Source organism: Ursus arctos, unplaced genomic scaffold (genome assembly GCF_023065955.2).
Source record: "Ursus arctos isolate Adak ecotype North America unplaced genomic scaffold, UrsArc2.0 scaffold_19, whole genome shotgun sequence".
NCBI lineage: Eukaryota > Metazoa > Chordata > Mammalia > Carnivora > Ursidae > Ursus > Ursus arctos.
The window spans coordinates 40,750,480-40,889,028 of record NW_026622863.1 but is presented as its reverse complement, the minus strand read 5'-3'; the positions used below and the strand labels follow the sequence as shown (position 1 = coordinate 40,889,028).

General features: G+C 50.1%; 10 protein-coding genes across 16 annotated transcripts in view; 2 read left to right on the top strand and 8 right to left on the bottom strand.

The window, feature by feature from the left end:
- Positions 1-6,734: 6,734 nt before the first annotated feature.
- On the bottom strand, positions 6,735-7,724 carry LOC113244816 (free fatty acid receptor 2-like). Its single transcript, XM_026484475.2, has one exon. It carries the CDS (start codon positions 7,722-7,724, stop codon positions 6,735-6,737), a length of 990 nt encoding a protein of 329 aa, XP_026340260.1.
- Positions 7,725-27,736: 20,012 nt separating this feature from the next.
- On the bottom strand, positions 27,737-28,711 carry FFAR3 (free fatty acid receptor 3). The gene has a single exon (XM_026484476.3). It carries the CDS (start codon positions 28,709-28,711, stop codon positions 27,737-27,739), a length of 975 nt encoding a protein of 324 aa, XP_026340261.2.
- Positions 28,712-32,218: 3,507 nt separating this feature from the next.
- Positions 32,219-33,271, bottom strand: FFAR1 (free fatty acid receptor 1). The gene has a single exon (XM_026484477.3). It carries the CDS (start codon positions 33,269-33,271, stop codon positions 32,372-32,374), a length of 900 nt encoding a protein of 299 aa, XP_026340262.1. The 3' UTR covers positions 32,219-32,371.
- A 3,771-nt stretch (positions 33,272-37,042) lies between these two features.
- Positions 37,043-48,316, bottom strand: CD22 (CD22 molecule). The gene is made up of 14 exons (XM_026484341.4): positions 48,279-48,316; positions 45,910-45,965; positions 45,295-45,672; positions 43,858-44,160; positions 42,485-42,751; positions 42,117-42,380; positions 41,122-41,379; positions 40,656-40,919; positions 40,315-40,578; positions 38,961-39,057; positions 38,741-38,816; positions 38,446-38,570; positions 38,156-38,240; positions 37,043-37,846 (listed from the first exon to the last, which is right to left on the bottom strand). The coding sequence occupies exons 2-14, from the start codon at positions 45,941-45,943 to the stop codon at positions 37,715-37,717; spliced, it is 2,547 nt and encodes an 848-aa protein (XP_026340126.1). The 5' UTR covers positions 45,944-45,965; positions 48,279-48,316; the 3' UTR covers positions 37,043-37,714.
- A 16,655-nt stretch (positions 48,317-64,971) lies between these two features.
- Positions 64,972-75,779, bottom strand: MAG (myelin associated glycoprotein). The gene is made up of 8 exons (XM_026484375.3): positions 75,434-75,779; positions 73,912-74,208; positions 73,545-73,802; positions 72,178-72,438; positions 67,827-68,114; positions 67,366-67,462; positions 66,479-66,578; positions 64,972-65,494 (listed from the first exon to the last, which is right to left on the bottom strand). The coding sequence occupies exons 1-8, from the start codon at positions 75,771-75,773 to the stop codon at positions 65,330-65,332; spliced, it is 1,806 nt and encodes a 601-aa protein (XP_026340160.3). The 5' UTR covers positions 75,774-75,779; the 3' UTR covers positions 64,972-65,329.
- A 6,235-nt stretch (positions 75,780-82,014) lies between these two features.
- Positions 82,015-83,529, bottom strand: HAMP (hepcidin antimicrobial peptide). Its single transcript, XM_026484532.3, has 3 exons — positions 83,246-83,529; positions 82,322-82,381; positions 82,015-82,238 (listed from the first exon to the last, which is right to left on the bottom strand). Exons 1-3 carry the CDS (start codon positions 83,330-83,332, stop codon positions 82,134-82,136), a joined length of 252 nt encoding a protein of 83 aa, XP_026340317.2. The 5' UTR covers positions 83,333-83,529; the 3' UTR covers positions 82,015-82,133.
- Positions 83,530-85,471: 1,942 nt separating this feature from the next.
- USF2 (upstream transcription factor 2, c-fos interacting) lies at positions 85,472-94,914 on the bottom strand. Of its 4 annotated transcripts, XM_057314344.1 has the most exons (11): positions 94,833-94,914; positions 94,512-94,558; positions 94,283-94,401; positions 93,947-94,147; positions 93,381-93,531; positions 93,162-93,249; positions 92,810-92,868; positions 88,323-88,423; positions 86,448-86,542; positions 86,207-86,335; positions 86,015-86,119 (listed from the first exon to the last, which is right to left on the bottom strand). In XM_057314344.1, exons 1-10 carry the CDS (start codon positions 94,892-94,894, stop codon positions 86,215-86,217), a joined length of 1,044 nt encoding a protein of 347 aa, XP_057170327.1. In that variant the 5' UTR covers positions 94,895-94,914; the 3' UTR covers positions 86,015-86,119; positions 86,207-86,214. The 4 variants fall into 4 exon arrangements, with proteins under 4 accessions (XP_057170326.1, XP_026340252.1, XP_057170325.1 ...); XM_057314343.1 differs by having other exon boundaries at positions 85,472-86,335; XM_026484467.3 differs by lacking the exon at positions 88,323-88,423 and having other exon boundaries at positions 85,472-86,119.
- A 1,154-nt stretch (positions 94,915-96,068) lies between these two features.
- LSR (lipolysis stimulated lipoprotein receptor) lies at positions 96,069-110,229 on the bottom strand. 4 transcript variants are annotated; one of them, XM_026484444.4, is made up of 10 exons: positions 109,818-110,228; positions 108,258-108,602; positions 102,762-102,881; positions 100,884-100,940; positions 100,220-100,366; positions 97,628-97,789; positions 97,416-97,475; positions 97,185-97,316; positions 96,299-96,927; positions 96,069-96,205 (listed from the first exon to the last, which is right to left on the bottom strand). In XM_026484444.4, the coding sequence occupies exons 1-10, from the start codon at positions 109,924-109,926 to the stop codon at positions 96,170-96,172; spliced, it is 1,797 nt and encodes a 598-aa protein (XP_026340229.2). In that variant the 5' UTR covers positions 109,927-110,228; the 3' UTR covers positions 96,069-96,169. The 4 variants fall into 4 exon arrangements, with proteins under 4 accessions (XP_026340229.2, XP_044234833.1, XP_044234836.1 ...); XM_044378898.3 differs by having other exon boundaries at positions 96,069-96,927; positions 109,818-110,229; XM_044378901.3 differs by lacking the exon at positions 100,884-100,940 and having other exon boundaries at positions 109,818-110,227.
- Positions 110,230-120,156: 9,927 nt separating this feature from the next.
- LOC113244826 (protein FAM187B-like) lies at positions 120,157-120,912 on the top strand. Its single transcript, XM_026484495.2, is given in 1 exon segment — positions 120,157-120,912. A coding segment is annotated over 1 exon segment (756 nt).
- Positions 120,913-135,371: 14,459 nt separating this feature from the next.
- LOC113244851 (protein FAM187B) overlaps positions 135,372-138,549 on the top strand; it is a 3,669-nt gene continuing 491 nt past the window's right edge. Inside the window, exon 1 of the mRNA XM_026484539.4 lies at positions 135,372-136,426. Coding sequence (XP_026340324.3) covers positions 135,582-136,426 — 845 coding nt within the window. The 5' untranslated portion in view covers positions 135,372-135,581. The remainder of the gene's footprint in view (positions 136,427-138,549) is intronic.

Genomic DNA, 138,549 nt, shown 5'->3' with positions numbered 1-138,549 from the left:
GGATTTGCCTGTGGCCAGTTTCGTCATGTACTCCCATCCTTGCCCCTGGCCACGCTCCCTGCCTCGTCAGTTTTCCAGAGTGAGGATCCAATTGAATGGGTTCTTCTTCAGCCCTGCCTCACAAGACCTCTCTAGAAACCCTGGACACATGAGGACCCAAGAAGAAAGTGGGGCCTCACACTGCCCATCACATCTGCAGGCAGCGCTTCTGATCCCATCTCTCTGCCTCTGCACCCCCTCTGCTTTCTTCTTACTTCTACTCTGCTTCAACCATGTAGATCCGAAGTGGCCCCAGTTGGCTCGGAAGCCGTTTGACACAGACACATGAACACATGGCAGATAATGCTTTGCCTCTCTGCAGGAACGGTGTCTGGTCTTGGCCCCTGTTACACGGCCCAGGGCCAACAGAGGTCACGTTCTCATCCTCAGGAACCCAGCATCTTATTCTCCTTTCTCTCCATTGTCAGTCTGCACTCTCCTCTGGGCCCAAGGTTTTCTAGCCTCCAGCCACCATTTCTCCTCGGCCCGCATGTACGTTCTGTATAAACTACACGGTGGGGCAGAAACCCTTCTTGGCTGCATTTCATTGTATCATTTTACCTTTATACTTTTGTTGGATGTTCATGACAATCTGGATTTGGTTAAGAAAGGTGAAGAATGGGGAGATGGGCCACTCCTGTACCCCTATAGTCCTGGAGAGGCTGTCTCCCTCACGGCACCCCAACATGGTCCATGCATATGTCCACCATGTTACTTTGCGGGTCTCCGGCCTCATTCGAACCCCTTTTCCTATTGGCAGGTAGTGTGTGCCTGGCCTGTTCCCTCCCATTTGTCACCTTGTGTCTGCTGCAGGGCTGGACTCAGGAGTCCTGTATTTTGAGCCATTTTTCAGGAAGAGCTGAATTTATGCTGTCACTTTTGGAGAGTAGCTTGGTGGCTTACGGAAAATGCACAATTCATGCCACCCAGTGGTTCTCTCCTTCGAGGAACCTGCCCACATTTGTGCAAAGAGACATGCGCAGGATGTCCAAAGCAGTGTTGTTAATGCCAGTGAAACATAAGAGATGATCTAAACGGTTATAACTAGTAGAATGGAAAGAATAAGACAGCTTTTAATGGGATGGCATATTGCTCAGCAGGCAAAAGAAATGAATGAGAGCTGTAAGCTTCAGCGATGAATGTCAAAAGCGTGGATATCAGAGACATGATTTGGATGGAAAACAGCGAGTTCCAGGATGACTGGTACGGTGTGATATTTATGGGTATTTAAAAAAAGCAAGAGAATACAAAACCGTGTTTGTGGTCTCAGGTACAAAGTACATTTCATGGACCAGAAAGATACACTTAAATTCCAAAATAATGCTGCTTCTGGCAAAGAAGAGAGGAAATTCAGTGAGGGAGAAACATAATGGGAACATCAACTTAAAAAATCTGAAGAAATATTGGGGCACGTGGCTGGCTCAGTCAGTGGAGCATGTGACTCTTCAGCTTGGGGTTGTGGGTTTGAGCCCCACATTGGGTATAGAGATCACTTAAAAATAAAATTTAAAAACATCTGAAGAAATATGACTGTTAACAAGCATTCCCTCTGCATGATGGGTATATGCCTATTTGTTAGGTTTTAATTCTCCATATGTAAACTTTTGACTCAGATTTTTAAAAATATTGGAGACAGACTGGCTGCCACTGTGAGCAGTTAAGAAATAATATATCTTGTGGTTGCAAGTGACTGAAAACCCAATTCCAACTGACTTAAGCTAAAGAGGGCGAATTTTCTGGCTCCAGGGTGTGTCAGCTTTGGGATTTCAGAGGCGTGGACTTGGTGTCCTGCTGTTCTGCCTGCCTTCAAGTTGACTTCAACATCTCTCCTCAAACTGGCCCCCCAAACTTTAAACTCCAGACTTTAGGAGCACCTGGGTGGCATAGCGGTTAAGCGTCTGCCTCCGGCTCAGGACGTGATCCCGGCGTTATGGGATTGAGCCCCACATCAGGCTCTTCTGCTATGAGCCTGCTTCTTCCTCTCCCACTCCCCCTACTTGTGTTCCCTCTCTCGCTGGCTGTCTCTATCTCTGTCGAATAAATAAATAAAATCTTTAAAAATAAATAAATAAATAAACTCCAGACTTTAAACTCACATCCAGAGTCAGTTCACCAGAAGAGGAGTTCTTTCTCCTAAATGGTTAAAAGAGAAGGACTGGGCTGGCTTTGCTTGGCCTAGGTTGAGTCACGTGCCCAGGTGTGAACCATCACTTCGGTCAGAGGGGAGCTGTGCTGATGGCTCTGGTCCTGGGTCACACCTCTGCCCCACGGCACGAAGGGAGGAGTGATGTCAGCTCCGCCAGACATTGCAGTTGAGGCGGCGGGGGTGGGGTGCTGTCATCAGTGAAGGGGGGCTGTCAAGAAGGCCAGACCAACAAATGCCCACCTCAGATCGCTGGGTCAGTTTCAAAAAGGCACTGCGGAGCACGTTGTGAGGAAACTGTGGTCTTTAAGTCCACTGAGCAGTTTGCTTTTCCCTCGCCGGCCTCTCACCACTCTGCACCCTGCCCTGGTAGTGGGGCTTCCTCATGGGAGTGATACTGTAAATGCCAGAGCGAGGCTCTCAGTAGACTTCCCGTAAGCCATCAGCTCCCCGCCCCCCAACTTGGGCTGGGGGCCTAGCTTCTGCCAAGTAAGCTGGTCGCATCTCAGGTAAGCAAGATGGAGTAGATGGATTGAAAGTGCATGTTTGATAGAATTTTCTCTCTGCCAAATAATACTTATCTAATGTAACATAAATACAGACAATAAGCAATTTATTGTTGTTATTGTCAAAAAGTCATGTCTTCAAGGATTTGTGAAGTGCTCACTGAGGTACGGTTTCTAGAGCCCAGCCTAAAGAGAATGCTCTCGCCTAAGTTTACATAAACCAGGGGACCTGACTTCATATCAGAGTCCCTTTCCAGTGGAATCTTGCCCTCACCACCATGAACTTGAAAACCAGAGAGGGCTGTCTCCTTAACACTGTGCTCCAGGAACCGTGTATTTCCTAGGAGGTCCAACAGGAGTTGTGTTGAACTAGAATATATGAACTAAATGAGATCGAGTACTCTAGTGGCAAAATTGGGGCTTTTACTGAGGCTTTGTGAAGCCCACCCACCTTCCAAAATAAAGCACACTAAGCATGCTCATAAATTTGTCCCAACTAGCTTTCTTTGCTCTTTGCGGATAAGAATCAAATGCACAGTTTTTTTTCAGGATGTCGTAGGGCAAATGTAAGTGGCATTGAGATTTCTGGTTCATACAACTTCCAAGATCCCAACTCCTACCTATATTTTGGGACATACAACATACCACCACGTAGATGTAGATGAAGGGATCCTCCTCCATGAAACCAGAAGAAAAGCTCCAGTTCAGAGAATCTTTGTAACAAGATTGTTGACTCGCATCAAGTGATGAACCCATGGTTCTATGCAGAGCAACTCTGATTTATCTATCGAGACTAGTTTGTTACTCTTTATCTTAAGACACGGTAGTTCTGGTTTTTACATCTCCCATTTCAAACATAAAAAAGCTTTGCATTTGACGAGGCAGACTTTAAACTCACATCTCTAAAAGTTTAAGTGGCATTAAACTTTATGAAATTTTGAGTCATTAAATGCCGATACACCAGGAAGCATAATATTTTAGGTACATGCAGTCCTGTTCATCTCGGGACCCCTTTATACTCTTAAAAATTACTGAGGACTCCAAAGAGCTTTTTAAATTTTATTGTCATAGCTATTGACACATACCATATTAGAAATTAAAAAGAAAAAAGTTAAGTATGTATTTATTTAAAAGTAATCAGAAAACCATTACATGTTGACATAAAGAACATATTTTCAGAAAATAACTATATTTTCAAAGTTCCTAGGGAGGGGGGCCTCTGGGTGGCTCAGTCAGTTAAGCCTCTGCCTTCAGCTCAGGTCATGATCCCGGGTCCTGGGATCAAGCCCCAGGTTGGGCTCCCTGCTCAGTGGGTTGTCTGTTTCTCCATCTCCCTCTGCCTCTCCCCCACTGCTTGTGCTCTCTCTTTCTCTCTCAAATAAATAAATAAAATCTTTTTAAAAAATCCTAGGAAGAAGAGTGGCATGGTTTTACATTTTTGCAGACCTTTTTAGGGCTCTATCTTAATAGGAGGCAACTATATTCTCATAGCTGCTTTGCGTTCAGTGTGTTGTAATATCCCATGTCAGGGCCTCTGCCTTCAGCTCAGGTCATGATCCCGGGTCCTGGGATCAAGCCCCAGGTTGGGCTCCCTGCTCAGTGGGTTGTCTGCTTCTCCATCTCCCTCTGCCTCTCCCCCACTGCTTGTGCTCTCTCTTTCTCTCTCAAATAAATAAATAAAATCTTTTTAAAAAATCCTAGGAAGAAGAGTGGCATGGTTTTACATTTTTGCAGACCTTTTTAGGGCTCTATCTTAATAGGAGGCAACTATATTCTCATAGCTGCTTTGCGTTCAGTGTGTTGTAATATCCCATGTCAGGGGATTTCTGAAAAACTCCACTGTGCATTCATTCATGGAAGAATGTGAGTGAAAAAAGCAATTAGCATCTTAATATCATTATGAAAATAGTCTTGACCCCTCAGATCCCAGAAAAGGTCTCTGGGTCCCCAGGGGTCTATGGACCACACTTTGAAAAGTGCTCTCTAGGGGTGCCTGGGTGGCTAGTTGGTAACTGTCTGACTCTTGATTTCGGCTCAGGTCATGATCTCAGGGTCCTGGGACTGAGCCCCACGACGGGCTCTGCGCTCAGCATGGAGTCTGCTTGGGATTCTCTCTCTTCCTCTGCCTCTCCCCTGCCCCCCACTTGAGCTCTCTATCTCTCTCTAAAATAAATAAATAAAATCTTAAAAAGAAAGAAAGAAAGAAAGAAAGAAAGAAAGAAAGAAAGAAAGAAAGAAAAAGAAAAGTGCTCTCTAGAACTCACATAGTTGAATGCCATCTGGAAGGCCAAGGGAAGAAGGAGGAAAGGGAGGGAGGAGCCAACTAAGGAACTCTTAACATATTAAAATGTCTAAAATAACCACTAAAATAGTAAAAACAGAGCCAATGATTTCCAATTCAGTAATATGAGAAATGAAAAGAAAAACAACTTAATCCCAGAGGAAAGCAAGAGGAGGGAAAAAGGAAATATTAGAAGGTGAGGAAAATAGCTCAAAATAAGATGGTAGGTGTTTCATTTTTTTTCTTAAATGTATGTGTTCGCTGTGATAATTCATGTGGCTGCTCATTATTAGGCCATTTGCGGTAGGCATGTAGATTTCAGTGTGTGGGTGTACTTCCTGGAAGTGTTTAAAAATAAGATGACAGAAATAAAACCAAGCATATTGGAAATTATTATTATATAAATATAAATGAGTAAAATGGTATATAGGTAGAAGACAAATACTGTTGAATTGTCAGACCAGATTATGAAACTCCAGCTGCTGTCTATCATTGCTTATTAAAGGTGCATCTGAAACCTAAGGATTTAGAAAGTTGGAAAGTAGAAAGAGGGCCTGAGATGCACTGGGCAAATACTAACCCCCAAAACAAGTTGGTGTGGCTATATTAATCTCAGATGAAATAAATTTTAAGGCAAAAGGAATGACAACCGTTTCATTTCTCCAGGAAGACAGAGCTTTGAGGAGATATAGACATGTTCACCATCACAGGAGGAGCATGTAACACACCTCTCCATGAAACGGAAAGATCAAACAGACAAAAAGGAAATAAAGGTTACAAGGATTTGAACATCACAGATTAACAAGTTTGATCTAAGGCGTTCAGAGACCACATGTACCTGACGGTTGCAGAATCTATGTTCTTTTCACACCTGGAACATTAGGGCGACTACATTCCAGGTCAAAAAGGAATTCTCAACAAATTTCAAAACACTGGAACCATTCACACCGTATTCTCTGGCTGCAGTGCCATTTAGTTAGAACAAGGTAACAAAAGGATCAAGAAAAAAATGTATGCTTGAAAGTAAAGAAAATTTCTAAACTTGAGTAAAAAAAAAAAAACCCCAATCATATGGAAATTAGAGCCTACTTAGAACTTAAAATAATTAAAAATTATGCAAATCCAAACTGGTAGCATCCCACTAAAGCTACCCTCTGAGGGAGATTTATATTTATAGCCTAACATGCTTATGGTAGCCAAGAACAAAGGCTAAAAATGGATAAACTATAACTTTAATTAATGTTGGGAGAGAATCCCAAGCAGGCTCCACACCCAGTGTGGAACCTGACACGGGGCTCAATCCTACGACCCTGAGATCATGACCTGAGCTGAAATCAAGAGTTGGACACTCAACTGACTGAGCCACCCAGGTGCCCTTTGCTCTCTAGACTCTTGCCTGTGCTGGATGTCCAGACCTAATGCATGGAGCACCCTCTCCCCCTGCCTCGGAATCAAGGACAGAGCAAAACAGCTCTGCAGTAGTTGAAGGAATGCTACCATCTTATAGATGCTGCATGGGGAAAGAATTTCAAGGATCAAAGGGCTGTGGCTTACCATGAAGCAGTGCCGACCACAAATAAGGAAATGTCATAACCCCCAGGAAACAACAAAAACACTCACCCAATGGATGAGTTGGACTTGAGATGTCCCCTGCTCTTCTTTGCCTTGTAAGCTAGGCACAGGAGAAGTCACCCCAGTTCTCTTTCATTGTTCCCCTTTTTGAGCCCTCCCTCCTCCCCCAAAATGTAACAGCAAGTTGACAAATTTAGTCTCCTATGAAGTTGATATTGGCCATACCTAAACTCCCCTCTTTTCCCTCTGCAGCCGGTTCTCCAGCTCTTTTCCTGCAGTACCCTGACAGTGAGGCACCCCAGCTCTGCAGACTGCGTAGCCTTTTATCAAAGGCTTTGCGCACAGCTGAGGAGGAGAAGTAGAAAATCAAGGGGTCGACACAAGCATTGAAAGCACTGAGCAGCACCGCGCATGCCCTCCAGAGTTCACTCTTTTTCTGGAAGAACCCCACCACATGAGACACATTATAAGGCCCAAAGCAGACCAGGAAGTTGAAGAGGGTCACAGCAGCCAGCCCCATGGCTCTCCAGCGCTTCTGCCTCCCCACTTGGGGTCTGGAGAGCATGATACGCACAAAGCGCCAGTAGCAGAAGATGGTGACCGCCATGGGGATGAAGAAGAGGACGAGACACAGCTCTAGCCGCACAGGAAGCAACACATCCAGTTGCTCTGGGGTGAAGTTCTCATAGCAGGCAGGGAGGCTTTCGTTATCGCCCCCCGTGTTGTTGGTTGGTAAGTAGTGGACGATGATCACAATGCTGCAGTGTCCGAAGGACAAGAGGAAGGAGACCAGAGAGGCGATCACTCCATACACGGGTCGACGGGACTGCTGGTACTGCACGGGGAAAGCCACACTGCGGTAGCGCTCGATGCCGATGCCCATCAAGAGCCACGTGCTGTAGTAGATGCTGCTGTAGAAGCCATAAGCAGTGAGGACACAGAGGGTGTCCCCCAAGGGCCAGCGGAAGTCGTACGCAGCCTCAATCATCTTGAAGGGCAGCAGCAACAGCAGCAGGAGGTCCGCCAGTGTCAGGCTGAGCAGGAGGATGTGGATGGGTGCAGGCTGGGGCTGGCGGACCCGTCCTATGAAGGCCCACAGGGCCACGAGGTTGGCAGGGAGACCAATGAGGAAATATATTATGTAGAAAGAGAGAAGACCTCTGCTTCGGGGCTCTAGGGCCATCCTTCCTGAAGAGACGAAAGATGAAGTCAGAACCCTCTCTGACCATGGGTTTCCCAGCCCCAAGCCAAGGTGAATCCATTCTCTGTTTCATTGCATCTCCCCTTCCTGCCTTCCTGAGTGGTTATGGCTAACCCCTCAAACTGAGTACTCTTCTGCTTCCTATGTGTCATGGAGAAAGAAGGCCTCCTTGCTTCCCAACCAAATTATTTCTGGAAGAAAAAGAAGGAAGGAAAGGGAAGGGAAGAGGAAGGGGAGGGAGGATGGGAGGGAGGAAGGAAAGGAAGGAGGGAGGGAGGGAGGAAGGGTTTCCTAAGTATTTTGATGTCTTAGACGCTCCCACAGGAAAAGTTTTGAAGTCTCTAAGTCCCCCCTAGAAACGGCACTTTGTGAGGGCAGTGGCATCCTCTGTCTTATTCCCAACTGTGTCCCTAGGACCTAGAACTGTGACTGATGCATAGTAGGTGCTCAACACTATCTGTTGATAAATGAATGGCTATATGAACAGAGGGGAAGGAACAGCTGCTTTATCACCAAGAGGGACTAAGCCTGATACTGTGTCTGAGTTTCTCCAAATTTTACTCAGCCTGCTTGTGGCTCCCTACTTCCTTCTTCCCTCCCTCCCTTCCTACCTCCCTTCTTTCCTGTTTGCCTCTTTTATCTTTCTTTTGTCCCTGCAACTCATTGGGTTTGAACACAAGACTCTCAACTTCACCCCTGAAAATGGGAATTTGGTTAGGCCTGAGGGATGGGCAGATTGAGCCCAAGGTGAGTCCCAGATGCCCAGCTTCTTGATTCCACACTGAGCCATTCCAAGAAAACTTGTAGGTTTGTGGGGGAGCAGGCTGGTAGTAAAGGAAGAAGCCTGAGCTGGGCCAGGTCACCAGGATCCCAGCCCCGGCCATGCCTCAGCTCAGTTGTGTGACTCTGGGAAGATGACTTAGGTCCTCCCAGCAGCAGCTTGTTTTCCTCCATACCACAGATAACCATAATTTCTCCCAAAGCACCACAATCCCCAGTCTGCTGCCCGCTAATGCTCCCTTTCTCGCTGCCTGAAGAACATGTATGTAAGATTTATGTTGATTGAGAGTAACTTTTAATCTCCTCTTATTTATCATTAAAATGTAGACATTTAAAATAAAACTTGCGTCCTCAATCTGTTACTGCTAGTGTATTACTGGTTGCCCACTTATAAATCTCATTACCAGATTGGAGGATCTCAGATAGAGGGCCGGGTGACCAGGGAGATTCCCATCTAAGTGGGGCTGAGCTCACCATTGTTTTCCTGCCCCTCTTGCCTACACCAGGCCCTCACCAGCATGAGCTCGCCCTTGGCTTGTCCTGGCCCCTTTCCTATCTCTGTGACTTCTTGCCTCATCTCCTTAGAGAGTAAAGTCCATACTCTGCCCCGCTTCATGAGTTTATCTATACTCACTCCTTCCCTAGGCTTGTAATCCCAATGGCTTCTTCCCTGAGCACAGCAAATTCGGGTGTCTTGCCTTTTCCAGTCAGATGGCTTTTCAAATTCGTTGGGTCTCAGGAGCAAGGGGAACCTTTTCTACCTGGACCACCTTTTTTCTCTTCCACAAACATGAGGCTTTTATGCCTGGAAGAGTCACGTGGTCAAAGAGAGGAAGGTCAATAGTTGAGCTTTTCCAAGGCAGGGTGACTGTCTGGATCCCCCACCAACTTCTGTCCCCACCAAACTGATTTCTCCCAGAATCCAGATCACAACTGGTCTTTTGGGCTTCCTCCTCCTTCTGCATTTCAAATAATCCATGCTGTTTTCTTTTCCATGGGCAATTATTCCAAACAATTTTGTACACGCATCTACTTCCTGCTCCCTCTGCTCTTTCTGCATCCGCTTCCCCATCTTTTCTCTCAAGGCCCCTGACCTAATCAGTTTCCTGTTCTCTTTCTAGGAGGCTCCTCTGAAACTCATTAGTGTCTAAAGCATTGCCTGACTTCCTCTAGCCCATCAGGTACCTTATAAATGCTTTTCCTTGGACTTGGACTATCCCAAGTCCATGTTGCTGCCAGGCAGGTCAAGTTCTGAGTCTTCCTCCCCTCTCAGTCCCTCTCCCGGTGGGCTGTGCCCTTCCTGGGCCAGCCTTTTTTTTTTTTTTTTTAAGATTTTATTTATTTATTTGACAGAGAGACAGCCAGTGAGAGAGGGAACACAAACAGGGGGAGTGAGAGAGGAAGAAGCAGGCTCCCAGCAGAGCAGGGAGCCTGATGCAGGGCTCGATCCCAGGACCCTGGGATCACACCCTGAGCCGAAGGCAGACGCTTAACAACTGAGCCACCCAGCTGCCCATGGGCCGGCCTTCTTCTCACTGTTCTCTCACCAACCTGTGTTGGTCCACGTTGCTCCCTGGGGGTGTCCTGAGGCAGACCCACGAAGGCTTGGATACTCACTGGGGATGTTTTTTCTCTCCTCAGGGGATGTGTGTATCTTGCCACTGGCCACCTATCCCTGCCAACAGAGACCCTCGTCCTTTCCCCTTTACCCCAGGAGAGAGACCCTCAGCCCAGTTTCTCCTCTAGAAGGGTCTCTTGGTACTCATTGCTCCCCACTTTGGTAGTCAGGTGATCTCTCTATATCCTTGTGGGCTGGCCTTCCCTAACCCACACTGTACCTGTCCTGTAAAGGTCACTCAGGAATTGGTTTTGATGCTTGATACACATGGGACAAAGACAACATAATTATCTTTTGTTCTCTACCAAGTTAATTTGTACCATCTTGCTGTCTGCGTTTCATTGAGCAACAGAAACTTATTGGAAAGGTAAAGATTGCCACATAAAGCTGCTCTCATCCTAAAATGCCAGGGGAGGGTCCTCTTTTCTCTATCCCCATCTGCAACCATGCAGAGCCCTTTCCCCAGTCAGGAACAGAGCTGCAGAATCTATTAGCAGGTGCGAGCACCGTGGGCACTGTCAAGACCTCAGTAGTCTCTCTATTAGCCCCCTTTCAGCTTGGTGAAGGGCAGTTCCTCCTAGGGTGACCCCACTCCTTCCCATGGGTGTTAAGGTTGAGTCTAGGTAATATTGGCCCTTCCACAAGTGATTGTTTTGAAATTTGTCCTTGGGAAAAAAACTAACACAGTCCCTTGCATGTCACGGACGACTGCGTACCTGTGGGGTACAGGAGTTGAGGGTGCCCATAAGAGCTTGCCAGCCACTGATACAAGCAAAGACGAGGTCCAAACCTGCACTTTTGAACTTCTCTTTTATCTCCATTCCGTCACCCAAGCCAGTAGTATCGGGCCATCCTTGGTGCTGAGGTCCTGGGGTCACCAAGGTAGAAAGGGGAGAGCTGACTAAGCTGTTTTACAGAACTAGCAGGCTTCATGGACCGCACACACGGCAGCAGCATGGGAGTGGGCGAGGCAACATCCCAGCTTCACCTCCACTTGGCAATGCCCGGCTGGTTCACACCGATGATGCACAGGGACTTCCCTCCACAATGACTCACCTCTCACCATCCCTGTGCTCCCCGCTCACCAGACACCCTCACCCTGCACCCACACTGCCCTAGGTGCTGGGGACATGAGTGAACGAGACAGCACACAAGGAAACCATCAAGGAATTTCAAGTGAAGGAAGGAAGCAAAAACGGAAATCCAGAGAGAGACAGGCTTGGGCTTTTTTGGGAGAAAGCCACCAGGAGAGGCCCGGGCTGAGCAGGGATGTTTGAACTGATGCAAAGCGTCAACCATGTGAAGAGTGTTGCAGGTCGAGGGGACAGCAAGCACCAGAGCCCTGCGGTAGGAACAGACTTGCTGTGTCAGAGGAACAGAAAGGAGGCCAGTGTGGCTGGGCATAGGAGACAGGCCAGGCCGCTCAGCCCGTGGGCCGTGGTGAGAGGACACGGGAATGAGTTCGAGTGCTGACTGTCATCTGGAGTCATTTGACCTCAGAGGACAGCTGTCTCATCCGTTGATCCTATCTCTCTCAGTCTCCTGCTCTTTGGTATGTCTCGATAAGCTGCTGTGCCAGGCAGAATCTGACAGCCCCCTTTTGGTTCAGAGCCCTCCTGCCATCCTGACAACACAGAACTGCTGTCCTCTTTGGCATCCAGCAATCACTGATTGGGGAAAGGCCAGATAGGGGGACACTAAGCATGGAGTCCCAGGGAAACACTGTAAGAGGTTAGGAAACAGAGGTGTCCAGCACACACACAGTGGCATGCACCACCAGAGGAAGTGAAGAGATGGAGCACAGGCCCAACCAGGGAGCAGGGCTCAAGGTAGTCATGCTCTATGTGCCCTGGAGCTAGACCGCTGTGCAGCTCAGCCCACCGCAGGCCAGCTGTCCCCCTGGAAACCACACAGCATTAAGACTGAGAAACCTCACCTGTTAGGAAACTAAGGTTTTCCAGCTGCCTCCCCTCCACCAGCTGCGGCCCTGGCTGGCTCCCCACATCTCAGGGGGTGGGACCCAGGTTACAGAGACTTTGCCACCGCATCCTTCCAGTTGCTGAAACCAAAACCCCAAGAGAGATCCTTCACTCTTCTCTTGCTCTGACATTTATTCCATCGCCAAATGTCTTCCGCTCTATTTTCAAAATATATCCCCGGCCACCACGTCTTACCACATCCACTGCTGCCACCTGGGTTCAATCCGTCATCCCCACCGCTCGCCTGTGTTCCTGAGCAATGTGCTGTCTGGTCCCCCTGCTTCTCCTGTTGCCCCCTTCAGTCTGTTCTCCACACAGCCGCCAGAGAGGTCCTTTTAAAAACTAAGGAGGTCACATCCTTCCTTGACGCAAAACCCCATGGTCTTCCCATCTCTTTTTGAGGCCACAGTCCTTACAGTGGCCTACAAGCTCTACTGTGTTGGCTTCCTATCCCTGTCACTCTCTGACCTCATCCCCTGCACCTCTCTCTCCCCTGTTAGTTGGGTCACTTCTCTGGGCGGTGCAATTTGACGATACTTTCCAACATTAAAAATCCCATACCGTCTGGTCCAACAAGCTGACATTTATGACTTTATTATATGAATATGCTTTCCCATGTGCATGAAGAAGTACATTCCTCACAGTGTTTTTTGTTTGTTTGTTCTGTGATAATAAAAGACTGGGAACAACCTATGTCCACCAGTAGGGATCTGGTTTAAAAAAAAAATCTATGGGGCATCCAGTTAGTAGAAATAATATGCATGTGTTATAAATAATGAGGCAGATCTGCATAGGGCAGTGTAGATCAGACTCTGAGGTGTATTGTCAAAAGAAAAAAGCATGTTATAAGAATTGCAAGTTGTACAAGAAAAGGGAACATACACCCACACATTCACTCAGTGAGGATTTCTCGAGCAGCCCCCACGGTCCAGCACTTGCAGGCGCTGGGGAAGAATCAGCAGCGGAAAGCCGTGCTTCATGGAGCTGACATTCTGCTGGGGTAAGACAGGCAGCAGATTGATCATAACATCATGCCAGGGGCTAGGCTGGGTTCAGAAGGAAGGGAGAGACTGGAAAAGCAGAGTAAGTAAGAGCAAGGGCAGTCTGCGAAGGCCTCTCCGAAGAGGTGATGCTTGAGCAAAGACGTGTCGGAACGAAGAGAATGAGGTTCGAGACTGTCATGGTGTTGCAGACACAGGGACAGCAAGCCCCGAGGTGAGCCAGTGTGTTGGAAGAGGTCAGGGAGGCCAGAGTGGCAGCAAGGGGACTGCGTGAGGGTGGAGTTGTGATAATGAGGTCAGGTGGTCAGCAGGCCCCCCCGGACCATGTGGGGCCTTGCGGCCGTGGTCAGGATGTGGAGTGATATCTGGAGTCTGATGGGCAAAGGCATAATGTAATCTGTTTCACATTTCTAAAGGGTCCCTCTGGATGCTGGGTAAGGAGTGGATTGGGGACAGGACACCCATAAGACTGGTAGCCGTGGTTTGTCTCCGGGAGGGAGAACTGGGTGTTCCGGTGGGAGGGAGACTTACTTTTCTCCATGTATCCTTTTGTGCTGTTAAAAAAATAAAACAAAACAACGTTTTTCTGAGTGTGTGGAAGTTTACTCAAAAAGTAATTTAAAAGCAAGAAAAAACATTCGCAGCCAACATTCATTGAGCATTCATCACGATCCGTGCTGTGTGTCCCCGTGAACACCCATGATTAAGCAAAGGTGGGTCCAGAGAGCAGCCCACCCCACCCCACCTGGCCCCAGCCTTCTCTTCTGTGGGACCGCCCTGGCTGGGAGAGTGGATAGGACCAAAGTAGACATAAAAAATAAAAAGGACAGAGCTACGGGTCTCAAGCCACGTCCCCACCCATGCTTGGCCATTATCCCACTTTTGGGTTTTTGACAGTTGAATGGATATCAAGCAGTGTCTCTTTGCTGTTTTAATGCAGCCGCATTTTATGGATTACTAATGGGTTTCACAGAAGGCAGGCTTTCTTAGCCCATAATCACGGTGCTGGACAGTGTCTCAGTGATGGCTCTTAATTGCAGCACCAGAGGCCAACTCTGCTAATTTATATGATAACATGTTGGGTAGCTCAGAGATCTCCCAGGAATGCTGGGGCACCAGGCTTGGAGGAGAAAGGGAGCTGTGCAACCAGGACCACATTAGAAGTCATGCCACTGACCCAGTCCAGTGAGGGGAGCCCCTCCCCGCAAACCCACACACACTCAACACCAGGCTCGAGAGCCATGTTCTGTTTGCTACAACTGCTGCCACCCCCAGAAGTAATTCCCTGCTGTCCTCCTTCTTTGTACCGCTTTGAAGCCTCTGATTCTGAATTTGGGCAGGCGAACCTGCTTAGCTCAACATAGGAGGGAGGCTCAGAAAACAAGGTCCAGCATTATCAGCTTCTCTGGTGGGAGCTGGTCTCCGGCTTGGCGCTTCCTGCCAAGATTAAAGATTCGTACGTGCACAGTTCCCTAAGCATGGGAAGGGGTTCAGATGCTAGGAAATGAAAGGACGTCCTGCATTCTTACCGCAGGACCCCTCAGCATCAGGACACCCAGAGCAACCACTTCCATTTTTTGAGGTTCCCAGTATGTGAAAAAAAAAAAAAAGGATGACATGCTCAAGTAGGATTGTAATGTCACAGCAGTATCTTAACATGAAATAAGATGTGTAATTGTACCATTCACAAAATAGTTTTAGGACGTTATTTGTTTGCTTTTTGGCAGAATTCACTAACGTGTAGAACCAGAAATGAGCCATAGCTTTGAAAGTTAGGTCCTGTCAAGATATCTGTGTGACTGTATGTTTAACCTCATCTGGGGATCTTGTCCTGAGAATGAGTGTGAGGCCTGGGCCAGATGCCCTGCAGGCAGGCACTGGGTTGAGCCTGGGGTGAGCAGATGGTCCAGGGCTGCTTTGCTCTGAGTCAGGATCTGCCCTGGGCAGCAGCCCCTCCCAGGTCATTTCTTGATGGCCTGTCCTGCTCACATCTCTGCAATTCCCAGGGACAACACACTCAGTTTTCTTAGAGAAAATCCTCCACCTATTTTTAATGCTTGAGATTTGAGAGAAATTTAGCCCCTCCCCAGCTCCTGGGGTGGGGACAGGGAGGCGGGACTGTGTGAAATGATTTATCCCTGATATCCCAGCTAGCCTCACAATGGCCGTGTGAGTTTTCAGGCAACTGGAATTTCTGTGCCCTATTCTCTCTTCTAGCTTGGTCACAATCGAGGTAGTGAATGTTCTTCTACTATTATTTTTTTAATCTAAAAAATGACATAACGACGTGAGAATATATCCATACGGCAAGAGAGTTCAACAATACGGAAGTGAAATGTGAAATGCTACCTCACTTCTCCCTGACACTTCTTCCTTTCCAGAGGCAATCTCTCATTGGTTTATATCCATATATGTACATATACAAGTATAGTTTAAAAAGTGCATAGATGGCGTAATACTCCATATTGCTCTGAAACTTCATTTTTCACTATTTAATATACTGGGTGACCTTCCATGTCATCATAGTTTCCAGTGCTTTTGTTATGACAAACAGTGCTTCAGTGAATATCTATCTATCTGTCTATGTAAATATGTGTGAATATTTGGGTCAGATGTATTTTTAGATATGTAATTGATATCATTACTGGGTCAAAGAGATGTTCTTTAAAACTTTTGATAGGTAGTTCTGTATTACCTTCCTGAAAATGTTCAGCAATTTACATTCCTCCCATCTGTGTATGAGAGTACCCATTTCTGTGTACCTTCTCTAACGATGGATATAGTGAATCTTTAATATTTTTTTGCTAATAAGATGGGTAAAAATGATGATATCTTACTATTTATAATGTATTGCAATTGATTACAACATAATGTATTCCATTGATTATATGTGGAGGATTCTTTCTAATTAAGTGATCGAAGCCCATTTCAAATCAGTGGGAAGGGAGAGCTATTCAGTAAATTGTGTGGGGATAGTTGGAAGAGTTTGGAAGAGTTGCAATTAGACAACAAAAGTAAAATCCAGGTGTATTAAAGATCAAATATGTCTTCAAAGACTATAGAAGTTGTATAGGTATTATATGAGATTGTGTTTAAGCCTTGTAAATGAGAAGGCTCTTTCCTAGCATGATATAAATGTAGAAGTCTTGGAGGGAATGATAAATTATGGCACATAAAAACATAAAGCTGTGGGGGCGCCTGTATGGCTCAGTTGGTTAAGTCACCAACTCCTGATTTCGGCTCAGGTCATGATCTCAGAGTCCTGGGATCGAGCCCCACGTTATCAGGCTCTGTGCTCAGAGGGCAGTCTGCTTCAGGATTCTCTCTCTCTGTGTCTGCCCCTCCCCCTTCACGCACACACATTCTGTCTCTCTCTAAAATAAATAAATAAATCTTAAAAAATATAAAATTATGGAAAAAGTTATTAACAAAATAAAAGACCCTCTTTCTATGTATTTAACTGATAAAGGGTTTGTATGCAGATATTCAAAGATATGCAAAGATCCTGCAAACTAAATATGAAAAGGGCAACCATAGGAAGAAACATAAACAACTGTATTCAACACGCAAATATTGGCTACCTCACTTTTTGTCAGATAAATTAAAGTTACAATAGTACCGAATGGATGTTTAAGTTTATGCATCAGCTTGGCTGGGCCACAGTGCCCATGTATTTGGTCAACTGTTATCCCAGATGTTTCTGTGAGGTTGTTTTTGGATGAGATTTGCATTTAAATCAGTAGAGTTTGAGTAAAGCAGATTTCTCTGGTACTGTGGGTGGGTCTCATCCAATCAATCAGTTGAAGACCCGAATAGAAAGCTGACCTTCCTTGAGCCAGAGGGAATTCTCCAGCAGACTTCCTTCAGATTTCAGTTACAGCATTGACTCACAATCTCCCAGCCAAGACTGCCTTTGGACTTGAACTGCAACCCTTTGGACCTGAGTCTCCAGCCTGCCAGCCTCCTCCATCAGATTTTAGGCTCACAAACCACCACAATCACATGAGCCAATTTCTGAAATAAATAGCTTTCTATGTATACACACATCCTATTAGTTCTTTCTCTGGAGCACCCTAATACACTGAGTTACTAAATTTTAAATGTCAACTTAAAAGGGATGCCTAGGTAGTTCAGTTGGTTAAGCGTCCGACTTTGGATCTCAGCTCCAGCCTTGATCTCAGAGTTGTGAATTTGAGCCCCTGCGTTGGGCTCCACCCTGGGTGTGGAGCCTACTTAAAAAAAAAATTAAATGTCAACTTAAAAAAATTAAAATATGATATTTCCCCTTGTTGGCAGAGTTATGAAGTCTCCTATAGACAGGGAACAGAGAGTTGATTCAGCTCGGGAAGGTAATTTGTCAATATTAATTTAAAAAAATCAAATATATATACCATGTAATATTGCAGTACCCCTTTTAGGAAATGTACAAATGCACTAGCATTTATGGAAAAGGATGTTCCTTGTAGCATTATTTATAATAGTGGAAAATCCTTTTTATTATTCATTCATTTATTTATCAAATATCAAATGCCTACTCTGTGCTAGGCACTGTTTTAGGCACCAGGGTATGCAGTAACGAGTAAAATAGACATGGTGACTTGCGGTCCAGGGCTTCCCAATCTATAGGGAGAAATCACATATTAAGCAAATGAACAGACAAATACATAAACCAGATTGTCATAGCACAGTGTGAGATAATGTCAAGGTGGGGGAGGGCTATTTGAGATTGGGTGCTCAGGGAAGACCTCTCTAAAGAGTGACATTGACGAGAAAACCTGAAAGAAGAGGTGAGTCAGCAAGGTCAAGCATGGAAGAGCCCGTGTGCGGAGATCGAGAGCTTGGCCTGCTTGAGGCCAGGCCAGCACAGTGATGTCAGTGAAGGTGGGATGGCCTCCCAGGAGTTTAGAAACTCTGAGAGGTGGGGCAGATGGCGCAGGGCCTGGGAGGCCAGGAAGAGGGGACAGGAATGGACAGTGGACAATGACCTGATCCAATAGTTGTTCTTCAACCGCCCCTCTGGCTGCGGTGTGGACTTAAGGGGTTAGGGACAAAAAGAAAAACCAGGTTAGAAGCTTCTGTAGTCCAGGTGACAGATAATGGTTGCTGTGCATCCTGCCAAGAAGCAGATTCATGCAAGATTTGGAGATAGAAGCAGTAGGACTTGATGATAAATGGCCTGTGCCAGTAAAGGAGCCGGCATCAAGAATGGCTGCCTGCCCACCGGACACCTGTCCGAATGGCCAAAATAGAAACAGCCCCCCCCAACCACGTGCTGCAAGGCTGTGGGAGCAACCGAATCTTTTGTATTGCTGGAAGGAATGCAGAACGGCTCATCCACCAACACACAGGCTGAAGGTCTCTTTAAAAGTTAAACATGCAATTACCGGATGACTCAGCCGTCCCTCTCCTGGATATCCGACCCAGAGAAATGAAAACTTGAGTTCACACAGACACCTGTACGTGAATGTTTGAGCAGCTGCATCCATAGGTGCCCTAAACGGAAAGCACACGGATGTCTGTCGGCGGGTGTGCGGATGGGCACGTTGCGGTAGAGCCAGATAAGGGAACACACCACGCAGCACCAAAAGGAAACAAACCGTGATGCTCGCAGCAACTGAGGTGAATTTCAAGGACATTGTGCCCAGGGAGAGAAGCCAGTGTCAAAAGGTTAGCGACTGTTTGATTCCATTTAGGTGGCATTTTTGAAAAGATAAAGCTACTATAGGTCCGTGGTTGTCAAGTGGTTAGGAGCCAAGGGAGGATGTGACTAGAACTGTTCTTTATCTTGATTGCGGTGATGGTTACCAGAAACCGTGAGTGTTAAAATTCACAGAACTGTACAGTCCTCCCTGAAAAAGTTCTTTTTATTGTATGGTCATTTTAAACATAAAAACAGAATTAAACCTTTAATTAAAAAAAAAAAAAAGAAACGATTCCTGGCTTTCTGGTATGGATGGATAGGTAGATGGTTACTGGTGTGGCCTAGGCTGGGACCAAGGGCAGCTCTGGGGGAGGGAATGAAGAGTTCGGCCGGGACATGTGAAGTTGAGATGTTCACAGTCGATAGACTTGAGTCTGGGACTGGAGATGGAAATCTGGGAGCCATCCACGATTAAAGCTGTGGTCATGGATGAGAACACCCGAGGAGAGAGCCTCCAAAGCCCTTGCGTGTTTCTCTTGTCCCAGAGCCTGGTCCGATGCCTCACCAGGCTGGCTGGAGTACCGTGGGTGGGTGTGCAACAGCAGGAGCGCTGCTGGCACACCAACCAGGGCCCAGCAAGAGCAAATGGAGACAGCCTTCCAGAACAATGGCTTCCAGAGCTTGGGGGCAGAAGGAAGAGCCAGGGTTGAGGTAGAGGGCCCGGGAGATTGTGGGAGCTCCTCTATGGGGCTCTTCTGCTCTGCTCTGCTCTGCTTGCATTATCCAGAGCCGTCCCTCAAGGGCGGGGGCACAGCTCTCAGAGCTGGGCTGCTGGGCTGCTGGGGCGGGCGATGACTTGGAAATGCTAAGAATGATTTTATAAAGTCAGCAGATCTCTGCAACTGTTTGCCAGCTGATCTGGGCAAAGTTATCTCCGAGCTGCACTTGTGGCAAAACGACACTTCCTCCCGCTCCTTTCCCCACCCATTCCCAGTAGCTGAACCGTGCTCTGCCTCCAGGGCTGCAAAGGCCACAGACTGGCTCCAAGCCTGGGCGCCAGACCACAACCCTCAGGCCTGTCTCATGTTCACCACACACAACACTAACGTTCACATTATATCAGCTTAAAGAAAGGTAAGATTTCAAAGCCAGCAGCAACAGCTGGGTTTTCAACTAGAAGAGTCGGAAGGTATGACAGCCCCAAACCCACAGCCGTTCTTGGTAACAAGACAGGAGTTGAGCTGTGATGAGTTGTGCATTCCCCCGTCGGCCTCGTCCCTGCCACTCCCCATGGGTCTCCAGCACCAAGATAAGAGCCGGTTGCCACTTTCCACCTGTTTATATGGTGGGTTAGGCCCTTTCCTGAAACCTGGGTCTCCCTGCAGCTGTCCTATCAGCAGAGTGGCACAGCGAAGCCAGAGACCTGCGTGGCTTGTCGAAACGGGGGAAGGTATATTGCCGACATTAGGTACACGCCTAATATAAGGTGACCCAGTGAGGCAGGGTGACTTTTTAAATCAACTGTTTTTTTCTAAATCTACACACAATGAAATGCATCCATTTTAAGCATATAGTTCGATAAGTTTTGACAAATGTAGAAATCTGGGTCACCCCCACCCTAGTCAAGTTATGGAATACTTCCATCCCCTGCAAGTATCCCTCTGGCATTTTCCCTGACAGTCCCCTCGCCTTCTCATCCCTGGCTCCTGGCCACTACTTATCTGTTTTCTGTCAGTGTTGGGTTTCTGGTACCAATTCTATCCAGGGGCAGGCTGGCTCCCCCCACACCACCAAGCAATCCTCTGGAGACTAGCTGGGTGTCTTGTGATTCAACTGAGTTCTGATGCTATCTCCCTAGAGGGACTGTCACGTTCTACAGGTTACAGGGCTCATTCCTACAAGACTACCCTCCCCCCACCCCTGTCTGCCCATCCCACCTCATGCCCCCACAACACTTGAGACACCAATTGCTGGTTCAGCTTGTCCACCTGTGCTTCTGACCCAAAGGCTCCAGACTGGAGGGTCCCATGACCCCCGTCTTGGGTTCGATTAATTTGCTAGAGTAGCTCATGGAACTCACAGAAACATTTTACCTGCTCGATAACTCATCTGTTGTAAAAGGCTATAACTTGGGAATAGCTAGATGGAAGAGACACGTAGGGCAACGTACGGGATGGGGAAGGGGTGCAGAGTTTCCATGCCCTCTCCTAGGGCACTGCTCTCCCTAAATCTCCAGCATTCTGCACCCCACCCTTTTGAGTTTATGTGGAGGCTTCATTACTAGGCAGGATTGATTAAATCACTGGCCATCGGGATTGATTAAGCCTCCATTCCCTGTTCCCTCTCCAACCCTCTGATCCCTCAGTTGGTTCCCCTGGCAACCAGCCCCCATCCTTAGGTGGGGGTCCAAGAGTCACCACGGCATAACAAAAGACACCTTTGTCGTCCTCATCACTTAGGAAATCCCAAGGGTTTTAGGAAGTCTATGGCAGGAATGGGTCACGGAGCAACTAAGACCCTTGGCTGAAGACCAAATATATTTGTTATTCTAAATCACGATATCAGTCAGAGGCTATACGGTTACCTAGGTCAGCAGTTCGTTACTTTTATTGCCTGGAGGTATTCCGTTGCATGGCTACATCACAGTTTTTCAATCCGTTCTCTCCTATTGGACACGTGCACCATTTTCCATTTGGGGCTATGGTGATTAAAGCCGCTGTGAATATTTGTGTACAGTCTCTGTGCACAGGGCTGCTCTTATCCTCCCGAGTAACACCTAGGAGGACATTGCTGGGTTGTGTGGTCAGAAGCGAAGCCTCCAAAGCCCTTGCATGTTTCTCTTGTCCCAGAGCCTGATCCAATGCCTCACCAGGCTGGCTGGGGTACCGTGGGTGGGTGTGCAACAGCAGGAGTGCTGCCAGCACCCCAACCAGGGCCCAAGCTTGCTGGCCTGTTTGTTCAGTCCACTCTGCAGCGATCTTTCCTGTTTATGTCTTTTCCAGCTGACCTTTTGATTCATGGCATATAATTTGATTGTTTTCCAAAGGATGAGCAAACAAGAAGTTATTCTGAAGGAGGTTTCTAGGGTGTCAGAAAGATGAGGGCTTGTGCTCTGAGTGCAGAGAACCACTAGGCAACCGTTATTAGAAGGGGGGGCAGGGATGAGCTACTAAGTGTGCACTCATTAAGTGGTGACTTAGGCATCCAGGGACACATCAACATCTTCATGTAGCCATTATGTTGTGATGGTGACTCCACAGGCAAGAAGACTGGGTAGCTGTCCTGTTTCTAAGAACACTGAGGACATCGTTCATGATCCCCACCCCACTCATTCAACCCTCTCTCGTTTCCATGGCAATATGTGTCCCATAATAAGCATGGGAATTTTTATCAATAAAAGGAGAGGTGCCTGCAGCCCAGACTGTCAGTCAGATGATAATTCAACCTCAAAAAGGATCCTGTGCAGTAGGTTTGTTTTTTTTGTCTTGTAATGCTGTGTCCACGCAGACCCAGCCAATCAGCTCTCAAAAGCCATCTAATGAGGGGAGTCCCGACATCTTGGTGCCAGAGTGACTTGACAGGACCCATAAGAAATCTCCCCTGAGTCCAGCTATGATAGGTAAGATAAACACGAGGATTTCATAGTTCCTCCAAAGCAAATAGTTAGAATTTAGAAATTCCAGGATCATAAAACAACAAGAAGAGAAGATATCACCAAGTGGATTCTAGTAGGATATAGGATGTTTAGGTAGAGGCTTCTCTGTTACAGTTAAGAAGCATCTGCTACAAGTCAGAGACTCTCTGGCTAATACTGAGTCATCCATAGGAGTGTTTATTGACAGGGAGTGTGGAGGGGGGGGGGGGTCCGAGCTCAGCAAGGCCTTTTTATCCCTCTCCTCTGCCACCCTTAGCCTGTTAGCTTCCTTCCTCAAGTTTGAAGCCTTATGGCCCCCAAGAGGCTGCTACAGCTCCAAGTATCACAACCTCATGTAAAAGTTTCCAAACCAGGAAGGGAGAGGGCAGCTCCTCACACATCTGTCTCTTTCAGTATGGAGAAAAATCTTTCCCAGACAGCCCCCCAGCAGACTTCTTACCTTTTGCGGGCTAGAATTGGGTCATTGTGTGTACATTCTGAGAGAAGCCACCAATAAAGGGGAACAAGATTGTCGTGGTTCGTGCCAATTACAATTTGACCCTGGGACTGGGTGTCTGCACCAGGGGATGATTACTTTGGTTGTCTAACTTCAGTGAAATGCGTCTAAATTTGGTAAAATCACCTTCCTTCCAAAAACACTTCTGGACTCCCATTTTCTCTTCTGCAACATTTTCTCTCCCCTCGCTCCACACTTCCATGGAGGGTAAGCTCCGGGCACCATCCCACTCCCACCAGGTTTCTCAGGCTTCATGTCTTCTCTCCCATTCTTTTCTGGAATGTGATCCCAGCATCCTTTGCCCAGATCGCGGGCCGCCATCTTGGTGCCTTGATCTCCCTCCATTCGGATGGTTTTTCAGAACTGGCCATAAAGGGAAGTCAACTGGCTTCTCACAGACTTTGCAGAGTTTTAGGGCCCACAACTACCTATATTGCCTTGGGTTCTTTTTTTTTTTTTTTTTAACTAGAGAGGTCATGTCAGAGAGAGGAAGGTAAAAAGTTGAGCGCTTTCTCACACTATTTCAATTTCTTTTTTTCCTCCACGGCAGACTCTGTCCCACTTACAATTCTCCTCTCCCAGAATCTATAGCCCAACATCTTCTACCTTTTTGTACCTTTATTGCTTCTCTGCTTCCTGCTTTGGGATGATTGTTGCAACTAATTTTGCAGAGTCCCAGGCTTCTTGCTCACCCCCATCTATTCTTCACCTCCCTTCCTGCTCCCCCAACCCTGACCTGGTCTAGTTTTTGCCTCCTCCCCAGCATCCAGTTGAAGCAGACTGACCTCTCCTGCTCTGCCTCACAGCTTCCTTTGCCCTGCCAGGCACATCCGCAGGCTGAGAAGCCACTTGCCAAAACAGCCAAAGGCTCTGGTCACAGGTGGTGTATTTAAATCGGGAAAAGGCAGTGAGTCAGCCTGCCTCACCATACCCAGTTTGCTCTCTGTTTTCCTGCCTGCCCCTCTGCCCTCCTCTGCTGGTCAGTGGTCTACAAATAGTTTGAACTTGTTGCTGCTCAAGCCTGCGACACTCACTGCCCTTGGCCAAGCTGTATCAAACTGTCTCTGCCAGTTTCTTTCTTTCTTTTTTTTTTTAGATTATTTATTTATTTATTTGACAGAGAGAGAGAGAGAGAGTACGAACACAAGCTGGGGGAGTGGCAGGCAGAAGGAGAGGGAGACGCAGGCTCCCCGCTGCCTGGAGAGCCCGACTCGGGGCTCAATCTTGGGACTCTGGGATCATGACCTGAGCCAAAGGCAGACGCTTAACTGACTTAGCCACCCCAGTGCCCCTCTCTGCTAGTTTCTTAATGACTTTGTGAGTAGCCTCCCTCGGTTTCTGGTCACAGTTGGAGATTGAAACTTCTGGCCTCCTCTCTGTTCCCTATACACTGAGACCTGACCTATGGCACAGGGAACCTGTGGCAGCAATGGGTCATGTCTGCGCTTCCTCCCATCCTTCCGGGTTGTGCTGCCTTCAGGCTTGCTGAAGGGGGGAGCCTTCCTTCTAGGAGGGAACATCTCCTCCTCTATCATGGCCATCGATGAGTTCCTTTTGTAAACCTTGAAAACCTTATTTTGTTAATTAACAAAATTCTATTGCTGAGAACCCTTGCTTTCTAAAATACCGCTGTCAGAAACTTGGCTGTTTGAAATCCGGTCAGTGAACAACGGAACATCTCACTGCTGCTCAGATGATCTGAGCCGGAACGTGTGACACCGAGAAGCCGTCTAGCTTTTCAACCCCCAGAGCTTCAGAACAAGAGTTTTCAGACACAGAATTCTGCTCTTTTCTTTTCTTCATATTTTCAAAAGGAACAAGACCCCGAGTCCACTTCTCAGCCCAGGCCTGACATTGACCTCTTTGCATAGGGTCTCTTCACTCTGAGCCTGTCAAGCGCTGCTTCACTGAAAGTTCACCCAAACATTCCCCTCACCCCAACTCCTAAAATAACCCTGTCTCTTCTCTCGTGAGACACCCACACTTCCTCTGGAATGTGGTCTCCTTTGCTCCAGCAGCCTCATAAACATCACTTAACTTTGTTGGGCTACAGTTGTGTGAGCCAGGCTTTATCATTCTGCGAGGTAAGACCGGTTCTATAGCTCACGTGTTCTCAGCAGGGCCAACATTGCCCCCCAAAGAGGGGAAAATGAGTTGCAGGTGGGAAGGTTTGTGGCCTTGTGGGCTATACCCATAAACGGGTATCTAGTGTGTCTGTTGTATTAAAATTTCACAGGCAGGGGAGAAGAAGGTGATGAATGGGAATAAATATCCAAAAAGGCTCCTTGAGAGGACAGAGATACAAAAAAGTTTGAAAAACAGTGCTTTAGCTAAATATCGAGTAGCTTTTGCTGTCCATCGTGTGTCAGATGTCCACTTATTGGCTCTCTGTTGCAGCTAGAATTGACCTTCTTCTGACCTCTGTCTTGGGAGAGTCAACCTGGTTTGAGCTCTTCCAGCATCTAGAATTTCCACCTCACCCATGGGGAGCTCCCACCTGCTTGCTCAGCCAACTGGTGAGAGAGCACGATGTTTGTCACACACACATACGTTCCCACACTACCTGTCTGCCGGTCTCATTTCTCTGCTTAGATGGTCCCAGAACACACCTGCCATTCCCTGAGCACCCCTTTCCCTTGGCTTCCACAAGATATGGAAAACGCCGCCACAGTCCCCTCACCACAGCCCAGACAATGGCCCAGCCTCTGATGACTTTTCACCCTCCCCACCCCTAGCCTTTTGCTTATACAGACCAGGGAGGGGGTAGTGCTGGCTGATAGCTGGAAACAACAAAGCCCTCTATGCCGCTTCTTCTTCCTCATGATAAACCCTGGGAGAGGAGTCGGGCTCCTGTTCTTCATGGCTCTCTCTAGAATGTGGGGTTTCCAACTCCTTTTTGTTCTGAGTTGGGTCCTTGTTACCAACTCTGGAGTCACAGGACTCCATGTCACCTTTGTTCCCTTTCTGAACCATGTAGACTCATGTTTATATTAACTTCTTAGCCATCACCAGGGCTGAGTGCCTTGGGACAGAAGATGAGTCACAGGTCAGAGAGACAGCTCATGCCTCCATCTCTGCACTGAGATGATGTCTCTCCCCTTCCCTCTGAAACCCAGTCCCCTACTCACAGCCAGCCCTGGTTCTCCAGTGACCTTCACCGCAGGAATGCTAAAGATGTTCGTATTAAAAGTCCCTGCAGTTCTCAGCCCAGCCACCTGCACACAGTAGGTGCATAGTAAATGTTTTTGGACACAAGCTGAGTGAGTACAGACAGGTGCCCGCGTTTCTGTGGTTGCCTTGCTGGGAGAGGAGGCTCTAACCCATGCTTTCTCAAGCACCACCCCTCAGTAGGAAAGGAAAGCTTACTAAATGGTCACATCTCGATAAAAATAGCTCTTAGGAACATACATCTGTCTTTGAAGTCAACTGTGCTGACTGATTATCTTTGTTTCTTCGAGTGGGTTTCTAATAATAAGGGAAGAGGACTTAGCAACACCGAGAGCCGAGCTGCTTTGCATGTCATTCCGGTTGTCCTCAGGGCCTCTTTACGTCTGTCCTGGCCAGACTGTCTCGCTGGCTCTGGAAGCCAGGCTCGGCCCCCTCTCTGCGGATGATACACAGCTGGAGGCAAAAGAGCAGGGTGGGTGAGGGGCGTGGGATTTGGAGTCGGCGAATTCTGGCCCCCAGTCCTGCTGCAATCACTTACTGACTAGAGGATCGCACGTAGGAGACTTCACCGGTCTGGGCCCATCCCCTCATCTGCAAAGTGTGAGTAATAAGTACCTGCCACACGGTTACTGAGAGGATCGAAGAAGAAGGTAGTGGGTGAGGCCAAGTCCTTCACATAGGTTAGCCGTTACTTTTATTCCTCCAACCCACACCCTCTCTTGACATCTAGGCATTTTAGCCCTTTCCTTTTGGAGTCTAGGTGTTTAATCCTTCCATCCACCAATCCCATTTGGCCCAGGTATGCCATAAGAAAAAGACAAGGGCACCTGGGTGGCTCAGTCAGATGAACATCCAACTCTTGATTTCTTGATTTCGGCTCAGGTTATGATCTCAGGGTCATAGGATTGAGCCCAGTGTCAGGCTATGTGCTGGGTATGGAGCCTGCTTGGGATTCTCTCCTTCCTCTCCCTCTGCATCCCCCCACCCTGCTGGCACGTGCGCGCGCTCTCTTTCTCTCTCTAAAAAAAAAAAAAGACAGAATAAGGAAAGACCATTCTCTCTTACTTGCTACCAGATTTATTTAAGTAATTTTTCTTCTGTCATTTTTCATAAATGTCCCTGAAAATCTGAATTTACTGAACAATGGAAACTTTCTGGAAAAGTCCACATGAAAGCAGGATGCTCCCTCAGGCCTGGGATTTTATTGTACCCACTCTTGACCTGCCAGGTAGGAGCAGCTCTGAAGGGTGGCTTCTTCCCCTTCCTGTCCCAAGCCACCAGGCAGCTCCCTCATTCCCTGGTCACTGCTCTCAACTCCTCCTTTACCCTCTGAAAAGCACACGAGCCGGCCTGCAGCCAAGGGGACTCTTTTTTCTCCAGTGCAGACTCTCATCCTGACTATCTCCCAGGGCTGAATCCACGGCCTCGGGTGGGGGGGAGGGGTGGCTGGAGAGGAGGATGGGAAAGGAGGGCAGTTGGGTAAGAATGAAAGCTGGGCTTGGGTGGGCACATTCTTGGGAAGACTGGGTGCCTCCTCTGCCCCGGCCGCATGAGCCCCCAGCCCCCCACTCCCCAGTCCTGCCTGACTCCAGCTAGGACCTGCCAGGCCACCCAGCCGCCTGCTCCACAGCCCTCCCGGAGTCCACTACCTGCTCGCTATGTTGGACAGCTCCCGCGGCTGCCCCCCTCCTCGTTCTTCTCCTTCAGCTTCACGCTGCCCTCCTGCCTCCAAGGGCCCCAGCCCCCCGTCAGCCTTCTCAGCAGCCCCTGAAAGTCAGCCTGGAATCCAGATGAGGAGAAGTAGTAGACAAGGGGGTCGACACAGGAATTCAGGGTGCTAAGAAGCAGCACATAACTTCTCCACGCTGGGCTTTCACCCCGGATGTAGCCCACGACATGAGACACGTTGTAGGGCCCAAAGCAGACGAGGAAGTTGAGCAGGGTGGCTGCCACAAGCCCAACCACCCTCCTCCACCGCCGGTGGCTGGCTCCCCTGCTGAGCACCCACACCAGGTGGCCATAGCAGTAGCTGGTGATGAGCAGGGGCACCCCAAAAAGGACCACAGCCATCTCCAGCCTGACGGGCAGGAGAATAGCCAGCTGGTTCTCCTGGAATTCCAAGTAGCAGGTGCCGTTGCTAGTCTGGCTGTAGGAGGAGTTCCCTGAGAATTCAATGACGTAGATCACGCTGCAGTGAGCGCCGGCCAGGAGCCAGCAGGCCCCGCTGACCAGGCCGGCCTGTCCAGGCCTCGGCCGGGCTTTGTACCATAGTGGGTAGGCCACGCTCAGGAAGCGCTCGATGCTCACAGCTGCCAGGAAGAGGGAGGTCAGATAGATGGTGGTGAAGAAGAGGAATCCGGAGAAGGGGCAGAAGATGAAGGGCAGGGGCCAGCGCATGCCACTGGCGGCCTCCACCATGCGGAATGGCAGGAAGAGCAGCAGAAGCAGGTCTGAGAGGGTCAGGTTGAGCAAGAGCACGTCCACGGCCACTGGGCGCCGCCGCAGCTTGCCCACGAAGATCACTAGGGCCACCACGTTGAGGGGGAGCCCCACGAGGAAGGTGAAGAGGTACACGGAGAAGTAGAGCCAGTGATCGCCGGGGAAGAAGGACCAGGCCGGGCTTGTGCCCATGGTGGTGGCCACTGGGGAAAGAGACAGCTAGATGGAAGAGGCAGTCTGGAGGGGGTCGTTCATGCCCCATGCCAGCAGCATCTCAACCATTGACAGGGAACACTGTCACCCCCCCCACCCCCTCATGCCCCCTGATGCTTTCTCCAGCAGGGTGAGCCTGCCTGTCTTCCTGGTCATGCCCTGTCCCCTGTCCCTTTCCACCAAGGGGCCCCCTCCCAAGCCCCTTATGGCCCCATGCTCACCTGCTTATTTGAGAACCCAACTGCTCTGCCCCCAGCACCTTGCCGGCTCCTGCAACACAGTATAAGTTAGCTATTTATCTGGCAGAACTGATAAAGACCCATGACATCATTCACCGTTGAGCAATCGCACAAAACATGCCTTCAGCTCCTTTACCAGCCCCGCGCCAGTATGCAAAATGAGGAGCAAATTCCACGGCTCTGTGCCTTGCTCTTGGGCTATCTCGGAGGGGATGCTCGAGCCAGCCCCGAGCCAGCTTCATCTTCTCCTCCCGGATCCTCCACTTGGTTTTTATCTGCTTCTCTGGAATGGCAGTCATCCAATTTGCCTTGTAAGGGCAGGAAGCATGAGGCAGTGATGGAGAGCTGGGATCTGGAACCAGCGGCTTGGGTGCACTGCCGCTCTGTCACTGACTCTGTGATTTGGGGCAAGAGGCCTAAACGCTCAATCTCCGCGTCCTCATCTGCAAAGCAGGGACCATCACAGTACCAATTTCATAGGGTTGTCGTTAGAGGAGCGCATTAATACCCGTCGAGGGCTGACAAGGGAACCTGGCGTGTTGTGGTGAGTATGTAACAGATGTTAGCTGCATCATCCCAGTCACTGGTGTGGGCTTGTCTCCGGGGTGATGGTGATAATGAGAAGACTAGTGATGATAATGATGATTTAGGGGGCACATAATCCGTCGCAGACACTCAGCCTCTGAGGGCATCACCATTCTGTCCCTGGGCTTCACGGTGGGAAAGTGACTCACGCCGGGCAGCGCAGCTCATTAACGTTCAAACCCAAGTTCTGTCCAACTTCAGAGATTATGGATTATTCATTCAAATATTTATGCAGCACAGTGAGATAACCATTTTATACCCACTGGGATGGCTATAGGCGAAAAATCAGACAATGCCAAATGGTCAGCGGGAGGTGGAGGAATGGGAATCCTCTCAAACGTTGCAGGTAATATAAAATGGTAGAGTGACTTTGGAAAGCAGTTTCTTAAAAGAGTTAATATCAATTTACCATGGGATCCAGCTCCACCGTATGTTATCTACTTCAGCAATGTTCGTAATAGCCAAAAAGTAGAAACACCCCCCGCCCCCCCACCCTGCGGTAGCCCATCAGCTCACCAGCTGGATAGATCTCGTAGCGTGTCCATAGGATGGAATACTATTTGCCAGTAAAACGGAGTGAAATACCTATGAGTGCTAGAACCTCAAAAACATGCCAAATGAAACAAGACAGACATAGAATGCCATACACTGTATGTTTCCATTTATATGAAATGTCCAGAATAGGCCAATTTGTACCTACAGAAGGTAGATTACTGGTTCCTTGGGGACTTGGGGGGGATTAACTGTAAATCAGCAGGAGGGGTCTTACTGAGCTGATGAAAATGTTCTAAACTGGATAATACAGTTGCACACCTTAGTAAATTTACTAAAAAACATTGACTGGAACACTTAAAATGGGTGAATTTTATGAGATATCAATTTTATCTCAAATAAGTTGTTAAAAACAGTTTTGCAGTCATGGGTTTGGTGGGAGTGAGGTCTCGGGTGATTGAGTGGTAGGAGGGTAATAAAGCCTCAGTAGCACGGAGGCCGAAAGCCACTGGGGAAGCACTTAGCAGGCAAGCAATGGCAGGTGCACAGGCTGACCTGTTGGGGGAACATGTAGAAGGCTTCGGGCTGAAGAGACAAGGGTCATGTGGGGCTTCAGGGGCCCTAGGGAGGAACTAAATTCCACCCCTAAATGGAGCAGGCACAATTCACCAGAAGAAGTGGTCCAGCGGCAGCAGGTGCTCCCGAGCAGTGGGAGAGAGAGCAGTCCCTGGCTTTCTGGGAGGGGCAGTGAGGCTGCATGGGCTGGAGTTCAGCTTACACTGAAATTCTCTGGTCTCACCACCGTGCAGGGAATAAACTTGTTTCTCGCTTCTGTGGAGCCTCAGGCAAGTTATGTAACTTCTCTGGTCTGTTTTCATTTAATTATAAAATGGGTAATAACATTTTCCTTGGAAGGCTATTGTGACCATTCATTCATGTAGCAACCGTTTACTGAGTGCCTACTATGCATGAAGCTCCCCTCTATTTGCTGGGAATAATCAGCAAATAATCAGCAAATAATCAGCAAATAAAATTCCTTGCCCTTGTAGACATTTATGCATAAAAAGAGGTAGCTTGTATAAACCGGTTCTTGCACACTAGGTATGCAGCTAGACTTTCTGTGTCTTATATGTCCGTGGATTTTTGTCTTTAGAGGAACAAGTTGCCTCATCAGAGCAGATGCTCAGATGTTTGTCTCCTCCATGGCCACTCTCCTCTACCTATTCTTTTGCAGGTTTGGGGTGCCACCATTCACCTTTGCAAAGTGGACCACAAAGACAGGCGTTAACCCTGATAGCCCAAGTTTTTCAAATGCCCCCTGCCCCTTGGGGGTCCTGCCTTGCAGAATCACATCCCATATCCACCCCTTCCTTGCTGTAGGGCCTCAGGAAAATTTCTTAACCTGCAAAATGAAGATGGTGATAATACCTGGTCCAGGACTGTAGCTAACTTATGCAGTGCCTCTGTACAAATTAGGAAAAGGAACCCCCCTCCAGGTGGTAGCACCCTCCACCAGGGTGCACTGCTTGAAGAGTGAGCCATATCTTTGTTCAAATTAGAATAACATGCTTCTTCCTCTGGTTAGAAGCAGTCCCATGCCAGGCACATGGCTTGACGAGGAAAGCACAGGTTAGAATTTAGTCAGTGTTTGCCCCTCAGCCTGGCATGCTTGTGCAGTGAACAATCTGCCCACCTGTACAGCAGCTGCATGGCCAAATCAAAGGATTGTGTGAAATGGGACAACACTTTTAAAGTGCTTGACGTGGTGACTGTCACATCTTAGAGACTGTATTTGTTAGTGACTATTTCTGGTGTTGCTAGTATTTTTAATCCCTGTGAAGCAGCTTTTCCTACCAACTTCCTGTTCGCAGTTCCAATGCTGCCCTCTTGTGAGTTCCAAATGGTATAACAGCGTCAACATCTTGCCTCCTGCCTCTTCTCTTATTCAGAAATTAAACTGTTCATTCCTAGAAAACCTTTTGGGAGTAGCATCTCCCAAAGTGTATCATCAGAGTGGCATCTCCTCTGGATTGGAAGAAAACCATAGCACTGGCAGGTGGGGCATGAGGAGAAGAGGGAGAGGCAGAAGTGGGGAGTCATGCTGATGTGTACAGAGGCAAGCTTACCTTCCTTCTGTGACCTAGCCCCTGGCCTCTGTTCTTCCCTCCAGCTGGGATGCAGTCTTCTGCCAGGCTCAGTTCTTTCAGGTGCAAGGTTGCTCTCAGGCCAGGCTGCCCTGCAGTTCCTTTGGCTCTGGGCTCCAGGGGCCCAGACAAGCAGCCAGGCTCTCCTGCTCCATGTCCCTTCTCCCCAGCAGTGGCTCCTACTTCTGTGATGTCCCTCCTTTCGTTCTTGCCACACTTGTCACCCGCCCAGTACCCCCTCCCAAGTAGCCAGTCACCAGCGGGTTGAGCACCACACTCCAAGCCCCTGTGATGAGTCCCAGTTTCCGCCAGCAGCCTCCCATGTCGGGGCGCAGGAAGCCAGCCACGTTGGAGGCATTGTAAGGTCCTAAGCAGAGCAGCAGTGTGAGCAGTGCCCCGCCGGCCACCCAGGCTGCCTTTAGCTTCCGTCTGTGGCTCAGGCCTGAGCGGACCAGTGCCCGGAGGCAGCCCACGTAGCAGAAGGCTGTAATGCTCAGGGGCAGGAAGAAGAGCAGCAGAGAGAGGCTGAGGCGAGCAGGGCCCGCTGAGGCTGGGTCCCAGGCCTCCAGGCAGACTGGAGAGCCATTGACTGGCGTGTTGATGCCCAGAGAGCTGGTGGTATTGTCCATCCAGGCTCCCGGAGCCTCCAACCCAAAGACCAGCCCCAGGTGACAGAGAACAAGGGCCCATATGGCCGCACACACCCCCCAGGAATAGCGTGGCCTCCGGGCCGCTTGGTAGCCCAAGGGGAAGGCAGCCCCTAGGTAGCGGCCTACGCTCAGGGCAGCCAGGAAGCCCCCGCTGGCATAGAGCGGAGCGAAGTGGGCCAGGGCAAAGGCAGGACAGAGTGGGGCCGGCAGAGGCCAGGCGCCCGAGGCCAGGGCCTCCACAGCCTTCAGGGGCAGAGAGGCTGCCAGCAGGAGGTCAGAGCAGCCCAGGTGGAGGGCATAAACAAGGCTGGGGGTGAGGCGGAGCCGGGCGTGGGACACGGCGCCCCCAATGGCCAGGGCATTGAGCGGGAAGCCCAGCGCAAAGGCGGCCGCGTAGAGGGCGAAGGAGAGCTGCGGGGGCAGGTCCATGGGGCCAGGGCTGGCCTCCACGCTCCTGAGCGCCACTTGCTCCCCACCCTTGGATCGGCTTGTGGTGGGGTGGGGGTGGGGGTCAGGGGCTCCTGGGATCACAGACTGCTCAGGGTATTTGAAGTCATCTAGTGAGATACCAACGATCTCAACCAGAAAGGCCCACGAGGGAGGTGGTGCCAGTGAGCCGGTGAGTCCGGGTTCAAAGTGAGGACCGATAGCCCTCAGTCCTCTGCTTTCTTTCCACCATAGCCTCTCTTAAAACACAACGGAAGTGTGCACATCCCGTCAGAGGAAAGGCCTCCTGATTTCTGAGACTGGGGAGAGAAAGGGTAGAAGATTAGCACAGAGTTGGGCCCCATGGTGTGTGTGTTTTTCCTAGGACTGGAAGTTAGAGTCCTGCGTCCACTCCCCTCCCCCAGTTCCCTGGGAAGGGAAGCAGCTGCCCCCTTCCCCCCAGCAGGGACAGCGGAGAGCCTGCATAGCAGCTGGGGGAGGGTTGGTGGCAACTCCTAGCTGGGGGGTTGGGGGAGATGTCAGGATTTGGGTAAGGTGGAGGCTGTGGCCAAGGGCAGGCGAAGGGGGGTGCCAGGGCAGAGCCCAAGGGTACGCCAGGTCCCATCAGTGCCATAGGGAATGACCTTAGCCAACTTCAGGGGGCACCCTAAGCAGGTGAATTAGGGAGTCTGGGGGAATAATCGCCATGGAGAGAGGAGCCACAGAAAGAGGGACTCACCTCTCGGAGCTGCCAGATGTCTCTGAGGAGCAGAAGTCCCCCTGGCTGGGCTGAGGGAGGGTGTCCAGGATGGGCAGTGAGCTGGAAGGGAGACGAGGGCGGGGTGACAGGGCCATTAGCCTGAGGCATGAGCAGCCTGGGTGAGCAGCTAATGGGGCATCTCGAGCAGGAGCTGAGGCCAGGAGGTGAGGGTCCAAACAGATGATGCAAACAGGAAGGGGACAGGGCAGCAATGAGGGCTTTTTCCTAGGCAACTTGAGGAGTGTGTAGTTAGTCCCTTAGAGGAGCAGGGTTGTTGGGGTACGACCAGAACACTGCTCAATCCCACCCCACCCCAGCCTCCTCAGACCTGCTCTGGACGCTGTCTTCTTTCCTCCTGGATGAGTCCATGGGCAGGCCCAGGCCTTACATGCTCCCTCATAGATAACAAACTTTGGTGGCCCACACCACGTCCATTTGATGACTGATATGATGGTGACACATCAGTTTGAGGTGTCGCCTCTGTGACAGGCTGTGGGCACGTTTTGCGAGGAGAAGGTTTTCCCTCTCCTCCCCCTCTGACTCAATGACAGTAGTTTCTGACCTTTCCTTCTGGTGCTGGCAGGAGTGGGGAGGAGGACAGACAAGGGACAGGTCCCGTTTGGTGGTGCTTTCTCTGGGGCACCTGGAGGGACACTGGGTGGCTCTCACTAAAGGCACAGATGGTGCGAGTCTCCAGCTGGCCACTTAGCTTTCTTCTCAGCCTCTGAGAATTTAGCTGTTTACTTCCCTGCCGGGGTCACCCTGCCCTTCTAGGAAGACCTTCTAAGGGAGATTTAAAATGGCCACAGGCTGTCTCTGTGATTCTATCTCTCTGTCTCTGACTATGCCTGTGTCTCTCTGTCTGCCTGTCTCTGCCTCAGACAACACAGCCTCTCTCTGGACTTCAGATCTCTCCATTTTTGGGTGTGTGTGTGTGTGTGTCGGTCATCAGGCCGCCACATCGTCCCAAATTCTAAGTCACCTAGAACAAGCTTCGCTAGTGGTTTCCTGGAAGTGCTTCCCACCAGGCTTCCGGTGAAGGCAGCGTGGGATTCTCAGCATATCAACCATTGCCTCCAAAGAAACGATCGGGTCCCCTTTTTCCACTTCAGCCGCTGAACTGATTCTTGGTTGCCTCCCTTCCCCGTCCTACATATGTCGTCCAGCACCTCCCTTGGGATGTGGAAGAACTTGCCATCTGTTGTTTAGTATTTTATCTTTGGGAAACTGGCAGAAATGAGGAAAAACCAAAAGGAGGGCCATTTCACCTCCCATAACAAGCGTTTGGAAGAGGAGGAAAGCAGGGCGTGAAGGGAAAGAGATGTTGGATCTTCAAGACCCCTGCTTGGCCCCACGCCTCTGGTGGTTTAGGTCTCTGCCCAGTGTCACCTTCGCCGAGGGCCTTCCTTGAACCCTCTCCAAACGGGCCCCTCCCCTGTTCCAGTCCATCTTCATCTTGCATTGTGTTTATTCCTAGTGCTCATGAACCTGTGATACCAGATTTGCTGGCCCCTCTGCTAGAATATTGGTCAGCGAGGCCCAAGATTTCTGCCTGCTTTGTCCACTGCTTGTTGCTTCCATAGTGGGGGCTCAGTAATTGAGTGGATGACTGACTGGTTGTCAGGGCCCTGAGAGGGCAGTGAGGTCCGGGGCTGCGTGGAGGGCTACCTGGATTCTGGAGGCCCTGGCTGCAGAGTTGTCTGAACTCCGTTGGCCTGTTGACAGCCACATCTCTCGGTCAATTGGTCACGAAGTAGGCTAATGTCAGCAGCTGGGCTCGGACAGGATGGCAGGGCTCCCGTTGGTTGCCAGGGAGCCCAGGCCAGGCCTCACCACGTTCAGGGCTGTCTTCAGCTCCTTTCAGGGGCCCCTGTCCTAAAACCTTTTGGGCACCCTAGACTAGAGATCCCCAAAATGAGGATGATGTCGTTTCTTTTTTGCATCCCAACAACTGCTCTATGCTGGATGCATTGACAGGTGCTTGGCAAATGTTTGCTGAATAAACAGTTGAATGGGTGAGCGATCCTGGACCTCATTCTTGAGACAGAAAGCCCAAACACTTACCCTTTCCCTGAGACAGTTCTTGCCGTCCCCCCTTCCTCCGGAAATGCTGGCTTCACATTGGGGACAAAGTGGATTGGTGGGGAAATGAGTGCCTCGCCCTGGCTTAATTCCAAGGGTGACCAGAACGTCGTCTTCTCAGAGAGCAGATTCCAGTATTGAGCAGATGGGAAGGGAGGGCAGGGAAGGAAGTGGAATTTGTGCAGCGCCCACCATGGGCCAGGAACTTGTATCCCCTTGCTGATGTATTAACCACGTGTTTCTGCTTCTAAGAATAGGTGGAGAAAGGTCAAACCTGAAACGTGGAGGGGAAGCTGGGAGGACCTAACTGGAAAGTCTGAATTAGCGAACATGGCAGGGAATGGGCGATGGTGACAGTCGGTGAGAGGAAAGCAGTGAGGTTTCTCAAGGCAGTCGGCTTTCGAGAAGTTCTTGGGCAACTGTGGGTTGTGACCGAACTTGGCAGCGGGACTTTTGAGAACAGCTGGGAGTGACGAATCAACTTCCGCTTCTTCCATTCTTCAAGAGAGGCCAACAAGGTGGCCATCTGGTTTTTAGGGATTTTTGGCTGTTGTGACAGGTTTCTGATAATGTGACTCCAGCATGTGTATGACTGTCCCCCATTTCTTATCTTGAGCCGCCTGCACCACAGGTGGTGGCACTCCCATTTAGCTGATGAAGAAACTAAGGCTCAGATGAGCCGGTGAGCTCGTTAGCAGATCACTGAGCTCGTTAGCAGAAGGGTCAGGACTCAGACTTCTGCTGGTCCGCCTGTAGGGCCAGTGCACCCTTTGCAACAAGACAACAGGCTCCCCAGTCCGTGGCTTTGATCTTGAGGTTGCCCCGAACCCTTTCCCTTCTCAAGCCCCACGGGGCCCTCCTAAATCCTCCTCCCCTGCCCCCCGTTCTCACTCTGACCCCAGGTTGGAAATCGTTCACGGGTTCTTTGAAATGGTATCTGAGCCATTTTTATTGTGCAGCTCTGTGTGTGTTATACGTCTGTCCACACCAGTGTGTCTCAGCCCACAAGACCCCCGAGGGGAGGGGCAGCAGCAACAATGGAATATTCCCCTCGCTGACGAGTGGAGGAGAACCCAGCGCAAGACAGCCCTTCTCTCCCTGCGCTTTGCTCCAGAGGCAGAAATTAGGCACAAGACGAGTGCGTGGGGCTTTCAGAGCAGGGGTGAGGGAGCCAAAGGGATGGAGAGGGAAAGAAAAAAAAATACAGTAACAAGCTGGGGTGCTGGCCTGCTGGGAACAGGGTTTGAGAGCTGGTGAGCGGTGGCAGGTGCCGGGGAGGGGCAGGGGGATGTGTGATTTGCTGGGTTGGTGTTTAGACGCCTTTCCCAGTGAGAAGGAGAGCGGACGGGGAGCATGCCTTTGGGAAGGTCAGGCTTACCAGTGCTGAGAAGGAAGGCTGTCTCTGGGCCACATTCGAGGTTCTGTGCCCTGACTGGGGCTTCAGGGATGGTGTGCATGTGTGTGCTTGTGTGCGTGTGTGTGCATGGATATGGAGGGGAGGCTGTGTGGCTTTGCAGCTGAGCAGCAGGGGCTGGGCAAGCTCCACAACCCGCCGGCCCCTGCAGTCCCTCACTCAGTGCCTCTGCTCCAGTGGGTTAGGCCGGTCAGTGCTTGAGGGTCACGTATTCCACCGCATCCTGGGCTAGAGGCCGCTCCCCCACCCCAAGATGAACCAGCTCCGAGTAATGTATCCCCTCATCTTCTGGACTGTCCGGAAGCACGTTCTCATAGTCGCCCTGAGAAAGCCACGTTGTGTGAAGTGGGCCTCATGGCCCCTGGCCTTCCAGTCTGCGTTCCCTGCCTGTTCCCTCCCTGGCTCCTCCCGGGGGTCCAAGAGCCCGAGCAGGAGTCCTCTTGTCCCCGCACTGGCTGCAGTCAGCATCTCGGACTAGGAGTGCTGCCCTGGCTCCGATCGCACCTGTGTCTGGGCAAACCCCACCCCACCAGCCCTTGCCACCAAGGAAGCCACCAAGTCCTTCCCCTCTGGGACTCACAGCTAAAGCCAGGTCCCCACACCCCTACCTTCCATGGCCCTGCCCCCTTACCACTCGACGCTTCTGCAAGACAGAGTAAGTGACCGTGTCGTCCCTGTTTGGAGAAGGTCCCTCTGTCTCCAGGGTCCCTGCATCTCTGAGGAAGGGTAGATGAATGGTCGCAGATGAAGCCTTTTGTGTGAACTCTCTTCCTATTTCCTACTCCCCTAGACCCCAAGAGCACCCCAGAGCAGAGCCTGGCTCACGGGCCTGCCACAAAGAGAGCAGGTGGGACACGAGCCATTCCTCCCACAGCCCTCCCCTGGTGCACATGTCACCCTCCCGGGACCCTCACTCAGTACCCAGGTCTTGGTGTATCAGTCTCGCCAACAGGAAAGCGCAAAGTGGCGTAACTGATGGCATCTTCCATCACCGGATTGTAGCACCCCAGGGAGTGGGGGTCTTCGGAGAGTGGGGCCCTTCTAACCTGGGAGAGAGACAAGGCCTCAGTTCTTGCCACTCCTTTCTCCACCTGAGTCCCCCGCCCCTGGCCTCTGACCCGCAGACCTCCCCACAGTGCTCTTTGCAGCCCCCCTGCCCTTTGTCTCCCCTTGACTTCCGGGTCTGCCCCCCAGGTCATCTTTCTCCATATCTTACCTTTTGCTTCCTCACAAAGAAGCTCTGCCCACTGGAACTTTCCTGGAGCCCCTGCTGGCTTCGTATCCTCTTCCAGCTAGGAAATAAAGCCCCGCTCCCGTGGGGATCAGGGAAGTGGGAACAGGACCCTGAACAGTGGTGGCTCCAGGATGGCCAACCAGAGTCACTCTGGGGAAGGAATCAGGGAGAGCCCGGGATGTGGGCCTTGGGGGGAGCTCACCTTCGCTGAAGCTTGACTCCCCAGAACGCCAGGAGGAGGGTGGCCAGGCAGAACCCCACTCCCACGGCCACTCGCCTGCCGATGGTCTCCGGGCTGTCTGGTGGGGGAAGGAGTGACCATGAGTTGGGGATACTGCCTCTTTCGGGTCACGGCCAGCTCTGCCTTGCAGCATTTGCCCAGGAAGCATCCTCAACTTCTCTATGTGGCCGCTGTCCTTGCCTGGGCAACTTCTCCTCCACACGTAGGGGCCGTGATGCAGAGAAGGGGAGAGGCCGGCCCCTGCCTGCGGGCCCTCCATTGGGAGGAAAGGGCTAACTCTGAGGGAAGTGACAGACACAGGCACACACAGGACCTGCAGTAAAAGCTATGACTTCTTTAGCGGCCGCTTGGCCATACTTATCAGAACTTAAAATCACTTGTCCTTCGAAGCAGCAATTCCCTGTAGGAATTTATCCTGCAGCTGTCCTTCAGGGGGGCCAGAGCCGGAGACAGCGCAGGGCTGTGTGGAAGGCACGGGGTAGATAGGGTTTGCCACTTCTGTGCACGGGGAGACAACGACAATGCTGCCCTGAGGGAAAGAGACAGGTCTCCAGGGTGTCTGCAAAGTGGAGACCCGAGGCACAGGTTTTTATACAATATGTTGCATTTCCAAATAACACGTTCAGGCATCCAGCTTTGCTGGCCATGATCTCCTAAATCTAAAGCCAAGGCTCCAAGTTTAATCGAAAAAGTATAATAAATCAATTAGATAACCTCCCTATTGTTTCCAGACTCTTCAGAGACCCTGTGCGTGCACGGACATAGAACACTCTCCACATGGTATTGTTACGTGGGGAAAAAAGAATGTCCAGGACAACGTGTGAGCTCTCCCACGATTTGCATGACGAACGGTGTGTAGACATAGACCTACTTATCATATTGTGCGCGGGCAGAATAGCTCTGTAATTAGATGCAGCCAGCTGCCAGTAGTGAAGGCCTTCAGGGAGGGGTAGAATCCTCAGGAAGAAAGAAAGGAGAGGTGTCTTTCTACTATTTACCCTTTTGTGCTATTGGATTTTACCTTGTCTTAAAAAAAAATACTGTAATCTCAAAACAGAAAGATAAGCGGCCTGTCAAGGGTGAGACAGAGAGAGACAGAGAGGGACCCAGAAAGAGCTCAGGCTGTCTGGCAGACGGGGGCAGCCTGAGACGGAACCTTCCTAGAGAGTCAGGAGAGACTGCGAGAAGGAGGAAGACAGGTGAACCTGTGTGGAGCAGGCACTGTGGCTGGGAGTGACCGGCTGGGCTGCCCCACAGGACAGGGGAGGGAGGGAAGGAGAAGGGGGTTCAGAAAAGAAGAGGGGAGGGGCCTTACAGTAGACGGTGAGGGTGCTGGGTGGCGACTGGGCCCTGCCCAGCTGGTTGGCCGCCTCGCACCAATAGGCGCCTGAGTGCTGGATCTTCACGGGATCCAGTCGCAGCATCTGATCATAATGGTGGAGGTTTTGGTTATTCCAGTCAAACCAGGTGTACTGGAAGATGGGAGGGTTGGCATCGCTCTCACATGTCAGGACTGCCTTCTTCCCCTCCATCACTTGATCCTTTGGGCTGATGGCCACACGCAGCTTCCTGGGTGCATCTATAAGGAGAAGCAAAATCAGGATCCAGGCAGCTGGTCACGGGCTCTTCTGTCTGTCTCCAGCTCCAGCCACTCACACAGCACTCGGAGCATCCTGGCCTCAGACATGGTCTGTCCTATGGAGTTGTTGACGAAGCAGTTGTAACTGCCGGCATCTTCTGGAGAGATGGAGTCAAAGCCCAGTTCTTTTCCTTCCTTCAGAAAGATTCCATTTTTCTTCCAGAAGAAGTGGACGTCTCTGGGTCGGCTACTTGAGAAGTTACATCCAAGGAGGACTCGGTACCCGGAGTGAATCTCAGAAGAGGGGCTGATCTGCAGGATCCTGACATCCTTGGGGGCATCTGGAGAGCAAGGGCCTCAGGCTGACCTCTTGGGTCCCTTTCCCCCTTTCTGTCCCCATGACTTTCTCTCCCCTTGGCCCCAAGACCAGACTCTCAGCCTTCAATTCTTTGTGAAGGGTCCAGCCCAGGCCCCAGGCCCCTCGCCCTGAGAGCCCATATCCCAGCTGGGCTACCTCTTGGATCCCTTTGCCCGGCCACTCACGCTGGACATCCAGGTTGACAGAGGGAGCCCACGAACACCACTGGTTACAGGCTGCACAGGTGATCGGCATGGTGTCCCAGGCAACTTTTTGAATTATCAGCATCCCGGGTGAATTTTCCCTCCGGAAGCCTTGGAAGTCCCACTCATATCGGGTAACTCTGGGATTACTGGAACTGTAGTTACAGGACAGGGTCACAGTGTCTCCTTCTCGAATTCGCGTGGGGTTTTGAATCACCGTGGTGACCTCCTTGGGGGCATCTGGGAGGAAACCAGGCAGATGGGCGAGGGAAAGGCAGCTGTCCAGACTACCTTTCCCAGTGCCTCCTCCTCCACCCCCCTCCCCCTGCCCCAGCCTATCCCCTGCGTTCACACAATTCCTAAATTAACCAAAGGAAGGCTGGTGCTTTCCTCTTGCATCTGTGCAAGAACCGGAACCTGGCTGTGGTTTGCGGCAGGATGAGGCAGCAGGTCAGAGCAGAGCTCAAGCATAGAATGGGAGCCGGATAGGCTGAGAGCTCAGTAATCCCCATCAGAGCCTCTGGCTCAGACTCGGACATCCCAGGGTCCAAGGCTCAAACTTAGGGATTCTCTTTGTCCTGGGCTCGACTGACGGACAAGAATCACTGTGTTAAACAGGGTCCAACCTCTGATGGAGAGGCAGTGAGATATTTTGCCCCAGCTCTCCTTGAAAACTTCAGGCCCCCTTCTGGGACTCTGCCACTGCCTAGTGACACCAAGTTCTCCGTGTCCCTCACGGGGCTCTGGCATCCTGCTGTTCATTCATTCAACAAACATCTACTGAGTACCCACCACGAGCCAGACCCTGTCCTGGTGCTGGGTGTACAACTGGGAATAGCAGCCACGCACCTGCCGGAGGAGCGTACATGTTGGGAGGCCCCTCTGCTTGCCGTCCATGTTAGGACCCAGGAATCTCCTGAGCCCGGTCTGCCTGCCTCCTCCTCCCACTAGAACCCAGAGGCCCTGTGACTACTCACACTGGACGTCTAACTCAGTCTCCTGGCCAATTTGTCCAAGACCAAGTCTGTTTTCTGCCAAGCAAGAATAATTCCCAGCATGCTCAAGGAGGACCTCTGGGATCTGGAAGGTCTTGCTTGTCCTTCCCGGCACTTTTATCTCATTGTGATACCAGGTGTAATTGGTTGGAGGAGGATTGGCCACTGACATACAAGTCATCTCTACTTTATTTCCCTCCTTAGCTGGCGAGGAGAGGATCTCAACCCTGGAAGGTTCTGGAGCATCTGGAAAAAGGTGCAGAGGCAGAAGAGGGAGGTGAGCAAAGGCCTCTGGTTCCACCCCGTGCTAACTCCCAGCCTGCCCCCCTCCCAGCTCCCAGGAGGCTCACAATACACTTGGAGGACCACTTCATCCGACTGTCCTGAGCCTAGATCATTGAAGGCCTCACACTGGTACTTTCCACTCATCGTCTTGGTCACAGTGGACAGAGTTAGTGTGGGTGTCTTCTGCTCCCTCAGCTGGGTCCCATCCTTGAGCCAGGATATACCCCAGGACTCTGGGTTACTGCTGATGACCTGGCACGCCATGGTCACAGACTCTCCCTCTGTTACATTGGCTCCTTCGGGACTGACCTCAATCTTCAACTTCGGGACATCTAGAGGAGCAGAGGGGCAGTGGGAGAGGGGGTAGGGACTTCTCGGGGGTGTCACGTGGGGGGAAGTTCTAGGGCTTTTGATTCAGATAAAGCAGTGGCCTACACATAGCATGTGAATGTGGACAGCCACTTGCTGTCCCCCTTGTCAACAAAGATGGGCTGTTCCAAGCACCTGGGTGACAGTCATGGACTCCTCACCTGTCTCTCTGCTCTGCACACCACCTCCCACCGGTTCCCAGAGTTCTGGTCTCCACCAGCAGTCAGCTGTCTTCCTGATACCATCAATCAGACTTCGCCACTCCCCTGCTTGAAACCATTCAGGGGATTCCGCACCCACAATAAAATCCAAAACCCTGCTGCCGCCCACGAGGTCTGGCCTCGGCCCTCCTTTCCTACCATCGGGCTCCTCGGACACAGGGCTGAGGCTCTCAGGCCCCTTGCTCTGGCGCAGGTGCACCAAGCTCCTACCCCCAGGCCTTTTCTTTTCCTGGGATCTTCCGGCAAATAGCTGCCTGCCTCAATCTTTCCCTTCGCCCCAGTTCACCATCCTCAGAGAAGCCTCCATCTGCCCCTCCCTCCGTCCCAGCCTGGCTTTACTTCCTCCTAATACCCTGACCACTGCCTGCCCTTAAGTTCCGTATTTCTTTGTTAATCCAGGCACTGTTTGTCTTCCCCAACTGCAGGGCTAGCTCCTCAGTGGGCGAGAACAGGCCTGGCTCCTAGGAGGCTCGTAGGAATTATTTATTGAATGAATGAAAGGCACAAACAATGATGTGAAAACATTTCTTACCCCGCGGCCCCCACCCAGGGAAACAAAAAAAAAACCCCTAACCACATGATCTTAAATTCACATCATGGCTCGAGGATATTAAATTACGTTATTCTCCTGGACCAAAGCAGATGCTAAGATGAAGCTGCTCCCCGAAACACCGGGGCTCACCACAGGGGAGGTGGAGGGATGCAGCCCTGGCTGGACCTTTCCCAGCTGTCGGTGTCCACGGACCTTCCTTCCATGTAGATGCCCGCTACCTTTGGCGCACTCTGAGAGCTTGGGGAGAAGAGACAAGACCCTGGTCCTTCCCCTGGGGGCACTGGGGGACACTCACGCTTTACATCCAGCAGCACCGTCTCCTCGGAGACGATCCGCTCTGCGTTGTGATCCCAGAGCTGGCAGGTCAGGTTCCTGCCATGGTGCGTCCAATGCGGCTGGAAAGTGAGCTTGCTCTGGGTGGAGACGGTCTTGGTGGTCAGGGTGGTCAGGGTGGTCAAGGTGATGCCAGGCTCCTCCAGGGACCACTGCAGCTGGATCTGATACCCAGGGCAGGAGAAATTCAGCAAGCAGGTCAGAGTGACTTCCTGGGACTCCCGGATTTCTGGAGGGAGCTGAATGTGCGGTGAAAGGGGCGTCTCTGCAAAAGAGTAGGGGCCAAGCTGGAGGCCTGGGAGACCAGGGGCCTGTGTGCCAGCCCCTCACACCTGGCTGTAGACGCCCCGCCCCCAAACAGCCCCTCAGGAGCCCCTTGCTGGTCCCTTCTATCTCTCTCTGGGCCTGCCTTTCTCCGGTTTGAATCACTTTTGCTCTGCTGAAACACTCTCTAAAAGGTCTTGTGAATGCTGATGCTCCTTAGGAATCCTGTTTTATATTTTATACTCACCTAGTTCTCCTTCCCTGATGTTTGCTCTCTAAACATTTTCAAGATCACTCCCCCACCCCAAGGGAATTTTACCAGGTTAGGGCACCATGCCTTTCTTGGCTTTGATGACAAACCTGCATTTGTAATGCCCTCAATGCTGGGAGACCTCTAGCATGGCCCTTTAGGGATCTCCGGGGCTTGGCCACCCTAGGACAGCAGGTCTGAGGCCACATTTCTCATCGCAGTATAGGGCTGCTTAGCTTAGACGCTTCCAACCCCCGCACTGAAGAAACAGACTGTGGGGTGGAGGTCCCAGGCCTAGGTTTCATTCGCCCCCTACCTGTGTCTCTTTTAGACATGGAGGCCTAATTAGAATTAATCGCCAAGATTAAGGCATTGGGAGATTTCACTCAAATCAGAGGTTTCCATCTTCTCTTGAAAAATCAGGGAACCCGGTGCGCCTGGATGGCTCAGTCGGCTAAAGCGTCTGTCTTCCGCTCAGGTCACGATCCCAGGGTCCTGGGATCGAGCCCCTTATCAGGTTCCCTGCTCAGCGGGAAGCCTGCTTCTCCTTCTCCCTCTGCCTGCCATTCCCGCTGCTTGTGCTGTCTCTCTCTCTAATAAATAAATAACATCTTTAAAAAAAAAAAGAAATAAAGAAAAATCAGGCAACCTGGAACCCAGGTTCCAGCATGGGTGGGAGCTGAGGGGCAGGTGCCATGCTTGAGGAGAGACAAGTGCTCGGGCTGTGGGCCCCATTATCTTGTGCTGCCCTGGTCACTTACTGCCACCTCCTCCCTGGCCTCTACAGGCAGCCTGGTTTGCAACCCCTGTCCCAGCAGTTGGGTGTTTCCCACCTCCCTCCTTGCCCGAAAACGAGGCAGAGGACCCCATCCCCCAGGGCCTTACTAGAGACGTTGAGGTCTATTTTCTCCATCCATCTGTCAGTCTTCGTAATCAACCTCAGCCCCAGATGGCCATTGTCTTGTTCAAGCACAGGGTTGATGAAGATGGTGCAGTTGGAGCTTCGGTCTCCCAGGACCTGAACTCTTTTCGGGTGAAAAGTGTAATTCCAAGGCTTTCTGTCCTCATAGAGAATGGAACCCTTGAAGTTCTTGGTGGCATCATCGTATTCATAGTTTCTGTACAAGGTCAGGTTTTCCAGTGCCTCTGAAAACCTTGGAATTTTGTATTTACAGGGAATCCAGACACAGGCCCCGTCCCAGCTGTAGAGAGTGTGGGGCCGCTCAAACTTCCATTCAGATGAATCAGAAAAGGCCAAGTATTCTGGAACCCACCACAGTGATCAAAAAGCATTATTGAGGGACATAAAGAGCTTTCAAATGAATAAAGAATCCCCTCTGAAGATAGAGGGAGAGAAGAAGGTACACAAAGAGAGCAGTGTATACACACACATACCCTGCCTGTCCCCACCCTCCCCAACTTATTCTTTGCTCCAGAGCTCTCCTCCTCCTCCAGCTCCCACAGACATCCCAGAACCCAAGCCTAAGCCACAGTCCTTACCAAGGAGCAGGAGCGAGGGGCCGAGGAGATGCATGGTGCTGTGTCTAGGCAGGAGCCTGGGCCGGGAAGAATTTGTCTTTGAGCCATCTGGTCACTTACTTCTTTCCGATGGCTTTTCTTGCTCACCCACCAAGCTCCAGCCCCCTCTTCCCTGATCCCAGGAGGACCACATCTGGTTGCATTGCAGGATGTGAATTCTGGATGTTCATAGGGCCTTTGTGGGTATGCCTTGTCTATTCTGTCAGCCTAAGAACTCTATACAGCGAGCCTGTCTCTTTTCCTAGCCCTCCTTCCCCTTCCATTCATCCATCCATCCATCCTTCCATTCATCCATCCATCCATTCATAATTTTACAAACTTCCTGCCCAGCTCTCAGGCTTTGAGTGGCACCAGACCACTGGGCGCCTTGAATCCCAGGCCCCGGGTAGCTTGAAGCTCACCTGGAGGCACCTAGTGAAGGATTTTATGTAGGTCAGAGCCATGGTCAAAACTTGATTTTAAAGACCAGGAACAAAATTACTCTAAAACTAATTAGTGTGATTCCAGGAGAGCATTTAGAGGGGTCTGGAAGAACTTAGGAGAATGTGGTCCAAGGGTCCTACTCAGAGAAGCCCAGGGGCTGGGAAGAAAACATAAATCAGCCAAGTAGGGACAGAGGTCATGCCTTGGGTAAAGGCAATGACACTCCCAGCCCCAGGCAATTGCTGCCAGTTGGGAATATGAGCTTAGCACTGCCTGACCTCCCACTGTTTTAAGAGAAGTAAGAAGCCAGATTTTCATGTGAATGTTCCACTTTCATAAACAAACAAAAAACAAACAAACAAACAAACATGGTGCTGGCCAAACCAGACCTGTCTGCAGGCTGGAGGCATTCCAAGGGCCCCCAGTTTGCAGCCACGGCCATCTGTCTCTCCTTGACACATGAGTGAGCTTATCTGACACCTTACTAGAATTTTACATAGAGTTACATTTACAGAGAGTTAAATTTAAGTCCCAATTTGCATGGCTGGGCCGCTCTGTGCTGGTCCCTCTGGAGTTAGCAGGATGTGTGACAGAGTGTGTCTCCGGTCTCAGCACAGACCTGCACCCGTCCCACCTGCTCAGCCAACATTTCCCACACAGCAAGGGCCCCTCACCCCCTCGGGCTGTTTATCTCCTCAGGCGGCGTGGCTCATGCCAAATGCTGTTGGGTGTCCAGTACCCGGGGTGGGGACAGCTGGGCCGCTTGCTGAGAGGGAAGAGGGCCTGTCCCCAGGAGTAGTGCCTGTGCTGGCCTGGGCCGGGCCTGGGTTAGGGGCAAGGGCTCTGAATGGAGGCAGACTCTCCAGACAGAACCGATACCAACACGGCAGGTGCTAACAGGGCTACACACAAAAACGTCTTCATGGCCACATCCACTTGAGAAAAGCTGGGTTTAAAAGGTGAAGAGATTCCTAACTGTGGGTCTTTTTGATCCCTTTAATCAGCTGTGTGTACATCCTACATCTCCCAACATGGAGGCTAAAGTATAGTCCATTGCCCACACTTCTCTAGCCACGGAACCAAGTTTACGTTGCCCTTGAAAAACTTGGCAGGGTTGCAAGGTCAGTGTTTTGAGGGATGCGCTGTGGGTCCCCTTTGGGTTTCCTTCCATAAGAGCTGTGGCAAAGGCTAGATTCCATTCTCTGTGGCAAAGACGAGCTTCCAGTAGCTGGACCCTGGTGCCCCCTCAGCCACCAGCCACCCTCATGGGGGAATGGCTTGAGGACACCAGGGCGAGTGGGAAAGGGCACTTCTTTTTTTTTTTTTTTAATACTTCAAGAGAGGGAACACAAGCAGGGGGAGTGGGAGAGGAAGAAGCAGGCTCATAGCAGAGGAGCCTGATGTGGGACTCGATCCCATAATGCCGGGATCACGCCTGGAAAGGGCACTTCTTAGCAGGGCTGCTTGCTCACCCCAAGCAGCTCCAGGCAGTCTCTGGGACATAAGAAGTGGGACCACCGGCCTGGAATTGGAAGGCTGCTGAGACAAGGTAGGGCGTGGAAGCAGGGAGCAAGAGGCATTAGGCACAAAGGCTCAGGACAAGGCCACGCTATCCAGACCCATGGCCTGCTCAACACAGGCCTGTTGAGGGCCTTACAGGATCTCAGAACCAGCCTCCCTGAGTCCATTCCTCCCTCCTGGGCGTCTGGTGACCCATTTTACTCTCAGAAGACTCATCAAGCCCATCAGGGGCATGCTCAAAGACAGGGGGTCTATACGCTGTTATAACACAGGCAAGAGGGAGGTGGGCTTTCCACTGTACTCCCAGGCCCCAGAATTGTGCCTGGCACACAGCAGCTGCTCCACGCTGGCTTGCTGAATGAGAAAGAGAGCAAAATAATTTTTACCTGTTTCCTCGTGTCTTCCTTCTTCGGGGACCCTGGCAGCATCTGAGAGTGAAAGGGGAAGCACAGTGAAGGATTTTCACCCTCCTCGGCCACACCCCCTGCCCCTCTGTGACTCACAGGCAGCCAAGAGGCAAGGCAAAGTAGAGAGTTAGGAAAAGAGGGAATGAGCGGAGTGTGGGTTCAGAGGCAGATTGGAGGGAACACTCAAGTACCTATGGTCAGTTTTTAGTTTCAGTATATGGAGTTTCTACATCAGATAGAGCTAGATCCTCCACAACTTCCCCTCTATCCAGCTCTCAGGAAATGCTGATAATCAAGGCAAGCACTTTAGAGCTGCCAGCCTGCTGAAAAAGGCACAAGACAATCTGAAGGTATTTGTAGTTTAGTGCTGTGTGTTATTCTCACTCCATACTTTCGCTCCAAAGGCAAGAATGGTGGGGGGTGGGGGCTGGTCACTTACGCGGATGCTTCAGCAGCTCCCAAGGGTTGAGGGATGAGCACAGAGATATCAGGAAGAAAAAAGATAACTTACATGAAATGTTATTGAATGGGCAAGTCATGAGACTGGAACCTTATCACTTGGTCAGGCTTCTAGTCAGTGAGTGTCTTGAGACCAGAACCAGGCATCAGGCAAAGCCATTCAAATCCTACAGGGATTTGAACAGGGAAGTCTCTGAGAAATCTGCACCCTGGCATCACCAAACCCTACTGACTGCAGCCATTGAGAAGGAAAGGGAAAAGGGAAAGACCAGCTTATTTTAAAAACAGTATGTTCTGGGAAGGTGTATTCTTCCCTATTTCTTTTGCTAAGAACACCTAAAACCCTGGATGTTTTAAAAACAAGCATAAGAAGACACTGAGAGGTTGAGAGAAGACATGCTGGTTAGGGACCTTGGGACCTGAGGAATGATGTGATGGTGAATTCCCTGGGTTTCACTGGATACTGAAAAAGCAAGCAACTGGAAGTGCCAATGGGCACAGACAAAAAAAGTTCAGCCAAACTCTGCTCTTCTAGCCAAAGAACCAAGAAAGGGGCAACCCAGAAAGACAGAAATTGTTCAGGCAATAACTACTCTGCTCCAGCTAAATATCACAGAAAAACCTGCTGCTTCACTCCCCCGCCAAGAGCAAAGGCTGAGTGGGATCCTAGACTTCCACCCTTGCTAGGTAGTAATGAAGAACCCAGGCCACTCCCCCATACCACATCTGAGTGGTGCCAGAGGAGGCCGAGTGTGGAGCTGGGCCCTCTATCCCCACTAGACTATTCCTTCCTACAGTGTCAGTGGAGACCACATGGGGAGCCTGGACATCCACCCCCACCCAGTGGTGATGAGGCATCATTCTCCTCACTAGAGTGGTGGAAGAGAAGGTCTAGGGGACAGTCAGGACTTTCACTGTCACTCAGTGGTCATAAGCCCACCTCCTGCTATGGAATCTACATGGAAGCCATGTGGAGAACAGTAATGAAGTTCCCCTCTCTCTCTCCCAGCGAGGCTGGTATTAGTGGATGCATAGTGGGGAACCTGATCTTCTACCCCTGCCCAGCAATAATAAGAAAACTTCACACACACACACACACACACACACACACACACACACACACCAGGTGTCAGGAGAGGCTGAGTGGGGAACCTGAGCTTGTACTCCCACTTGGCAGTTATAAGTCAGTGCCCCCATTCGTTTCACTGGAGCAGTCAGGGGAGGCTTGCTAAAACATAGATTTAAATAAGATCCGGTCCCATAAATAATACCCCAATGTCCAGGTTCAATTGTAAATCACTTGGCATACTAAGAACCAGGAAGTTCTCAAACTGAATGTGAAAAGATAATCAACAGATGCAAACACCAAGATGACACAGATGTTGGAATTATCTGACAAAGATTTAAAGATTCATAAAAATGCTCAGTGAGCAATTACAGACATGCTTGAAACAAATGAAAAAAATGGAGAGTGTCAGCTAAGAAAGAAGATATAAAGAAGAATCAGAAGGAAATTTTAGAACTAAAAAATATAATAACTGAAATAAAAACCTTAATGAATGGGCTCAACAGCAGAATGAGGATTATAGAAATAACAATCAGTGAAATGGAACATAGAACAATAGAAATTACCCAATTTGAACACCAAAGAGAAAATAAACTGAAAAAATAAATGAACAGAGCCTCAGGGGCATGTGTGGCTAGCATGACAAAAGATCTAACATTCATGTCATTGGAGTCTCAGAAGGAGAGTAGAAAGAAGGTGAGGCTGAGAAAACATTTGAAGAAATAATGTCCCTAATTTGACAAAATAAACAAACAAAACCCATACATCTACAGATATAAGAAGCTGAGTGAATCCTACACAAGATAAACCCAAAGAAATCTGTGGCAAGACACATAATAGTCAAACTTCTAAAAATTAAAGACCAAAAAAAAAAAAAAAAAAAAAAAGGTCTTGAAAGCAACCACAGAGAAATGACACATTACCTATAAGGAGAAAACCATTCAAATGACAGATTTCATATAAAAAACCATGGAGGCCATAAGGAACTGAAACATTTCTCAGGTACTGAAAGAAAAGAACTATCAACTTGGAAATTTGTATCTAGTGAAAATATCCTTCAGGAATGAAGAGGAAATCAAGACATCCTCAGATGAAGGAAAACTAAAGGAATTTTTAACCAACCAAGACCCAAAAAGAATGGCAAAAGGGAATTCTCCAAACAGAAAGAAAATGATTAATAAATAAATAAATAAATAAATAAATAAATAAATAAATCTTGGAACATCAAAAAGAAGGAAAGAACATGGAGAGAGCAAACCTATGGGTAAATACAATTTACCTTGTCTTCTTGAGTGTTCTAAATTATGTTTGGCAATCAAAGTAAAAACTAACACCATGTAATGCTGTTCTTAGTGTATGTAGAGGAAGTACTTAAGACCATTATAAATGGGAGAGGGTAAAAAGATGTGAAGGGAGGTGAGGTTTCTATACTTGAACTGGTAAAATGTTTAAACCAGTAGACTTTGGTAAGTTCTATATAATGTAATACTTAGATCAATCACTAAAAAAACTATACAAAGAGATAACTCAGAAACACTATAGATAAATCAAAATGGAATTTTAAAATCATTCGAGAAGCCCACAGGGAGGTAGGAAAAAAACAGAAATTAAGAACAGAGCAAACAAAGAGAAAACAAGAACAAAATGACAAGTTAAAGCCTTACCACGTAAGTATTACATTAAATGTAAGTGGTGTAAATACACAAATGAAAAAAGAGATTGAGAGAGTGAATAAAAAACATGACCCAGCTATATACTGTCCATAAGAAAATAACTTCAAATATAATTAGACAGGTAAGTTGAAAATAAAATAATGTAAAAGAATATACTATACCAACATTAATCAAAAGAAAGTAGAATTCTTCCAAAAAATTAAAAATACAACTACCATATGTCCATGGAGTTCCACTTCTGGGTATTTATCTGAATGAAATTAACTAAAAAACCATGCCAGTTCCTCAAAATATTAAAAATAGAACTAACATGTGGTCCAGGAATTTCACTTCTGGGTATTTATTGAAACAAAGTAAAAACACTAATTTGAAAAGATATGGCAACTCCAAGTTTACTGCAGCATTATTTACAATAGCCAAGACATAGAAGCAACATAAGTGTCCCTCCGTGGATGAATGGATAAGGAAAACATGGTGTGCATATACAATGAAATATTATTCAGCCATAAGAAAGAAGGACATTTGTGACAACATGGATGGACTTTAAGGGTATTATGCTAAGTGAAATAAGCCAAACAGAAAGACAAACACTGTCTGACCTCACTTATGTGTGGAATCTAAAAAACAAACAAACAAAATGAACTCATAGATACAAAGAACAGATTAGTGTTTGCCAGAGACAGAGGATGGGGAGGTGGGCAAAAGGGGTGAAGGTGGTCAAAAGGAGCAGACTTCCAGTTATAAAATAAGTCTTGGGGATATAATATACAGCATGGTGACTATAGTTAATAATACTGTTATTTTTGAAAGTTTTTAAGAGAATAGATCTTAAAAGTTCTTACCATAAGAAAAAAAGTTATAACTGTGTGGTGATGATGGATATTAACTAGACTTATTGTGGTAATCATTTGACAATATATACAAATATTGAACCATGTTGTACACTTGAAACTAATATGTTATACGTCAATTATATCTCAATAAAGTAGACTTCAGAACAAAGAAAATGACCAAAGCTAGGGAGGGATATTATATTTTAAGGGAAGTGTCAATCCACCAAGAAGACATAGCAGTGCTAAATGTGTGTGTACCAAACAACCAGAGCTGCAAATATACACGAAACAAAAACCAACAGAAATGAAATGGGGTATAGACAAATCCATAGTTATAGTTGGAAACTTCAGCACCCCTCCCTCAACAAATGACAGAGCAACTAGACAGAAAATCAGCAAGGACATATAAGAACTCAACAACACCATCAACCAACAAGATCTAATTGACCCCAAAACAGCATAATACACATTCTTTTCAAGAATCCAGGAATATATACCAAGATAAACAAAATGTAGGGCTATAAAACAAGACTTAAAATTTTTGAAATAATTGAAATCATGTAGAGTATATTCTCTAATCACAATGGATTCAAACTAGAAATCAATAACAGGAAAATCTCCAAAGACTTGGAAACTAAACAACACACTTCTAAATAATCTATGGGTCAAAGAGGAAATATCAAGGGAAATGTAAAAAAATAATACATTGAACTGAAAGAAAATGAAAATAGAACTTATCAAATTTTGTGGGACACAGCTAAGTACCTGAAGGAAATTTATAGCATTGAATGCTTATATTAAAAGAAGAAAAGCTTCAGGGGCACCTGGTTAATTGGGCTCAGTAGGTTAAGCATCTGACTCTGATTTCAGCTCAGGTCATGATCTCAGTGTCATGGTATGGAGCCCACATCAGGCTCCACACTCAGCGGGGAGTCTGCTTGAGATTTTCTTTCTCTCTCTCTCTCTCACTCTCTCTCTCTCAAATAAATAAATCTTTAAAAAAGAGAAGAAGAAAAACCTCAAACGAACAATATAAAGTTCCATCTCTAGAAGCTAGAAAATAAGAGGAAAATAAACCCAAAGCAAACATAAGGAAATAATAAATACAAAGGCAGAAATCAATGAAACTGAAAACAGAGAAATAGTAGAGAAAATTAAATATCTATTTCATGAAAAGACCAATAAAACTGACAAATCTCTAGCAAGGCTGACAGAAAAAGAGAGAAGACAACTTGTTAACATCAAGAATGAAATGGTGTATCACTACAGGTCCTGCAGATCCAAAAGGTAATAAAGGAATACTATGAACAACTCTATGCACACAAATTTCAAATTTCAGATTAAATGGATCAATTCCTCAGAAAGTACAAACTACCACAACTCACCAAATGTCAATTAGGTAATTTGGGTTTTTAAAAAAGATTTTATTTATTTATTTATTTGAGAGAGAGAACACAAACAGGGCAGAGGGAAAGGGATAAGCAGACTGCTGGCTGAGGAGGGAGCCTGACGTGGGGTTTGATCCCAGGACCTGACCTGAGCCAAAGGCAGACACATCACCAACAGAGGCACCCAGGTGCCCCTCAGTTAGGTAATTTGAATAGCCCTATAACCACTGAGATAACCTAAAATGTGAAAAAAAATCTCCAGGCACATACGGCTTTACTGGAGAATTCAAGCCAATATTTGAAGCAGTAACACCAATTCAACATAATCTCTTCCAGAAAATAGTAGAGGGAACACTTAACTCATTCTCTGAAGACAGGATTACCCTGAAACAAACACACAAGAAACACAAATAAATAAGACAAAACAGTATAGAGGAAAATTACAAACCAATATTCCTCATGAATATGGGGGCAAAATATTTTACCAAAATATTAGCAGACAGAAGTCAGCAATATATAAAAAGAATTATACACTCTTACCAAGTGGGTATTATTCCAGAGATCCAAAGCTGGTTCAATATTTGAAAATCCAACAATGCAATCATATTATTAGGATAAAGAAGAAAAATCAGATGATCATATAAATTGTTGTAGAAAAAGACATCGGACAAAATTCAACACCCATTATGACAAAACTCTCTGAAAACCAGGAATAGAGAGGAAATTCCTCAACTTGACAATCTATAACTAACCTAAAAAAACCTGAAGCTAATATATCAATACCGAAAGACTGAATACTTTCCCCCCTCAGACTGGGAACAAGGCAAGGCTGCCCACTGTCACCACTCTACTCAGTGTAGTACTGAAAGTTCAGCAAGGTTGCGGAATACAGGATCAACACAAAAATTAGTCACTTTTTTTATACTGAAAATGAACATGTGGAAACTGAAACATAAAATACAATTGCATTTATAATGGCTTTTTTAAAAGAAATAATTAGATGTAACAAATTTAACAAAACATATATAAGACTTGTATACTGAAAATAACAAAACAGTGCTGAAAAAAATAAAAGAAGACGTAAATAAATACCGCATTCATGAACTGGAAGACTAAATAAAATAAAGATGTCAATTCTCCCCAAGTTGACAAGCAGATTTCATGCAACTACTTTCAAAATCCCAGCAAAAATTTGTGTAACTATAGACAAGATTATTCTAAAGTTTATATAGAAAGATGGAGAACTAGGGGCGCCTGGCTAGCGCAGTTGTTAAGCGTCTGCCTTCCGCTCAGGGCGTGATCCCAGAGTCCTGGGATCAGGCCCCACATCAGGCTCCTCTGCTGGGAGCCTGCTTCTTCCTCTCCCACTCCCCTGCTGTGTTCCCTCTCTTGCTGGCTGCCTTTCTGTCACATAAATAAATAAAATCTTTATATAAAAAAAAAGACAGAGAACTAGAATAGAACATTTCTTTTTCTTAGATTTATTTATTTATTTATTTATTTATTTATTTATTTATTTATGTATTTTAAAGAAAGAGAGTGTGTGCATGAGCAGAAGGAGAGGGAGAGAATCCTCAAGCAGACTCCCTGCTGAGCATGGAGCCTGATGGGATGCTCGGTCCCAGGACCCTGAGATCATGACTTGAGCTGAAATCAAGAGTGGGTCCCTCAACTGATTGAGCCACCCAAGCGTCCCTAGATAGAACATTTCTAAGAACAAAGGGTGGTCACTCTACCCTGATTTTAAAGCTTTTTATGAAGTAATATATAGTAATCAAATTGTGTGGTATTGATGGGGGAATAGCTACATAGATCAACTGAATGAACTAAAGAACCCAGAAATGACCCCAAATAAGTGTGGCCAACTAATTTTTTATATAGAAGCAAAAACAATCCAATGGAAGAAACATAACTCTTTGCAACAAATGGCGCTGAAGCAATTGGCTATATCCATAAGCAAAACATGAACTTCAACCGAGACCTCACACTTTATACAAAAACGAACTCAAAGTGTGGATCATAGATTTGTATGTGAAACATTAAACTATAAAACTTTTAGAAGGTAACGTGGGGGAAAATCTTTGGGACATAGGGCCTGATGAAGCATTCTTAGACATGAGACCAAAATCATAACCCCTAAAAATCTATAAATCGAACTTCATCAAAATTAAAAATTTGTGGGGTTTTTTGTTTTGTTTTGTTGCTCTGTGAAAGACCGTGTTAAGACAATGAAAAGACCAACTACAAACTGGAAGAGAATATTTGCATATCTAGAATGCATATATACAAAGAACTCTCAAAAAGTGACGTTAAAAAAAAATCAATCAAATCAAAAGATGGTGTGAAGCCTAAAAATAAACCAGTAAGTTATTTTACCAGCAAGAATTAGTTTATTCGGGAATAACAGAATTGCAGTGCAGGACAAGCAAGCTATGGTAAAACCACAGGCAAGTCCAACAAACAAAGGAAAAGAACATTATTTTATAGACAAGGAAGAAGTTAAAAGGGGTTGTTTGGAAAACACGAGTCCAGGGTGATAACAGTTTCTCATTGGCTGAACTGCAGGGGTAGTTGATTTCTTGTAGGAGGTGCTATGTGCATCTTTTCTCCTGTTGGGGCCTGTAAATTAAGGATTCTTGCCTGTTGAGAATTCTTCTTTTGGGGTCTGTAGTTAACCTTTCTTCCTGAAATTGACATTGAGTGGTATCGTTCCCCCTTTTAGCTTCCCCCTCTAGCCTCCCTGCTCCGTTTTAGTGACGTTTTTTCTTCATTAATTTTCATAATGGGCAAAAGACATGACATTTCTTTGAAGATGATATGTAAGGATGGAAAATAATCATATAAAAAGATGTTCACACTGGGTGTTGTATGCAATTGAAGAATCACTGAATTCTACCCTGGAAACTAATCATTAAAAAGATAAATAAATAAAGTTAAAAAATAAAAAGATGTTCAACAATCACTTGCCTTTAGAGAAATGCAAATTAAGATCACAATGAGGTAATACTACCATACACCTATTATTGTTAGACAGCTAAAATAAAAAACAGTGGCAATATCAAATGCTAGAAAGGAGGTGCAGTAACTGAATCTTTTACACATTGCTGGTAGGAATGTAAAATTCTTCACCCACCTTGGAAAACAATCTCAAAACAATTCCTCAGAAGGTTAAATGTAGAGTTACCATATAACTCTGCACTGCCACTCCTAGGTATATACCTAAAAGAAAAACATAACCACCCAGAAATTTGAACACAAACGTGCATAGTGGCATTACTCATAAAAGCCAAAAAGTAAGGATAACCCAGGTATCCTTCAAGTGATGAATGGTTAAAGAGAATGTGGTATATCCATACAATAGAATATTTGGCAATAAAAAATAAAGTATTGATAGATGCTACCACACCGCTGAACATGGAAACATTAAGTGAAAGAAGCCAGTCACAAAAGACCACATATTGTATGATTCCATTTATATGAAATGTCTAGAAAAGACAAATGTATAGAGATGCAAAGTAGATTTAATAGTTGCCTAGAGCTAGGGTGGGGATACTAGGAAGAAATGGGGGTGACTGCTAATGGGCATGGATTTATTATGGGGGTGATGAAATGTTCTAAAATTGATCGTGGTTGGGGGGTTGCCTGGCTGGTTCAGTCAGTAGAATATGAGACTCTTGATCGACAGGTCATGAGTCGGAGCCCCACGTGTGGCATGTGGCATGTTTATTTAAAATAACACATTTTAAAATTGTTTGTGGTGATGGTTGTACAACCCTGTGAATATACATAAAATCACTGAAGTGTACCCTTTAAGTAAGTGGATTGTATGGGCAATCAGAAAATGGGCAAAAATCATGAAGAGACATTCCAGCAAAGGGGATACACAGATGGCTAATATGTACATAAAGAGCCGTTCAACATCACTAGCCACCAGTGAAATGCAAATCAAGACCTTGATGAGATGTCCCCACATAGCTGTTAGAACAGCCAAAATAAAAACTAATAACAATACCACATGTTGGTGACAGATACGGTGAAACTGGGTCATTCATACATTGCTGGTAAGAATATAAAATGGTACAGCCACTCTGGAACATGGTTTGTGAGTTTCTTGAAAAACGAACAAAATACACCTACCCTATGACTCAACAATTGCATTCCTAGGCATTTATCCCCCCAAAATGAAAACTTATGTCCACACAAAAACCTTTACACAATTGTTCACAGCAGCTTTATTTGTAATAGCCAAAAACTGGCAACAACCAGCATGTTCCTTAGTAGGTGAACAGTTAAACTGTGATCTATCCATACCATGGAGTAGCAAGAGCAGGGCACAATATTGATAATGATTCTGAAGGCCATTATACTGAGTAAGAAGAAAAAAGTCAACCTCCAAAGGTCATGTACCATATGATTCCTTTTATGTAACATTCCTGAAATGACAAAATGACAGAGATGGAAAACAGATTACTGGTTGCAAGGGGCAAAAAGAAGTGGGCCTGACTACAAGGGAGCGCCTTGTGGAAAGGGAGTAATTCTGGATCTTGCTGGCAGTGATAGTCACATACATCTAGACATGTGATCAAAGGACTTGGAACTGTACACACACACTCTGTACTAAGGCCACACTCCTGGTTTTGATACTGTACCAACATTGCGTAACATACGGGCACACTAGACCTCTCTAAGAATAGAGAGGTGCAACTTCCTGTGAATCTATAATTATTTCAAAATAAAAAGTTTTATTTTTGCAACTTCCTGTGATTCTATAATTATTTCAAAATCAAAAGTTAAAATCCCTAGCAATCCCAATGGGGACTCCAGCTCGGGGACATGGTCCCAAAGGTCTCTGACAGGAGACCCACTGGGGACTTAAATCCCTCTGCTGGCATAACTCCAGGCATCACTCAGTCTTCTAACAAGAGGAAACTGGGCAATAGGCTCATGGACATGCCTCGATTTCTGGAGGCCAACGGCTTAAGGAGGAGACCAGGGTGGAAGCAGGACTCTGTGACTTTGGTGCTTTTACTTGTCCTTCCATCTTTCCTCTGAAGAGGTAGATGGTCTCCATTTTGGGTGACCAAGTGTTCTAAATACTTCCTGCAATTGATGATTCCTTCCTCTTGATGATTCTTCCACAGGGGCCGTAATTGATGATTCTTCCTGTACTTGACATTGAGTAGTATGCCTCCTCTTCTCCTTTTTTTTTTTTGTTCTTTAATTTAATTTAATATATCTATGATTATAATTGCTGATATTAAAACCTTTTAACAGGGAATAAAATAAATATACATTACTAATTCACACTCAACTAAAATGCAAATGAACATAGTAATTTTATATTGCTTTAATATTAAATTTAAAATTCCAAATTATTCCATTCTTTTATCTTTTTTTAAATTTATTTTTATTTTTATTTTTTTTTTGATGTGAAGTTCGATGATTCATTAGTTGCATATAACACCCAGTGCACCATGCAATACATGCCCTCCTTACTATCCATCACCAGCCTATCCCATTCCCCCACCCCCCTCCCCTCTGAAGCCCTCAGTTTGTTTCTCAGAGTCCATAGTCTCTCATGCTTCATTCCCCCTTCTGATTACCCCCCTTTCTTTATCCCTTTCTTCTCCTACCGATCTTCCTAGTTCTTATGTTCCATAGATGAGAGAAATCATATGATAATTGTCTTTCTCTGCTTGACTTATTTCACTTAGCATTATCTCCTCCAGTGCCGTCCATGCTGCAGCAAATGTTGAGAAATCGTTCTTTTTGATAGCTGAGTAATATTCCATTGTATATATGGACCACATCTTCTTAATCCAGTCATCTGTTGAAGGGCATCTCGGCTCCTTCCACGATTTAGCTGTTGTGGACAATGCTGCTATGAACATTGGGGTGCATATGGCCCTTCTCTTCACTACGTCTGTATCTTTGGGGTAAACACCCAGTAGTGCAATGGCTGGATCATAGGGTAGCTCAATTTTTAACTTTTTAAGGGACCTCCACACTGTTTTCCAGAGTGGCTGTACCAGCTTGCATTCCCACCAACAATGTAGGAGGGATCCTCTTTCTACACATCCTCTCCAACAATTGTTGTTTCTTGCCTTGTCAATTTTTGCCATTCTAACTGGCATAAGGTGGTATCTTAGTGTGGTTTTGATTTGAATTTCCCTGATGGCTAATGATTTTGAATATTTTTTCATGTGTCTGTTAGCCATTTGTATGTCTTCATTGGAAAAGTGTCTGTTCATATCTTCTGCCCATTTTATTACTTGTTTATTTGTTTCTTGTGTATTGAGTTTGAGAAGTTCTTTGTAGATCTTGGATACCAGTCTTTTATCTGTAGTATCATTTGCAAATATGTTCTCCCATTCCGTGGGCTGCCTCTTAGTTTTTTTGACTGTTTCCTTGGCTGTGCAGACCGTCGGCTCTTTGGGCAACTAATCTTTGATAAAGCGGGAAAAAACATCCAGTGGAAAAAAGACAGGCTCTTCAATAAATGGTGCTGGGAAAATTGGTCAGCTACATACAAAAGAATGAAACTTGACCACTCTCTCACACCATACACAAAGATAAACTCTAAATGGATGAAAGACCTCGATGTGAGACAGGAATCCATCAAAATCCTAGAGGAGAGCATAGGCAGCAACCTCTACGACATCGGCCACAGCAACCTTTTTCATGACACATCTCCAAAGGCAAGAGAAACAAAAGAAAAAATGAACTTGTGGGACTTCATCAAGATATAAAGCTCCTTTTTTTTTTAAGGTTTTATTTATTTGACAGAGAGAGAGGCAGTAAGACAGGGAACACAAGCAGGGGGAGTGGGAGAGGGAGAAGGCCCGATGCGGGGCTCAATCCCAGAATGCTGGGATCATGACCTGAACCGAAGGCAGATGCTTAACAACTGAGCCACCCAGGCCCCCCTATGCCTCCTCTTCTATGGTGGATGACCACCATTTTGGGTGACATCCCCCCCCACCAGGGAAGCAGTGGAACCAGGCAACTAGGTGCCCCCTGTGAGCCATGTGCCCCCTCCGAGCCCTCTTCCCAGGACTTTAAGATGAGGAGAGTGATAGCTCCTTGGTCACAGCGTTAGTGCAGCTACACATGTGATGCGCTCAGCTGTGTGCACAACTTACAACAAGCATGTGATAAACAGACCTGGTTCAAATCCCAGTCCTGCCAATTGTCAGTGGTGACATCCCTCAGTTTCCCTTCTAAGGGAGATGATGGGATTGGATATTGGCAGGACTGACCTGGTGGGTGTGCCATGAGAAATCATGAGCACAACAAGCGTTTCCCACAGTGGGTGTCATGGAATGAGTGCTCTATGAAAGTGAGCTGTTATTAATATGGACACCGTCACTCACTCTGCTTGACCAACACTCCATGGTGATGTTGAGTCACACACCTCTGGCTACTCAGCTGTAGCTTGGGCTTGATGGAGCCCAAGCTATCCCTCCCATTCTCCAGGGAAGATATTCCAGCCAGACCAGACTCTGGGGGTGGGTCTTCCGCTTGGCAGTTACCCTGCCCTTGTGGCCCATGAGGCCCATGAGGCTCATGAGACCCGTGAGGCTGAGGTTGTCTTCTCCTGTTGAGGGAGCAGGCCAGAGTTGGAAGCCAGGAGGTTGGGGAAGAAAGAGGCTGCCTACTCCTGAGCAGTGCCCAACCTGGCCCCAATCTTGGGTTGAGTCCCCAAGCCTGGCCCAGGGGAGGAAGCTTTGGAGTAGCCCTTCCTGGCCTGGAGCACTTTCACTGATGAGGAAAACAGAGCTGCCGCCGCAGGCATTGTCCTCAGGGTTGGGGGCCACCAGGGATGGCTTGTCTCAGCCATGGGGGACCTGGGAGGTTGGCGGGAGAGGAGGGGAAGGAGATCCATGTTGTCATGACCCTGGCCTGGTGCCCGGGTGTCCTCCTTCCTACCCGGGGTGGCCTATCCCTCCCGACACGAGACCTGCTCACCTCTACTCTAGCCCAGCCAGACGTTATCTCCCACATCTGTCCCCGTCTCTCTGAGCCACTATGTCATGGGTTCTGACTCTTCCTCAGCTTATTCTTTCCCAAGGGAGGAGTGCCATCAGCTTTTTCAAGTTGATGGGGCCAGAGTAGAGCACACTTGTGTTCTCCACGAACTTGTTCCTTCCACCACCTTCGGCAGCTGAGGAAGTGGCTATCTTGGATTCCTCTCTTTCCCTCCCCTCCACCTTTAGCAACCTCCATCCACTCCTCTTACAAAAGAGGTCCTGACCTGCCCCTTCTCACCATCTTCGCTTCCTCTGTCTTGGCCTCCTGAGCCCTCTGCCTGCATCTGCTTAGCGGCTGTGCTCATTGTCCCCACAGCTGCCAGCGGGGTCTTAGAAACCCCAGCCCCTCCGAAACATTCCTCTGTGTATCATCCTCCAGCGACAACCCAATTCACTCTGAGTAAAAGCCTGAGTCCTAACTGCGGTCTCTAAGGCCTTCTGTGATCGGGCTCCCTTAGGCAACGGCTCTGGTTCACCAACCCCTCCAGGCATGCTGGTTTCCTTCTTGTTCCTGAGAGTAACAAGTACATTCCCACCACGGGCCTTTGCACCTGATCTTGGCTTTTCCCTGGATCTATATTCCCCAGAAGTGGACAGAATTCCCTCCCTTGCTTCCTTCTGCTCTCTACTCAACTGCTCTCTACGCTTTCTAAAACAGCAGCCTTGCCCAGCACATTCTGTCCTATCCTGCCTATTTCCTTCCTAGCATGCTCACTATCTGACCAACACTTGTTTCTCTGATTGTCATCTACCCATTCCACAGAATGTCAGCTCCTTGAGGTCGGACAGTGTTTCTTCTTGGTCCCTGCGATATCCCCTGGCACACAGTACGTGCTCAGTAAATATGGGTTGATGAAACAGATGAGTTCTGGGGGAGTCCAGGAGAGGGGTGGAATGTGATATTCCTGAATTTTGGATGTCCTTGTGTGTCATCACTGAATGTTAGTCCCTCCTATGAGATGGTCTTTGCATCAAATCACTTTACTTTTCCTGAACTTTAGAGGTTTGCCTAGGACCTTCAGGACTTTTGTCCTGTCTGTGAACCTTTATGTCATACATCTCTTTAAATCAATTCACTTGGTTGATTTTTTTTTAAACTTAGCATCCTCCTGAGCTTTTATCTAAAAAAAAAAAAAAAATCACCAGTTCAGTATGCTGGTGTCCTTTTGTTCTGATACATACTAAATGAAACATACTCATTAGTGTAAAAGTTGCTCTCCCTTCCTCCTGGGATCAGCGGGCTCATCAGCGTGGCGCTCGGGTGGCACTTTGGGCAGCACAGGGTTACTCGAGTCCCACATTATTGACACTGCTCTGCTCCTCAGGGCGAAGTCCTCAGGGGCATTCCTCCCAAGCCAGACCTGCTGGAGCCAGGGTCTGTTGTCAGACGACAGGTGTGTCAGGGCGGGGTCCCCGTGCAGGAGATCCGGTGGAGACCGCTCCAGGAGCCATGTGAAACCCCTACTATTCTCTGCCCCAAGCCCCGACCACTCTCCTGTCTTATTTTCAGCTCTTGGAATTTTGCCAAACATGTTCCCACTTGGAATACGCAGTGTCCCCTGTGGGACTTTCCTGTCACTGGGACACCCCCCATGACCCCTGAGACCCCAAGACACTTCCATCTGTGCTCTAAAGGCCCCCTTTGTGCTGGTTTCAGGAGCAGGTGTCACGGGTCACTGTCGGGCATTATGCATGAATCAATATTCAATGTCCTCCTCTCTACAGGACAGAGAGCCCTGCGAGGAAAGGGCTCAGGCAGGCCTCGGGGTCGGTTCCCGCCCCGCCGCTCCCAGTCCCACTACCAACCACAGCTCTGCCTAGCTCCTGCCAGTGGACTTCCCCTTCCAGCTTGGGCGGCCTCATCACCTCCCTCCCAACGTGGTTTGGTTAGTCCTGCCTCTCGGTCTTGACTGTGGCCTTTGTGGTATTCTCTGCCTTCTTCCAAAACCAGGGGAGAACAGCCCTGTTCAGGAGCCACACCCACACGGCAGCTCTATTCTTAGGGTTCCCTCACCACCTTGCGGCTGGTGATGTCCCAGTGCTTCTCACCAAGATGGTGGAGCGCCCAGTGGTGAGAGCTCTGGGCTCTGGGCTCAAGTCGGGGCTGTGCAGTTACCAGCTGGGGAACCTCAAGGAAGTGATTTAACCTCTGTGCCTCAGCTCCTCTAGGTTCTCAAATGTCAGTGCATCAGAATCATCTGGAGGACCCATCAAAACACACTGCTGGGCCCCACCCCAGAGGTTTTGGTTCCTGTAGTCTGGCCTGGGACCCTGAGAATGTGGCTTTCTTTCTTTCCCTTTCTTTTTTTTTTTTTTTTAAGATTTTATTTATTTATTTGAGAGAGAGCACACATGAGTGAGGTGCGGGGCAGTGGAAGAGAGAGAAGCAGACTCCCCACTGAGCAGGGAGCCCAATGTGGGGCTTGATTCCAGGACCCTGAGATCACGACCTAAGCCGCAGGCAGATGCTTAACCAACTGAGCCACCCAGGCACCCCGAGAATGTGCCTTTCTAACAAGTTCCCAGGTGATGCAGATGCTGCTGGTGCGGGACCCCACTTTGAGAGCCAACATCAGACTAGTTAGGGAAGGTAGTGGAGATTAATTAATGTAAATCAGGTAGAACCATGGGGCACATAGCAAGCGCTCAACAACTATTTGTTATTAATACCATTCATACCGGAGAGTCTGGCCCTCTTCAAATTGCCAACAGGGGTTATGGGGGAAAAAACAAAAAACAAAAAACTGAGTCCGGGCCTGGCCACTCTGTTTCCTAGCTCTAGGACCCTAGGAAAATCACCAAACTTCTCTGAGCCCCAGTGTTATCTTCACAGCATTGTCCCGTCCCTTCCCAAGATGACCTGAGCTTGCTGAAGGGGCTCCAAACACAGCTGGTGCCTACTTAATGTTTCTTGAACCAACAAAGTAAAGTTGGAAAGGCTGATAGCTGCAGAGTATGGCATGAATGTGAGTGATGGAGGTCAAACCAACACAGGCTCACGGAACACCCCGACCTGCATGGGACAAGAGGGGATGTGAGTGATCGGAGGAGCCAGACCCAGCCTGCAGCTGTCAGCTCAGAGAGCAGCTTTAGGGCGGTGGCCTTGGGCTCCGGGTTAGAATTCCTGGGCCTTCGTCCCCACACAGGACCCTGCAGAGGGCAAGGAGGGGGGGCAGCAGGCTCCCCTAGGGTGGATCAGAAATCATCAGGATCTGGACAGGTGTTTGGCTTCATGGTATTTATTTCACGTCCCTCTGTACAGGCCCTGGGGCCGGGTGTGGGGGCAGGAGACCAGGCAGGGGTAGCAATAAATAACATGGACAGACGGACAGATGGAGCTCCCCTCCGGACAGATGAGGTTAAAGGAGGTTAGAGAGGAGCCACAGTGCGGGGTGGGTGCTGGCAGGGCCGGGGGCAGCTGGGAAGGAGGGGAGGCCAGGCCCCCAGGACCTCACTGTCACCTGCCCCCTCCCTTTCCGGCCCCAGCCCCCACCATTCTGGGGAGCAAGGGAGCCCATAGCCAGTAGGGGCCAGTGAGGGTCCTGAGGGAGGGGTGGCCACACAGGCTGCCCCCAGCCCCCTCACTTGACACGGATTTCAGCATACTCGGCCAGCTCCTCCGTCAGGGTGTAGCTGTCTTTGGTGGGTCGTTTTCCCAGGTCCGAGTGAGAATAGCTCAGGTCCAGCTCTGGGGGCTCCCCCCGAAGGCCCAGCAGCCTCCTCTCAGATCCCAGTCGCCTCTCACTCTATGAACAGAACCAGCCCATGAGAAGGGGCTTGTTCCACCTTTTCCAGGGGCAAAGGCTGCTGTTACTTGCACCCCCGTAGCTCCAGAGTTAAGTCCAAAAGCCCCATGTAGACCTCCGTTCCCAAGGCCCGCCAGCGCAGCCTGGGGCTTTTGCCTGTGCTGGTGCGCCCCCGTCTCCCCACCCAACAGCCTCTTCCTTGCTAAGCCTGAGAGTCACCTACAAATCCAATGTGTCCAGGAAGCCCTCTTCAACATAAGAATTTGGGGGGCCCACGATTCAACCTATAGCATCTTCTCAGATTAAAGCCACCCGGTCAGGATCGCGCCTTTCCAAATGTGTGTAAGTGCCTGGCTCTGTAAGGCCTTCCCCTATGTTTGGGTCTGGGCTGGCTCCCCTCCTCAATCTGGGAGATCCTGCAGGTGTGACTTCGGCTTCCCTGTCCTGTGCTCCTCCCCACCCCCACCCCTACACGGAGCCTTTGGACACAGACACAGGACACTGGCCACAGACAGAAGGGAGCAGCAACAGGACAGACTAGACAAGGCCAGGAGGGCTAGGCAGGGCCAGACTTCACCAGGGAACATCCTGGATACCTGACGAGAACGTACACACATGCACGCCAACCCTGAGGCCCGACAAGGGCCCAGAGGTGGGCACACGGAGGCCCCTGGAACCTACCTCCTGGGGCGCTCATTCCAGGGTAGAGACCTCTCTGGACTATTGGAGAAGGAAATGCAGTCATAGACCCGGGAGGGGAGGATGGGGGCTGCCCTCTGCTGAGCCCCTCAGCCCCCTTCACAGCTTCAGCCTGAGCACCCCTCCCAGCCCAGATGCAGCCAGCCCTCCGCACTTCCTCCCTTTCCCTGCTGAAGGGGCCGGCCTCCCCTCTGCCCCTTGGCCTCCCAGGCCCTCCCAGGCCCTCAGGGTCCCTGGCACCCAGGTTCTCCAGCTAGTCTGGAGCCACAGGGCTCTGGCCCTCACCTCATACTTCTCTGGCGCCCCAGAGATGCGGAAGTCGCTGCTGAACAGGACCGGGGGGTTGTCCCCCGCCGAGAAGCTGGGGCTCTCTGTCACGTTCTTTCTGCAGGGCAGGACAGGTCAGCCCCAGCAGGATTCCCAGGCCTCCCTCTCCACTCCCTTTCTGCACCCCATCTACCTTAGGAGTTTGGCTCAAGGGACCCTAGGGTTGTTCCCACCCATTTCTCTAAGGCGGGGTAGATGGCCTCTTCAGAATGACCAGCCTCCTCCTGTCCCCCACGGCCCATCCCTCCATCTAGTCCCTGGTCCCTGCCACTTTTTGGGACCCCGGCCTAGCTTCTTGGGGTTCTTCTCCTGGCTCTGGCTCCATCAGCCCCTCTTGCAGCCAGGATGTGGAGCAGAAAGATGAATTCATTTTCAGGGAAGCTGGTGTGTGTGTGCCACAAGGAGGAAAAATAGCAGAGTTGCGGTAGGTGGGTGTGGTTTGGGGCTGGGGAGTGTGTTTGTTGCCAGAGATGAGGTGTGTAATCACCGGGGCCCTGGAACCGACTGTGACCGACCCTGTGGCTACAAGCCAGAGGTGGCTGGGTTTCCCCCATCGCACCAAAGCATGTGCAAGAGGGTTCCTAGAGGGCAGGAAGCTATGGCCACAGAACCTGGGGAACAGGTAGCCATCAGGGGAAAGTGCTCAGCGCAGGCACTGGCCCGCCCTGACATGTTAGCAGGAGCCTCTCTCCTCCATCCAGCCAAACATCCACAGAGCAGAATCGCCCTCCCACACACAGACAGGGCTGCTTTCCCCTGTCCATCGCTGCCTCTAACTGACCTCCCCGCCTCCCCAGCCCCGGGAGACTCCCCACCCCCCAGATGAGCCGTGGCAGGCCACTCACTTTCTGCGTGTCTGGGTAATGTAGCAGACGATGGCAATTAGGATGGCAAAGGCTACCACGGCTCCCACAGGGCCGATCTTGGCCCACATCAGGCGGTCTGAGGACAAAAGACCCAGGCATCTTCAGGAATGCTGCTGGTAGTGAGGACGCCCTGGGGTCTTGGGCGACGGGCTGGGGCAGAGGTGAGAGTGAAAACATTTCCATAGCTGGCACATCCTTGCAAGGCCTCACTGGCCCGGAGGGTGTAGCGGCCAGAGCGTCCAGGAGAGGGCCCATTAAAGCGCAGGCAAACCCAGGGCAGCCTCTCTTTACCAACTGGAAAGGGCATCTTTACCACTTGATCTATCTGCGTCGCCCCACCCAGGCTTGGTGGCTGATGGTCAGCCTCAGGGAGGGAAGCCTGGATCCAAGAGAAGCTCCCTCCATCCCTGTGGCTCCCAGCCTCCCATCACAGCACTCACGGGCTCCCTGGAAGGGCAGCTCCAGGCTCTTGGTGCCATAGACGTTGTGGGCCGTGCAGATGACCCGGGGCGGGGCCTGAGCCTGCCCCCGCAGCGTGAGGATGCTGGTGAGCAGGAGACCGCTGCGCTCCGAGTACACGAACTCCCGCTCGGTCTCGTTCACAGTCACGTTGCGTGAGGGCAGCTCGAAGGCCACGGACGGCTCCGGGTTCGATTTCACCACGCACAGGCACTGCACTGTGTCCCGGGCTGCTGCGCAGTGGGACTCCAGGAGGATCACGGGGGCAACTGCAGGGGCAAAAAGGACCAGGGCTCAGGGGACTGGCGCCGACTGGAGGCTGAGCCTCAGGGGACTCCTTGGCAGAGGGCCAAAAGCAGGTGGTAGCTGTCTCAGAGATGAGCTGCATTTCCCCCTTTGCACTGTCTCCAGCCCCCTCTCTAACTTTGTTCACCTTGTCAAACACAAATGAGATCACAAGGCTTCCTGCTCAAAACCCTCCTTCCGTTGCTCCCCAGGTCACTGACAATGATTTCCAAATTCTTTCCCTGGTTTGGCGAGGCCCCACGGGACCCAGCCGCACGGACCTTCTCTCACCATGGCTCCTGCCCAGTCATGCTGGCCTCCGCTGTTTGCAAAGCTCATGGAGCTTTTTCCCACCGCAGGGTCCTTGCATTTCTCCCTCAGCCTGGAACTCTCCCCTGACACCTGCTGAACTCAGTCCCTCCCTCTGTGCCCTGGGGCTCTACTCAGGTGACATCTCCTTCTCTGACCACTCACAGAAACCGCACCTCGATGCACTAACTATTCACTCCCCGTCCCGTTTGGGTCTTGCTCCCCAGCACTTATCCCTACCCTTGTGAGATGCCCATACGGCTGGGCTCTTGCTCCCGTCCAGACAGGTCTCGACCCCACGCTTAGAACGCGCCTCTCACATAGCGGAGCTCTGCGAAGACTCGCATGGGCTCTTGAGCCCTGCCGGTCCCCCTCCTGGCCACCTGCAGATGCCCCTGCTGACTCCCTCGAGCTTCCTTGCACCCTGACTGTCCCCCTTCGTGGGATCCTCCACCTCGGGCACCACGCCCCGCCCTCCACCCAAGTTCATTGTGTTGAGCTTTCCTTTGCTGCCATTTGTATTACAAAAACGGTACTGGTCTGGTTTTTGTGGGGGTTTTTTTTGTTTGTTTCTTTCATTTTCTAAAATACGACATTATAATAGAACACCGAATGTTGCTTTTTAAAGCTATGCTCTCTTTCCCTCCTGAAGAATCCAGCACCAGAGTCCACTCATTCTAGAGTGAGCTCTGGTTCTCGCTTCTGACCAGAACACGCTTACACATGGCCAAAAGACCCTCGGGCCATCTACCCCCAGTTACTTTCAATTTCCAGCAGAAAAAAGAATATGCAGATAACAGTGCCAGGCCAGGGAGTCGCATGACCAGATTCAACCTCTAGATGGTTCCAACTGGAACCTCAATGTGTATTTGCATCTAAATCTAGTAAATTAAAAATATATAGCGTGAATTCTGTTCGGGCATACACACACTCTGCTTGTTGTAGTGTTAATGAATTAACGTCCTACCGAGTAAGTGCATAAGGACAAACCTGAACCAACAGCTATTACATTTTTTTTAGAAACCCTTTCATTCAAGACTTCACCCCTGCCGCTCCATTGACAGTGGCTGCCCTAGACCCCATGCCGACACCGTGCTTGCATGTGCTCAGTATCTCCGCAGCTTGGCAGGTGGCCTGGGAGGCCTGGGGATCCCTGACTGACCCTGTACAAACCCCAAGTCCCACATTCAGCTTCCCTAGGCCTCCAAGGTGGAGTTTTCATCTGTGCAAACAGGAGTATTGGTCCTTCCTCGCAAGGGCTTAGTCTTAAAACCCTCCCAAGGATTCAGGATGAGATAAAAAGAACCATTCCAGCAAGTGGAGCACGTGAGCAAAGGCTTGGCGTCCGGAACTCCAGGCGGGCACCCAGCCTGGAGTCCAAGGGAGAGATTAGGGGGAAATAATTTACGGAGCACAGCGCAAGTGTCAGGCGTTGCAGGCACGCAGCATAACTTCCAGACTCTTCACAACCTCCTTTGGGGTAAGCTATGGTTATCATACCCATTTTTCAGTGGAGAGGCTCAGCCAAAGGGAAGTCACTTGTCTGGGATCATGCAGCAAGATGGAGACAGAGCAGGGATTCTGACCTGGGTCGGTTCAGCTCTGTCTGGTGCCGGACACCAGTTCATACTTTGGTTTCCTTCTCTTAAACTGGGGTGAAGAACAGTCCTTCACAATCATGTGGTGAGACCAAAACAGGTCAGTACGAGCCAAGGGCTTAGATTCATGCCCCGCACGTGAGCGCTGAGCAGAGGTGAGAACCTTGCATGTCCCTCGCCATGCTGGGCCCTGGCTCTGCGGATGAGAAGGAAGCCCCACACTGGGGGCACCGGCTGCTGTCAGTGAGCACCAAACCCCTGGTGCGAGGGGACACAGACGTCAGGGACAGAGAAGGGCCTGAGGGACGCTGTGCCTAGCAGGCTGAGGCCGCACTGCCATGGGCACGCCCGGTGACCCAGGCCTGGGTGAAGCCCGAAGGGCTCAGCGCGTGGGGCGGGGGCCGGTGGGGGGCATGGCTGCTTCTCAACTCCAGCAGGATGAGGGCCTTCCACTCCAAATCTGTTGGTTTGTTTTCAAAAGAAGCCAGATTAAGTAAGTCCTTGGGTGCTGCGGGCTGCGGGGAGGCAAAGCAGCCAGAGGTTTAAGAGCTGGGCCAGACTAGAGCCCAGAAGACTCCTGGCTCTGACCGACCTTCCGAGCGACATGGTCTTGGGGAATTCTGACCTCTGTTTTCTCCTCCGTCAAAGAGGGGATGATGATAACGCATGCCTGCCTCACAGGGTGAGGGCACGGGCTCCGCAGAACACCTGCAGAGCTCAGGATCCTGCCCAGAAGAGACCAGGAACGACCGTTTGCGGCCGCCCCTCTTACTGCACATGCATGTGAGACGCTGCGGTGTGCAAGCTCGGGGGCTTCCATCCGAGCCTCAGGGGGCTCTCTGCCCCTCCAACTTAAGACGCCACTGGCTTGGGGTGTGACAGGGAAAAGGGGTATAGCAGAAGGAGGAAGGCGAGGGAGAAAGCAGAACACCGCACAACTCATGACCGCCTTGGGTACTGCGAGCGAGCAGACGCTGGGAGGGGATGTGCCCCAAGGTGAAGGGTTAGCACAGCAGTGCGCGGCCACCCCTTTGCCATGGAAGGTGGCCCTCCAGAAATAGTCTGTATCTACCACGTACTGATTATAGCCACATCCAAAGTACTGAGTATGGATGGTGCTCAATACCGCCTGGCAAACCTGCGTGGTGGGGCCCACGGCAGGTGGAGTCATGGAGGCCGGGAGTGGTGAAGTCTGGAGACTAGTGCCAGAGGCCAGGCAGGAGCTGAAGAGGAAGCAGGGAAGATGGAAATATGGCGGTGACATTCCAGAGGGAGTTGCTGCAGGAGAGGGAGTGGAAGCCGTGACTTGGAGCTACACCGCTGCGCACGCCAGCTGGGGTGGGGTTGGGGGTGTTGGCGGTGTCATCCCGAGAGGAGGTCGGGACAGGTGCTGGTTGCCAGTGGAATGATGAGCTTCATTTCCAAGACTTCCAAGCTTTCTATGTGCATCCATCCAATCTCTCTGGCTATACTGTATCTGTTAATAAGCTTGGTGTCCTCTTGGTCCTCTCCCCCACATTCCCCAGCATCACACTGCCCTTCGCACATAACAACTGCTTGAACGATGTATTCTGATGTAATAACATGGGATGAGGTCAACTATGGCCGTACAGAACAGTGGAGCCAGACTGTCTGGATTTGAACCATTCTCTAGCTGTGTGACCTTGGGTAAGTGGCATAACCTCTCTGGGCCTCAGTTTGCTTCTCTGGAAACTGGAGACAGTAATAGAACCTCCCTCCTGGGAATGTCATGTGGACGAAATGAGTGGATCCCCGTACAAAGCTTCCAGCAATGCCTGTGCATAGCCATGCAACTCAAGGGTTAAATGCCGTGGTTATTGGTGAATGCAAAGGGGGCAGAAGCCACAGGATCTAGAAATCTCCTTGGTCAAAAGTGCACCCCAGGATGTGGGAATACAGTGCTCTCAGGTGGGACTTTCAATTTCTTGCTGTGGATTCAGCCTCCCTACCTTGTCCGTTCTCATCTGCTGGTGCAAAGCTGACCCCTGGTTGGGATGCACGGACTCCTCCCAGTAATCCAGGAACCCACGGAACCATCCACTGAGGCGGGGTATGTGGAAGGAGACCAAGTGCAGCCGGCTCTCGGCAGGGGAAGGGGAGAGGAGCAGGGGGTACTCACACTCCACAGATAGGTTGAAGGTGGTGGCCCTCTGGCCATACTGGTTCTCAGCTACACACCAGTACTCTCCGTCATCCTCAGGAGTGACGGCAGGCAGCTCAAGCTGCAGCTCGCTCTCGTAGATGACCGTGGCCAGAATCTGCTTCTCCTTGAAGATGGTGAGAATAGGATCTGGGTTGCTCTGTGTGGAGCACAAGATGGAGACCGTCTCCCCCTCCACAGCCACCATCGTCCCGTTCACCATCGGCTTCCGGGGTGCATCTGGGGGTGGCAGGACAAGGGGGGCCCGATGGTCAGAAGCCAAGGGTGCCTCTTCTGCCAGCCAACTCCCACCCCCAATGTGACCCCATATGCCCCAATCTGAGCACACTGGCTCAGGATGGTTCAGGTAACCCTTGTCTGGCTATCCTGTTTACAAGAACAGGGCTCTGCTCGAATCTCAGCTCTACCCCTTCCCAGCCATGTGTGGACCCATGTGCTAACCTCTCAGGGCCTCATTTTTCTTATCTGGAAAATGAGCTTAATAATAGTCCCAACCTCACAGGTGCCATTGAGAACCTAAGAGACAGGTGCTGTTTTAACCTGAACAAGGTAAGATGAAGATTCCCAACCATGTGAGGAGACTCTATGTTAGTAAATAAATGTAGTTGGCGAGATGAGGATATGAGCTTTGGAGAAAAAGAAATGTGGTGATGGGAAATCAGGGTAGTTGGAGTTTTAACTAGGATGGTGAGGGAAGGCTTCCCTGAGAAGGGAAGAGGTGGGTTGGGGCCAGCCGTGGGGATGTCCGGGGGCAGAGTATTTGTGGAAAGCACTCAGAAACTGCTGAGTAAATGTTGGCTACAGCGCTCATTATTATTATCCACAGCCCTGGGCATTTTGCCTCAATAAATATTTGTGAATGAGTGAATGAATGAATGACCTCTCCTTGGTTCCTAACAAAGAACCTTATCTGACAAGCCTCCCCCCCCACCCCGCCCCGGAACTCTAGAACAACACAGTGCGGCCTAGGGGCTGGCTGAGGTCTGGGGTCCCCTCATCCCTCCCCCTACAATTGCAATGGGGCTCATTGGGAAATGCGGATTTCCAGGGCCCAGATCTACTCCCAGACCAGCCAAGACTGGTCCTCGGGAAACGGAGTTTCACTGGCTTCCTGGGTGGCAGGCACCCCTCTTGTCTTCCCACGTCGTCCGGGGATGAGAGTGGGGCGCAGTAGGTGTTCATCGGATACTTGTGGGACGCAGGAACGCCCGACCTGCAGCCCTCCGCTCCACCTTCCCCCGCCCCCGCCCAGCTCCTCCCCGCGCGGCGCGGGTTTCCCCTCCTCTCTCCGCCTGGAGCGGGTGCCGGGCGCTGGCGCCACTCACACATGACGCTGAGCCCCACGGTGCGGTTGTCCTGGCCGTAAGCGTTCTCCGCCAGGCAGGCGTAGACGCCGTCCTCCGCGGGGGTCACCTCTTCCAGGTCCAGGAACAGGCTCTCGGCCACGGCCTCCCGGAGCACCGTGCCGTCCCGCATCCAGGTCAGCAGCGGCAGCGGATTGCTGTCGGCCCCGCAGAGCAGGCTGACGTGCGAGCCCTCGATGGCTTCCACCGAGGCGTTCATCTCCACGATCACCGGGGGGTCTGAGACCGGCGACACAACCCGGAAGGGGGGGTTGGTCGGCGGGCTGGGGTCGCAGACCCCGCCCCCGGCCCTGACCCCGCCCCCGCCCCGCCCCGCCCCCAGGCTCACACTTGACGTCCAGGCTGGCATAGCCCTCGAACTGCAGGGTGGTGTTGGGGAAGGAGGCCTGGCAGCCCAGCCGGTGGCCGTTGACCTCCCTAGTGGGCACGAAGTGTAGCAGCGACACCTGCACCCAGGTGCCCTCATCCTCACGAAGCCGACCCAGCACGGCGGGCTCCCCTAGTCCTTCGTGGCCCAGCCAGCTGAGCTCCGGGCGCAGCTCTGGGCAGTTGTCAGGCACCATGCAGCTCACCTCCACTTCCGAGCCTGCCACCACCTCCGGGGGGACCACGATGTTGGGGGTGTCTAGATGAGACGGGGGAACAGGAGGGTTAAGGAAGCATTCTTGGTTCCTGGTCTCCTCCCCATCCTTGCATACAGAATTCCCTACAACCTTCTCTCCTCCTGGTTACCTTTCACCCAGGGGCCCTCCACGACCCCACCACCGATGCGTCATAATGGAAATAACTATATAATGGGCTGAGTACTTTATAGCGTTTCCCTTGCCAGTCCTTCCAGCCTTGCTAGAAGGCGGGTGAGGTTATTTTGCTGTTTTTAGATGAGGAAACTGAGGCCGCAGCTAGTATGGAGGGAAAGTGAGCTGCAAACTCCGTCACTCCCGCTTCATTATCTGAGCTCTGGATACTGCACTGTAACCCTGAAGAACCTTCTCTCCTTTCCCATGTCTGCTTTGGTTTATTTTCCCCTCATGCTTGTGAGTGAGTGTGTGAGTGTGTGTGTGTGTGTGAGTGTGTATGTGGTATGTCCTAGAGATACGGGTCTGGCTGTGCCAGTGGGGTCTCTTTCTGCATTGGGGCTGTAATCTGGCTCATTTGGACTCCGTGCTGACGGGGAACCCAAATCTAGGGGCTCCATGCTATGGGGCCTCTCAGAAATTAGGTGGCGTGCCCTACTGATCGCCAAATCTGGCCCAGAACTGCATGTTATTTGGCCTAAACTTAGGATTTGTTTTTAAAAATCTGAATCGGCAGCTAATGTGTAGGAATTAGGAGATTACACAGAAAAACACACAATTCTGGTTTCTCTTAAAGATTCAGACTGAGAGCCGCATCTCCACATTCTCCTCCAGCCCTGGTCACCCAGAGCCAGGTGCTGCTCCGAGCACTGCACAAGTATTCACTCACGGGGCTGTAAGTGCTATTCTTATCCCCATCTTACAGAAGAGGAAAACAAGACCCAGAGACGTTAAGTAACATGCCCACAGTCACCCAGCTAACTCAGGGATCCAGAGGCCTTACCCCTAGCCCCTGGGACTCACTGCTTTTCTTCCAGTTGTTTCTAGAAGAAGACGAAGAGCCCTCCTGTTTCCTCTGAGGGCAGCAAGACTATTTGGGGCCCTGCTTTGCTTGTTTCTGTCATCTGCCTGGTCTGTGCGGGCATGGGGGTGTGCAGCCCCAGCCACACTGAGAAACCCCAGGCCGGGCTGCCGCAGACCTCCCTGGAAAGGCGCCATGGAGGACTCGGCGCTGCCGCCCCCACCCCCGCCTGCGCGCACACTCTGGGGACTCACTGATGATGTCCAGGACACTGTGCTCCGAGAAGGTGTACTGGTTGTAGCCCCCTAGGTCCCCGCGGAAGTAGTACTTGCCGCCCAGCTCGGGGCTGAGGCTGCTGAGCAGAAGGGTGCAGTTCCGCAGGCCCAGGTCCCCCAGGAGGCGGCTGCGGCCTTGGAAGCTCTCGTGCACCACTTGGGTTCGAGACTTGAAGACCACCGGGGGATAGTTTTTCGGGTAGGGGCTGTTGAAGTACCAGACACCATGCACCACGGCCGGCCGCAGCTCGTCCGGGAAGTCGAACCGGCAGGGGATGGAGACGCACGTGCCCTCGAAGGCCGAGATGGACGAGGGCATCCAGGCGCCCCAGTGACCCCCTCGAGAGGCTGTGGGCAAGCAGGACCGCTGAGGTGCAGGGACAGGTCCTTCCCGGTCACCACTGCCCCCCACCACCCCCGCCAACACACACACTCCCGTCACCTCCCACCACCCCCCTGGGGGCTGCAGGGACCCACAGAAACAGCCCCAGCCCCGCTCAGGGGCCAAGGCCCCAGGATCCCCCAACACCCCTCGCCCTTACCTGAAATCATAATCCAAAACAGAGGCAGTGTCGTGAGGAATATCATTTTGTCCAGCAAGTGAGCAACAGCTGGAGAGGGGAGAGGAGAGCGCTAAAGGCCAGGGGAAGAGGTGAAGGGTGCCTCTGGTGAGGCTTCAGGAGAGGGCCCGGTCAGAAGCTGGTTGCTGCTGGTATCATTATTTAGAATGACAAACATTTCTGTGGCGTTGACCCATGCACCAGGCCCCAATGCTTGACTCTGCTGTATTAATTCATTTGGTCTCTCTGAGATAGGGGTAGTTATAACCCACATTTTATAGTTGCGGTCCAGAGAGGCTAAGTAATTTGCCCAAGGCCACACAGCTGGTAAGTGGCAGAGTTGGGATTCAAGCCCCATCTGCCTAGCTCCGGATCTGCAGACTTAACCACCAAACCACCCTGTCTCTACGTAGTACTGACATGCTGATAATTTCTTCATCACCATTGTGCTCCTGGGCATCTCCAGAAAGTAAGGACCGAGCCAGGGCTGGACCAGCAGCAGGAAGCAGGGGAAGCCAGGGGGAAAGAGACGTTGGAACCCTGCCCCTCACCTCAGTCTCCCTGAGTTGGGAATGCCTTCAGGTGTCACTTGAAGCTGTCAGCCAGCCAACCTGGAATGAGAGCCAGACAGGTGCATTCCCGGCTGCCCTCTCCGTGTCTGTCCGCTCTGAGTGGCGGCCTGCTGTCAGGGTGCGCACGTGGTCTCCGCTGCCCGGGGATGCTTGGGACCCTCCCACACAGCCTGGAAGCTACTCTGTAGTCACCGCCCACCCCGAGCTGTGATGCTGAGGAACTTTGGGGAGGTAAGGGGGAGCGGCGGAGCACTGGGGTGGGGGGTAGGCAGGCCGTGTGGTGAGTGGGGTGAGGGAGCAGATGGCCCACAGCTGAGGCCTGGGGGTGGCGGGCAGGGACCTGGCCCATCAATGACTGGGTTTCACAGCATCAGCATTCCCAACATGCCGCGGGAATTCCTGCCGCCCTCTCCCACCCCACAGACGGCCCCTGCTGTCCCCACCCTCAGCAGAGGCCGGGGCCCGGTACAAAAGAGCCCTGTTCGCTCAGGGTGAGGGTGCCTCATCCTGGGGGGTTTCTCGGGGTAGGTTGGATGGAAGAAGAGTCGGGCGCTCCTGGCTGGGCTCAGAGCAGGGCCAGGAAGGACCCCGGGGTTGGGAGCTCGTGAGTCCCTGAGACCCGGCTGCTCAGGGTTGAAGCCAGGGTTTCAAGTGGCTGCCTTCCCTGGCCTTCGCTGTGCTCTTCCCACAGACACGGACACATGCACAGTCAGACACATGCAAATGCCGGTCTGAAATGTGACAGATCTAGACCCAACCAGAAGGAACAGGCTCACACAATAGCGATGCGGGTGCACACCCGGGCAGGGCAGCGAGCCGCGTGCACCTGCAGAATGCCACACACACACACACACAGTCACAGAAGCGTCCCCACACGGCCCTGCTCCACGCCCACCACACCCCGGGGCTGCCAAGGGCTTGCAGGCGCACACGTGGACCCGCCTGCATGCCATGCTCACAAAGACACACAGACCTGCACACACGCACTGGGGGGTAGCTAAGGTCAGACCCACCCAGACACAGGCTGATGGACACGTGGTGGATGCCAGCCTCGCCCCACGACAGGAAGGTACGGGACACAGGCGAGGGGGCAAAGATGGGTTCTTGGGGTGGGGGCCAGAAAAGTCTTAGCTGTTGCGGTGAGCTGGGACTCCCTAAAGGGCCGCAGTACATAAACATGTATACTGCACGTCTCTGGCCGTGGAATCTCATGGCGGGAATGGGATTAGGAAAAACAGCTCTAAAATGGTTCCTTAGTGGGGTATAGTGAAAACAACGTTGAGGAACACTGATATAGATTAAGGCTCACCCAGGGGAGGTGCGTGCACACACACACACACACACACACACACACACACACCTGTCATGCGCCCAGGTGCGGGCACTGGTTCACTCACAGCTCGCTGCCCCCGCCCCCTCCAGACAGCAGGATGCAGGTGGGGGCTCACCTGGCATCCTTCTGCTCTTCACCCAGCCCCAGACCACTGCCACCCCATCTGCCCCAAACTCGGGAGCCCCAGGGCAGCTGTTAGTGCGGACCTTCCGCCACAGGGTTGCTGAGAAGAGCCCTGCGTTCTTTCTCTCTGTGGTTCCTTCCCTAAGCCCGTCACTGTCCCTGCCATGGTCCCAGCCCATTCCCCAAGCTGTCCGGAGCAGCCCCCCGCCCCATCCTAAACTAGTGGCAATTGCCAGTGACCTTGCCTTGCACGTGCTTCTGGGCACCCTTTGCGCCACCCTCTCAGCCCGGTCCTCCGCCCCCCACCTCATCGTTGGCCCCTCTTTGCCGCATACTCACTTGGATGCTCTCGCTTCTGCGCCCTCGGCTCCACCGGCCCTGCTCACAGTCCCCTGGCCTCCCAGGGTCCAGGCCCCCACTTGCCAGCCCGTCCCCTCCCCCTGGGTGCCAGGGGCCGCCTGCCTCCGGGGCCCAGCTCCTCCCTGCCCCCGAGGGAGGGGGGCACAAAGGGGCCCTTGTCACCACTGCTGGAACTGGGCAGCCTGATGCCTGGGTTCTACTAGCTCCTTCCTGGAGGGGATGGGGGGGACGCAGCCTCACTTGCTGCCCCCTCCTCCATCACTACGCACCCTGGTTCTGGGTCCCTACGAGGGTCTGCTATCTCTGGCAGTCTCAGGCTAAGAAACAGAAGGTGGTGTTCTCAGTGTCTAGGGAATCTTGGTGGCCCGAACAGGTAAAACCTCGGTCCCAAGAGGCCACAGAGGGGGTGAGCAGGACACTGGACCTGCCCACTCTTGACTTCAGCGTCACCTCCGCCCTCTCTTGAATCACTTCCCTGGGTCACGTTTGGTGCCTACATCCTAGTCTATCTTCCAGACTCTTCTTGCCATCAGAAATGACCTTATGCATTGATTGTCTCCTCTCATGAGAACATGATCTCCAGGAAGATAAGGGCTTGGCCTGCTGATTTCTATCTATCCCGGTGGTAGAATGGCTCCTGGCACAGAGCTAAGCTTCATAACCACAGAGCGGGCGCACGCATTGTTCCTCAAAGACCTAGCAGCACCTTCTGATCGGAGACCTTTGCACTCGTTCCTTCCTCCTGGACAGGCCTCCCTAACCCACCCCACACCCCACGTTGCCACGGCCACAGCCTGCACATCCTGTGGACTCCCAGCTTGGATGCCACTTCCTCTGGAGCCTGCCCTGCCCCTCTCACCCCTCCGTTCACTCGCTGCCCTGTCCTTCCATAGCCCTCAGCACGTTGCTGACTGCGCTCCGGGGGCCCTTCTTCCCCATCAGCACGGGAGCTCACGGAGGGCGGGGTTTCTGCCTGTCCATCCGCTTAGCCCTCTGTGCCTTAGAACAGTGCCTGGTGCACAGAGGAGCTGATCGAGCGAGATGCTTACTCTTTGAGCTGGGTTAGGATCCACTGTGTGCAGATTCCAGATTCCACAGTGATCCTCCTCCCAGCCCAACCCCTCCCACTGGTCATGACCTTTGCAAGGTGATTGTGAGGGGGGGTGGGGAGGGGTGTGTGGGGGCGGGTGGCAGTGGAGGGAGCTGATGGTGCTGTGACTAAGTGTAGTGATGGTTTGACCATGAGTTGCTCAGTCACACTGGACCATCTTCTGTCCTCCTTCAGGCCAGAGCTGTTTTCGGAGGGGGGGGGGTTCCTCTCTTCCAAGGGAGAACCCAGCTGGGGTGGGGAGGGTGAGGGGCAGGGAAATCCCTCAGACCCAGGCGTGTGGAGTCAGAGAAGGCTGCATGGAGGGGGAGGGGGAGTCCCACCCCCACCTCAGGCTTCATGATGTCAGACTCTGCCCGTGCCTTTCCCAGACACGGACAAAGGCCCATTGAGAGCGGGGTGGGGCTTGAACGCCTGGGTCCTAGAGGAGTGAGGGCCCTGGTGCCTGGGCTTTGGAGGAGGACGCTGAGATCCTGGGGTTCTCCTATGTCACAGCCTTCAACCTCAATGCCAACCCCCTTGGGGTCATGTGCCTGTGCGGTTTCGGGGTCCATCCCCTCTCTAGGTGTGAACCAAAGGCTGTCCCTGGGGGCAGGGCGCACAGGCCAGCGTGTCCACAGAGAGCACTGGCAACCATCGCTGAAATCTGCAATTCCAGGTCCCCAGGCCCCAGGAGGTTGAGGCCCTGGAGAGCCTGTGCCTGTCCAAAGCGGGAGCCACCACTCCGATCCAGCTGAGCCTTCTAAACCAGGCAGGTGTGATAGGGCTGCTGTGACAGAGTACCACAGACTCGGTGGCTTCAAAAACAGAACTTATTGTCTCACAGTGCTGAGGCCACAGTCTGACGTCAAGAGGTTGGCAGGGTTGGTCCTTCTGAGTGTGGGGGCAGGGGGGAGGGAGGGCGGGGTGGGAGGGAAGGATCTGTTCTAGGCTTCTCTCATTGGCTTATAGATGACGGTCTTCATGTTCACATGGCGTTCTCCCTGCGTACAGGCCTCTGTATCCAAATCCCCGCTTTTTATAAGGACACCAGTCCTCTTGGATTAGGGTCCAACCTACTGACCTCATTTTAACTTGACTATCTCTATCAAGACCCTATTTCCAAATCAGGTCACAATCTGATGTACTGGGAGTTAGGACCTCAACATTGAACTTTGAGAGAGTGGGGGACACACAGTTCAACTCATAACTCATAAGCAGCCACACAGCCTGATGAGCAGAACGCTGCAGACCCTTCTCCTTTTTCAGATGAGGAGGCGGGGTTGCAGAGTGGAGAGAGGATGGTGGCAAGGTCCCACAGCTCATGGGAGCCCAAGCTGTCCACCTGCCTTCCTCTCCCCACCCTTCAGCCTCCATTCAGGAAAACCTCTCCCAGAGGATGAGCCTCTCATGGCTTCCAAGACAAAAGGTACAGGACTGAGCTGGCTCCTGGCTGAGTTTAGTTTGGCTCCCAGAGTGTTGATTGAAAAAACAAAATCCCTTTAATCAGTTGCCAATATTTTAAAAATCAGGAAATTTCCTGTCAAAATAAGCATGGCTGCCTTTTCTTGAAAAGAAGCTCTAGCATGTTTGGCCTGCCTTTGGGCGTGACAGCCATCTCCTGGTCCCCCTAACGATCTAACCCAGGCCTCCCCATCGATGTGCAACATAGGGGCCAAGTAGTCGTGGTCGTTTATCACCGTGCTAGTGCTGACGTTTTCTTAGGGGCTAAGAAGAGAGTGAAATGCATCTTCTCTGTTTCTGTCAAAAGTGGGGAAATGGCATATATTGAGAGGGACACGATTTCAGGAAGAATGGGAGGGAACTTCACTCCTTGTGGAGGTGAGCGGTCTTCTCCCACGTGTCTCACGAGCAGCGTGTCCTTACTGAGAGGCTACCGCTTACTGTGCTCCTCTGAAACCCAGCCACCACCCCTCACTGCTCGCGGTGCCTGCCTGGAAGGCCAGTGTCAGGACCCCTTTCTACTCTGCAAAATTATCAAGTACTCCCCAGAAAACTTTGGTTTATGTGGGTTCTCTCTATAGCTGCTCAATGTCTTAGAAACTGAGCCCAGGACATTTTGAAAGCACAAGGCACACCAGCACATGACCCATTCCCGTCAGAGGGATGTGGTTGATCCGTCACGGAGCTGTATACCCTCAACAGGAGGAGAGTGAGAAAGACAAGCAACGTTTTAGTGGCTTCCACCTGGTGAAGCCCTGCCAGGGGTTCCCCGGACCTTGCTTTGAGAACCCGTGTGAGGACTGAATTTGTTACCCTTGTTTCAGGAAGGCTACAAGGAGAGGAAACTTGGTTTTTAACTTCCAGCCCCTGCTGTTGCAACATAGGTTGGTTCTAGGTCTTCTGAAGAGGGGAAGGAAGGGAAGAGCAGGAAAGAGATTTCCTTCGCCGAATCTCCGTGCCAACCCCAGTACCCACCAGCCCTGCACACCGGACCAGACAGGGGCCGGAACAAGCCTCTGGCATGGGCCTCAGGCAGCAAGAAAGGGCAACAGACACTCTAGTATGGAAAACAACAGACAGAACCATTTTATTCCAAGTCCGGTCACGGAGGGGTGGAGGGCGAGGCAGGAATAAATACAGAGGGGTGGGGGTGTGGCCCGGGGGTCCAGCCGGGGAGGCTCTATGTCTTGCAGCATATCCCACACTTTGATTTATTGCAGCAGCCGCAGCAGAACAGGCAGATGGGGAAGTGGGTGTCTCGCCTCCTCAGCCTCGGGAGCACGGGCTGCGGGGAGGAAGGGAGAGTGAGCAGAGCTTGGGCCTGGGAAGGGCTGGGGAGGCCCGGAAGGGAGTCTCAGGCGCTCTCACCATCAAGCCAGCCTCGGCTCCGGCTGCGTCCTGGGCTTGCAGGGCTGCGAGCTGTCCTGTCTGCGAGAGCAGAAGGGGTGGTGAAGATGGCCGGGGCCCAGCGGGGCTCTCAGACTTGCCCCCACACACCGGCTCCTCCCCAGCCTGCTGCCACCCCTGCCTGGAACACGTCTCCCTGCGTCCTGCCCCATCCGTTCTGTTCCTCAAACCTTATCAGTCAGATTAAAAGTCTGCGGGGCTCCCCTTGCACGTGGAGGAAAGTCAGTATTTCCACAGTTGTCCACAAGACTTGGCCCATCCGCCCCTTGGTCTCCTCTCCAAGTACCATCCCCTTCACTCACTACACCTTCTGATCCTTGGGGATGTTCGCCACACTTGCCCTCTCCCATGCCTCCGCTTGCTGTCCCCTTCTCTCATCCTCCCCGTGCTAGGTCAAATTCCATTTTCTCACCAAACACTCCTGCTTCACTGCCAGCCCCTGATTCCATCTAAAGTCCTCCCCTCACCCCTCCCGGTCACTGGAGTATCATCATACTTTTCCATTATTCGTGAAGAGCGCGTTTACTAAAACACAATGATGTTATTTATGTTTTAATGGTTCACGGACTCATTCCCTGATCGGAACGTTAGCTCCGCGAGAGCGAAACTCTTCTCTCATCTACCTTGTTTGCTGTGTGCTCCCCACTGTCCAGAATAGGACTTCCCATGGGGCAGCACGCCGTCACTGGGGAGTTCATTTGGGGCCTCCAGTCCCTGATGCTCAGGCCCCAGCTCTCTACTTCGAGCAGCTGTCCGTCCCCCTCACCCTGTCGTGAGTTCTGCCCCGCGCTAAGGGGTCTCCAGCTGCCCTCAGCACTCCCCTCCCAGGGCCTGGCTCTCCGGTGGTCTCGGCTGCCGAGCCGGACCCAGGCCCTGGGAGCTCACCTGGTGCGGAAAAACCGAGCCACTGGCCAGGCTTGCCAGGAGGAGGGACAGGAGGCAGGCAGCCTGGATCCGCATGCTCAATGCCATCGTGCCGTCTGGCTGGCTGTCCTGGTGTCCTGCTGTCCCACTGTTAGGTTTAGGACCTGCTGTGGTGTCGGGGGCCCCGTTTCAGTTGCTTTTATGGGTCCTTCTGGAGGAGGCGGGGGTGCTAAGCCCCCTCCCCTTTGTCCTAACTCATTTCCAAGAAGGTGGTGGCGCCGACAAGACGGGAGATAAGCGGGAACAGAGTGACAGGGAACAGTGTTATGTCACCCTTAGCAGAGGTGTGTCCAGGGGGTGGGGCAGACGGGCCGCAGACACGCGCCTCCAGCCAGCCACCTGGGAAACACTTGCCCTGACATGGCATCACCCTGTTGACCTCAGAAAACATCCGCCCCCCCTTTTGCCCCAGAAGTTGAACGGGTCGATGAGCAGGAGCGAGGTGACCTATTACCCACCCTTTCCTGATGTCCTCATCCCCTGAGAGGCTGGCTGTCACTTACGGGCCCCTTGGGGGTGCCCAGCATAATTCCTACCGCTTCAAGCTCCCTTCAGACAGGGCATCGATCCCCACAGGAAACACGGGGGCAGCCAGACGCACGGGTTTGTGTCGGCACGTGCCCCCAGCGTGCAGGTGGTTTTCTGAGTATCAGAAAAGGTCTCTGGAATTTCTGACCACAGAAGCCAGCAGTGTTCGTTCATAATTGCTAACACTGGATGCCTGCCTCTTCTATGCAGATGTACTGACCCACTTCCGTGCCACCTGTCCTCTGAGTGGCTCCCGCCTGCCCCATGCTGGGCTCTGCTCTGTATTCGGGGGCCCCAGCTGCGTTCTTCGGCACCAGTCCCCTGGCTGCCCAGACCCTGCTCCCTCTTAGCGCCGCGCTCACCCCAAGACTGGTTTTCTCCACTTTCTAGGAGAAGTAAAGGCAGAGATGGGGGCATGCCCAAGCTCACCCAGTCGGAGGCAAGAGCTAGGGTTCCCTCCTGAGCAACCTGACTCTGGGGCCTGTGCGCTCACCATTTGGCTTTCCTGTCTCCCCGCAAGCACAAGGGAGCATGCTAGACCAGGGCCCGCACCGGCACCTGGAATCCAGCAGCAGTGGGAGTATTTAAACCGCAGACATCGCTGACTCTACAAACCTGGGCCTTTTTTCTTGAGAGCCGGTTTTCCAGCAGGTCACTGGATGGAGAGCTGAAGCAGGGTGCCTGACTGTGGCAACCTCCCTCCCACCGCTTCTGAACCGGCTTTGGGTGCACGTGGCCCAGGGAACCACACACCCCGAGTTCACAGATAGGCCTCTGGCCATGCTGCCTCCCTGACCCACTCGGGGACCACCCAGGCAGGGTCAGCGCCAGCCTGAGAGCCTGTGGACCATGCAGCCAAGGAATGAACTCTCTTCCCCGCCCTGGACTGCTGCCAAGGCCCACTGGAAACCACGAAAATGGGGGGTGTGGAGTCTGGGAAGTGCAGGCCACTGCCTGCGGCACACACCTTTGCTCAAAGATGGCCTCAGACAGAGGGGGAAAGGGAGTCGGGCCATCAGAGGGCAGGACAGTTGGGAGCATTTGGGATGGGACCAGGCAGAGAGCTCGGCCAGGTGAGCAGGCTGGCCAGCTGCAGGCCCCTCGCTCTCCCCCTGGGAGATGCAGCAGCGTCCCCCAGCCTCGCCAGGCATCACGGCATCGCAGCTCAGGCCAGGTTTCGTCACCAGCCAGGGCAGGGGTCACAGGGCAGGCGCCAGAGCCACGGTGTGAGGCGACAGGCAGACGGGCCAACCCTGGCTTCCTGGCCATCTGCCCTTCCTGGGGGTGGGGGGCTCAAGGCCAGGCTCCACCATTGGCTGGTGCAGAGGGGAGGGCTTCACCCCTTCAGGGCAGGGTCAGGAGCCAGTGCTGTTTTTAGCAACAGATGACAGGAGAGACCCCAGCCTCTCCTCCAAAAACATGGGACATGTCCTTGACCCCAGCTCCCCACGCCCTCACACCACCTATGTACACCTGGAGCCTCAAAGGGGACAGTCCTTCATCTTCACCCGACCGCCCCCCAGACTGGGGACCAAGAGGTACAGGATGCCAGGGACTGGCACACAGCCGTGTACATGGCAGCCGAGGCGCTGCCCCTGTGGAGCTCCGCACGGACGCCGGGCCCCCTCCGCATACCCGAGATGGACAGAGACACAGACAGACAAGGCGGGGCCACATGGGGCCAGTTTATTGCAGTTAAATACCTCTCTCTCTCTCTATTTTTTTCGTCCACTTTTCCATAAAGAAAATTAAAACACACACACACACTCAAAGGGGAGCAGGGATCCAGAAACAAGAGGTGGGGTGGGACATGGCCTCCCTGCTTAGGTCCAGGCCCCGGGGATGGCCCCCCTAAAGCCTCCCCTCCTTCCCGAAAGCACCCTGTCTCAGTACCTCTAGAGACCAAGGAGGCAGTGGGATGTGGCAGGGCCTCTGTCCTCCTCCCTCTTGCCTCCAGGCGAGACCACTAGAAGTGCTGGGGCTTAGTGGGGGCCGGGAGAAGGGAGACAGACAGAAGGGGGAGGGAGGGTATCATTTCCCAAGTTGAGGAGAGCGGTGGGCGCTTATCCACAGAAATGCATTATTTCTCCCCGTTTTGTTAAAAATCTACTATAAAAAAACGCAGCTGGGGGAGGGGCGTCTGTCCCTCTCTGTGCTAAGGGCTGGGGAAGGGGCAGCAGCGGCCGGAGGAGCCCCCGCTGCGCGCTGGGGCGGGCGTCACTGCCGCGCGCTCTCGCCCACCATCTCCAAGTTGTGCTGCTGCAGCTGGGCGCGAAGCACGGCGTTCTCGTTCTTCAGCTCCTCAATCTGGCACACATGACAGACGGGACGGGGAGCCAGGGGCTGGCTCCCCGCTCCCGGGCTGGCTCCCCCTAGCCCCGCCCCGCCCCTCACCTGCTGCCTCAGGAGCTCGTTGTCCATCTGCAGGCGCTCGGCCTCCTTGAAGGTCTCCTGCATTCGCTGGTTGGTCTGGCGCAGCTCCCGGATGTAGTCGCAGGCCTTGGACAGGATCCCTCCTTTACTCTTGGGGGTGGGGGGAGACAAGAGCGCCAGTGAGCGCTGCCCGGACCGCGCCCGCGCCCGGGGCCCAGGCCAGGCGGCCTTTCTCGGAGGGGTCGGGTGCGGGGGCACTCACCGCTCCCGTCTTGCTGTTGTCTGCGTTACAATCTGGAATGATTTTTGAGAGTTGGACGATCCAGTTGTTGATCTTGTCCCTCCGCCTCCGCTCCACTGCAAGAGTAAGAGCAGCGTGGACCGCCGCGCTCCGAGAACTTCCTGCACGCCCGGCGCCCTCCCGCCGTGCGTGGTGCCGGCCGGGGCAGGGCCCAGATGCAGGCGGCCGGCCTCCGTGCCCGCTTCACGCTGCTTCTCAAGAGGAACAAGGTCTCGGCCTCAGTGAGGCGCGCGCACACCTTTAGGGCAGAACCAACAGCTGGGGACGGCGGGTTCATTTGGTTTACCTGCCCGGCATATTTTTAACATCTGAGCCAACGTTTTTTAAATTAGGAAATTTCACGTAATAACTGGCATCTTCTGAAAAATGGGGAGTTGTGGCCTGTGTTCTCGGGAGGCAAGAATGGGCCAGAGCCCTTCACAGCCGGAAGACCCCGGGGCCCCTGTCTGGTCCTCCACAGCAGCCGTGCCTTTGATTTTCTGGAGGTCCGCAGGCCTCCCCCGAGCTTTGGGCTGCACAAGTTTGTTTTTTCTCCATCTTTAAAATCAGTCTGACCACGTGTCACCCCCAGTTAAAATCCTTCTCCAGAGCCCGGGTAGCGAGTCCCAAGCTGCCCAGGCTGGCCCTAGTGGCTCTCAGGGGCATGGCCCCCCCACCAGGCACTGGGTCACCTGAGAGCAATGTGAACCCTGCCTTGAAAGCCAGGGCCGGCAGACTAATGGAAGGCTACGCTTGAAAAATCCAGATTTGTGATTTTATTCCACAACGCGCAGCAATCTCACCCAAACTCTGTCAGCCGACTGGAGGGGCGGCTACCCCATTCAGACGGGGCATGTGCCTTCCCTCTGGCTTCTCATCGGGCTCATGTCATGGCCTGATGACAGCCGCTTGGGGTCTGCCTGCATTGGCACCTAAGAGCAGGGCTCAGGGCCTACGGAAGCAAAGCTGTGCCAGAATCTTCCTTACCTTCCAAGCACAGTACTAGGCACCAGTGTGGACACACACAAGAAAGCCCAGTCACCTTCCCCAACCATCACGCCCTCATCCCTCCTGCCAGGACAGCTCACGGACAGATGTAGGCGGCGTTTGTGGAGGATACGAAGCCTATACGTGGGATTTGGAAAGTGGGGCAAAGGAGTATTTTCTCCGGGCTGGGCAGTGCTGGTGGGGGCTGCCAGAAGGGGTCTGGGTGAGAGTGAAAATGGAGGGTGGGCCACAATCACACCCCTCACTCCTCATGGCCTGAGGCTGGTACCTTCCCATGACCCCGCCGTTCTCACAAACACGCCCGGCCACTAATCGGCAAATCCCACTGCTGGCTCCTGGCACTTGGCTCTGTCTGCTCATTGCCAACCAGTCCTTCCCCATGTCCAGGTGCCCCCTGCTCTGGCCTGGGATAGGACAGCCTCTTCCAGGGACTCTCCTCCCTGGTCCCTCTTCCTCCCCTGCTCTCTAGGACTGCACGCTACCCACCCAACGCCCTGGGGGGAGTGCGCAGTACCCGGGTCCCATTACTGCTGGGGAGAGCTGCACCCCCGCACCGAGGATGGCCCCGTCCTACCGCCCGGGAACTCTGTGACTAAAAACCGCGATGGATCCAGGAGTCTAGCCCAGGCCTGGCAGCACCGCCTACCACATCCCCCAACGGTGCACTCTATTCCCAAGGTTTCAGCAGAGGAACCCAACAGCACATGGCTTCTCCGCTTCCTGCTCTCCTCTCACACAGTCTGGCATTCTCCAGCCAGATATCCCTCGGACTCCTCCCCTCCGGCCACCAGAGGGCAGGCATGGAGGGCCAGGCCCATCTTTTCCAGTTTTCATTTGCTTTCAACTTACTGCCCGCCCGGGAGCGCCTGGGTGGCTCCGTCGGTTCAGCATCCAACTCTTGGTTTCGGCTCGGGTCACGATCTCAGCTTGAGCCCCAAGTCGGGCGGGCTCTGCATTCAGCAGAGAGTCTGCTTGAGATTCTCTCCCCCTGCCCCTCCCCCTGCTCGTGTACACGCTCTCTCTCAAATAAATAAAATTTAAAAAACCCAGAAAACAAAAAACCTTACTGCCTGCCCTACTGTGTGCAGGGCACCTTACAAGCCCCATCTGCGGTGGACTCGGTCTCTGCCCTGCTGGTGCTCACGGCACCTCTGTGCGATGTCTGTGGATGGGGGATACTGACACCTTAGATGTGTTATGATTGAAGATTGTACCAAGTGCCTGTGGAATAACAGGGTGAGCCAATGATTTCTGCATGGTGCTGGGGTGTGGTGGGCCTTCAGAGGAAGACTTGGGCTGGTTTCTAAGGGGAGGGGCATCAGTCAGCTGTGGAAAATGCAGAAATGGGGACATGGAAATATTTTGGGGGGCCAATGGGGGTGGGGCGGGGGTTGGGGAAGGCCAGGTTGTGAGGCCTCGAATGCCCTGTTGATGGGCCCACGCCCTTTCATCAAGCAGGTGGTGAGGTGGTCAGGCCTGTGGCTCGGGGAGACCATCCTGGAACATTTGAAAGGGAGGATGACCAGTCAAGACCAAGGCCACGTCTACTCCATACACGTGCTTCAGTTACACCCATAGGACGCTGAAAACAATCCAAGAAGCAAAATCTACCAGGACTGAAGGGAGAAACGGACAAACTCACAGACCCGCTTGGAGATGTTAACATTCCTCTCTCAGTAACTGACAGAACAAATAGACAAACAATTCAGGATAGAAAACCTGAAGAGTGTCAACCAACTTGAGCTCCACGACCCCAAGGGAACACTCCACCACCACCGCAGAGACACACATTCTCTCCAACCGCACGTGGGAACTTTCACAAGACAGACCATATTCAGGGCCATAAAATAAGTCTCAACAAATTTCGAAGAACTTGAAATTATATAATAAGAGTATGTTTCTGATCAAAACAGAACTAAATTAAAAATCAGTAACAAAACAATATCCAGAAAACCCACAAAAGTTTGGAAAATAAGCAACGTACTTTTAAATAACCCATGGGTCAAAGAAGAAATCATTAGGAAAACTGGAACGTACTTTAACCCGAATGATAATGAAAATACATATAGGCAAATGGGATGCAGCCGAAGAGCACCGGAGTGACCTCTGCAACTAGAAAGGCTTGTGTTGGGAAAAAGAAAGGTTTAAATCATCTTGAAAGACTAGGACAAATCCCCAAGCTAATTAAACCCAAAGTAAGTCGATGGAATGAATTAGCAACATTAAGAGTAGAAACTAACGTAATAGAAAAAGCAATCCCACCCGGCACTTAAAAACCAGATTTCACATAAAGATCTGGATTTCTGGCTCCTCAGAGGTTCCCAGCAACAGTGGGCCCAAATTCTGACCCGGCTGCAAAGGGCAGGCCCCACGGCACCAATTCCCCGTGGGGCCTGGAGATGGGCTCCCGAGTCCCAAGAAACGGTGGGAAAGAGGGGAAAGGACAGAGAGAAGCTGATTTGAGGTCTACTTCAACACAGAATCTCGGGATTCGAGGACGTGAGGGAAGGAGACGGGGCAGAGTTGAGGGTGGCCCTGGCTTTCTGTTCTGGCTTGGGTAATTCTAACAGGGGTGCCTTTTGCCCTCTGGGAAAAGAAATGTTGCATTGGACCCTTTGCAGGGGGGCAGGGAGCTTGTTTTGGACAAGTTGAGTATGGGGTGTCTCAAGGATATCGGGAAATGAAGATTTTGAATGGACAGTTCAAACGATAGCTCTGGAGTTCAAGACAGAAGAACGGAATAGACCAGCCAGGGGCCGGGGCGAGGGGCAGCCCTGGGAGGACACTGAGGAGCAGTTCTCACCTTGTCTGAAACACACTCTTTTCTGGAGCAATAATGAATACCTACAATCGGGGACAGGGTTTGGGAGATACTGACCATCTCTGGGCCAAAGGCTTCAACTCTCCTGAGGCCAACGGAAGACAGGCCAGACCTTAAGGGACACTGCAAGTCAAAGTAGTTGCCAGCCTTGCCCAGTGGGAAGAATCACTGGGTAACTTGTTGAAATACAGGCACCTGGGCCTCCTTCCGACCTACTCGTTCTGAACCTTGAGAGGACAGCCCCGGAGATCATGACTGTTAAAAAGTTTCCCGGAGCTACTGGGAAGCTCTGCTCTGAGGAGCAGGCTGGGAAGGAAAAGCAAAGTGCAGGAAAATCAGAGCGCATAGAACAGAAAGGAACATTCCCGAAAGGGGAATAGGCAGGGTCAGATGCTTGGAGCACAGACAGGAAAGGAAGCCAGTGGATTTGGCAATGAGGTCGTCACAGGTGACCTCAGACGGACCTCTTTTGGTAGAGAAATGAGCCAGACTGCCAAGGGTACAGGGAGGATGGGCAGAGGGTGGGTCAAAGACTGTGCAGGTTGGGAGACGGAAGGCAGGATGCAGCTGGAGCCTAAGGACAAGGTTATGAGAAAGACTGCTGACTGCCTTCTGCAGGATGAGAACGATTCAAGACTTTGCAGGTGAGAGGCGGAGAATAAAGAGCAGGGTAGAGGGTGGCTGGATGGTATCCCCGAGTCACTGGCTGCGGCCTTACCAGGTGGCGCACCGCACTGCTGGGGGCTCGTGTGTCTGCACCGGCTGAACTCGCCGTGAGCATCGGGGGTAGTCGAGCTAACACCATTTCACACACGACTACACAGGCGCAGAGACCAAGAAGCAACCTGATGTCATAGAGCCAGTAAGCAGCAGGGCTGGGACTGACTGGGTTGCCCACTAGAGGCCCCTCAAACATACCACACCCCAAAACCAAGCTCAGACTCTCCCGTTCCCTTCAAATGAACCTGACGCCATCACGAAACCCTGATTCTCCAGCCTTGGAATCTTCTCCCCCATGCACTCCCCTACTTCATGCCCTGTCCTGTCTCAGGACAATATCCACAGTCTCCTCTGATGTTCCCAGCCTCTGCTGTCCCATCACCTCCGTACACAGACCCCGCTGCTGGCTTCCCCTCCAACTAGAAAAAAACCCTGGAGTAGGGATGCTGTTCTTACAAGGCCCCGCATGACCTGGCCAGCCCTCCCGCAGCGCCACCAACTTCCTCTTTCCTTCTCTGAATTCTGCTCTTCCCCAAACACAGCAAGTTGGTTCTGGCTCTGGCCTGGGTGTTTGCACTTGCTCAGCCCTCTGCCTGGCACTCTCCCTCAGGGCCTTGGCTGGCCCGTTCAGGCCTCTGCTCCAGTGTCACCTCTCAGAGAGGCCTGTGGAGCACACTGCCGCCATGACTCCCCAGCTTCTCACGCAGCTTTATCTCGTCCTTGTAACCTACGTGACCTCACGTCACACTGTGTAATTTGTCTCTCTCACCAGAAGGAACACTGCGAGAGCCAAGATCGTGTCCGTTGTATCATCCCCTGGACCAGAGGATGTAAAAGCCAGGCAGATATGGGGTACAGATATACTAAAGGCCGAGCCCAGTGAGCTGCTCGGGTCACAGCTGCAAAGGCCCAAACCCAGCTGAACACCTGCAGAACTCTCAGGGCCTCACCCTGACATTCAGCGCCTTCCTTAGTCCTCCCTGGTCCCCCCCCTCCCCAAGCACTCTGCCTGGAACCTCCGCTTTGACCACATCAGCACTCACCGAAGCAACCTCACCCCATCCTGCCTTCCCTCCAGCCTGTGCTCCCCTCTGCCTGACAGGCTCTCCCAAAGGCCAGCTCTCTGGGGAAGACACCAGCCTGAACTCCTTTTCAGCCACCTTAACACCGCAGACCAGGCTCCAGAACAGGCCCAGGGTGCACACTGCCCAGCCTAGAATCCGCCTTTAGGAAACATTTGCTGCAAGAGGACGGTCTAGGTGTAAATGCTCCCCCGCACTTGCATGCTACCATGTCCGCTGCAGTGGCCACAGACTGGACGCACAGGGAGGTGGTGGAGGACTAAGGGAGACAGCGCTAACGGCCAAGATGACCATAGGGTGGGATCTGGTGTGTAACGGAAGGGCATGATGCTCTGGCCTTGGGCAGCCAGAGGCACAGCTTCCGGAAGTCAGGTGGGCGGGGACGGGGGGAATGAGGGACAAGAGCACAATAGTTGCCACATGGGAAAACCAAATCAAACCGATTTTTCAAGAGAGGCAGGAAATCCACACGTGAACATCAAATTTGCCACTTCAGTTGTGGACCGTGAATTCAAGATCACTAGCCAGCATGACAAAACACTTTCCAGTTCAACCTCCTGCCTATCTGCTCCTGATGACGAACTTCTACCTGTTTCTACTTTTCTGGCATTCAACAAACACCTCTTATGCGCTCATGGCGTGCTAGTGATCGTGACACCAAGCACCAGGCCTAGCGGTGCCCATGGGGCCCAGAAACTCCACCCGGACCTTACCTTCATTGTGCTGGGCCCTCCTTCTTTCATCCCGTGGTGTTCTGGTTCCGTCAATCTTCCTAGAAGAGGAAAAAGATGGGCACGTGTTCTCTCAGGTCCCATCTGCCTAAACATCTATTAAGGAGTCAGACTTTAAATTACCGCTGCAAAATAAACTCTTATGCAAAAAGAGAAAAAATGCTAATTCTCTTACTTACACTCAAGAAGCAAGAACAGACCAAAAAATACACTGACTGCTTGCTGTGTGCTCAACTGTCTGGCTCCCATTCCAGAAAACCTTCCCTTGCTGTGACCCCTCACACCAGCCCCTTCCAGTGGCCCCGGCTCCTGGGACCAGGTCTCCTGCACCTACGGGGAGTAGGGGTGTGTCCGGGGTGCAATTGTCCTCTGTGTTCCTGTCTGAAGCACGTCTTGTGGCGTCATCATGACATAGAACTGACCTGCAGTGAAAGCGGGGGTTAGTGCAAGAACTGGGAGGGGTGGTGCAGTTAGAACCAGTTGGGGGGGGCTTCCCTCCCTGCTAGGCCTGCTGCCTCCCCTGCCTTCCGCCCTGGCCCCTTCCTCCCTTTACCTCCGGCCTGCAAGCTCTGGTCTGTGGTCTGTACGGACACAGCTGTGGTATCTCCCACACTGGATGCTGGGAAATAGGCAAACCGTGCCTCCCCACTGACAGCCTCAGCTGCCGGGCTGCCGCCATTGCTGAAGGGATTTTGGATTACGGCCTGGGGAGTAGGAGGACACAGAGGCCACCCTTAGCCATCTTTGTTCACCAACCCATCCCCTTCATGTCGTGTCTGACGTTCACCGCATCCTCTGGAGGGCAGGAAACCCCTCTCTGTGTGCCACTCTGCCCTGTCTCCTAGCCCCCGAACTCGGCAGATGCCTAGCAATCATTTGATGAGCTGATCCCCTTTTACCTCTAAAAGACTTTCCTGTTACTATCATCCCCATTTTACAGAAAGAAAAAATGGTATTTCAAAGCCCCTGACCCACGTTTCACCTCGCAGAACAGGGATCTGACACACACCGCCTGAGGGTCTAAAGGCAGCATCAGTGTCCCACTTGCCCCACCCCCTGGGGATTCCCTAGAACAGCGTCAGTTCCTCTCGCCATCCCCCAGGCGTTGTGGGCACCTACCAGCGGGAAGGGCGCTGCGGGACCTGGGGGCACAGAGGCAGCAGTGGGGCCAGGACGCTGGGCTGCCCCATCCACGCCCACCTGGGTCACAGCCTGCTGCCCCCCTGCGAAGGCAGCCGTAGACACAACGCTGACGGCGCCAGCCGTGTCGCCCTGGCCATCCAGCTGACCATCAGTCACCTGGACTACGCGGTACGTCACCTGCAGGGGGCGGCAGAGCAGCGAGATCGGTTCTGGGGTCCCGGCCGGGACCAGCTCTGAGCCCCTCCCAGCCCGCCCGCTCGACCCTCGGCTCAACCCTCCACTTGCCCGCGGGCTCCGGGCCCGCAGCTTCACCTGTCCTCCATTATTCTCTGTGCGGAACTGGTACTGGATGTTGTGGTCGCCAAACGCCGCCTGCTGGACGCTGGCGATGGCCACCGCCGTCTGCTCCTCCGCCCCAGGGCCGTCCCCGCCTGCGGTCGGAGGAGGGTGGGGGGGATGGTCAGTGGTCACGCGGCCAAGGCGCCCCCAGTCCCCTCCCCGGGCGCAGGCCGCGGCCCCGGTAAGCCCCGCGAGCACTCACCTTCCTGCAGCTCGACGCCCTCCTCTGCCTCGGGTCCCTTGTCGTGACTGCGGGGAGGACGGGAAGAAGAGGGGGGTCAGGGCCGCCCGCGCCCCCGCCCCTTTGCCCAGGTGCACGGCCCCCGTCCCGCCCGGCCCAGTCTGGAGTTGGGTCACAGCCGGGACCCGGGGCCGAGGGTATCAGCGCGGGTCCCCCCTCCCTCGCAGCCTCCATTTTGAGCTGGGCCCAGCGGCCGCTCGGGATCATGGCGGCCCGGCCGCCGCCAGGCCGAAGGGCCGGGGCCAGGGCGCGCGGGGGCACGGACCAGTCGGGCACTCTTACCTGGCGGCTGCAGCAGCGGTGGCCGAGGCAGCGGGATCCAGACCCGGGTCCAGCATGTCCATGGGGGGGGTGGGGGCGGGGGGGGCGCGGGGCCCGGGGGGGGGAGGGGAGGGGAGGGGAGGGAGGGGAGGGGGCGGGCGGCCGGGGGGGCCCCGAGCCCGGCGCTCACGCCGCGCGGCAGGAGGGGACGGAGGAGACACGGGAGCCGCTCGCGCTGATCACGGGGACAAACAGTGGGGTCATGTGAGGAGGAGATGCCGCCGCCGCCGCCGCCGCTGCTCCTGCAGCCGCCGCCGCCGCCTCCGCCCGCCCGCCCGCCGGCTCCCGGCGGCTCTCGGCTCCGGGACGCAGCGCGGCCGCCCCCCGCCCGCTGCACGCGGCCCTCGGGCCTCCTTCCCTGAGCAGCGGCCGCCGCCGCCGCGACTTTTTTTTTAACCCGGCCCGCCCTGGATGGCTGCCGCCTCTCCCCTGGATCGCCGGCTTGCGCGTCCGCCGCCCGGCCTGGCCCAGTCCGGCGGCGGATCGCTGGTGCAGCCGCCGCTGCTTTCTATTTTTTCCCCCTTTTTTTTCCTCCTTTACTTGAGCTGCGCGCGCGCGGCGGCGGCGGCGGCGGCGGCGGCGCGAGCCCGGGGCCGACGCGCGCGGGGGGAGGGCAGCCCCCGGGGAGCGCGCGCGCTGTGTGTCTCCGATGGCGGGCGGGCGCGCGCGGGCCCGGGTCTCGGCGGGGCGCGAGGTCGCCGTCGCCACCTCCACGGCCGGCCGGCACCCGCCGGCGGGCCGCCCGAGTGGAACACGGGCCCGGATAGAACGCCGGGGGACCCGGAGGAGGGGCTCTGGTCGCCGGGGACGAGGCAGGCTGCGGGATTTGGAAACAGTAAAGTAGGTCGGAGTTGGGGGGAGGTGAACGGGGTTGAAGGGGAGAGGAGCGCGCACGCGCGCTCCCGGCGGCCGGTCGGAGGTGCGCGAAGGCGGGGGGCCGGGGCGCATGCGCACGTCTGGGCGGGGCCGGGGCGCGCACGCAGGGCCGGGCGGAGTCAGCGTGGGGCACGTACTCTGGCCTGGGGAGGAAGGCAGAGCCGGTGCTTTCCTCCTGGCCCGGGATGCGAGTCCTGGGAGAAAGCTGGACACGCGGCCTTTTGCAGACTCGCAGGCACGCACACGCACACACAGACACAGCAGCTGCCCGGGCTACCCACCTCGCGCAGCAAAAGAAACACCTCCCTCTAGACACAGGCCTTGTGATCATAAGTTTTATTAGACTTAGGAGGGCAAGATCATCAGTTAAGTCCCTCAAATTAAAAAAAAAAAAGTACAAAAGGTACATACAAAACGTGAGATCAGACGATTAAACTTTCCCGACTCAGGGCCAAATTCTGCAAGGGAGAAAGAGAAAGGGTGAGAACTGGGGACGACAAGAGGAGAGGGTCCAGGAAGGGTCTTAAAGCCAGGAAGGATTGTTCACTCACCTTCTTAAGCCTCCGCTCCCGTGAGGCCTGGGAGTCCGTCTCAGAGTAAGGTGGAGGCGCTGGAGGGTAGTAGGCCGCCTCCTCATCTTCCTCCTTATAAGGTCGCCTCCTCTCAGCTGGCCCCTTTTTCCTCAAGGCCTCTTCCAGTAGCCGCCCATCATATTGGGGGTCCCCAGACCTGGAGCCATCCTCCCGAGGGTCCCGGGAGCGGTGGTGGCGGGACCTGGGGTCAGCATGAGGGCGTTCTCTAGATCTGAAGTCATCGTAGTGGGGATCCCGGGAGTGTGGAAATTCCCTTGGGTCATCTTGATCATAGAGGTCATCTCGGCTTCGGCTTCTTGGTGGTCCATAGGCTTGACCTCTCCTCCCCCTACTTGGGGGAGACCTCCTCCCGGATTCAGCAGAGCTCGGTCGGGTGAGGTCATCCAGAGCATCCACAGATCGGGCACGGGGCCGCCCGGCCCCCCAGCCACTCCCTGGCCGCTCTGTGGGGGCCTCTTGCTCCCACCCTCTGGGACTCCGAGGGGAATGGTGACCCCATTCCTCATCCCGGATTGGGGTAAGGGCAGGACCTCTGGAAGGCCGGGATCGCCAGTCGTCCTCATGGAGGGAGGTGACTTCACTCATGGCTGTAGGGAAGGGGGGTGTCACTGACTGCTGGGAGGTCCGGAACTCCAGGGCCCAGCAGAGTCACCCACTTGGCTCACACACTTTCTGGGAGGCCCTAGACTTCTCATCTTTTAAGTATTGACATGAAAGGTGTTGTATACTTCTCACTGTGGCCATGGTAGGGAAGGAGGTACTATGTCCAGGATTTGCAACAAGCATACCTGGGGCTTCTCCCTCCCCACTCAGGAACCCCTCAAACTGCAAGGCTCCCACTCACCCCGCTCTACACGGCCATTGGGGGCACCAGGTCGAGAAGGGTCAAAGTTGGCCAGCTCTTTCTCCATGTAGTATAGGACCCGCATGGAGTCATCCTGCTGGCTGGCCTGAATCCTGTAGCCGCTGCGGACTTCTAAGGACAGGAGATGGAGGTGATCAGTTTAGGAGAACAGATGCTGAACCAGCCCCTTCCCGTAAAGACGTGTTCAACCTTGTAACAATTGGTTCTCACCAGAGGTCACACTGCTGTCTGTGTCACGAAGCAGGGGTACCTGGGAGCTGTGGCCGCCAACTGAGGGAGATTTGTCTGTCAGTGGTCGCCCACCTGGGGCAAAGCCCTCCAGACCCAGCCTCCAATCCCCTTTCTTCCAGCCCCAGACCCCTTAGTGCCCAAAGGCCCAGCCTACCCCTGCCCCAGCTGCTCCCGGCTCCCCCAGGCCTCACCTGAGCTGTTCCTGTCGAACTCTCCAGGGTACCCGTTGTAGACAGGGCCCATGGGAATCATGGCTGGTGGGGGCGGGGTCTTGGCAGGGGAGAGATGAGCATAGGTGCTGGGGGCGTAGATGCTTGGGACGCCTGAGGTGGCTGCTTTGCCTGCAGCATACACTGGGGAGGACACAGTATGAGAAAGCAGCCAGGAGCCATGCTGCCCTTCGCTGCGTTAGAGGGTCTGGAGGGACATGTGCCTGGACCTTCTTCCCAACCCCTGAGCTGTGGGGCTTCCCATGGATTGGCTTCTGCAGAGTTCCAGAGACTCGGGCCCTCAGCTTCATTGAATCCACACCTCCTTTGTGTTTCCTCACACAGGTTTTGGGGCAGGGGAGTACACACTGGCAGCCCACGGCCCCCATCTGGCTAGCCAATATGTCTGTTTGTATGATGGTTTGCCTACATTTGACAAGGTTTTACCTAAAAATCCCAGCTCTCTAGCTGCCTCATCAGGAGATGTGGCCACCCTGGGCCTGAGTTCTTACAGAGCAATAGGAGGCAAAGATGCCCCTTTAGATAAAGCCCATGTGCTGGACCCTCTAGCCGGACTCAAGTATTGCCCTTTGGCAGCTGAGCCACCATTCCAGAAAATGCATCATGCGGGGGGGGGGGGGGGGTAGGAAATCCCATGCCCATTCCCCTCTCATGGTGCAGGGTTCTCCAGGCCCAGATGCAATGGAAATCATTCTGAGGCAAAAGCGTGGGAGCCTCAGAGTTCACTTGCCCCGGCCAAGCAGCCAAGTACCTCCTCAAAGTCCTTCTAGTGTTTCCAACCCCACGGCCACACCCACTCCCAGCCCGCCCCCGCCTGGAGCCGGGCTTGACAGCTCAAGGGCAAATCCTCCTTGCTGCCTTCCTCCCCAGGCAAGAGGCAGGGTTCAGGTGGCTGCTCTTGTGTCAAAGTCACTGGGTCCCACTGAGCAAGTTGCTTCCTCCCTGGGATTGTGAGAGGGAAACGGCAGGCTCAGGAAGCTCCCTCCTCTGATTCAGTTTGGAAGCCAAAAGCTCAGCAGCTCAGAGGCCCCTCTGTGGCTTGGGGGAGCTGTCATTTTCTAACTAGCTGTGGGAGTTGCTGGTCCCAGCCGCCTCAGCAGGGGCGTGGCCCCAGCAAAAGTAACAGGGCCTCTGGCAGGGAGTTAATGGGTCCTCTGTTTGAGGTATCAGAGTCTCGGGAGGGAAGGAGCATGGCCTTGGGACAGACACTGGCCATCCCGGCCCCAGCCTTCATCAGTGGGGTAACTGCAAATCAGTGGTGGCAGCCCCCTGGGGGTCCCTCCTCACCTGTGACTGGGACTAACCCCCACTGCCTGAGGCTGAAGCCCTTAACCGGAAAGGACAAGAGACACAATGGCCGGCATCCGCCTCCAGAGAGCAGTGGATTTTTCTCACGCCAGCCATACTCAGGGACCAGGTTGTCCACTGGTGAGTTCAGTGATCAGGAAATTAGCCAGTATGGATCGACCGGCAGCCCTGTGCTGGGTGCTTACACCACAGTCTTCCCTTAGCTCACAACACCTTGTGGGAACCTTATAAAGAAGGAAACTGTCTCAGAGAGCTTGTCTGAGGTCACACACTGGCTGTGGCACGGCTCCAATGTGCTTCCTGGCCCTCGGTCATTCCCAACAGCTAGTGGGTGAGGGGCATTTATGTAGGCTGGGCCCTGCACTAAGTGCGGGCCACGTAAGGGGAAGCTGCTCCTTAGGCTTCTGAGAAGGTAACACAACCAGCCAGGCCTCCAACCTCCACCTGCCTGAGCCTATGACGACCTCCTGCAATTTCATGGTGAAAGCCTCTTGGACTGAGCAGAGGTGTGGCCATCCCCAAGGAGGGGAAATGGGGATGGTGGCAAAAGGGAGGCCCGCCTTCTCCTTTGCTTCCCCCTTCTCTGTTTTGTTGCTCTTTCCCTCTTCATCTCTGGTCCCACTTCTACCCCCAGCCTCCCAGGTACCTACTCTGATGTGCTAGAGATGGTCCTTACACATAGTATCTGTGTAAACCCGAGTCCTCGTGTGGGTGTGGGTTTTTAAAATTGTATAAATTATATTAGTGCTGTAAACCTTCGTTTGGTTTCTTACCTTTTTCATTTCAGATTTTATTTTTAAAGGGAGCTTTATTGGGGTGCCTGGGTGGCTCAGGTCGGTGTCAGGTTTCCTGCTCAGCAGGGAGTCTGCTTCTCCCTCCCGCTCTGCCCACCCCCCACCCCCACTCGTGTTTTCTTTCTCAAATCAATAAAATCTTTGAAAAAGAAAAAAAAGGGGGGGAGCTGTACTTCCCAGTGAATGACGTTTTGTACTATTTGACATTTTTTTGTCATGTGCATAAATGATGCTTTCAAAACAAACAACTCAAAATAAGTGAAAGTTCAAAATGATGCAAAGCTGGAGTACATGTAAATGATCATCTAGAACAGAAGATCCCCCTTGGCCCACTGCTCACCTCACACCCTCCAGACCAGTGGCGCTGTCCTGGGAAGCCAGCACCTGGCTGCCTCCGGCCCCGGAACCCAGGAGGGAGGCCTGCAGGGGTGGGCACGTGAGGGGCACTTACGGGCCTCTGGGCAGCAGCACTTGTCCGGGCAGCAGGGGCACCTGACGTAACAGCAGCAGGTGTGGGGGCAGCACTGACACCAGCAGATCCCCAGGAGGAGGAAGACGAGGAAGACAGCCAAGCAGACCACGACCACAAACAGCCAGTCTGCAGAGAGAGAACTGGCCGTGAGCAGGAGGCCTGGGAGGGAAGAGGGACACAGGGACACAGGCACAGTGGGGCGATGCAGAATCAGGGGGAGGGTGAGGCGATTCGTGAAGCTTGCCAGGGAAGCTGCGACCCCTGCTGGATTCTCCAGCCAGATGCAGGGGCCACAGCAGCAGACGGACGCCCACCCTCTACCCAGGCCGGCCCTGAATTTAGGAACTTGCACTGGGCTCCTCCGGCAAGGCAGAAAACCAGAGGTGACCTGGCTGGAGCAAGAACGGGACGTAGCCGCAGAGGAGCGACAGAGAGCCAGCTGCCCAGAGCCCACCTTCTAGAAGAGCACCGCAGGCGCCAGTCAACAGGAGCCCCCTGCCTACACCCCAGGCCCCTCCTCAGCCAGCCCGCCCACCCCAAATCCCAGAGCCAGGTCACTAGAGGCCACGGAGGTGGAGTCAGGTGGGGTTAGTGGGGGTCCACAGCGAGCGGTGTTTAGGATGGGGGGGGCTCCACCCCGTACCTTCCATGGGCCCCGCCTGAAAACCAGGTAAGAGCTCTGCCACCCCCGAGGTCCTGCCTGGAGGGACAAAAGAGAGACAGATTATGCTGGCAAGGGCCAGCCCAGCCCGCCCCCACCCTGAAGCCACGCTCCAGGCTCTTCAGGGTGAAGGTATGTCCTGAAGCAGAGGGGTTGGTGGCCTAGGAGGGTCCTAGCACATGGCTCCTGCCCCTCCTGCCCCCGTGCCGCCGCCGGCCCAGACCATGTGAGTGCTGTTTTCCAGAAGGCTTCCACCCCATAATTCATCCACTCTCTCATGCCACGGGGAATTCTGTGGCCCCAAAGCGTTCCAGAATACATCCCGTGGGTTCTGAAGTTTCAGCCTCAAGTGTGGGCACCCCATCTTCTCCACATACATGGGTCCTATCACCCCAAAGGGTTCCATCTCCTGTGAGAGGGATAGTCCTGTTTCATCAGGCAGGGTAGGCACAGTGCCCTAGGGCCCATGAAAGTCATAGTATGGCCCTGAGTTCCAGCTCATTTCACACATACTGTCCCCTGTACAAATTCCACGGCCCAGCCAGTGCCTTCCCTTAAGTGCTGCCGGTTCTCTGCGCCCCACGAGCATCGTAGCACGGGGGCACCCACACGCCCCCGGCTCTCCCTCCACAAAGCTCCCGCCAGCAGAGCTCACACGCTCTGCACCACCTGCCCCAACGAGTAGGTTCTAGCATGCAAAGCGGGGGCTCGCTCCCAAAGCGTGGTCCTGCCTGTGAGGCCAGGACGGTCTCCAGAGTAACACCAAGTCTCATTTGCCTTTTTCGCGCTGCTTCTCCCACTGGTGTTCCAGAGGCTCCGAGAGGAGTGGTGACCTCATCGCTCTGATGATAGTGGACTGTGTGCTCACGGGCCTTGTGCTTTAAAAGTTTCCAGCTCTCAATCTGTGACGTTAAGCAACTATAAACATCACCCACAAAAACTTATACACAAACTCTTGGAGATCCTCAAGAGTTTTTTACAGTGTTACGCAGGTCCTGACGCTGCGTTCTGAGAAATGCTGATGTCGGCTGGGCGTTTGGCCCAAGGACACACGGAGCTCTCCAGGTCCCTGCTGCATGTGTTTCTGTCACCCACACGTGAGCTCTGTCGTGATCAGAACACCCTGGAGCACAGCCCCTGTCATGTGTGCTCGTTCACACAGGCGTTTCCTTGCATCATGCGTGTGATGATGGCAACGTACAGCCCCGCAGCGCCACACTTAGAGCACGCGCCTCCCAAGACTCCGTGTGTTGGCTGAGAACAGAGCGTCTGGCTAATGGCAGGGCCCTTCCGCACACAGCAGGGGGACCTCGCGGCCAGACCCCGGGGGGGGGGGGGGCTGCTAGTGGATACCCCACCCTGCCCTTGAGCATATGGCGGTGGCCTCACTGTGTCAGCCACACAACGCCATCCCTGCAGGGCAGAGGGTGAGGTTCCTGAGCTTTGGCAAGGGACCCGGGATGAGCTGCGGCCCTGGGGATGTGGCAGGGGGTGGGGGGCGGGTCCAGCCTCCCCTCAGTGAGACACACCATCTTCCCTCCGGACTCAGTGCCAATTAACTCTGAAAATTTGGATTTAAAAAAAAAAAGAGAGACGGGGAAGAGGTAGAGTCCCCAGTTCTCTCCACTCTCAGTTTGGCTCTGGCTTATTTGACATATTGGAGGGAGGAGTCCCTGCCTGGGGTGCAGGGCACAGAGAAGCCCCAGTGACTGGCGGTGCCACGAGAGGAGAGCGAAGCAGGCGACAGAGTCCAGAGAGTGAGCTGAAGGGCAGAGGGCAGACACACAGAAGTAGCTGAGGAAGGGGCCCTGATCCCTGTTCCTGAACCCTTCCCAGGCCCTCAGGGCCCAACCCACTCACCCAGGACGATGAGCTCTGCGTAGGCCTCGTTGTTCCCCTGGAGGTCCTGGGCTGAGACCACGGAGCAGTAATACACACCACTGTCCCCCCAGCCGGTCTGGTCAAAGGTCAGGTCAGCGTCTGCAACAGGAGAGGGGTGAGGACACCATGGGGGAGAGGACCGGAGCCTCCCCACGAGCACATCAGGAAGGAATGGGGCAAGAGAGCGGGACTGCAGAGGGACCAAGGGGACATTCAATCATTTGCAGCAAGGGTGTACTCCTGTTCAGGCTCTTGTAAACACTTAACACAGGGTATTTCAGCAAGTCTCTGAGGTGGGTCCTGTTACCTTTCCTGTCTTGTTGAGGAGAAGAGAGGTCTGGCAAGATTACAGAATCCGCCCTGTCACAGTGTCGTCAGTGGTGGAGCTGGATGGGCCGACTCTAGAGCCTGGGCTGCGGATTTCTAGCCATCCTCGTACCCCTCCTCCCAGGAAAGGTAACTCCCCCGACATGAAGCACCCCACGGCCTGGTGTAGCCCCAGGGGCCAGAGGCCTGGGTGGCGAGGCAGAGATAAACAGGCCACATTCCAAGAATCAGGTGGCTGCCCAGGCACCAGAAAGAGTGGCTGTGAGAGGGAGACAAGGGCCACCCCCGGTTCCTGAGTCGTCAGCCCCACATTCCAGGTCAGGCCCAGGGCTTGGGACGCTCAGGCGGGCAAGGAGCCCATCAATTAGGGCAGTAATGAAAGTCTTCCAGCACATCCGGTTTCCTCTCTGCTCCTTGAGCCCTAATTAGTTAAATCCCTTCGGCCATTCACTCACGTGGGACCAGGTGGGACCACGGGCGACTCGTGGAGGATGGCAGACCGGAAGGGGCCGAGGTGAGCACTTCCAGAGCTCCCCAGCCACTCTTGCTCCCTGGCTCCTGCTGACCTGCCCACCTCTTGGCCCCAGCACCCACTGCCCTTCTCCATGCCGGCTGAGGGTAGTAACTGTATGCGCCCCCGTCTGCACCACCCGGCACCCAGCAGGGCACCAGTCCATTGCTGAGGGAACGAAAGAACGGGAGTCTTCTTCCTTCTTCAAAGACCTCATATCTACAGAAAAGTGCTCCTGGGGTGCCTGGGTGGCTCAGTCAGTTAACCATCTGACTCTTACTTCGGCTCAGGTTGTGATCTCAGGGTCGTGAGATCGAGCCCCACATCAGGCTGCGTGCTCAGCAGGGAGTCTGCTGGAGATTCTCTCTCTCTCTCCCTCTGCCCCTTCCCCATGCTCATACTCCCTTTCTAAAAAAAAAAAAAAAAAAAAAAAAAAAAAAAAAAAAGAAGGAAAGAAAAAGAAAAATCCTCCAGCTGATGTCTTCCTACACCATTCCAAGTGTCTAACCCCAGTGTGTAAGGCCCTTGGCAAGATTGGCTACTGGTTACAACAGCCTCAACCCTGCTCTTCTCCTTCGCTCACCAGACTCCAGACACACTGGCCTCCAAGACACTGGGCCCATCGTGCCAGGGCTCGTGCTACTCCCTCTGGCTGGCCCTGGGCTCCCTGATGCGAACACGGCTGCTTCCATCCTGCAAGCATAACCTCCACCTGACTACTGAACTGTCAGCCAGCTTAGGGACTGACCCTCCATGACCCCACGCCCAGGAGAATGTGGGCTCCACGCAAGCAGGATCTGGCCTCTCTCGGCCACTGCCAAGTCCCCAGTGCTGGACACCGGGGCTTCGCCAGGACCTGGAAATGAACCCCCTCCCTCTTCATGCTCCCCTTTCTTAGATCATGTCGTCTATTCCAGCATTCTGGACACACGGCTATACTCAAATAGGCACCTGTGGGGCCCCTGGGTGGCTCAGTCGTTAAGCGTCTGCCTTCGGCTCAGGGCGTGATCCCAGGGTCCTGGGATCAAGCCCCATGTGGGGCTTCCTGCTCTGCTGGGAGCCTGCTTCTTCCTCTCTCACTCCCCCTGCTTGTGTTCCCTCTCTCGCTGGCTGTCTTTCTCTTTGTCAAATAAATAAATAAAATCTTAAAAAAAAAAAAAAAACAACCAAATAGGCACCTGATACACTCATTCAATATTCAACACATAATTACCGAATGCACCCTATGTTCCTGGCAGTATCTGAGGCACCTGGTATACTGGAGAACGACGGCTCCCGAAGCCTGATCTATGGAGCCTGGGGTTCCCCCCAGATGTTTTCAGGGCATCCTTGAGGTCAAAGTTATTATCATAATAATACTAAGATGTTATTCGCCTTTTTCACTGACATGCTCATGCGTGTGCCCTGAAGTCTTCCAGAGGCTACAGGGCATGTGCTGTCACAATAAATCGAATGCAGAGCAGCTCTGAGAATCCAGCTTCCTCTATTCAGGCCGACTTGAAGGAGATGTGCAAAAATATAAAGCTAAAGCAAGGCCATACTTTTCATTAAGGTTTTTTGCCGTGTTTTGGAAAACATGGCTATTTTTCATAAAAAGCATATTATTTATGTTAACCTATAATGAGTTTGTTACTATCATCTTGAATATTTTTCAAACTTCTCCCAGTTTGCTAGTTATAAAAATAAGGTTCTGGGAAGAATTTAAGAGTGAAAAAAGAAAAAAAGAGCATAGAGGCCCCCCAACCAACACGTTTGAGAAGCACTGCGACAGAGAGCAGACATAAATCCCAGCTCTTACGGAGCTCAGATCCTAACAGGGAAAGAGAGACAAATAAAAAATGTAAATAGATCACATATCAGAGAGTGATAAGGGGTATGGAGAAAACTGATCAGGGAAGGCAGACAGAAAGTACCAGAGTGGAGGTGGGAGTTGTATAAATTCAAGGGGTAACCAGGGGAAGCCCTTCATGTAAGGTGACCTTCTGAGGAGCCGCGAAGGGGTGGAGGACACGACCCCTCCGTGGTCACGCATCTACCCGCTGAGTATCGAGCTCTCTCCGTGCTGGGTCCCTATACACGTACTCTTCCATCAAATCCTCATACAACGCTGAACTACACGCTCCCCAATCTTCCTGATTCTCCGTTAACACCCCGTCGGCCCATCGATTTCCCACCTACATCCTTAATCAGACTCCAACCACATCTCTCCCCAGTCAGAGCTCAGGGGCAGGTCCCTGCGCAATGCTGAGGGCTTGGATGGGAACCCCAGCTACTGCAAAAGTTCCTAGGCCAGGAGTTGAAATCTGGGCTCCAGGGGGCCGGATCCCCGCCACAATGTATTTTGTTTGGCCTGCATAATGTTTTCAAAACCCACAAAAAATATGGCCTTCCAGCTTCTTTTGATCAATTCTAAGGCCTGGGCCCACCTCCTTCCTGCAAGGCACACCCTGTTCCTGGTCTGTGTCTGGTCCTGACATCACTTGGGCTGGGCATTGCCCTCATTGTTTCAGGTGCCAGGAGAAGATGTGGGTCTTCCGCTGAGAACAGAAGCCAGGTCTTGTCCATACCCCTGGGCCTCTGCTTCCTTATCCACGTAGAGCAGAGGCAGCCCTCATCTCAGGGGTCCCAGGAGCCCCAAGCAGCCTGACGAGGCAGAAAGAAGGCTCCTATCCCCGTGCTCTGTGTCACCCGGAGCAGGGATGAATGGAGGGGTAGCAGGAGCCACCCTGGGCGGACGGACCCCGAGGGTGCGCACCATTATAATTTGCCTAGGGACAACTTTCAGTTAAAACCTGGATAGCTGGTGACCCCAGGAGCACCAAAAGGAGGTCCACTTTTCTCCATCCTCAAAGCTGGAATGGAGGAAGCCCCCGCGGCTCCCGGGTTTCCTGAGAGGACGTACACACAATGGATATTTACAAATTACAGTCTGTATCACACACAAGAGCACGTCAAGGCAGCCTGCAACACCCAAGCCGCAGGGCCTCTGGAACACAAGGAGTCTACCCCCCAGGAGAGCCTGAGGGTCACTCTGGAACTCAGCAGAGGAGGCATGATTCCAGCCAGCCTTCAAGGGCACTCTCCGTTTTTTGGGGTGTCCCGACCGGGCTGCTGGGCCATCATGCCTGGTCCAGGCCCGAGAGGGCACGGAGTTATAGGGGAGGGGCCTGTCCAGGCCGAACCCCCAAGAAGCTCTCCCACCACCAGAACAGCAGGATGCTTCGAGCTGAGCTGCTCAGGAAAATTCAGGGCAAGTAGGTCCCAGCCCTCCCGCCAAACACGACTGAAAGGCTGGGTCCCTGGAAGCCTGCCTTTCATCCATGGTCTCTAGAAGGAGTGCGGGAGTGTGCTCCATGGCCTGCCTGGTCTCTTGGGGTCTGCAAAGGGACGCTCCCTTCCCCACTCTGTCCCCATGCCCAAGATTAAAACTCTAATCCCTGTCTGAGACAGTGAAAGGCTAAATGTATTAAGTGGTTTGAGTGTTCATCCCTTGCCCATTGCAGCCCATCGCCTTCCTCAAAATTCTTTAGGGTCTGGTCCTTTTAAAATCACATTTGCAAAAGATCTTACACCCCCGAGTCATTCTATACTGCACATGGTCCCAGTTGGCTTCCTTTGTAGCACTTAGTACTCCCTGAATTCTCTTACTCCTTATCTGCCTGTTTACGGCCTGCCTCACCCCACTAGAATGTCACCTTCTTGAGGGCAAGGACCTGGCTGTCTTGATCACCACTTACATCCCCAGCACCAACAGCGTCTGGCATTTGGGAGATGCTCGGTAAAAGCAACAGAATGAATGAACGACTCCTGCGAGTGTATAATGTGGCCATTGAGGACTCCACAGGGGAAAGTGTGCTTAAGGTGCCTGGCAAGTCATTAAAATCTCTCATCTAGCCTGTTTACTCAAGTGACCTCCTTGGCGAGCCCTTTGTTGACCACCCTGGGCAAGTAAAGGGGTTACAAGCTTGGAGACGAGACCCAAAGTGGCCGACTTAGAATCTCAGCTCTGCTCCCAGCTTTGTGACCCTGTGCAAGTCGCTTTACCTCTCTGGACCTCTCTAAAATGACAACAGAATCTACTCACACAATCACTGTGTGGTCTAAATGAGTTACTCCACATAAACCTGGATTAGAGCCTCGCACATAGAAGGCCCTTTCCAAGTTATTACATAAATGTTACTTATTGTTGCTGGCATTCGTATTATTATAGAACCCCTGCCTCTCTTCATTACCCAGTTTTATGCTCCAAGCACTTGATAGCCTATGTTGTGTTATGCTGTTCGTCTTCCACCAGCAGGGAAGGGATTTCATGAATGTGTTTACTGCTCTATTTCCAGCTTCAAATAGCACCTGCATATCTTAGGTGCTCAATAAATCTTTGTTATTAAATAAAGCATGGATGGATGGACGAATGAATGGATGGATGATGGAAGGAAGGAAGGAGGGAAGGAAGGAAGGAAGGAAGGAAGGAAGGAAGGAAGGAAGGAAGGAAGGAAGAAAGGATGGATCCCTCCCTCATGAACCTTTCGGGCACTGGTGCTCAAGAACTGCCAGGTGGGGACACCAGGTTGGGTACAAGGGAGCCCGCGCCACCACCCCAGCAAGCCCCGCCCCACCCTCTGCCCCGCCCAACATACTTCCTGTGATGGTGATCCTCCGGCCCTGGTAGTAGTCTCCCAGGGTCACAGCATTGCCCTGCTTGGTGGCCACGACCCTGACAGTGCGCATGCTGTCTTGGCACTCCACATAGGGGTTGTAGCCTGGGTTACCCGCTGCCAGCTGGGCATTGAGCTGGTTGTCAGCGCTGGTCGGGGAGAAGGCATCGGCGATGCGGTCCCGGCAGAAAGACTTGTACTTCCAGATCACAATGGGTGCTGTTGGGGTCGTGGTCAATTGGTAGGTGCAGGGCAGGGTCACGGGCTGGAATAGGATCACCACGTGGTAGGGGTCTGACACCGTCACTTGGATGGCGCTGGCAGGGGCTGAGGGCGAGAGGAGAGTTAGCAGGGCCTCTGTGAGCTCAGGGAAGTACTACAGTAGGAAAGAGCAACAGCACTTGTCACCCGCTTGACATTTACAAGTGTAATGGCTTTACAGAGTGCCTAGCACACATTGTTTCTTAATCCCTGGGACCAGAGAGGTAAGCTCTGATAATCGTGCCCATTTTCTAGACCCATGGGCTAAAGTGGCAAGTACAAGGTCATATGGCCAGATTTCTTGGAACACCCCGTCCACCCCTCTTCCCAGAGTGTGGCCTCTAAACCCAGCTCCCTCTTCCCTTAGCCATTCTCTCATGGAAAGGACCTCTCTCTGTGGCCTGTCCAGCAAAGCACAAATGACCACAAAGCCACCACGCTCAAGGCCCGACTGCAAAAACAACTAGGACAGGTTGCAAGTTTCACGGGGCTTTGTGGATGGGGGGGGGCGGTGGGTGCGGAATTTTGGAGTTGTTTCACCGAACTATTTAACCAGGGAGTAGGTAAAGCCCCCACATTGTCTCCATCAGCGTCCCACCTCACCCTACCCAAAGCCATCTCAAAGGAACACACCAAAAGTACTTGGGGAGAGATAAAGTCTCCTCCACCCTCCCCCACCCCGCCCACCCCAACACACACCAGATCCCGGTGAAAGCTTGCCAGCAGAAGATGATTTCACACCAAGTCCATACGTCCATCTTACCAGACCCTTAAGCAGATACTTCGGGACACGGGTGGGACTCGGGGCCGGAAAGTCCCTAGTCCTACACCCACCCGAGGCCTGGGCACGGTTTCCTGAACTCTCAGTCCAGGAAGCGTCTGATCCAGCCCTCGAGTGCCCACTCCCCGTTACGCCAAGATTTAGAAATCTTGGGGTGCGCCCAAGTCCCCATCCCGGCCTTTCCCAGTGATCGGGTGGTCCTTCACCCCTACACCACAAAGGGTCCCATTCTCCTTATCGCTCCAGGGTTCGCGGTCCGGGGAGTTTCACTTCCTGCTATCTCTGAACAAGGGCGGGGGAGCGCTCCCTGACTCCAATGGGCACTTCCCCTCACTCTGGCACCCAAGGGATTTCCCGAGACCCTGGGAATCAGGAGATCCTAGTCTCGGCTCTCCCCCTCCCCAGCTCTCCAGCCTGCTCGACGGTGAAGAACTCCATCCATCCCCCTTCTATAGTGCCCTCCCGCCGTTCCACCACACCAGAGGCCCCGCTCTCCGTACCTGTGCACAAGGTGCTGAGAAAAAGCCACACGAAGATGACCGCGCCCCAGCCCCGAAAGGCAGGGTACGGGCCCACCCCCCAGGACAGCCCGCGGGCCACAGGCGCCATCGCGGCCGTCTGGGCGCGTCCGGCCCGCGCGTCCCCTACTTGGTACCGTGAGGGTAGGGGGCGCGGCGCGCACCAAGGCTGAGAGGGGTGCGTGCTCCTCCCCTTCCCGCTTCCGTTCCTTGTCCCTATTCCAAGCCCACCCTGCCCTGTTCCAGGGCTTTAATGAGAGGAAACAACGTGGATGAGGAGGACGTTTCCAGCTTTCGCGGAGAAACTTGCCTGACCCACCGTGGCTCTGCGAGCCATTCCACCCCCCGCACGCTCTGGGGAATGGATCGGCCCAGGTACAGGGGTGAGAACAGAGGGCTGGGCCAGGGGGTGGGCGGCGGGGAGGAGCTCCTCCACCTCCCTCCCCGGAAGTGGGCCGACCCAGGTGCGCTCCGGCCCCGAGGGTCGGAACCAAGTGACCAGCCCGCCGGGAGGGCGCCTGCAGACTGGGGATCCTGTCCCGCCCTATCCTTCCCTGGGCGGAGCCGAGAAGAGTGTAACTCACGGGAACCGAGGCTCAACTGCGGTGATTCACCTGTTGAGGGGGGCGGGTCCCTCCCTGCACCTGTCCCCGCTCTGCCCACACCCCTCTCCCGGGCTGGCGATGGACCCGCCTAGGTACACCCTGCGGGGAGGGGCGAGTCTAAGGGAGCTTTGGGCGGGGAGAGTCTCCCGTCCAGGGGGACCGAGGCGCCAAGGGCGTCTTGTTAGATGACTTAAAAGACCGACTGAAGTTTCCGGAAAGGAAGCTCTACCCTTTTAGGGACGCCCGAGGGGCATCGGGCCCAGGAAAAGTTGGAATTCTCTTTCGGAAGTTTTCCCCGCCTCCCCCCTCCCTTCTCAAGTCGCGGTTCAGCCCCCGGGCATCCCTAGCCCTGGACACTCTGGGTCTTAAAGGGACCGGATGGAGGCGCGGAAGTCGGGGTAGGTTTCCGCTTCAGGATTGCCGGGGCCTGGGCCACCTGCGCCCTAGGGCTGGGCGTGTCGAGGCTCCGGAACGCGGGGCGTTCGGCGCGGCTCTTCTGCCCCCCGAAGGCGGCTAGGGGAAGCGCCTCCCGGGAAACCCTAGGCGCTTTCTCTGAGAGGCTCCCTGGAGGTCGCAAACGGGCCACTGGCTGGCCGGTGCAGTACCCAGGGTTGTTGTGTTCGACTGCATCCTGTTAAAATTCAAGTCGGATCGCGTACATCTGCTCAAAACCTTCCTGTAGCTCCACTTCCCAGAAGAAACCAAACTATAGTGGCCTGAGCCCTCTCTGTCCTCCCCTCCTTCCCCTCTCCCCCTGGCTCACTCAACTTCACCACACTGGCGCCCACCCCACCCCCGCCCCGGTCTGGAATGTCCCTCTCACGCTCCCACCTCAGGCCGGTTGCCCTTACTACTCCCTCTGCCCTCACACCCTTCCCGCTGATGGCCACATGACCTTCCACCTCCTTTAGGGCTTTAACTAGAGGTCACTTCTGATAAAATTTCAACCCTTTCATGTCCTTCCCTCACCTCTTTATTTTTTGTGTCTGTGTGGTAAAATATACATACCATAATACTTAATCATTTTAACCATTGTAAGTGTTCAATTCAGTGGCGCTAATTACATTCATAACGTTATAAACTCCAATATACACTCTGTATCAATTCAACAATAACTCCCCATTCCTACCTGCCCCCAGCCCTTGGTAACTTCTTTCCTACGTTCTTTATCAAATTGCCTATTCAGAGCACGTCATGTAAGTGGAAACATATAACATTTATTATGTCTGGCTGTAGAGAGCAAAATGGAGTCTCTCATGTCAAGCAGGAGCCTGTGTCAAGCAATGATGCGAGCAGGTAAGGTCCTGTAGCTAGGAGATATCCCTGGGACCAATGTCAGCTGACACCCCAGAACCCATAAGGAGCAGAACCAGAGGAGATCTGCAGAGACCCCAAACTGATTAAATCCCTTTAAAAAGGGAGAGATTTCGGTCAGTAAACTCTCAAGACTCTTCAGACCTGACCCCTCTATGTCTGACCACTTTAACAAGGCAAACGCCCCCGAAGGCTCTGCCAGATGGATCTCTGAACAGAACCGAGATCCTTCCCTGCTTGAACATCAGAAGAAGTCAGTGCCAGGAGCTGATCTGGGCCAGACGGAGGCCTTATCTCAGCTGTGCCCCAAAGAGCGACTTCGCGTTTGGTTCGTTCACTTCCTGCACCCTTCTGTTATCTTGTTGTCGTGTGGTTTGTCTTCTGTCCTGCTCTGTGTGCTGTGTAAGAAGCCAGGTTTAATCACATGGTGAATTGTCATTGAGTCTGGAATCCTGAACCTGCTTTATAATTGTGATTTAACTTTGCTTTATGATTGAGCAAAGCTAACGTTGTGGAAAGACACAACTCGTGTGTGTGCCTTCATAGTGCGCTCGGGACACTGGCTTATGCACTAAGTGTAATGTTTTCGAGGTTCATGCATGTTGTAGGATGAAAATTTCCTCCTGTTTTATGGCTGAATAGTATTTCATTGTATGTATGCCACATTTTGTGTATCTGTTTATCTATCATTAGACACTTGTGTTGTTTCCACCTTTTGGTTGTGGTTGTTGTTTTAAAGATTTTACTTATTTGAGAGAGAGTGCAAGAATGCACGTGCACATGAGAGAGAGCACAAGCCAGGGAGAGGGGCGGAGGGACAGGGAGAAGCAGGCTCCCCGCTGAGCAGGGAGCCCTACATGGGACTCAAGTTTATTAATTTTACCTCTCTCCAAATTGGATGATTTTTACTTCTTTTTCTTGTCTGATTGCTGTGCTAGGATTTCTAGTACAGTGTTGAATAGCAGCAGTGAAAGTAGGCATCCTTGTCTTGTTCCTGACGTTAGAGGGAAAGTATTCAGTCTTTCACCATTGAGTGTGATGTGAGCTGTGGTTTTTCCATGATACCCTTTATCGGGTTGAGAATTTTCTCTCTAGTCTTGGTTTTCAGAGAGTTTTTGTCAGTAAAGGATATTGGATTTTGTCAAATGCCTTTTCTCCATCAATTGAGATAATTATGTTTCTTTTCCTTTCATTCTTTTTCAAAATTTTTAAAAATTTAAAAAAAGATTTTGTTTATTTATTTGAGAGAGAGAGAGAGCGCATGAATGGGGGCAGGAGCGGGAGGGGCAGATGGAGCGGGAGAAGCAGACTCCCCTCCAAGCAGGGAGCCTGATATGGGGCTCGATCCCAGGCCCTGAGATCATGACCTCAACCGAAGGTTTAACTGACTGAGCCACTCAGGTGCCCCTCTTTTCCTTTCGTTCTATTAATGTGATGTATTACTTTGATTAGTTCTCTTATGTTGAACCACCCTTACATTCTTGGATAAAGTCCACTTGGTCATGGTGAGTAGTCTTTTAATATGCCGTTGGATTTGCATTGCTAATATTTTGTTGTTATTTTTGCATCTGTATTCATAAGGGACTTTGGTCTGTAATTTTCTTTTCTTGTGATGTCTTTATTTGGCTTTGGTATCAGGCTGGCTACATGGAATGAGTTAGGAAATGTTTCCCCCCTCGTCGATTTTTTGGAAGAATTTGAGAAGGGTTGATGTTAATTCTTCTTTAAATATTTGGTTAATCTGTGAAGTCACCTGTGCCAGGGCTTTTCTTTGCTGGGAGGTTTTTAATTACTGCTTCAGTCTCTTTACTTGTTATAGGTCTGGTGAGATTTTCTATTTCTTTTTGAGTTGGTTTAGGTAAATATATGTTTCAAGGCATATGTCCGTTTCTTCTAGGTTATCTAATTTCTTGGCATCTAGTTGTTCCTAGTATTCTCTTATAATCCTTTTTATTTCTGTAGGGTCAGTAGAAATGTCCCCACTTTCATTTCTGATTTTAATTATTTGTGTCTTTTATCTTTTATTCTTTGTCAGGCTAGCCAAAGGTTTATCAGTTTTGTTGATATTTAAAAAAAAACAACAACTTATGGTTTCAATGTTTTTCTCTTTTTCCCTATTCTCTATTTTATTTGTCTCTGGTCTACTCTTCATTATTTCCTTCCTTCTGCTAGTTGTGAGTTTAATTTGCTTTTTTCCCCCCTAGTTTCTTAAGGTAGAAAGTCGGGTTACTAATTTAAGATTTTTAAAAATATAGACATTAAAAGCTGTAAATTTCTCTCTGAGCAATGCTTTTGCTGCATCCCACAAGTTTTGGTATATTGCATTTTCATTTATCTCTAAGTATTTTCTAATTTTCCTTCTGATTTTTTGACTTATTATTTAAGAGTGTTTAATTTCCACAGTTATTCATTTTCTATTTTTCCTTCTGTTATTGATTTCTTAATCCCATTGTGATCAGAGAAGATGTTCATGTGATATCTGTTTTTTAAATCTGCTGAGACTAAGTTGGTGGCGTAACATATGGTATATCCTGAAAAATGTCTCATGTGCACTTATATTTTGTTGTTGGGTAGAGTGTTCTGTATATGTCTGTCAGGGCTAGTTGATTTACTGTGTTGTTTGAGTCTTTCATTTCCTTACTTTTTACCCGTTTGTTCTATCCATTATCAAAAGTGGAATACTGAAGTCTCCAACTATGATTGTAGAACTCCATTTCTCTGTCAATTCTATCCACACTTGCTTCATATTTTGAGGGTCTGTTATTAGGTGTATAAATATATTGGTTATAGCTTCTTGCTGTGTTGAAACTTTTATTAATAAATACTATCCTTCTTTGTCTCTTGAAACCTATTTCAATTTAAAGTCTATTTTGTCTGATATTAGCATAGCCATTCCAACTCTCTTTGGTTACTATTTGCATGGACTGTCCCTCTCTATCCTTTCACTTTCAACTTATTTGTGTCTTTGAATCTAAAGTGAGTCTCTTATAGACAACCTATAGTTGGATAATGTTTTCTTTATCTATTCTGCCAATCTCTGTCTTTTGATTTAAAGAAATTACTGATAAGGAAGGACTTATTTTTGCTTGTGCTGTTCATTTTCTGTACGCCTTATAGCTTTTTTTTGCCCCTTATTTACTCCATTACTGCCTTCTTTTGTGTTTAATGTTTTTATAATAAAATGTTTTGATTCCCTTCTCATTTCCTATTGTACATATTCTATGGCAATTTTCTTTGTGGTAACCCTGGGAATTACATTACATATAAAACCCCCTAAAGTTGTAATGCTTCAGTTTGAATTTATACCAGCTTAACTTCAGTATCATATAAGAACTCTACTCCTGTTCACCTCTATCACCTCCTTTCTAGTATTGGTGTCTCAAATTACATCCTTTTTTTTAAAAGATTTTATTTATTCATTTGACGCAGAGATAGAGACAGCCAGTGAAAGAGGGAACACAAGCAGGGGGAGTGGGAGAGGAAGAAGCAGGCTCCCAGCGGAAGAGCCCAACATGGGGCTCGATCCCAGGACTCCAGGATCACGCCCTGAGCCGAAGGCAGATGCTTAACGACTGAGCCACCCAGGCGCCCCTCAAATTACATCTTTATACACTTTTCCCAATAGCAAAGATTAATAATAATTTTTATGGATTTTCTTCTAAGTCATGTAGATAATTAAAAGTGGAATTTAATACAATAATACTAGTTTTATCATTGTCAGTGTATTTACCTCTGCTGGAGATCTTTATTTCTTCCTATGGCTTCTGGTTACTGTTCAGCATCCTTTCATTTCAATCAGGAGGGCCCCCTTCATCATTTCTTTCAGGGCAGGTCTAGTGGCAACAAACTCTCAGCTTTTGCTTATCTGGGCATGTTTTGATTTCCTCCTTATGGTTCAAGGACACTTTTGCTAGTTATAGAATTCCTGGTTGAATTTTTTTTTTCTTTCAGCACTTGGAAAATTTCAACCTGTTGCCTTCTGGCCTCCAGGGTTTCTGGTGAGGAATCAGCTGAAACTCTTACCGGGGACCCCTTTATGTGACAAGTTGCTTCTCTCCCTGCTTTCAAGTTTGTCTCTTTCCTTTTGGCTTTTACCACTTTGATTACAATACGTCTTGGTGTGGATCTTTTGGGGTTAATTCTATTGAAGTTCAGTGAGCTTCTGTGATTTGTAGATTCGTGTCTTCCATAAAATTTGGGAGGTCTCTGGCTGATATTTGTTCAAATGTAATTTTGTAACAGCTTTCTCGTTCTCTTCTTCTGGGATTCTAACAATACGTACGTTGGCCTGCGTGATCGTGTTCCGCGGGTCCCTTAGATTCTCTTCACTCTCCTTCAATCTTTTTTTTTCTTCTGTTCCTCAGACTCAATACTTTCAGTTATCCTATCTTCAGGTTCACTGATTGTGTCTTCTGCCTCCTCACCTCTGTTCTGAACCCCTTGAATGAGTTTTTCATCTCAGTAATTGTATTTTTCAGCCCCAGAATCTCTTTTTGGTTCTTTTTTATGTTTTTCTATGTCTGTCTTGATATTTTCACTCTGTTCATACGTTATTTTCCTGCGTCTTCTCAAGCTCCTTGAGCATTTGAAGACTTTGTTTAAGTTTTTGTCTAGTGTGTCTACCACCTGGGCTTCCTTGGGGATATTTTTTCCTTTGAATGGGCCATACTTTTCTGTTTCTTTGTATCTTGTCTTTTTTTGTTGCTGTTGTTGAAAACAGACATTTGAATCTTATAGCTGTTGTACTCTGGAAATCGTATCCCCTCCCCCAGGGCTTGCTAGCAATTGTTGTTGTTCTTGTAGGGTGTCTCTATGCTGGGGATCAGCCTGAGGTGAAAGCTTAGGGTCATCTCAGATCTCTTGTGAGTTTGTATTTTTCCTTGGGTTTATGCAATGACTTTCTAAGTTCTCCTACATTATGTATGTGTTGTTGCTTACAAATGTCCTAATCCCTAAATGTCTGGCTTCCAAAAGGGGGAAAAGGGGAGATAACCCAGAGGCTGTCCCGTTAAATCTCCTGGAAGCTGCTTCAGCCAGTGAGAGTCAAAACAATGGTGGTCTGCTTCTGTGTCTGCTATTTTGTGATCAGAAGTAGTATTCTGCAACCAGAATATAGGACCCTGATATTTAGAGGACAAGGTCCTTCTTGTGCATTCCCCAATAACAATACTGGCTGAGCACTTTATTTTAAAAAACTCATCAGGGGTGCCTGGGTGGCACAGCGGTTAAAGCATCTGCCTTCGGCTCAGGGCGTGATCCCGGCGTTCCGGGATCGAGCCCCACATCAGGCTCCTCCTCTATGAGCCTGCTTCTTCCTCTCCCACTCCCCCTGCTTGTGTTCCCTCTCTCGCTGGCTGTCTCTATCTCTGTCAAATAAATAAATAAAATCTTTAAAAAAAAATAAATAAAATAAATAAAAAATAAATAAAAAACTCATCAAATCTTCAAAGTGCCCTTTGTAGCCAGTACCATTAAAATCCCTATTTTGAAAATGAGGAAACATAAATGAGTGAAACCATATGAAAACTGTCTTTCTCTGCTTGACTTTTTTCGCTTAGCATCATCTCCTCCAGTCCCGTCCATGTTGCAGCAAATGTTGAGAAATCGTTCTTTTTGATGGCTGAGTAATATTCCATTGTATATATGGACCACATCTTCTTAATCCAGTCATCTGTTGAAGGGCATCTCAGCTCCTTCCACGATTTAGCTATTGTGGACAATGCTGCTATGAACATTGGGGTGCATATGGCCCTTCTCTTCACTACATCTGTATCTTTGGGGTAAATACCCAGTGGTGCAATTGCTGGATCATAGGGTAGCTCTATTTTTAACTTTTTGAGGCATCTCCACACTGAACCATGAGAGACTATGGACTCTGGGAAACAAACTGAGGGCTTCGGGGAGGGGGAGGGGGATGGGATAGGCTGGTGATGGGTATTAAGGAGGGCACGTATTGCATGGTGCACTGGGTGTTATACGCAATTAATGAATCATGGAACTTCACATCAAAAACTAGGGATGTACTGTATGGTGACTAACATAATAAAAAATATTATTAAAAAAATTTTTTTTAAAAGAAAATTAAAAAAAAATGAGGAAACAGGTTCCCAAAGAGAAAGCCATTTGATCAGCCTTCCATTGCAGGAAGAGACTTCATTGCAGTTCTTTAAATGTGTGAGAAAGAGAAAAGGCAGCCTCTCATAGCTGGGAACTGACCTGACACTAATAACAGTGTTGGTGTTACTAGAAGCTGGCCTAGAACTCACAGATAGATCATGTTATGCTGTTGAACATCAACAATTCCACCGAACGCCAACATCACGCAAAGGCTCTCTGTGACTATGGTGACCCAAGACAAAACGAGATCAATCTATAATCATGTCTGAAACGACAAGACAGGAACACTGTCCAAGCCACAAAATACCAAACATTCTCCTCTCCCAGGTCATATGAATGACTACTGCTTTAGCTTCACTGCATTCTTCTCAGCTTCTAGATAATATAGAATTACTCTCACCAAATAAGCATTCTCTTCTACATCTCTCCTGATTTTGTTTGCCTTCGATGACTTGTGTAGTCAGAGAAGGTTCTACTTCCCCAGTCCTGGAGACACATTCTGATTGTTAAGCCAATCATGGAAATTCTATTTTCTCTCAGGGATTGGTTTGGGTCTGCTCATGGGACCCAATCTTGGCCAATGAGACCTTAGGAGATCTGTTGGGGTGATTTTGGAAATGATTTCAACTCTATGATATAAAAGAACACTCCTTGTAGTAAACATCAACTGCGGTAATCATTACTGATTTCCTTTTGCCAAATGTTTCCTGGGCATAGTAGAATTCCATTTCTTTTGTTGGGCCTGGTGGATTGGTGGCCTCATGTAACTGTTTCTGCCAGTGGTTTGTGAGCAAGTGACAGGTGTCATTTAAGACCAGAGCATTTAATTATAGACATGAAATCCTACAGAGCTGTCTTTCTTCCTCCTCTGGCATGAAACTAGAAATGTTTGAGGTGGCTTTGCTCCAATATCCTGGGCCCCTGACTGATTATAATGCCAACCCACAATGGACTTGAGTGAGAAGTAAACCTTTGTTTTGTAAGTCATTGAGATTTGGAGTAGTTTACTATAGAAGCAAATAGACTATCTTGAGTGATACAGAAATCAATATCAGGAGTGAGGTGCTGCTGTAACCAAAAATAAAAATGCATGACATTGGCTTTGACACAGAGCAAAGGAAACAAGAAAATTTATTTGAAAGCAGCAGGATGGAGACTGTTGCCTGAGATACTTTTAAACACAAATAATATACTTCATGAACTTGCAGCTTTAGGGGAAGGAGTTGGAATACAGAAGAGTAGGAATGAAAATTCACTAAAGTTGGCCAAAAATTGGGAAGGCTTTTGAGAGACAAAATCCAATTAGTATGCAGATTCTGCCAAGGATAAAATCAAGGGTACATCCCTAATTAAATCATTATTAACCATTGTTAAAATCTCTGGATGAATTAAGATATTCCCAGAAAATCCTTAAGATACTCCCAGGTAGGCAGAAGGGCTCAGTGAAAGAGAGATGAAGAATATGGCTCTCCCCAGATGCCCGATATGGTGCCTCTGCAATGATGGGGGGAGAGAGAGAGAGAGAGAGAGAGAGAGGGAGGGAGATACAGGGAGGGAGAGGGAGGAAGAGAGATAGGGAACATCTTGAGCAGAACTGTGGATGTGGGTTTTTTGCAATGGAGTTGGCTGGAGGATTATAAGAATCCTTAGGTCCCAAACTTGGAAGACAGGGAGAAGGCCAAGAACACTGCTCATGTGGGAAGGAGGGCACATCTTTCAATGCCACCTCAGATGTAGCCAAGCTTAATAATGGAAAAAGAGAGGGGTGCCTGGATGGCACAGCGGTTAAGCGTCTGCCTTCGGCTCAGGGCGTGATCCCGGTGTTATGGGATCGAGCCCCGCATCAGGCTCCTCCGCTATGAGCCTGCTTCTTCCTCTCCCACTCCCCCTGCTTGTGTTCCCTCTCTCACTGGCTGTCTCTATCTGTGTTAAATAAATAAATAAATAAAATCTTTAAAAAAAAATAATGGAAAAAGAGAGATTTCTCTGGAGAGTGAAGACATGAACCACGGGGAACAAAGATTTAGAAAGCACCCCCACCCCACCTCAATGAGCTGATCTGGTGCTATGTTAATTAAGCAGTCCTCCCCCATTACAGGACAGGAGGACCTTGTAGTATTTCCTCAGTGGATTTTTAGAAATGGTACAGACCAGTGATTTCTGTGTCCTCCAGAAAGTGCAGCAGGACCAGGTTTCATTCCATTCAGAGCTGATGCCTGAGTTCTGTGGGTGACTTCATAATGCCCAGGATGGTTCCCAGCATCCTTTTGTAGTCTCAGGCTACCATGTTGGCCCCCCTATGGCTGATGAGCCTTTCTCTCCCCACCCTGTGGGCCCAGATATTAATCAGGTGTGCCTATAAGAGCCTCTGCCAGCAGGCCCTAGTCTCGGGCAATGATGTTGTCCTGCAGTGTGACTATCCCAAGGCACTCTGGTACTTCTCTTCCATTCTGGGGGAAGATCCCTTTCTGCTCTCCTCAATGCCTAACGTAAAGAAACTGCCTGGGGGCAGCCTTCAACTGACCAACCCTCAGCCCTCCCAGACAGGCCTCTATCACTGCCAGGACAGTGACAGTGCCCTTGTGGTAGAGTATGAGATTGATTTCCAAGATGTCAGCACCCTGCATATTACACACAAAGGCCTGGGCCAAAAGCCCCTGCAGAATGAGACCCTGAGTCTTGGTGGCCGTGTGCTCATCTTCACCCAGTGGGAGCCCTGGCAGGACTGTAACCGCTGCAGGGAGCCGGGGGAGCGGAAACGCCTGGGCTACTGCTACATTGAAGAGCCCCTGGAAAAACCCATGCCCTGTTGGCTCTATCTGAGAGTGGAGAAGGCGCGCTACAGCCGCATGCGGCCTGAGCTGCAGGTGGAAGCCTGTCTTGTACCCTGCGACCACGTCAAAGAAACCAACCAGCCATACTTCATCTTTGACATTTATCAGTTGGGCAGGTTGACCAGCAACATGTGGCTCACCTGCCCCTTGGCCTCCATCTACAGGTAAATGGACCAGGGCATCCGCCCTGCCTTTGACTCTCGCTAGGCTTTGTTTCCTATGCCCACCTGGGGAAGGAGTTTGCCTTCCAACGGAAACACAGGCTCTATCTCCCAGCCCATAAGCCATCATGGTCAGTCTGTCTAGGAAGGGTTCTCTTCCCTGGCTTGTTCAGATGTTCATTCAGTAGGAACTGTTTATGCCCTGGGCAGGTGATGCTGGGGACACAGTGGTGACCAAAAAGGTTTAGCCCCTGCTCTCCCAGGCTCCTGATATTTAGGAGTGACCAAATGTAAAACCTAGAGACCAAGACACTTTGTTCCTTATTCATGCCAACATCATCACTAGTGTAGTTTCTGTCTCTTCGTTGGACTCTGACGGATACAATTTGTCTATCCATCCTTGCACCAATGCCATAGTATTTTTATTACTATACCTTTATTATAAGTCATGATATCCGGCAGTATAGATTTTCTGACTTTGTTCTTCAAGATTGTCTTGATTATTCTTGCTTGGCCTTTTGTATAAACATTTTGAAATCAGCTTCTTGTTTCCATCCCCCCAGTCATATTTTTTAATAAATTGGGACTTCATTGGATCTAAAGATCAATTTGGGTAGAATCAATATATTAACAATATTCACACTTCCCCTCCATGAACATCATAAATATTCCCATTATTTAGGCTTTGTTTAATTTCTCCCAGTAATGTACAGTTATTAATATAGAGATCTTAGATATATTTTATTATATTTATTCCTGAGTAATTGATTTTTCATGCTATTATAAATTGTCTTTTTTACGGATGTAATGCGTGATTTAATAAGTTGGTACATGAAATAAAATAATCCAAGGTTGTAAACAGTGTTTTGACTACTAACAAAATTTTAATATACCTGATATTAAAATCTGATTCAAGTCACAGATATATATTATAAATACCACACACAATATATATTTTACTAATCATTATAATCTATTATATTATTATATATTACGTTGTACACCTGAAACTAATATATCTTATATTTCAGTTAAACATCCCCACCATATATAGGGAAGTATAATTGAAATATGATATTATATTAGTTTCAGGTATACAACGTAATGATTCAAGATTTCTATACACTGTGAAATAGTGACCACAATACCATCCATCACCATACAAAATTATAAAAAAAATTTTCTTGCCATAAAGACTTTTAAGATCTACTCTCTTAAAAACTTTCAAATATGCAATAAAATATTATAGACCTTTGTCACCATGTTGTGCGTTACATCTCCATTTATTTATTTTATCACTGGAAGTTTGCCCCTCTTGACTCCCTTGACCCATTCCACCCACCCCTCAACCTTCCTCCCCTCTGGCCACCAACAATCTGTTCTTCGTATCTATTTTGTTTGTTCATTTGTTTAGTTTTTTAGATTCCGTTATAAGTGGAATCGTATGGTATTTGTCTTTCTGTCTGATTATTTCACCTAGCATAATGCCCTCCAGGTCCATCCATAGTATCGCAAATGGCAGGATTTCATTCTTTTTTAATGACTGATAGTAGTCTGCTGCGCGTATATACTCTGTCTTCAGTATCCATCCATCCATTGATGGGCATTTAGGTTGTTTCTGTATCTTGGCCATTGTGAATAATGCTGCACTGAACATAAGGATACATCTATCTTTTCAAATTAGTGTTTTCATTTTCTTCAGATAAGTTCCCAGAGGTGGAATTGCTGGATCATATGGTAGTTCTATTTTATATTTTTTGATGAACCTTCCTACTGTTTTCCATTGTGGCTGCACCAGTTTGCATTCCCACCAACAGTGCACCAGGGTTGCTTTTTCTCCACATTCTCACCAACACTTACTTCTTATCTTTTAAATAATAACCATTCTAACAGGTGTAATGTGATATCTCATTGTGGGTTCGATTTGAATTTCCCTGACGATTCGTGAAAGCCTGTGCCTGTTCATGTGCCTGTTAGCCATATGTATGTCTTCTTTGGAAAAATATCTTTTCAGATGCTCTGTCCATTTTTATTTTTTATTTTTATTTTTTTTAAAGATTTTATTTATTTATTCAACAGAGATAGAGACAGCCAGCGAGAGAGGGAACACAAGCAGGGGGAGTGGGAGAGGAAGAAGCAGGCTCACAGCAGAGGAGCCTGATGTGGGGCTCGATCCCATAACGCCGGGATCACGCCCTGAGCCGAAGGCAGACGCCTAACCGCTGTGCCACCCAGGCGCCCCTCTGTCCATTTTTAAATTGGATTATGTGGGTTTGGGTTTTTTTGGTTTTGTTTTGTTTTGCTATTGAGTTGTATAAATTCTTTATGTATTTTGGATATTAACCCCTTATCGGAAAAATATTTTTCAAATATTTTCTCTTATTCAGTAGGTTGCCTTTTCAATTCAACGGTTTTCTTTGGCGTGCAGAACATCTTAGCTTAATGTAGTCCCACTTGTTTATTTTCACTTTTGCTGCCTTTGCTTTTGGAGTCTCATCCGAAGATTTGTTGCCAAGACCAAGGTCAAAGAGCTAACTGCCTATGTTTTCTTCTAGGAGTTTTATGGTTTTAGGTCTTATATTTAAGTCTTTAATCCATTTGAGTTCATTTTTGTGTATGGTGTAACATAGAGGTCTAGTTTCATTCTTTTGCATGTAGCTGTCCAGTTTTTTCCAACACCATTTATTAAAGAGACTGTCATTTCCTCATTGTATATTCTTTTTTTAAAAGTTTTTTTAATTTTGATGAAGTCCAATTTATCAGCTTTTCCCTTTTTTTAAAAAAAAGATTTTAATTATTTATTTGACAGAGAGAGCACAAGCAGGGGGAGCAGCAGGCAGAGGGAGAGAGAGAAGCAGGCTCTCCAGCGAGCAAGGAGCTCAACGCAGGGCTTGATCCCTGGACCCTGGGACCATGACCCGAGCCAAAGGCAAACGTCTAACTGACTGAGCCACCCAGGCACCCCTCCTTATTGTGTATTCTTGATCCTTTATCATAAATTAATTAACCGTATACACGTGAGTTTATTTCTGGGCTCTCTGTTCTGTTCTATTGATCTATGTGTCTATTTTTATGCCAATACTGCGCTATTTTGATTACTAAGCCATGTAATATAGTTTGAAATCAGGGAGTTTGATGCCTCCAGCTTTGTTCTTTCTCAAGTTTACTATGGTTATTTGGGGCCTTTGGGGTTCCAGACAAATTTTAGAATTATTTGTTCTATTTCTGCAAAAAATTCTATTGGAATTTTGGTAGGGATTGCCTTGAATCTATAGATTGCTTTGGGTAATATGGACATTTTAATAATATTAATTCTTCCAATTCCATGAGCACAGAATATCTTTCTATTTATTGGTGTCTCCTTCAATTTCTTTCATCAGTGACTTATAGTTTTCTGTGTACAAGTTTTTCACCTCCTGGGTTAAATTTATTCCTATATAGTTTATTCTTTTTGTTGTAAATGGGGTCATCTTAATTTCTCTAATAATAGTTAATGTATGGAAAGGCAACTGATCTTTGTACATTGATTTTGTACCCTACAACTTTACTGGATTTGTTTAACACTTTTTTTGTGGAGTATTTAGGGTTTTCTATATATAAAACTGTATTATCCACAAGTAGTGATAGTTTTACTTCTTACTTTCCAAGTTGGATGTCTTACTTCTTTTTCTCGTCTAATTGCTCTGTCTAGGATTTTCAATACTATGTTGAGTAAAAGTGGTGAGAGTGGGCATCTTTGTCTTGTTCCTGATCTTAGAGGAAAACTTTTAGCTTTTCACCATTGACTATGATGTTAACTGTGGGCTTGTCATGTATGGTCGTTGTTATGTTGAGGTACATTCCCTCTATACACACTTTGAGAATTTTTATTATAAATGGATGTTGAATTTTGTCAAATGCTTTTTCTGTATCTACTGAGATAATCATATGACTTTTATCCTTCATTTTGTTAATGTAGTGTATTACATCGATTGATTTGTGGATGTTACATCATCCTTGCATCCCTGGAATAGATCTCACACGATCATGGTTTATAATCCTCTTAATGTATTGTTGAATTTCTTGAGGATTTTTGCATCTGTGTTCATCAGATTAGCCTGTAATTACTTTTCTTTCTTTCTTCCTCCCTCCCTTCTTTTCTTTCTTCCTTCCTTCTTCCATTCCATCCTCTCCTCCTTCTCCTCCTCCCCCTCCAACCACTTCCTCCTCCCCCTCCTCCCCCTTCCTCTCCTTCTTCTTCTCCAAAACTAAATTTGAAAGCATTCCCTCCTCTTTAATATTTTGCAAGAGTTTGAGAAAGATAAGTATTAAATCTTCTTTGACTGGTGGAATTCACCAGCGAAACTGTCTAGTCCTGGACATTTGTTTTTTGGAGGTTTTAGGTTACTGATTCAATCTCCATACTAGTAATCAGTCTTTTTGGGTTTTCTGTTTCTTTATGATCCAGTCTTGGAAGATTTTATATTTCTAAAAATTTATCTGTTTCCTCTTGGTTTTCCAATTTGTTGGCGTATAATTATTCACAGTAATCTCTTATGATCCTTTATATATAAATTTTAAAGATTTATTCGTTTATTTTAGATAGAGTGTGCACAAGTGGGAAGGGCAGAGGGAGAGGGGCAGAGAATCTTCAGCAGACTCTACACTGTGTGTGGAGCCCCATGTGGGGCTCAGTCTCACAACCCTGACGTCATTACCTGAGCCAAAACCAAGAGTCAGACGCTTAACTGATCATACCACCCAGGCGCCCCATCCTTTATATTTTTGTGTTATAAGTTATAACTTTTCCTCTTACATTTCTGATTTTATTTATTTGAACTCTTTCACTTTTTTCTTAGTGAGTCTAGCTAAAAGTTTGTCATTTTTATCTTTTCTAAGAACCAGCTCTCAGTTATGTTGATCTTTTCCACTGTTTAGTTTCCATTTCATTTCTTTCTGCCTTGAACTTTATTATTTCCTTCCTTCTACTAGGTCCTTTAGGTATAAAATTAGGTTGCTTATTTGAGATTCTTCTTTTTTCTTGAGGTAGACTTGTATCACTATGCACTTTCCTCTTAGAACTGCTTTTTCTATATCCCATAGATTTTGATATGTTGTATTTCCATTTGTCTCAAGGTGTTTTTTTTTATTTCTCCTTTCATTTCTTCATTGACACTTTGATTGTTCAGTAGCATATTGTTTAATCTCTACATATTTGTGAGTTTTTCCAGTTTTCTTCTTGTAATTGATTTCTAGTTTCATACTATTGTAGTTGGAAAAGATGCCTGATATGATTTCAATCGTCTTTAATTTATTGAGACTTGTTTTGTGGCCTAACGTTTAATCTATCCTAGAGAATGTTCCATGTGCACTTAAGAAGAATGTGTATTCTACTGCTTCGGATGGAATGTTCTGTTACATATCTATTAAGTCCATCTTGTCTAATGTGTCATTTAATGCTGATGTTTCCTTATTGATTTTCTGTCTGAATGATCAATCCATTGATATAAGTAGCATATTAAAGTCCCCTACTATTGTTTTACTGTCAGTTTCTTCTTGTTAATATTTGCTTTACATATTTAGGTGCTCCTATATTGAGTGCATTAATATTTACAGTTGTTATATCTTGTTGGATTGAACTCTTTATCATTATGTAATGCCATCTTACTCTTTTATTGCGCTCTTTTTAAAAAAGATTTTATTTTTTTATTTGAGAAAGAGAGAGCATAAAAAGGGGGTAGGCAGAGGGAGAGGGAGAAGCAGACTTCCCGCTGAGCAGGGAGCCCAGTACAGGGCTCAACTCCAGGACCTTGAGATCATGACCTGAGCTGAAGGCAGACCCTTAACCAACTGAGCCCCCCAGGTGTCCCAGTCTTTATTGTAAAATCTATTTTGTCTGATATAAGTATAGCTACCAGCCTTTTGTTTGTTTGTTTTCATTTGCATGAAACATCTTTTTTTTATCCCTTCACTTTCAGTTTGTATGTAACTTTACATCTGAAGTGAGTCTCTTATAGGCAGCATATAAATGGATCCGGGTTTTTTTCTTTTTTTAAATCCATGCAGCCACTCTATGTATTTTTTTTTTTTAAGAGACAATAGAGAGAGAGAGAGAGCAGGGGAAGGGCAGAAGGCAAGGGAGAGAGAATCTTAAGCAGACTCCCCACCCAGGGCAGAGCCCAACACAGGGTTTGATCTCAACCCTGAATCGTGACCTGAGCTGAAATCAAGAGTTGGATACTTAACTGACTGAGCCACTCAGGCACCCCCTATGTCTTTTGACTGGAGAATTTAGTCCATTTAATGATTTAAAATAATTATTGATAGGTCTATACTTATTCCCATTTTGTTCATTGTTTTCTGGCTGTTTTGTAGTTCCTCTCTGTTCCTTTATTCTTCTCTTGCCCTCTTCCCTTGTGGTTTGATAACTTTCTTTAGTGTTATGATTAGGTTCCTTTCTCATCTTTTGTGTATCTAATATATGGTTTTTGCTTTGTGTTTACCATGAGCTTCACATATAATGGCATATATATATATTAGTCTATTTTAAGTGATAGCAAGCTAAGTTGAACACGTTCTTTTTTTTTTCTTTAACTTTTTTCAGATTTATTTACTTATTTGAGAGAGAGAGAGAGAGAGAGAGAGAGAGCGCACGTGCAGGGTGAGGGAGAAGCAGACTCCCCACTGAGCTAGGAACCCCATGAGGGACTCAATCCCTGGACCCTGGGATCATGACCTGAGCCCAAAGGCAGATGCTTAACTGATTGAGCCACCCAGACACCCCAGCTGAACACATTCTAAAACTCTGCATTTTTACTTCCATTTTATGTTTTTGATGTCACATTCTACATCTTTTTATTTTTGTGTATCCCTTAACTAATTATTATGAGTACAGTTGTTTTTGCTAATTTTGTCTTTTAACCTTCATACTAGCTCTGTGATTAATCCACTACCTTTACTATATACCTATCTTTACCAGTGAGATTTTTACTTCTTTTAACATTTCTCATAAGGCTGGTTTAACGGCAATGAACTTCTTTAACTTCTGCTTGTCTGGAAAACTCTTTTTTCTCTCCTTTGGTTTTAGATGATAACCCTTCCAGGTAGAGTATTCTTGGTTGGAAGTTTTTTCATTTCAACATTTTGAATATATTATGCCACTCTCTTCTGTCCTGTAACATTTCTGCTGAAAAATCTGCTGATAGTGTTATTGGGGGGGGGGTCCCCTTGTATGTAACAAGTTGTTTTTCTCTCACTGCTTTTGAAAGTCTCTCTTTATTTTTAACTTTTGACATTGTAGTTATAAATGTGTCTTGTGTGGATCTCTTTGGGCTCATCTATTTTTTTTTTTTTAATTCTCTGGGACTCCTGGATCTGGATGTGTGTTTAAGGAAGTTTTCAGCCATTATTTCTTCAAATAAGTTTTCTTCTCCCTTCTCTCTCTCTTCTCCTTCTGAGGCTCCTATAATATGAATATTATTTTGTTTGATATTGCCCTGTAGGTCCCTTAAGCTATCTTTACTTTTTTGGAATTCTTTTTTTTTTCTTTTTGCTGCTCTGTTTGTGTGAGTTCCACTGCCCTGTCTTCCAGATCACTGATCTTTTCTTCTGTTTCATCTAGTCTGCTGTTGAACCTCTCTACCCCTCTAGTGTATTTTCAGCTGAGTTATTGTTTACAGTTCTGTGGGTTCTGTTTGGTACTTTCTTAGATTTTATTAATTAATTTTTTTTTTTTGGTTGAAGTTCTCACTGTGTTCATCCATTCTTCTCCTGAATATCTTTATGACCATTACTTTGAACTCTTACTCTATCAGGTAAATTAATTGTCTCTATTTTATTTTTTTCTGAAGTTTTATCTTGTTCCTTCATTTGGAACAAACTCTTCTGTTTCCTCATCTTGCTCAACTATCTGTGTCTGTTTCTGTGTATTAGGTGAAACAGCTACCTCTCCCAGTCTTGAATGTGTAGGAGATGAACCTTTATCATTCAACCTTGTCCTAGTTCTTGGTTTTCTGTCATACCTTTGTGAATGTCCAAGCAGCCTGAATTAATCTCAATAGGTCCCAGTTGTTGAGGGTGTGCCAAGACCTGTCAGAGTTTCAAAGTGAGGAATTCAGTCAGCACCTGGTTTCTGGCTGATTGAAAGCCAGACCCTCTGGCAGCAGCTTTTAAATTATGCAAATTTATAGAGTCCTATCAGATTGCAATTGTAACCCTGCTGATCTCTAGACTAGGTGATCTGAAGGTGTCCCTTCTGTGAGAGTACTGATAATTGGGGCTCCAGGTGAGTATATAAGCTCTTTTCTTGGAGGTAACAGTGAACTGTAGTGAGACCAAGGGAGAGCAAATAGTTGGTGTCCCTTGCCCTACATTCCCTGAGAACTCCATCATAGCCTCTAGATGTATGGCAAACTAGAAGCCTGGCCCTCAGGCTAAATCTCTAGGATGAGTAAATAGGTCTTTTTCACAGGAAGACTGTGATGTGTTTCATTCTGCTGTCTGTGGAGTGCCCTGGGGATAGTAGCCTGCCAAGAACTGTCTCTCCATTTGTTTCAGTCCCACGGAGCCCAGAAACACAAATCCTCACACACACACACCCCAACCAGCCACCAGAACCAGGCAATCAAGGGAGGATCCCCTGTGTCAATTGTGTGTACCTGCTAACTTTCATGAGGCAGGAGGGGAGCACAGGACTGGGTGCACTCATCAGCTTTAGCAGGGTTGCAGGTGAGTGCCGGGCTGGAACACATGCCTGTTAGCTTTGGAGGGGCAACTAGAGAGACAAATTGTATTTTTTAAATTTCATCTTCTAATTGTTTGTTGTTGGTCTATAAAAATATATTTGGTATTTGTTTTTTTTTTAAGATTTTATTTATTTATTTGTCAGAGAGAGAGAGAACACACAAGCAGGGGGAGTGGCAGGTAGAGGGAGAAGCAGGCTCCCCGCTGAGCAAAGAGCCCAATGCAGGACTCAATCCCAGGACCCCAGGATCATGACCCAATCCAAAGGCAGATGCTTAACCAAATGAGCCACCCAGGTGTCCCTATATTTGGCATTTGTATATGATTTTGTATCAAATTATTTTGCTAAATTCACTTACGTCCAATAAAATGCTGACTAGAGAAGTTGATGGCAGACATACTTATGTTGTTCTTAATATTTCACTAGTAAATAATACTGCCCTAGGTTTTTTTTTTTAAGATTTTATTTATTTATTTGACAGAGATAGAGACAGCCAGTGAAAGAGGGAACACAAGCAGGGGGAGTGGGAGAGGAAGAAGCAGGCTCATAGAGGAAGAGCCTGATGTGGGGCTCGATCCCAGATCGCCCGGATCACGCCCTGAGCCGAAGGCAGACGCTTAACCGCTGTGCCACCCAGGTGCCCCTGCCCTAGGTTTTTAATAGAAAAACTATTAATAAAATTCCCTTTTATTACTAGTTTTCCAAAAGTTTTGATCCATGAATGAGTGTTGAATTTTATTAAATGCATTTTCTGCATCTACTGAGATGATAATATGGTTTTTCTCCTTTACTATGATAATATGGTGAATTTCATTTATTGTGTTCATATGTAAAACCAACCTTGCCTTCCTGGGATAAACCCAATGTGGTCATGTTATTTATTATTTTTGTTTATCATTAGAGGAAATTTGCTAATATTTTGTTTAGGATATTGTGTCCTTGTTCATGACAGAGATTGGCCTGATACTTTCCTTAGTTGTAATAACCTTATATGGTTTTGGTATTAAGGTGATGCAGGCCTCATAGAAGTTTGGAAGTGTTTCATCTTTTTATATTTCTGGAAAGATTTTGAAAGATTGATGCCATTTCCTAATTTCTAAGAAATATTTGGAAGAATTCAGTGGTAAAGCTTTCTGGCATTAGACAGTTTTTTGTGCATAGGTTTTTAATTACAGATTCAGTTTCTTTCATTATAAATATAGAACAGTTCAGATATTTTCTTGTGCCAGTGCTGTTAAGTTTTTCAATGAATTTATCCTTTTTATATAAATTTTTAAAGGTTTTGGCCAAAAGTTGTTTTTAATATCATCTGTTTATCTTTTTATGCCTGTAAGATCTGTAGTAATCTCTTTTTTCATTACTAGTATTTATTATTTAGGCCTTCTTCCTGTTTTTTTCTTGATTAGTCTTGCTAGGGTTTTATCAATCTCATTCATCTTTTAAAGAACCAACTTTGGGTTTATTGGTTTTGTTTATTGTAGTTTTGTTTTCTATCTAATTGATTTCTGGTACTTGAGAATGGGATTTATTCCTCGGAGGCAAGAGTCGTTCAATATTTGCAAATCAATCAATGTAATATATCACATTAATTAGAGAAAGGTTAAAAACCATACGATCATTTCAATAGATGCAGAAAAAGCATTTGACAAAGTACAACATCCATTCATGATAAAAGCCCTCAACAAAGACCATATATGAAAACCCACGGTGAATATGATATTCAGTGGTGAAGAATTGAGAGCTTTCCCCCTAAGGTCAGGAACAAGACAAGGGTATCCACTCTCACAACTTTTATTCAACATAGTACTGGATTCACTAAGTATATTTTTTCACCGAATATTTTTTAATTATCTCATTTTCCCCTCTATTACTTTATTAGATATGCATTCTTTTATTATTTTCTCCAGAGATTACAAAATTAATTCTCACTCATTAGAATATAATATAAATTCGTACTTGTACCATTTCCTAGATAATGTAGAGACCTTATAACTTTTTAGCTCCATTTGTTCCCCTTTCAACTGTCGTGCTCTTACTATCAGGTATTTTTATTTTAAATATATTTTAAACCCCACAAGATATTATTTTTTTTAAAGATTTTATTTATTTGACAGAGACACAGTGAGAGAGGGAACACAAGCAAGGGGAGTGGAAGAGGGAGAAGCAGGCCTCCTGCTGAGCAGGGAGCCCAATGTGGGGCTTGATCCCAGGAGCCTGGGGTCATGACCTGAGCCAAAGGCGCCCCCACAAAACATTATTTTTAAACACTCTAAATACTCATTTAATTTTACCCACATATTTGCTCTTTGGTAGTTTTCATTCCTGCATTACCTTGCTTCCTTTTGGGATCATTTTCCTGCTGCCTGAAGAATTCTCTTTAGTATTACTTTTAGTGTACTCTGCTGTGGTAAATCCTCTCAGTTTTCATCTGAAAATATCTTTATTTTTTGCCTCTATCTTTAAAGAGTATTTTTATTGTGGAATATAGAACTCTACATATAGAATTCTAGATTGGTAGTCATTTTCTTTTAGTGCTTTGAAGGTGGCTTTCCTTTGTCTTCTAGCTTCCATCATTTATTTTTATTTATTTTATTTTTTTATTTTTTAAGATTTATTTATTTATTTTAGAGAGAGGGAGAAAGAGAGAGAGAGAGAGAGAGAGCATGTGAGGGGAGGGGCAGAGGGAGAAGGAGAGAAGCAGACTCCCTGCTGAGTGCAGAGCCCAGTGGGCGCTCAATACCATGACCCTCAGTCATAACCTAAGCTGAAACCAAGAGCCAGACACCTTACTGACTGAGCCACCCAGGTGCCCCTCATCATTTCTTTTTAAAAGTCAGTGTAGGATCATGATCTCAGCTCATGTCTTGGTCTCAGGGTCATGAGTTCAAGCCCTGCATTGGGCTCCATGCTGGGTGTGGAGCCTACTTAATAATAATAATAATAATAATAATAATAATAATAATAATAATTTTTAAAAGTCCATGTAGGGTCTTATGATTGTTACTTTGAAAGCATATATCTTTTTCCTCCCTGGCCATTTTTATTATTTCCTCTTTGGTTTTCAGTAGCATTTTCCTATAACTTGCCTAGGGGTGGCTTCATTTATATTTATTCTGCACCAGGTTTGAAGGCCATCTTGAATTTGTTGCTTGATGTCTTTCATCAGTTTTGGAAGGTTTTCATTCAGTGTCTTAAAATGTTACTTATGTTCCTGTCTCTCCTTTGGTTCTGAATCTCCATTTACAGGAATGTTAGAACTTTTCACCATATCTTATATGTCTCTTACACTCTTTTCTGTATTTTCCTATCTTTTTTTTTTTTCATGCTTCAGTATAGATATTTTTCTGTGGGCCCATCTTTTACTTACTTAATCCTCTTTTCTGTTGTGTCTAATAGCTTGCTACCCTTTCTAGTGAATTCTCAATTTCAGAAATTTTATTTTTTAGTTCTAGTATTTCCATTTGATTCTTCTATGTAGGTTCAAAATCCTCATCTTGTCATCTCCCGGACATATTAATCACAGTTATCTTAAGGTGTATAGTTGTTATTAGCAAGAGTGTTGGTCTGATGAAAGCTTCCCAATTGTAGCCATAAGCGGAAACCTTACCCACACTATTTAAAGAATAGCAGGGAATCTGAATTCTCATATGAAATCTCTTGGATTTTACATGTTGGGTCACTGATTTAAATATTCTAAAAACATCCTAGAGAGACCAATGAAAACATTTATTCAGGCTGGATCCAGCCAGTTTGTTACTTCTCACCTAGACAATGTGAAAATCAGAAGTGAGGTATCGCACAGTGTCTGCGTAGCCCTGCTTACTTGTTTAGAAAAGATACGTGGGTGGAGGAGAGAGAGAGAGGGAGCTGGAGGAGAAGCAACAGAAGTGTAGATGTTAGTATATCTGCAGTAGAGGGACTTTATAAGGTCCTGGGAAGCAGACAAAAGCTCTAGGTGGTTTTAACAGATGTGAGAACAGAGGGGATGTATGGCCCACTCCTGGGGTGAAGGTAGCAGCAAACTGCCCTAGAAGCAGCAGTTCCAGTCTAAGCAAACAGCTTATGCCGAGCCCAGCTTGTAGAGGTCCCCGCATGGGACAGGGACGCAACTAAGAGAGCCCCCAGCCATAGGGAGCCAGGTACAGAGCAACGCAGGGTGTCTTAGCAAAGACCTCATGAACCTCTGACCTCACCCACTCACCACTCTCCCTCTTGTCCACTACTGCTTAGTCACTCTGGCCTCTATGCCCTTTAAATATGGCAGCTGTCTCAGGGTCTAACCATCTCTTGGGAATATTCTTCCTTCAACTATCCACATGGCTCTTTATCTCACTTTATTCACGTGTTTGTGGAATTTCACCTCCTCAGCGAGTGCTGAGACAGGCCTGATCATGCTGCCTGAAAGAGCTCACACCTATATACCAACACGTCACTTTCTAGCCCCAGTTCCCTGCTCTCTTCTTATCCTTAGCAATTATTGGGTAATCCTCATGATTTGAGGACTCCATACTTGTGAATTCACCGGCTTGCTAACATGTATTGTGGCCCCGGGGCACTACCCACAGTGGCTGTGTAGTTACCTGCAGACACGCACGGAGTGGTGAAAACGTTGAGCACATTCCCAGCCGAGGTCCAACACCATGCGACCGCCTTCTGGTTTCAGTTCTCTTACTAGTAACAAGTACCCTTTTCAGGGTCTGTTTAAGACCACTTTTTGTTGTTGTTGTTGTTGCATTTTTGTACTTTTTATTGATTCTGCTATTTAAAATGGCTCCCGGGCAGTGCTGAAAGCGCTGGCCAGTGCCCCTAAGCACAAGAAGGCTCTGAGGTGTCTTATGAAGAAAACACGTGTATTAGATAAGCTTTGTTCAGGCATGAGTTAATAGTGCTGTTGGTTACAAGTTCAATGTTAATGAAATTAACAATATATATTAAATAAGAGGTCTTTAAAGAAAAATACACATAAAGCAAGGTTATGTGTCCAGCAGTTGACAAAAATGTTAAGACCAAAGGCCTGTAGGATCTTGAGCCTGCATTTCTCTTAGGAACAATGTTTCAGTATTTGCTAATTCAGCAACTTTATAGAACAGTTATAACTGCCATGAATAAGGAGAATCGACTGTATCTGATATTATGTATTCCATTTTTGCTTGTTATCTGTCTCTTCCACTAGAAGGTAAGTCCAAGTGGGGGGGGGGCAGGCTTTGTTTAACCTGCTCAGGGCTGTGATTAGAATAAGGGCCAGCACATGGTAGGCCTTTGGTAAACATTTGTGAAATGAGTGAGTGATGGCAAATCAAGGCTGCATGATAATTATTTTTAATTTCAGGACTGAGAAGGAGTTTAGGAAATGGTTTGGGAAGGAGAAAAATATTTATTTGTTTAAAATGAATTGAGGGGCGCCTGGGTGGCACAGCGGTTAAGCATCTGCCTTCGGCTCAGGGCGTGATCCCGGCGTTGTGGGATCGAGCCCCACATCAGGCTCCTCCGCTATGAGCCTGCTTCTTCCTCTCCCACTCCCCCTGCTTGTGTTCCCTCTCTCGCTGGCTGTCTCTATCTCTGTCAAATAAATAAATAAAATCTTTAAAAAAAAATAAAATGAATTGAATCACACAGCTATCTGTGGAAAGAGTCTGGGACCAGTGTGTGCAAAGGTCCTGAGGCAGGAGCCCTTTGCTTGCCTGATGTTTTCAGAAGATGGCAGGGAGGCCAGCATGACTGGGGAGGAAGGGCTGGGGAGAAAGGGATAGGAAGTCAGAATGGTAACCAGGGAGGCTTTATTCACTTCTCCACTCCCAGCACTAAGAATTGTGCCCAGAACATAGTCAGTGTTCGGGGAAAAATGTGTCGAATGCTCACATGTGATGCTTGAATGCCAAAGCAGGGAATGGTAGAGAAAACCCTGAATAGATAAATTAAGTTTCTTCCTATCCCAGCAGAGTGGAGGACTTGGAATAGACACGAAACAGAGTTGTTAAACTGTCACCAACAAAATGGGGATTGTGACCTCACACACCCATGCAGTGGACCACAGGACACCTCACCCTCGCTGGGCCCTGGGTTTCAGGGGTGACTTCACAATGGCCAGGGTGGTACCCTGCCCACTGCCCTGGTCCCAGTCCACCATGCTCACCACCCTGTGGCTGCTGCTAAGCCTCGCTGCCCCCTTGCTGGGGTTCTACGCTTCCTTCAACTGTCCCAACGAGAAGCAATGCCAAAAAGCCCTCCTCTCAGATAATGACATCTTTTTGCCCTGCAACACTTCTGGGGCACAGTGGTACTTCTTCTTCCTGCAAGACAAGACCAGCTGGTCCAACGAGGTCTCCAGTGTTCCCAACATAGAAATAATATCTGAATCCGGCATTCTCATCAGAAACCCGTTGCCCTCCCAGACGGGCTTCTACCGCTGCCGGGACAAGAATGGCATCCAAGTGGTGCAGTACGAGATTGATTTCCAGGATGTCAGCACCCTGCATATTACCCACAAAGGCCTGGGCCAGAAGCCCCTGCGGAACGAGACCCTGAGTCTGGGTGGTGAGGAGCTCATCTTCACCCGGTGGGAGCCCTGGCAGGGCTGTAACCGCTGCGGGGAGCGGGGGGAGCGGAAGCGCCTGGGCTACTGCTACATCATGGAGCCCCCGCAGAAGCCCGTGCCCTGCTGGCTCTACCTGGGAGATATGAAACTGTGGTCTAGCCGCATGCGGCCCGAGATGCAGGTGGAGGCCTGCCAGGTCCCGTGCCAAACATCCACGTTGGATGTCATCACCTTCGACAACTTTGAGATCAGTGAGGATTCAGGATCCGTGTGGCTCACCTGCCCCCAGGGATCTATCTACAGGTGACTCTGCGGGGGTCCATTTAAGAGATGGGGAAACTATAGCTGGAGGGGTGCAGTCCTTGTCCAGGGGGAGCCGTGGCAACCCTAAATCCTATATTCTTGGCCCTGGGGTCCCCCTCACCCTCCTTCCCCACGGGCCTGTGGCAGCCACTCCCTTGCAAGGGGGGAGCCTGCATGACCTCTTGGGGCCTCTGCAGCCACCTGCTCTGTCAAATCTGGTCCCACCACCTCTGTCTGGTGTTCCTTATTCCAGCTGTGATTTCTCTTCTTCTCTTTCCCATACTCTCTTTTGTCTCCCTTCCTCCTTTTTTCCTCCTCCTTTAAGTATAAAAGTAGCCCGTAGTCTCTACAAACCCCCCCCCCCAGCTCAGGAAAGTGCCCGAGGCCCTGCTATCTGCCAGGGACACCTGCTGTGTGTCATTTGCCAGACAAGCAGTTCCTGAGTGCCAGTCATTGGGAACCCCGGAGAAGAATCAAGAGAGGTGGGGCGCCTGGGTGGCTCAGTCGGTTAAGCATCCAGCTCTTGATCTCAACTCAGGTCTTGATCTCAGGGTTGTGAATTCAAGCCCCACGTTGGGCCCCATGCTGGGTGTGGAGCCCACTTTAAAACAAGAAAAAAAGAATCAAGGGAGGTCACTGAGGCTTCAAGAGTTGCCACGTCTCTAGGGGGTTGAGTAGAGTGGCATTCCATGTGAGGTTTATGTGTTGGACTCTGGATTCAGCCCGGCCTGGTCTCCATACTTCGCAGCTGTGTGACTTTGGGCCTGTGGCTTCTCTCTGGGCCTCAGTCTCCCTGTCTGTTGAATGGGGGTTGCATGCGTTTCCTCGGGCTGTCCTACAGTACCACGCACTGGGGTGGCTAAAAACAACCGAAATGTATTCTCTTACAGTCTGGAGGTCGGAAGTACGAAGTCAAAGTGCCAGCAGGGCCCCGCGCCCTCTGAGATGCTGGCTGGATTCCATCCTTGCTTCCTCCTCGCTTCTGGGAGTGGCGGGCAATCCTTGGCCTTCCTTAGCTTCTAGCTACGTCTTCCCGATCTGTCCATCATCACTTGGCCTTTTCCCTGTGTTTTTGTCTCTGTGTCTCTTCCTTTTCATAAAAGGACACAGGTCATATTGGATTTAGAGCCCGGGGATACTTCAGTCAGACCTCATCTTAACTAATTACATCTGCAACACCCCGATTTCCAAATAAGGTCATATTCCGAGGTTTAGAACATGCACTTGGTGAGGACATTATCCAGCTCAGTACAGAGGTCTTGCTGGCCCCGGTCTCATGGGGTCATTGTGATGTCTGAGGGGGCAAATGCCTATAAAGACACTTACACCAGTGTCTGACGAAAGTTCCACACTCTAAGAGGTGTTAGTTTTTGCTTGTATGATTATTGGCCTTGTCAGTGTTGTCCGTGGAGTGTTTCTTCTCTTCCTCCGCCATGATGGCTGTGTTATGTCCCCAGTTTGCTTGTTCACTTACCATAGTTTCACTGAGTGTTTACAAGCCAAGCACTATTCTTGGTACCTGGCATGCAGCGGAGACCAAAACCAGAAAAGATTCCTGCCCTCCAGGAGCCATAAACAATCTCATGAATAAAACATACAGTATTCTAGATGGTGGTAAGGGCCGGGAGGGGGGATGGGAGAGAAGGAGAGGATCGGTTTAAATACGGAGGGCAGGGAAGCCATCTGAGAAGTTGCCAAGACTGAAAGGACGTGAGGGAGCCCCTGTGTGCTGAGGGAGAGCACTCCCAGCGGAGGGAGGGGCAAAGGCCCTGGGGCAGGATGGGGCCCAGCCTGTTGGAGGACCACCTCAGAGGCCAGTGCGGCTGGGGCAGAGTGAGAGAGAGGGAGAGCAGAGAGAAGGAGGCCAGGCAGGGTGAGCAGGGGTGGGGGGTGGGGGGTGCTCACGTAGACAGTGTTCTCGCTCATTCCTCCAAATAGCCCTGTGAGGCAGGTACAATCTTTACACCCCCAGTTTTCAGGCAACGTAGTCGAGGCTCAAAAAGCTAGAGGCCTATGCCCCTTGCCCATTTAGGGTGGGGGAGGGGGCTCCGAGCTCCCCACCAGCCCGGCCCTGCCTTCCCCAAGCCCTGTTGGAGGGGTGCCCTGTCGGCTGTTCCCCAGGG

Excerpts from the sequence above, each read along its gene's own strand:
- FFAR3 (XM_026484476.3), bottom strand. The coding sequence starts at position 28,711 with ATGGGCACAAGCCCGGCCTGGTCCTTCTTCCCCGGCGATCACTGGCTC.
- HAMP (XM_026484532.3), bottom strand. The coding sequence starts at position 83,332 with ATGGCATTGAGCATGCGGATCCAGGCTGCCTGCCTCCTGTCCCTCCTC. Across the intron at positions 82,382-83,245 it reads GCTCGGTTTTTCCGCACCAG|ACAGGACAGCTCGCAGCCCT; the intron begins GTGAGCTCCCAG and ends CTGCTCTCGCAG. Across the intron at positions 82,239-82,321 it reads GAGCCGAGGCTGGCTTGATG|CCCGTGCTCCCGAGGCTGAG; the intron begins GTGAGAGCGCCT and ends TCCTCCCCGCAG.
- USF2 (XM_057314342.1), bottom strand. The coding sequence starts at position 94,894 with ATGGACATGCTGGACCCGGGTCTGGATCCCGCTGCCTCGGCCACCGCT. Across the intron at positions 94,559-94,832 it reads ACCGCTGCTGCAGCCGCCAG|TCACGACAAGGGACCCGAGG; the intron begins GTAAGAGTGCCC and ends TCCTCCCCGCAG. Across the intron at positions 93,250-93,380 it reads CCAGAGCTTGCAGGCCGGAG|GTCAGTTCTATGTCATGATG; the intron begins GTAAAGGGAGGA and ends CTTTCACTGCAG.
- CD22 (XM_026484341.4), bottom strand. The coding sequence starts at position 45,943 with ATGCATCTCCTCGGCCCCTCGCTCCTGCTCCTTG. Across the intron at positions 45,673-45,909 it reads CCCCTCGCTCCTGCTCCTTG|AATACTTGGCCTTTTCTGAT; the intron begins GTAAGGACTGTG and ends GGTGGGTTCCAG. Across the intron at positions 41,380-42,116 it reads GACTGAGTTAGACGTCCAGT|ATGCCCCCAAGGAGGTCACC; the intron begins GTGAGTAGTCAC and ends GTTTCCTCCCAG.
- LSR (XM_044378898.3), bottom strand. The coding sequence starts at position 109,926 with ATGGCGCCTGTGGCCCGCGGGCTGTCCTGGGGGGTGGGCCCGTACCCT. Across the intron at positions 102,882-108,257 it reads GAGGATCACCATCACAGGAA|ACGCTGACCTGACCTTTGAC; the intron begins GTATGTTGGGCG and ends CTCCTGTTGCAG. Across the intron at positions 96,928-97,184 it reads CAATGGCCGTGTAGAGCGGG|CCATGAGTGAAGTCACCTCC; the intron begins GTGAGTGGGAGC and ends CCTTCCCTACAG.
- MAG (XM_026484375.3), bottom strand. The coding sequence starts at position 75,773 with ATGCCCTCGTCCATCTCGGCCTTCGAGGGCACGTGCGTCTCCATCCCC. Across the intron at positions 72,439-73,544 it reads CGTGGGGCTCAGCGTCATGT|ATGCACCCCGGAAGCCGATG; the intron begins GTGAGTGGCGCC and ends TGCCACCCCCAG. Across the intron at positions 67,463-67,826 it reads GCTGCCCTTCCAGGGAGCCC|ACCGCCTGATGTGGGCCAAG; the intron begins GTGAGTGCTGTG and ends TTTTGTCCTCAG.
- FFAR1 (XM_026484477.3), bottom strand. The coding sequence starts at position 33,271 with ATGGACCTGCCCCCGCAGCTCTCCTTCGCCCTCTACGCGGCCGCCTTT.
- LOC113244816 (XM_026484475.2), bottom strand. The coding sequence starts at position 7,724 with ATGGCCCTAGAGCCCCGAAGCAGAGGTCTTCTCTCTTTCTACATAATA.